We start from the raw sequence: 114,551 nt of genomic DNA, 5'->3' as shown, positions 1-114,551 counted from the left end.
CCGGCTGCCCTTTGGCCCGGGGCAGACGCCGTGCTCCGGGACCCGGCTGCCGGCCCTGCCCGCAGAGGGGGCGGCCAAAGCCGGCTCCGGGCCTCCCGGCTCGGCAGGCCCGCATGGGCCTGGGCCGCTCCGCTGGCCTCCTTTGCCTGGCAGAATGGTTCCTTGGCTTTGGCCAGCTGGCTGGGGGACGCGGGGTGGCCTCGGGGGGGAAGCTGTGGCCGCGGGTGCAGCCCCTGCCTCAGCCCGGAGCCTGGCGCTGGGCTCTGGAAGGCAGCAGCCCGCGCCTGGACAGCGCCGCCCGTCTCCCCTAGGAACGCACGCCTACAGCCCGCCCGAGTGGGTCTGCCTTGGCTGCTACGACGGCCACGAGGCCACCGTCTGGTCCCTGGGCGTGCTGCTGTACGTCATGGTCTGCGGCAGCCTCCCCTTCGAGGACGACCATGCCATCGTGCTGGGGCAGCCCTTCTTCTGGCAGCAGGTCTCTCCAGGTTGGTGTCCGGCCCCGAGCGGGCGGCTTTGGCAGCCGGCGGCGCGCGGCCTGGCGCGGCCCTCACGCGGCTCCGGGCACCGTCCATCTGCCCCCAGGGCCGGCCGCAGGAGGTGCCCGTGCCCACGGGGTCAGTGCGGCCCCGCGGCCGAAGGAGGCGGCCGTGTCCCGCCGTGCCGCTCTCTGCCCGCGGGGCACGGTCGCTCGGGAGGCCGGCGCAGCCCCGAGCTCACGCAGCGCGGCCCGGGCCCCGCGGGCACTGGGGGCAGCCGGGCAGGAACGTTCTGCCAGTGACCGGCGCTGTCTGTGCCTTCTCTCCGCAGAGTGCCAGCACCTGATCCGCTGGTGCTTGGCCAAGCACCCCGCTTACAGGCCGCACTTGGAGGAGATCTTGTGCCACCCTTGGGTGCGGGGCAGGCGTTTTTGACCCCTTGCAGGAGCCTCTGAAGCACCCACTTCCAGAATCCCACGCAGGACTGAGGGCCCGAGAAATAAAACAACAAACCCATTGCGGCGAGTCAAGTCTGCTCCTTGTCAGCAACTTCAGCTTAAGAAACCTCTTGGGAAAAGGGGAGATCTGAGTGCTCCCCGTGTGCCCTGTGCAATCCAGGTCATGAGAAGAATGAACAGCTGCTTCTAGGCAAGACCCCAGCTGCCACCACTGTCAACTCAGGCTGCTTTGGCAGTGCCAAGTACCTCCTGCAATCTGCCATCAGGAGCCTGGACTGCTGAGTTTTGTTTCCCAGGGAAGAGGCCAGCATTGTTGTTCACCGTCTGTGGCCCTGAGTGGTTGGCTGCCTGCTGAGACTGGAATCTCTGTCGCTTTTGTTCAATGCATGGGTGCGTTAAAGGGCACAGTAGTGCTGGCTTTGTATAATTTACAGCTCTGATCTCATGCTGCCTGGGTGCAAACAGACTCTTTATGTCTGGGAACAGTGACAGCTATATCCTGGTCCTCATCATTAGCAATTGAGTGCTCCATTTTACATAGAACTTAAATCACAGGTATGAACAGAAGCTTAAAATCCAGGAAAAGAAGCAAAGGAATAAAGAATGGTGTGTCTCAATAGGGCTTAGTCTAATGTGGCCCTAGAAGGAAAGGAATCAGACGAAATCTGCGAGGAAAGGAACCAGAGGAGCCCTGCATAATTGTCTATACAGGGCTGGGAGGGCAAAAAAAGTTTAGGGTGGATACTAAGTAACTACAAAAAGCATGCAAAACTTCTCACTCTGTAAGAGTCATTTCAATTTCAGAGTCATCAGCAAGACAGTGCTGGCCTCCAAAATGTTCCTCTGTTTCAATGTTAACCAAAATGCTCCTGTGTGTGTCACAGCTACACGTGGCAGAGGAATTAGGGAGCAAATGGTGGGACTGAGAGAGCCTCTTACTGGTGAAGGACACCTAGAAAGGAATGTGCACAAGTGAGGTGACTTGCTTGTTGAAAATAGAAAAGGGTCCAGAAGAATTCTCATCATTTATAAATGATGTAAAAACTTGCCTCCTATTCAAACACAATGGGCATAGTGAGAAATCTCTGAGACACATAAATCACCTCTACTTTCTGCCATAATGCTTGCATCATGTGAAGGGCAATGTTGAGTAGAAATATGCACAAACCACACAGGGAACAGTGGGCTTTGTCCTTACAGTAAAACATTGACCTTCACAGCTAAACCCTTTGCCTTTATTTTCCAGTTTGTAATGCTGGATGATCACCCATTTGGAATGATGGTATTTAACCATAAAGGTATTATTTGACAAATGCTTTAATTTTTTTTTAGACTTTTTACCTTTTTTATGAAGTATTGTGTGGCTTTAGTGCTGATTTTCTTAGAATTAAAAACCCTTCCTCAAGCCATGTGGGGGACACCAGTGATCTGAAACTACCATATGGCACACTCATATGCATTCCAGCAAGTTTTGTTTCCTTGCTCTTTTGAAAACGTTGGCCGTTTTGACTTTGAGAGAAATCTTTAGCTATTATTCATTAGTTTTGAGAGTTGTGATAAAAAGCTGTTTCATCTCAACGTGACAGCACCATCTAGAGGCAAATTACATAAACTGTAGCATAAACCTGTACTAATTCCTTAGGTAATTATGTTTTCCTCCAGAATTCTAGGGACTTTCAGAATTATGTTCAATAAGCTTTTAATAAATATTCCCAAACTGAAAAGCACTCTCAAGCCATTACAATGAGGTTTGCAGTTAGCCAGTTACCTACAGCTATCCAGGCAGAGAAAGGATCATTTCAGCTTGGTACGTTCATCCACACCAGCTAGAATGATTGGCCCAAGCCATCCTGGCATCAATAGGAACATCTGAGGAGATCTTTTTTTTAGCTGCCAGGCCATGGTGAAGCTCGTGCCACAAGGCCTTCACCATGCCTCTTTATTCAGTAGCTGGATTATTTAATGAAGTTTTTTTGCTTTTGCAGCTTCACCTAGCTGTGCAGAGATGGCTTAGATATACATTTTATGGCATTACAGTCTGCTTTATAAACTCAGTGTTCCCACTGACACTGATACAGCATTTCTCAGTGGTTTTGAAGATTTCTCTAAATCAGGCAGATGAATTATTGAGCCTCTTGTTTCCATCCTCTGCATGTCAGTATCTCCTTTTCTGCCATCACAAAGTAATGTAGAATTCCTAAGGTAGGAAAGGTCTTAATACGATTATTAAAGTATTTACACTTTGTACTTCTAGTTCTTCCTTAGTGTTTGCTAAGGAGGATAAGATCTAAGTGGTCATGGATTTCTTTTTCTCTTAGGTTTTGTGCCTGGAAATCCTGTGACCTGCGCACAGCACCTGCAGAGGATTGAAGATGTAGCTCAATATGTGGCTAAACTGGATTTAACTTCCTGTGCTAGGAACAAACATCACCTGACAAATGTCACAACATGCACTTGTCCCCACTCCTGGTAATTCCAGCAGAGAACAAAATTAACTGTGAATGTTGCAGGAGATTTAGGCATTTTCTGGGATGGCAGTTGCAATTTACTTGAAGGATTCCAGGTTTGAAGGATAATTCCAGGTCTGAGGATACCAGAAGATCACTGAAACCAAGGGTCTCCAGTACAAAACAGATTGGAAGGGACTGTTTCAAGAGCATGCAGTGACAGAACAAGGAGGGGTGGCTTCAAACTGAAAGAGAGTAGGTTCTGATTAGATATTACAAAGAAATTCCTTGCTGGGAGGGTGGTGAGGCACTGGCACAGGCTGCCCAGAGGAGTTGGTGCTGCCTCATCCCTGGAAATGTTCAAGGCCAGGCTGGATGGGGCTCTGAGCAGCCTGGTCTGGTGGAAGGTGGAACTGGATGATCTTTAAGGCCCATTCCAACCCAGGACACTCTGTGATTTTCCAAGGATCAGATTTTATCCCTGAGGATATCTGTGGCTCTCCACAGGGAAACCAACATAAAAGTTTGTCATGGTTTAAGCCCAGCTGGCAGCCCAGCCCCACACAGCTCCTTGCTCACTCCCACACCAGTGGGACTGGGGGGTAAATCAGAAGGGTAAAAGCTACAAAAATCATGGGCTGAGATAAGGACACTTTAATGGGGAAAGGAACAGCCATGCACACAAAGCAAAGCAAAACAGGGAATTATTCCCTGATTGCCATAGACAGGCAGGAGTTCAGCCTTCCCCAGGAGATCAAGACTGTCATGAGTAAAGGTGGCTTGGGAAGGACAAACACCATCACTGCAAATGTCCCCCTTTTCCTTACTCTTCCCCCCACTTTATCCACTGCCCATGACACCACATGTCTGGAATGTCTCTGTGGTCACTGGGGTCCCCTGTCCTGGCTGTGTCCCCTCCCAGGCACCCCCAGCTCCCTCACCATGGGGCTCACAGAAAGCAGAGAAGGCCTTGGCTCTGTGCAACAGCCACAACAAAAACATCTCTGTGTGACCAGCCCTGTGTTCAGCACAAATCCAAACACAGCCCCACAGCAGCCACTGCAAAGAACATTAACTCTACTCCAGCTGAACTAAAATTTTATTCTTACTGGGAAACAAAAAACTGTCAGGGTATTTGTTTTCTGCATGCCTTGGGTTTTAGGGGATGTTTTTTCTACTGGAACTAAGGAGGAACTAAGAAGAAAGTGGGAAAATTACTTTAACATAGATCAGTGGCTCTCAAGTTTTCTACATTGGATCAAATTATATAGCTCAAGTCCTAAGAAAGTGGAGAAAAAAACATTTTCAAAAGCTTGTAAATTGTATTCTTTAAAAGTATTAAAAGTTATATTTTCACAAAAACCATGTGACAGTTGTGAATTAGGAGCAGTTTGGCACAATCTGTTTCAGACTGAACAGATCTTTGGACATTGCTGATTTCTGAGGTTAAGACTTCACTACTGCATCAGAATCCTGATGTAAGCGCTATTGTGTAAGGCACTGTGTGAATCACTACCACTGCATCTTGCTCCTTACATCTGATTTCTCTCAAACACTTACACAATTTTCATACAGGCCCAGTTTCTGCTGGATTTTTCTGTCCAGGCATCTCTCAGTCTTTGCTCTGCAGCTGATTAGAAATACTCCTGTGCCTGATTAGTGCAGCTCAGTATTTGTGGTATGGGAGGAGAAATCAACAGGGAGGTGGTAACATCCCTAAGCACTCTTTCTAAATCCATAGGAGTTCACCTGTCAACCCTTCAATTGAACAAGAGATCAGCCACATCTCAGTCCAGACTGAGCCTTTGTGCAACCACAGCTCATTGGCTCCATCAGGATTCCTGCAGGGTGAACCTGGCCCAGTTTCCCTTTGTTGTCACAGTGCCTGTGGGAAGGTTCTGTCGCACCTGGGCTGCACCACAGGCAGCGAGAGCAGCAGGCTGAGAGGTGACCCCACCTGCAGGGCTGCATCCATAAATCAAGCCTTAAATCTGGGCTCCCAGCTCTGAGAGGTGACCCTGCCTGCAGGGCTGCTCCAGTACCTGAAGGGAGCCTGCAAGAAAGGTGGGGAAAGAATATTTACAGGACACAGGGAATGGCTTCAAACTGGAAAAGGGCAGGGTTTGATTGCATATTAGGGAGAAATTCCTGCCTGTGAGGGTGGTGAGGCACTGGCACAGGTTCCCCACAGAAGCTGGTGCTGCCATATCCTTGGAAGTGCTCAGGGCCAGGTTGGATGGGGCACAGAGCCCCTACCTGTGATAGTAGAAAGTGTCACTGTCTTGGCTGGGCTCTTGGATTAGAGACCTTTACAAGTCCCTTCCAACCCAATCCATACTACGATTCTATAATTCTGTATTCTGTATTATTTGAGCAGATTGCTCAGATTCTTTTTTTCTTAGGAATAGGGTTTCGGACTGTTTTGTTCTCAGAAATGTGAGAGATTTGTTTCTCAATGGCATGAATAAGGAACCCAATATTACCAGTTTTCAGCAGCAGAAGCAAACCCATTCATTGTGCACCTGCTGGTCCCCCGTGCCCAGGAGAGGGCAGCAGTGATAGAAAAATATCTTTGTAATGTATTCAAGAATTGACGAATACCCGTGTAAAGCTGATAGGCAATTTCCCCTCAAGATTCTTACCATTCTTCCTCATTTCCCCAGCAAGTAAACTCCCATCCTTGTTGGTAGGATGGGATTCTTGTAACTTTTATTGTGGATGTCATCAAAAGAAACAACCATTGAAAAGAAGGTCCCTAGGCCAAACATCAGTTAAACCCTAAGTTCCAGAACTTTATAGATATAAGAGTTAGAGGAAGTTTCTTAGAAACTCGTGTCCTCCCTAAAATGTCACCAGCTCCTCAGGGACACAATTTACAGGCCTTTTATTAAATTTAAAGTTGTGTGGTTTTGAACAATGTGAGTCCATTGATGACGTCAATACACTCACAGCAGATATAAGGATTTAATAAAAAACTTCCTTTGCTGAGGCTGAGCTCCTGCTATGCACCCCTGCCTCTGCAGCATTTAAAGAACTGTCTTTACTAGGGAATGCCTGCTCTGCTCCCAAAACAGAAAGCTAGGAGCTGGGGAATTCGATCTGTGGGCCAGATTCTCCTTCTGAGATCACTGGCACAGAGAACATTTCCCAGCAAGAACGTTTGGCTTGTGGGAGCAGTGGAACCTCACACAAGAGTCTGTTTAAAACTGTACCAATAAAAAACCCCAACACCCTGGCAGTCTGGTTTCAAGAACCACCCTGGAAAATCTGGTCCATTGAATGTACACTGAAGGAAGCCACTGCCACTGAGCTCTTGGAAGTGTTGTCACAGTTGTTTTGGGTCAGCAAACAATTATTGAACATTTCAGGCACTGTGTGCATGCACTGAGCAAAGAGAGAAGCATTACAAAGGGCTGCTTCTCCTTGTTGCGTGTGTGATTCGGTGTGATAAATTCAAACTGCACCTCCTCCCGCATAATCTTTTGTCCTTTTGCTTTGTTTTTCTGGTTGTGAAGGAGATATCTGGAAAAATCAATTAGATGTACAGATGTAATGATAAGATGAGGCAAGAAAAGGGCATGGTAGGCAAAAAAAGACCTTTGTGATACCTTCACCTAATCAGATTCGCCCTTGATTGCAAATATTCATGACTAATGGCATTATTTTAATTATAATGGAGCACTTGTTGTTGAGATGCTGCTAATACATCAGATTTTCAAAAGCTTTTGTGTCCAAATGTTTTGCCAGTGCTTGCTGAAACTCCTTGAGCTGCAATAGTTTTCTATGAAACTTGCCAAAGCCAACTTACAGCCAAAGTAATACATGATAAAAATCCTAAATGGGGTAAAACATATTTGTGGGAAAGCTGTTTAAATGCTCAAGTGTTCTTTACATAAATACTTCCCCATATTTTTTTTTCCATGTCTGGATTCCTTTTCTGATGAAAACAGAAAGTGAGGGGACAAAATCCTTCTGGGAAACTCATGCACGGGTGGATGATACCTCTTGACATGTGATATTCTTAGGAATACAGAAATTTATAAATCAGGTAATTTATAAATCAGGTAATCATAATCAAGATCCTTCGTCTCTGTCTGCCACTTATTAGCATGTTCAAATAATTCTGAGAGATGAGTGAGGCAGAAACTCCTTTGTTTACGATGGTTATTCTTGCAGTGGTTTCCATTTTAATTATTCAGGCAACCAATGTACCTAAATAAATCTTAGTGCTGTATAACACACCAGATTACCCAAAGAGCCTTTTTCAAAGAGAGATGCAAACTGCTCACTGTCCCCTGGAACAGAGGTTATTTCTATTCTATGTTTTGCTTAGTGTAAACCAAACTAAATACTGAAGATCCTCTAGCTACCTTACATAACTTGTTTCTTTCCCTAGTTACTGCATCACTTGGCTTATAATCAAGTGGCGTTTGAAATGCCTAATTCAGTTTCCTTTGTTCAGCTAAATCTTTATTATTTTCAATCAACCTCACTCTATATATCTTTAAACATGATATGTGCTTTATTTTCCCCCTTGCTTTTTATTTTTTAATTGGAAGCTGCTATGTAACTACCTCAGCCTAGAATCCTTTAAAAAACACAACAATTGCTTCAGAGACACGGTGAAAACTGTGATCTGAGTTGTTTGCATGTCTTTCACAAGTTTTTTCCCTTCACTTCAAGAAGGATGGGCCCAGAAGGTGCAGGTCAAACATTTTCAGTGTTCCTATGCAATCACAGCTTGGGCTGGACTAGTGCAAGATATTCACCTTGCCATAGCAATGGCTGGGCAAGGAGTGGCAGGAGAGATCACTGCTGCTTGGTATATGGGAGATTCTGATTAAGGAAAAAAGTGTTACACAATTAACCAGGATGCCCAGAGAGCTTGCAGGATTTTTTTCTTTGCAGATTTTCAAGACCCAACTGAATAAAGCATGCTGGTTCTGGATTAATTGTCAAGCCTGCTTTGGGCAGGCATTTGTACTACAGGATATTTGAATATTTAAGTGTTTCCGGAAACATGAGATAGTTGAAAGCCTCCACTTTTAAAGATGCTACATAGACTGTGTTCTCTTCTGAACACTGATAAATTTTCAATGCCCTTTGCATTTTTTCATGGTTTATGTTCAAATAAATAGAAATGTGAGTTATTTCTGTGGAAATGCAAAATATTGATGTGATATCATCACCTAGTTAGTCTAATGCTATTTGCAATGCAGGCATAGAAGCTGAGCTAACACCTGTGTCTCACCATCACTGGAGGACTAGGATGCAAGTAAATGCCTGTGACAAAGTATTTATCATGCTTGTGCAGTGAGATAATACAGAGAAGTGTTTTATTACATGGAGGTGTGATTGGCACCAGAAATAACAGCTGTCAGTGAGAGACTCTCCAGAAATCCAAAAAAATTGCAATCATTCCAATCAGTGTTTGTAGTTTTGCGAAGCGCTTTTATATCAGGCTTCAAAAGAGCAGAGTTATAAACTAAGCAGAACAATATCTATTCATATTTCTTCAGAAATATGGTATGTAGTGTGCCAGAGGGCTGATTATAAATTAGGAATCCCAGAGAGAACCCCAGCAGAGATGGATAAAACAGTGAAGGCTAATGGAAAGAAAATAAGTGTGTCTGGAGAGCACAGAACATTGACACACATGAAGTGAAAACCTAGTAACACCCAAGAAGCTTAAAAATCCAGCCTGCAAATTTTGTGTAACTCCCCTGTGAAGATCAGTACAGGGAAGACAAGATGAGGTTGCAGCCCTGGCAGAGTGGGGAATCTGTGCTCCTGCAGGAGTCAGATCCCTTGTGCCAAAGCTGGTGCACGTTACACAGCAGAGCAGCAATAGCCTGGCAGCCCCATGGCTGGAATGCCACCTCTCCCACCAAACCAGGTCAGCTTTTGGTCTCCACGACTTTCCATGATGCCATGGAAAGGTATCTCCACCCACAGGAGTGATGCAGGGACCCTTGGGTGATATTTCCTATTATTGCAGGGAGATTTCAGATGAGAGTTACCACGAGCAAGAGACCTGTTGTGGCATTAGTGACAACACAGCTGTAGGGCACCCTTTCCAGAAGGATCCTGTTCTCTAAGTATGTCCTCAGTGTGATGAGGTCATATTTGAGCATGTCCACAGATCAGTCCATTCCAGTGCACTGTCCTCTCCTTACATTACCCAAGGTGCTGGGGCACCCTGATTGCTCAGCCTGAGGAGGCAGGAGCTGGACTCACCTTTGTGAGCATTAAGGACTCCTGGGGTGTTCTCTTTGCAAGCACTCCCAACACACAGCTCCACTGTAGAAGGCCTAAGAGTTTCAGAGAGTTGGGATTTGATTCAAGCACATCTTTTTCACTCAGCATATTCTAGGTCCAGTGGCTCCTTTAAGGACAGATTTCAGAGCTCCAGAGTGAAATCTTCCTTTTAAGTGTGTGATGCTTGCTAAATAAATACTAATGGTTTCCAGAGGAAAAAACACTCCACTGGCTTCCCAGGCAACCTGAAGTTCAAGACCAGCCTTGCAAAGGTGTACCATTCTGCTTGGATATCTGCTCCCTAACTCAGCCATGTGCATCCAGCCTAGTGCGTCAAAAATGTCCCTTTTTGACCCTATACTCTGATATTTCAGACCTGCTGTTCTTTTTAAATGTTCTTTCATAAATATCTGCAACCAACGCCAAATCCTGGGATGCTGAAAATGAGCATTTGCTCCACTGAGTCGGTGTCAGCCTAACAGCTATTCCAGCAAGTGCTGAGTGTAAACCAGAGGGATGCACTAATTTTAAAGTGGTGGGCAAAGAACCCAATGTGCAGAGTGAATGAGGCTGCTTAGAGAACAGGGTTATGTAATTCATCTATTTTGGGGATCAGCCATCCCCCAAGTTCTGGAAAAGGTAACTGGGTTGGGCTATTTATAGAGTCTGCTCCTGCAGTTACAGCACAGAACAACACTCAGCTCAAGCCACCCTCTCTGTGCCCCAGGTGAATTTATACCTCACAAATGTCTACAGATCTCCCAGACGCAAAGAGATTCAGGGGTCCAGGATGCACTCCCACCTCAGCATCTGTTGCACATTAGCATGCCCTATTTCCTATCAGCTTCTGACCATGCCTTGGCTTTTCAGGTCATTTCTATTACAGACACGCACAAAGATCCCTTTCAGGTTTCTTGGTGTAGGAAAGAGGAGAAGGGACACTAATCTTGGGAAAACTAATGCAGCAATTATCTGAATTATTCTGCTCTGTAATTTCACAAGGCTGCTAGGGAAGCTGGCTTAGGATCCTTCTTTCACATGATTCTGTTTCTAAGCTGCATTTATAGGATCACTGCAAAAGTATGAAGCCCTCTGTTACTATTACAGGATTATAATTGTGCAGAATTAATGAAAAACTACAGTCTGTACTCAGGGTCCTCAATCTTGAACTCATACAAAATTGTACAAATTACAAGATAAGAAGGAACAGTTTATAGAAGGATTGTACAGGCTTGGTCTGCTTCTTATGGATTCTGCTTTTTAGATATAAATATTTGTGCACATATAGTAATTGTTATCTTTTCTTAAATGGGTGAGAACCAGACATTTGTTTAGGTAGTGGGCAGTGAGAAAAGGGCAGAGGAGACAATAGGAGGAAAGTTATCTGGGTAATGGTGAAAAGCCTGTTCCTAAGAGAGATTTACCCAGAAAAAATTAATATAAGGACTGGATTTCATAGGGTTCACCATTTTAATAATTACTAGGAACCATGGAAAATGAAGTGATTGCTTGGGCAGAACTGGTTAATTCTTACCCTCAGTAGCCTATCCCATGAGACAGGGAGATCACAGGGAAAAAAAAAGAATAACAGAAAATGAGGGCAGAAATACAGGGTTAGGTCCTCAATTACTCATCATTCTAGTTTGTCATTCATGCCCAGTGCAAACTGTGCAAATTTGGATTTTTTACCTAGTCCAAACTGCAGAAATTAAAATGACAATGTGCAGTGCATGCAAGTGATGATCTAGGCCCGTTATAAAAGCAGAGAAAATTAAGATGAAGAGCCTGAATGTCACATGGAAGGAGACAAAACCTATGATTAGATTTCAGTGGAGGTTAAGCAAAGAAAAAACAGTTAAGGATGAAAGCTTTTTAATTGAGATAGTCTGTATAGCATTCATATAAGGTGCTAATCTTGGTGAACTAGATTGTCAAAATTACTGTGAGATTTTCATGTTAGTAGTGATATTTCAGGAGATGCTAGGGAAAAAAATTAGTTTTGAGAAAATTTCTGATCAACACAGGGATATGTTTTAAAAATATAATGAAAATAATATGCATGGATTTAAAATTAAGAAAATGATTAGTTTGAATAAGAATTTGATTTTGACAAATATTAATAGTCCAGGCAATATTTTATGAAAAGGCTGCATTAAATAGAGCAGGAAAAATACAGAAAATGTGTTATGTGTTAGTACATAATACAAATATATGTAAAAGTACATTAAGAGATTATCACAAAGAAACTTCAGGTCAACGTTTATATCTTTGGAGTTAATTTTTGATAAGTATTCACCTAGAAGTTTTCATTTAAAGGGGTTTATTTCTGGGACAAGGTCCTTAAAATATAACATAAAGCATTTTATTTGCTGCAAATTATTGCTCAAATAATGAAAAGCTTTGCATTAAATACCACATATTTTTCATTCTTAGTATCACCATTATTAGAGGGTCTGCATCTCCTTGTATCTCCTGCATAGCACAGGAGATATTTTCTTGTTTTCTTGTTTTCTTGTTTTCTTGTTTTCTTTCAAAACCCAAACAATGATTTATGCCAGTTCTGTATGTTTATGAGTTTTTCAGTAGTCTGTGGACTGAGATTGTTTCAGGATAGTCACTGGATTGCAGGAAAGGTCTGAAATGTCATCCTTCTTTTGTGAATTGCACTCGTCATTGCCATGAGATTTCATCAGGGTGCTTGCTTGGGCGCTATCTGCTCATCTGCAGTGGCTGCAAAAACAGGGGAATATGAACTTGAGCTATCTCTTCAGGAGGGAGGATAGAAAAATACATGGCTACCTGCATAAAACCTGCAGTCCTTCTCTGGTTTATCCTCTATCATCCTGAGTCTTCATGGTTCTTTTATGCAGAGCTGGCACAATCATTCTTACACTAGTTTTGCTAGGTCAAACCTGACACTTGCAGGAATCTGTTGTTTGTGATATTGACTATTCAAACCTTTTTTAGCAGATGTCCTAAATGCTTTTTAAATGTTGATTTTTATAGAATGTGCATGTATGTGATTGTGTGTGCAGATTTTTACTTAAGAAGAATTTTTACACATTTTTCCCTTCCTGAATCCCAAAGCCTTGAGTGAAGTGCTTGAGACTGGCCAAGGAACGGGAGTGGATTTTAGACTCATCCCTGTTTCAATATTAGATGCATTTCCCTCTGGGATTCCTTGTGTTCCAAGATGTGCTGTCCTTGTGTGGCTTGTCAGGGATGCCGTGGTGGGTTCAGGGATGACACAAAAGAACCTGAGCCCTCATTGGAACCCTGAGTGCCCTGCGTGGCACTGGAAGGGAGCTCAGGCCTGCCCAAAGCTCTCAGAGCCAGCAAGGGCCTGGAAATATTCTGGCCTATGTATAGATGTGTGTGAGTAGGCATGTGCATAATCCAGTTTGCTATTATCCCTAAAATCCAATGATCCAACAGCAGTTCTGAGTGTTGTACCAGCTTCCTGCCCTCTGGAAAAGGTCACAAAGTACTGTATTGTTCATTATAGCATTGCATTCAGCTGGGCATTGACAGCATGGTGTTTCAGTGTCATCAGGGCTAATATTTATTGATTACTGACTGTAAAATAACTTACCAGAACTTTAAAATCCAAATCAAAACCTAGACTTACACTGGCAATTCTATAAATGCTATAAATATTTAGTGTACAATTCACTAATAGAACTTCTATAAATACTTACATATTTAGTGTACAATTCACTAATAGAACTTTAAAAAAGGGGCCAATATGTACTCATTGAAACTACCTATGGCTTTTCTCATTGTTCAGGATGCACAACAGCATTTTTGTTACTGACCAGTGAAATATGCAGAGAGTCAGAGGTAGCTCTCTTTCATGGCTTCCTTTGACAGCCATTTCAGCATTCCTCTAGGCTGCTCTGGGCTGCTTCACCAAGCTTCAGATTCTTCTCATGAGAGGGAGATGAGGTAAGCAGGAGCCCCCATCTGGTCTTCAAAAGATTCATGTAATGCTCTGTGACATTCCAGGCAGCCATCCTCCAGGGTGGCATGCAGAGAGCGAGCTCTCCTGCATTCCTGATCTCTCCAGCAAGGCCTGCCATGCCCATGAGAGGTCAACAGGGAAATTCTGGGATAAACTGGGCATGGCTGAGTTACGCTGAGGGCAAAAGGAAGTGTCCATTCATTGCGTGAGTTCCATTGAATTATTTAACTCTAGGAATAGTTTGGGTCACAGTTATCATGACAGTCAGACATCTCCCCAGGTAAGTGAACTTGAAGTCAGGTGTCTGGGACTAGAATCTACCAGCTTCTGTTCCCTCTCTGATCTTTCAGTTTGCAATTAAGATGTTTGCAATTAATCCGTCTTGGTCTAAATGTCCACAGACTAGGAAAAAAGCATCATCAGTATATACTTTAACCTGAAAGGAAACAGGGAAATTCAGGAATACTGTGATTCTCAAGTGAAAGATTTTATGTAACTGGAGAGAAGACATACTGGTAAGCAATTCTGTCCAAATGCACAGTTGCCAGTAGCTGCTAAAACCAAATTGTATGAGGACTGGACACAAACTCGAACTGTGATAGGTGATCTTTTGAGAAATCCTTGTGCTGTTTTTTATCCAGTTAGAAACTCTCATGGGCTTGAAGCTTCATCTGGCTGCATGAACCCAAAACCCACCTGAAGATGCCCAACATTGCTTACATAAATTACTGAACATGCTGCTTGGTATTTGAAAAGCCACAAATCTTGTCAATCAAATGAAGTTCTAAGGAGTTTACTGACTGTCGCTTTGGCTCTTCATTGTGTCAAGACACAAGCATTCCTTGGACACATTTAGAAAGTTGCCTCACCAATCATCCAGTGTGTCATCAATTACTTTGCTCCCCTGCTCAATGACCTGCTAATATTCTTTAAGCCATAGGTGCAGTTAGAAAGCATTTTATCTGGAGCTGCCCTCTGCAACAAGCAGTGTGGGAAAAGCCTGCTGGTGGAAATAGCACTGCAGGAATCTCCCTGCAGCACTGAAGCCTTAAATCTAGAGAATGGAGACTTCTGTAGGAATATTAATACACCAGATTGCATCAATAATTTTTGAAAATGTGCTTTAATCACTGAACAGTAGAATTGTAGAAAGTTTTGTGTCCTTTAAGCATATTCCAGTGATGTACCTCAGGATGAGTTTAATTTCAAGATGTAGTATAATATTTTCCCATGACAAAATGAATAGAATATGCAAAAAACATTTTAAAAATAATTCAGGATTTTTGCAATATGGTCATTGTTCGTCTACCTGGCTGTAAAATCTGTCTCATTGCTTTCCCCTTGTTTTCAGCCCTGGAGTCTGATTACATCCAATGGCACAAATTCAACGTCAGTGGCACAGCATCTGCAAATAAACAACCCAGATTTCTTCATGCCCAATTGGTTCAGGTATCTGTACAATCTATAAGGGAAGGTCAGCGAAGGGTAGGTTGCTGGCTGCTCAAGAAAAACTCTTGTCAGAGGAAAAGGCTGGGGTCAGCTCTTCCCTCCACACTGTGGTTCCAGCACTTTGGGTTTTCAGCCTCTCCCTCATCCTCAGAAGTGCCATCCCCTGCCCGGTGTCTGCAATGCCGCCTGGCATGGAGAAACCTTTCCTGTAATAAACTTTAGAAAATGTATTATTATATTGTCTCATCTCCATAGAGCATTTTGTGAGTTTATGTGAAGGTAGAAGAGAACACCCTATCAAGCTTGGATCTAGCCTGAGAAAGTTTGCTGTTGTGCATGAAGAAACAGTCACATATGTGAACTAAAGTCTTCTACATATCTTTGTATTTCAGCCTAAAAAGGTGCCCATGCTCCATCTGGAAACTCAGAATCCACCGTGTTTTCCCTCTTCTTATTCCAAGAGAAGCAAAAATTGTCTTCCATAGGTCAGGTCTCATTTGTAGGCACAAAGAATTCCTAAGAACCTCCAGATTTTTTCATCCATACTTTGCCTTTGTATTTACGTGCACAGTCTTGTACCTACAAAATATCTTGAAATGCCTTTCAATTGGAAAGATAATATTTATTTTTTCTGTCTGTTGTTTCTTTTTTGTGGCAGTGCCTATAAATGTGGGTAGTTTTAAGCCTCTTACTGAACAGCAGTTCAGCAGTTGTTAGCCCTGGTTTCCTGGGATCAGTTCAGTAGTGCCCAAAACAGATCTGAATTATTAAAAGGATGCTTAAGACAGGGAAAAATTTTAATCTGAACATGAATCATCCTCTGACTGAAACATTGAAAGAGCTCAATACCATTTTCAGCTCCTTATTAAACACTGGATACACTGTGTCCAAACAAAAGTGCAAGCTATTACAGTGTGTGGTAAAAAACTGCATTCACTTGGTCCATTATCTGCCATTCCCACATTTGATATGCCAAGTTTAGCAAACAGGGATGACATTGCATAACTTACTAGCAGCTGTATTTTCAAATAACATAATTTCTGGCTATGAGGGAGAATAATCCAAATCAAGTAAGTTATTTTTTCTGCATGTAAAGCGATGCCCATTTTGAGCAAAATTTCTTTAATTACCATCACAGGCTCTATTTGTCTAGAAATAATGGGCACATACTGAATATTTTTCTTTTTGTGTCTTCACTCTCCTGAAATAAACTGCATCTTTTTCAAGGTATCAAGTTAAGCCATCTTTGTTTGAAATTTTAGGTACAACCCATCACTACCTTTGAATAAAAATGTCACTAAATTTTCTACCACTTGTCCTTTACTTCAGCCTTTGTTGTCACATGCTAAAGGTTCCATATGAATGCCAGGCCTCTGTTAAAAAATGACCTTGAGAGTTTCATCAAAGGTTTTGCATATGTTACAGTAAAACCTAAAAAAGAGATTTTTCCACTGCCAACTGTGTGGAGATTTTAAAATCCTTGCCTGTTATGCCATTCCACTGGACATTTTTTAGTCACATTATGCCTAGGAATATCCTTTAGTAATAGTTTAGTCATGTTTTAACCTACAGGTTAGTATCCTGGTGTTTCCAGGAGATCCAATTCTCTTAATAAAACACATTCCCAGGAATCCCTGATTTAAGGGAAGGATATTGCCAGCTGACAATATCTTAACTCTGTTTTCTTGGACTTGTTCAAGTGAATTGCTTCATTAATTCTCACTTTACTCACTAATCTATAGACTGAGGGAGCCATGAGATCTCTAGAGCTTTTTGGAGTTTCTGGTTCTTCCCTCCCTTTCCCCATGTAATTTTACAACTCTTTATGAGATACAACAGGACCATAGCATAAGCAAAAAGCATTCATGGTAAAAGCAATAATATCTTACAAATTCTGGGTTACAATGTGCAAGTGCAAACTGTTTTATGGTTGTGGATCCTTGCTTGAGTTTTTTAGGGAGAAATACACTGGAAATCAGAAGTAGAATCTAACACAGGAAAAGCATTTTGCAGCAAAAATAATTTTTCTTCATGCATATGGGAAAATGCTGCTGATTTACACATTTCACTTCTTAGAAAGCAGGCAGAATTATATATTTCTTTCCCAACATTTATAAAGTCCTATTTTTTATCTCAGCTGGTTCAAATGCCTTCATTCCACTTAGCACATTGGGGATATTCAGGGCTATTCACAGATATAGGTAAAACAGAGCAGTGAGGGTCTAACAGCATTTCAGCAACTTTTCAGTGGTACCAGCTCATTAAAAACTTGATCCTCTTTCATTCTGGAGGCTTCTGCTCCTTACTAGTAAATAAACTTTATATCTGACCCTGAGTGACTGTTCTTATTTCCCACAAATATTAAAAGGATTATCTTTTCAGTATTTTATAAAAATATTTAGTTGTAATCTTTCACTTGTAGATCACTTACTGTCTCATTTAAGTTTTACCTGCCTGCATTTAACAACTCAAAATTTTCTTTGCAATTCCTTCCAACAGCTTCAGAGCTCACAGAGTTATCTTGGGCACAACTCTGAATTTAAAAGTCAAACTTCCTCCCAGCTTCCCAGCACTGACTTTCTGCTGAGGCCTCTTTACCCTGTAAATGAAATGTCAAATCAACGAAAGCATCTGAGGGTGGGTACATGAGGGTCAGGAGGGTGTGTGTGACAGTGACATCAACTGAGACAATAAAAGGGCTTCCAAGTTACTTAGAAGCTCTATTTTAAAGTTACATTTAAGGGGTCCACTAAACCAATTCAGTGGTCTTTAAATATACTTGACATCAAGAGACAGTCATCTGCTGACATACCCAAGCCAGAAATCTCTTAAACATTCTATCTGGTAAGTATACTCTACTTTTTACCCAGTTCTCTGGAAGACTTATTAGAATATTTTATCATTGATTCTTTGCCCATTTTTGTGTTAGTTTCTCTTCAGACTATCTTAAAAAATAAGTGAATCTTAGTAAGGTCAACTGTTCTGTTATCTAAACTAAATCTGTGAAATGGAAAAGTCAGAGAGAGACAGTGAGTGAAAAATATCTTGAAGTGAATTCAAGTCCTGAATTTCTAATCCTGGGTTAGATGGACTGCCAGGACCTCATTGATACTGTCATGTAAGAGACTGTGTTACAAATGCTTTTCTGACCTAGAGCAAAGCTGCAGAAACTATTGCAAAAAATGGCATTGTGGAGTTTTCTATCTCTTAGGTTTCAGTTACTCTGTATCAAATTTCTTAAGTGGCAACAAAAAGATGCCTTTTCTGCCTGCCAATACTGAAAATTCAGACTAGAAACTGATATTGGAACTGGGTTGCTGTAGCATCATCAGTGGTAAATATTTTCTAAATATATTCCAAATGGCAGTTCTGATGATGATGTAAAAATCAGAGGGGAATTCATACAAGAAATGCAGGATTATCCCTGATAAAATGAAGGGCATAATTTTAATTTTTCTTCTGTAACTCAGCAGTGGCTGGGATAACTCAGTAGAGTTATGCCTCTGTGCAAAATTGTCGGGGAAAGTGTCAGCCTCTTCATTCTAAAGAATATGCAAAAGAAATAGAGAAACAGAAAGTTTTATTTTGTGATTTTTTTTTTCATTTGAATATCTATACACAAGTATTTCACTGGACTTGAAGGCTACAAAGTCATGATGATGATGATGACAATAATAATAATAATAGTGATAATGGAAGAACATGGTGCTTTTCACCCAATTATGCAAGGGATAGGTACCTAGATGATGGTAATGATGGTGATGATCATGATGATGCAGGGCAGCTAAAGCTGACCAAAATTCATGGAGTTCCCAGGGAGTAGCAATGAGTTGCTCACAAAATTAGTATTAGAAACAAATCCTTCATTTACATTCCTTGCTCTAGCCAGTTTCACAAAGAAATGTTTTCCAAAAACTCTTGTCTGATGTTTCTCAACTTATTTTACCTAATTTAAATTTGTTTGGAACAAACAGAAATAGCTTGAACTACAGACTTTACGTGTATTCATTTCTACTTTTGCAGACAAAATGACTTCTATAAGAAACCTGGCCCAGGCTGCAATCATTTTATGTGCCGTGTGCTTCATTACAACCTCTGATGGAAGACCAATGGTGTAAGTATATTATGTCACGCTGGATGGCTTTTGCTGCTCCTGAGAACGTGATGGTTTGTCTGTCCTGTGTGTGTGAGTTCTGTCCTTGCTTTTGAACCCCTCGAGAGCTGGCCAAGCTCTGTCCTCTAGAAACAGCTCTAGAGATCTCAGACACTCTGAGTGTGTGTATATATATATATATATATATATAGTGAAAATAGGCAGCTGAGTAGAGAGATAAAAATCATGTAAGTCTTCTCTTATTATTCAAATTGGATAAGCTCCATGCCTTGGGGGTCTACACAGGGGAGCATCTTTTGTACTGTAAGAATCTAGCTGTAACTTAGACACTAACACCCACCAGCTGAGACACAAAGCCACAGGGAATCATACTTCCTTAGCTCTAGTGATCACAGAAAACTACCACTGAATAAATCCCATAGCTTCATTGATCACTTACCTAATGTTATAAAAGCCCTAAGCTCCTCTGCAATAGCTGAACTAAATTATAGGAACAGCATTGTCACAAAACTGAACTACTTCCCACTTGTGAAGCCTTCTCACTGATATATCCATTAACAATAACAAATCACCCCCCACTCTCCCTCTGTCACCAAAGGGGTACTGGGGACAGCCAAAGGTGACACAGAGACTCCATCATCAGGAGGCATGAAAAGGCACTTTATTATTAGAAATCTACAGTTCTTATGAAAACAATGGTGGCCCTAAGACCTGATTGGCCTTTAGGAATCTTCTCTCACACTAGTGGTGAACTATGAATAGCACACTCTGGAGAACCATATCTATAAACAAAGGTTACAGAAAGAGAAATAATAGTTGTTTGAATTCTTTCATCGAAGTTTCCCACAGCTTCTACAAAGCTTCCCAGGATTTTCCTGGGAGAACCATGTCTCTCTGATCGGAGGATATGTGTCAGGACCCAGGACATCCCTCTGGCTGTCCTGAGCAGCCAAGACCAGGGGTCCCAGAGACCCTGGCACAGAGCCCAAAATGCCCCTGTGGGTTTGATTATGACCTGTGGAGCAAGTAACCAACCTTTGATGAAGTTCTGCAAGCCATGACAAATTAAGTAGAATGATAGTGAATTTACCACAAGGTGAAAAAGTAGATTTTGAGGTTTTTAGAATAGGGGTTCAGGGGGGCAAGATGGTTGTAGATGATCTGGCTGTGTCCAGCCTTTCTCTTTCTTCTTCTTCTTGGCCTCCATCTTCTGCTGTGATGTTGGCACTTTGGGATTGGTTTAGAGTAGAAGCTCACTGTCTAACACAGGTGATAGGTATTGGGAAGTAATTGTAAACATTGTACAGGTAGTTTTTAGTATAAAGACATAACACCGCCCTGGGGGAGGCAGAGTGCCTTAGGCTGTCTTGCTGAGCTGACCTCAGCAGGCCAGGAGAAAGAATTTTATAGATAAGATACAATAAACCACCTCGAGACTGAGAAATGAAGAGCCCTGACTCCTTCTTCAAGCACCAGGCTGGGAAAAGAGACTTTCTAACCCATCTCGGGTTCACTCTGACAAGGTAGAGATCATGACAGATATGTAATTACTACATCCCTCTCTTCCCCAGATGTCATTCTGTGCCTTACACATCAGCCAGGCAGCTCCTACAGCTATGTATTGTCATTCCTTACAGAAGTTCCCAAAGCTGGGCCTTTGGGCCGAATTCTGGAGCCCAAGAAGGGCTCCCACGGGCCTGTCTTTGCTCTCCTTTGTGCAGGAGAAGGTCGGTGAGCGAGATGCAGCTGATGCACAACCTGGGCGAGCACCGGCACGCGGTGGAGCGGCAGGACTGGCTGCAGATGAAGCTGCAGGACGTGCACAGCGCCCTGGAGGACGCGCGCACCCAGAGGCCTCGCAGCAAGGACGACGTGGTGCTGGGCCGGAGGCTGCTCCCGGCAGTGGCGCAGAAGAAATCCCTGGATCTGGACAAGGCTTACATGGATGTCCTCTTCAAAGCCAAGCCGTAGTGAGAGCAGCCAGAGAGTGTCTGTCCACGTGAGCACGTGTCTGTGTAGCATTGATCAAGTAGGGCATTTCATTCATATTTATTCCAGCTGCAGTGAGGATTAAAGGCTCTGTTCAAGGCTGTAGCCCCGCTGAGTGAGACATTTCACAACCAAATAATAAAATGTATTTACAGTCTACCCAGGAGCGCTGCTGGGTACATTTTGGCTGATGTATTTTATAAATTGCCAGCATAAAAGGAAAAAGAAACCCAAATCAGTAAGCAAGCTGGAAAACCATTTAAGGCCAGTTCTACAACTCTTCCATGGGCAGTATTTGTGTGTAATCACCAGGCCTGCTTGTGCTGTTAACCAGGAAGGAATAAATGCAGGGGAGCCTGTCTCCAGAAAAGGGCCTAGGGTTAAACTTTGTTTAACTTTGTACTAATGGAAATACGTAAATTAAACCCACATCTATTTTCAGAAGAAGGCCTAAAATCAGATGAACATTAATTACATAGCAAAAGCTGCATGATAATAATTTAGGATTAAAGACTGCAAACAGAAAAGAAATAGGATAGGAAGGCAAAGCTTAAGATTAAAGCACAAAGGGATAAAATTAAAACAAATTCTGAAGAATTTTGCAAAATACAGAAACAAAGGGAAGGTTTGATTACCTTCTCCTCCTCCAAAAGATGAAACCCTATAATTAAGTGCAGAAGCAGTGGGAGCAGAGATGGTAGCACATATGTAAGTCTAGCCCTAACTATAGAACTGGGAAAGGATTCTACACCAGACAATTACAACTGAAACAAAAATCTTGTGATATATACTTTTCCCCCTCATTTTCTCTATAAACTATCTGTCTTTGAACATCTGTATGTTGTGCTAGGCCTCATGTGTAATTTATTTGTGAGACCAGTGGCTCTCATGAATAAAATTACTCATTTCCTTAACCAATTGATTGTAGAATTGAGATCTCAGTTTTCCAGACCTCCAGAAGGAGACCCATTAACATGCAGAAACCAACCTGGGAGAGGAACCATTAGCTGCAATACATTCCAACTCCAAGCAGGACTCAGAAAGAATTGTATAGGGAAAAATCAATTATGGCAATGATTTTAAAAGGCAGCAAATACAAAATGGCTTTGATGGGCTGTGCACACATGTGCTCAGGAGCCCCCCCAGAATAATTCATCATTATTCTGATGAATAAGAAGCAATTCCCAGCAGGAACACTGGTGGCTGCCTCCCCATTTGCCACTGGCAGAGCTCAGAGCCAGAGGAATTGCTGCTCTAAGCCCAGGTGGATGTTCCCAGGCTGGCTCTTATTTGTTTGTTAGATGTCTGGCACGCCTTGGGGAGCCTCACAAACCCCTCTAACTCCCCACAGATATAGATGCAGCCTGCTGAGGGCTGGAGATGTGTTTGTAAGCAGAGACCTGCCCATGCTCCTGGCCATCCTTGCAGCAATGCAAAGGCCCTGGTGCTGGGAGCAGATGTACCAGGGCTCTGTGCCAACTGTCTGCTTGTAGGAGCGAGGCCTTAAGGTGCACTTTCTATTTATTCTTTAATCAGGCATCTGTGCTAACTTCAATAAATGAAATTGCATTTTTGTACTTATGTCTCACTTATATATTACCAAATAAAGTGGACCAAAAGCTCTTGGACATTATTTTAAAGCATAAGAACTGACTGGCCTGTGACTGTTTGGATGTAATTTACAATTTGGGGTAAGATTATGAAGCCATTTAATTTTATGACAGCAAAATAAGCACAAAAGTTATGATGAGAGTAATTTTTATTTTCCATTCTTCCAGCATACAAAATCACAACGGTGGTTAAATAAAAAGTGTTTACCTAGCACAAACCTATTGATGTCCCCTTGCAATAATGACACACACATAAACTATATAATCTTCAAGTGCCAAAATCAAAACCTGTTCCATTTTGATCTAAAAAAAAAAAATTATATTCTCCAAACCACAATTCCTCCTAATCTTCAGCTACCCAATAGATGAATGATGACTACAGAAATATTTAAACTTTCTGTACACTTGCAGTATGACTTTTCAGGACTAGAGACAACATAGTATTGTCTAGTCCTAGTGCTAGGTAATACCCATTAAAAAGAAGATGGAATATTAATATAATTACTTACTAATTATCTAGAAAGTACATTTGTTATGGATTTTCAGCTTAAACTTCTGATCAGTGTAGCAGTAGTTGCAACAGCAAAAGGTTCAGTGTGGGGCAGAGGATGTTATCAAAAACATTTCAATACCAAAAAAATGCAAAGATTCATTTTCACCTGAACAAATGTGCAGTTTTGGTCATCTCCCTTTCATAGACTGAGGGGACCAGAAAGAGGATGGTGAGAAATTACTAGGCCACTGAAACACTTATATAAATCTCATGATAATAAATTGTAACAACAGCAGTCAGAAAAGAAATAAAATAGGCATGATAAATGTAGATCAAATAACAAGTCCGGATGTGGCCTCACTGGGGTCGGGAGAGGGGAAGGATCACCTTGCTCTGTAATGTGACAAAGGGCTTTTTTGGCCTATCCTGTGCACATGCATACTGACTGTGCACACCTGTTTTTTACAGAATTCTCAGTGAAAATCAGTCTGGTCTCTCACTGGTGACTCGTTGAAAAAAAAACCCCACCAATATCAATATTGATCCTCAGGGGGAGCTAAACAGTAGCACATGGATAAAAACCCCAACGAGCTCATGAAAATTTAGCAAGGCCAAAATCACAAGAAGTCAAACAGAAACAAGACAGACTGCGAGATCTGTCGGTGAAACCTCCTGCTGGCTATTTGACTGATCTGGCTGTCTAAGATGCTCCTGACCTTGCCTGCTGTAAATGCTTGTGTTTGGTGTTGCTTATTCACCACTGGGCGTGTGGCATCTGACTCCTTGCCTTGTTTGCACATTCTGACAGATTTTGTGCCAGCTGCTTGCCCCTCATTGTTCTGCTGCTGGCTTTCTAGAACTGGGTGGTTTGTTTCTCTGGCCATTGTTGAAGGATAGAAAAGAGAATTCATTCAACAGATTCATGGTTTGCTGTCTGTTGCAGCAAAGCTGCCATCCTTTATGGGGTGTTTGGATATGGCACAAGTCTTTGCTTTCTTGTCCCCTCTTCCCCTCCTGTCCCCAATGTGCATGAGGATTTGTAAAGTCCTTTCCCCTGGTATGGAAATCAAACCTCCTTGTATTTAATAACAATGCATCAGAGACTGTTTTAGAAAAAAAGACAAATGTTTTCTTTAGATTTGAATCTATTTGGGGCTCAGTATTGAGTTATCCTCCCTCCTTTGTGCCATGAGGAGTGGGAAGGGTTTAGCGGCACCTGTGACACTTCAGTACATTGAGGGTGCCTGAACTGCAGGACAGGACAGTTCTGCTGGGGTCTTATGGAACGACAGCCACGTCTACTGATTGTATTCTAAACAGACTGCAGATTAAACTCCCTATTTCCTCTAGGGCTGTACAAACATAGAGTTGTAACTAAAACCAGGAATCAGTTTTTGCATGAAAGTTGAGATATCAGAGACGCCAGCTCTCCTAGATATAAACTGTATTATATGGCAGCTGGCCCGCCATCATCCCCTGAGCGCTGCTCTTCAGGGGATATGCCGGCTCCACAGAGGAGATCCCGGCTCCACAGAGGGGATCCCGGCTCCACAGAGGGGATCCCGGCTCCGCAGAGGAGATCCCGGCTCCGCAGAGGAGATCCCGGCTCCACAGGGAGATCCCGGCTCCACAGGGAGAGCCCGGCTCTACAAGGGAGATCCCGGCTTTTCAAGGAAATCCCGGCTCCGGAGGGGAGATCCCGGCTCCTGAGGCGGGATCTCAGCTCCACAGAGGAGATCCCGGCTCCTCAAGAGGAATCCCGGCACCTCAGGAGGAATCCCGGCTCCCCGCCCCGCCGTTCCCCACGGCCGTCGAGCGGCGCTCGCTCTCCAGCACCGCCCCGGCCCCTCTCGGCGGAGGGTTGCGCGGGGGATGTAGCTTGTTTCTACGTGACTTGCCGCCATTTCGGTTTTGTTAATTCATTTCACTCCCCGCGGTATTTTTCCGCTGGGTTTTTATTCACAGGCTGCAGCTTCCTCACCCCCCTCAGGGCGCCCCCGGCCGCTCCCCTGGCAACGGCGTCCCGGGCGCGCCCCGCCCCGCCCCGCGAGTCTCGCGAGATGCGGGCGCTGCCACCGCCTCCTCCGCGGCGCGGGGGCGGCTCTCGCGAGAGCTGGCGGCGGTGCCGGGCCTGGCGGAGCGGCGGCGGGAGGCGGCCGCGCCGAGCCGGTGAGTGCGGGCGGGCGGGCGCGGCTGGCGGGCCTGTGGCACCCTTCGGCACCCTTCGGCACCATTCAGCCCGGCATCCCGGGGCTCCCGCCGGCCGCACCGGCGCCGCTTCCCCTGCCGCAGAGCCTCTGGATCGGAAGGCATCGCCGGAGATCCGCAGTGAGCCCCGCGGAGCAGGTGGCGCGGCCAGGTGGGTCGGGGGTGTCTCTGAGGAGGGGCTCCCGGCGCTGCCGCGGGGTTCGCACCCAGAGCCCGCAGGCACACCGGCCCCGTGCCTCGGCTGCTGTGTGCCGTGAGCGGGCTGGGCTCGGCTGCCATCCCCGGCTTTCATCTCGTGTTGTTTATCGGTGGCACCTGCGGGGCCTGTACAGGGACAGTGGTATTGCCTGACAGCCGTCGTGTAATTCCTGAGCAGTCATTTACCCTCTCAAACGATTTCATCATGAGTCCAGTATCTTTGTGATTCTTTTTTCTGTGTTACCATATTTTATTTGTAGAAAATATCAGCTGTTTATATGATAAATCTGCCATAGTACAATTACTTGTTGCAGTTGCCTGTCATAAGGTTTTTTTCTTTACATTCACTTTTGTCTGTAGCTGCCATGTCTGCATCTTTTCCCTCTTCGTCTCTGGTCCCATCCAGTGCGTCACTTTAGAACCCTTTTCTTTCAGAATTTGGATCGAGCTCATCATAGACCTCTCCCAGGTTTGTTCCTGTCACTTGTCTGGCTTCTTTGTCCAAAGGAGTTGTTGAGCCTTGTGTCTTTTTGTTCTTTATTGTTGGCTGCCTCTTACAAATTCGAATACATGCTTAAAATCTGGCTTCTCAGTAGCCTTTTGACTGTTGACACTGTTCTCCTTACTTCTGTTTGCCTGTATTCTTCATGGATCACCTTCAGTGATTCATTTAAAGAGCACTTAGCTCTGTTGTTGCTTCACCTTTGTTGATTCTTTCCCTGGAAGATACTTTCTTTTCCTCCTAGGTTTGCCAGAGAAGCAATTCAAATTATCAGCCTCACTATTCAGAGTCCATAACCAGGTGGTGCATACTTGTTATCTTTTTTCTGAGCTGAAACACATGTCTCTGCATCATCTGGTGTTGGAATTTCTGTAGCTTGAACACAAGTACAGTCAAAAGGAACTGGATGATTTTTTTTCCTTTTTTGTTTTATCCATTGCCCTGTAGTTAGGGCAGTCTGTTGCACTGTGTTTGGCAGGTCTGTCAGTGTGTCTTGGACTGAGTCTCTTGCAAAACATCAGAGATTTTATTTTCTTTTCCTGTTAAGATTGCCAAAAGCCTTTGAGTATTACCCTGGATTTGTACCATTTCTGTCTCCAGACCTCGTCATGCATCCTGCCTGTGCTTGCCATTGCCCCCTGTGCAGGTGGTGCTGTGTGAGGCTGCTCTGGGAGGTGTTTTCAGCATGTTGGTGTTTGTGTGTTAGTGCCAGGGAACCCAGGGGTTAAGAAAGGCAACAAGCTAAAGCAGCTTTCACATCCACGTTAAATTCCTTCCTAAAGCCCACTTTTCCTTTTAGGCACAATTGCATTTGGAAATGGTAACAGCTGATGTGTGGATGACATTGTGTGTTAAATTAGTAACAGATGTCATCCCTGTTGGGTTTTCTGTCACTTTGTTATAAACTGTGTGTTTTTGCAGCTTGTGTGCTTCGGGCTGGGGCTGCTTTGTCCTGGTTCATACCCAAAGACCAGAACCTCCTTCTGTGCCAGTTCCTTTCAGCCCAGCTTTCCTTTAGCAGCGTTGCTTATCCATGAAAGTATGTATCTCTTTAAAATACGTATAAAAGCTAATTTGGACTTCATTTCAGCTGGGAAAAACTGTGTGCATGAATTTTCTTGCTCGCTGAGATGTGCTGTCCCTGCTGGGCGCAGCCATGGGTACAGACCTTGCTTGTTCCTTCAGGAGATGTGGTTGCTGCTCTGCTGCCCTGCATCTCATCCTGGTGCCAGGTGTGGTGGAGCCCTGTGCCTGCCTGTGTTGGGGGCCACCAGGGCAGTGCAGGGAGTTGGGTTCTGCTCCTTCTGCTGCACTGGGAGCCCTGATTCTGCTCTGGAGGGAGAAGCTGCTCCATCCACTGGGCTTTTACAGGGGGAGCTGGGCAGGTTTCCCACAATGATCCCAGTACACAGGGGGAGTTGGGCAGGTTTCCCACAATGATCCCAGTACACAGGGGGAGCTGGGCAGGTTTCCCACAATGATCCCAGTACACAGGGGGAGCTGGCAGTCATCTGCCTCTTGCTCTTTGGGCTTCCAGTGTCAAACAGCTGCTCTGTCATCGTGCTCCCTTTAGGAGTTAAACAGCTTGCAGGCTACTCACTACTATCTGTTGTTTATGCTGCTCTAGATGGGAATACCAGCAGCTTCCTGTGACTGCTCAGGGTTGTTTTTCCTTTTTTTTTCTCCCCACTTGCTCATTAAGAGGAGCTTCAATCCTGACCTGCTGTGTGGATGTTGATCCTGTATTGCAAAGGATGTGTCTGAGCTGTGCTTTAATCAGTGTCAGTTTGATAACATTTCAGTGATGATGATGTATAAAGCTGTTTTATGTGGCTGAATTGTGACTGATGTCTGCACTAGTTTGCAAGAAACTCACTTGGCAGGTATGGATTTCCATGGTATGTGGTGTTTGCATTATGAGCATGTGTCCTTTGAACTGGATTTCTTAATTAGGATGTAATGTCACCGTGCTTGCATTCCCAGTGAATCTTGGAAGTTCCTTTTTGTTGCTGCTGCTTTTGTGCTTTGATGAGTAGAGGCAGTGAGCAGCAGACTGTCACCCCTCACAGAAAGTCTAAATATTTAATCTGAGCCTTGAAGTTTCCTTGTCACAGCTCATGCCCAGTTTTGTCCTTGCTGGTGACTTGTGTGTTGGAGCTTCCTGATTATCCTGGGTCACCTTTCCAGGGAGCAGGTTAGAGCAGAGGAACTTCTGAAACCTGTCCTACTTTTGGAAATGCTTCTGACCAAGGCTCAGAGCTGAGTAGATGCCTGAAGTATTACATGGTAGTTATTTGAATGTGTTCCTCAGTACTGACAGCAGGAGCCATCAGATCTTTGTTCAACCTGATGAGCTGGTGGCCAGAAGACATCTTGGCTCTCTGCCTCAAAATTGCAGGGTACTGTAATCATCATTTTTAGTAAGACTCCAGATTTTTGCAGCCTACAGGTATTCTCAGCAATTACAGAGTGACTGGCTGGCTGGAAATGCATTGATGTTGGTTTTGATTAGCTTTCCTTCTTTGCTGAAAGATTTCCAGAGAGCATTTTCTACCCCCTCCTGGCCTGCAGTGCCTTGAAAAATGCAGGTCCTGCATCTCACAGAAGTGCACCTTGAAAAATGCAGGTCCTGCATCTCACAGAAGTGCTTGCCCACCTCTGTCCAGCACCTGATGGCTGAATCTCCCTTGATCTGCTCAGCAACCTTTGTGCATTCTATTTGGTCATGGCACAGAGCTGAATATGCTTTAAGTGTTATTAAAAATAATCTGTGCAACATCTATCACAAATTACTGTATGATCCATTCTTTCATGAGCTCCTTTAGTAGTGCTGTAAACACATTAATTACTGTGTTTTGCAGTGGCTGGAGTGGCTCTACCACACTGACTTTTCTCTTGTCAAACCCACTGGGTCTCTAAAATTCCCTTGGATTTCAGTAGCCTGCAACTTTCATAAATTAGTGATGATTCTGGCTTCAAGTTGATGTTAGTAAATCTGAAGTGTTCTAGCTGTCTGTGCTGAAAGCTTTGAAAATTAAAGTCTGCTTCCTGATTTCCTATTATTCCCTGTGATGATTCTCTGGAGTATTTGCTTTCTGCAGAAGGGTATGAAATCATTCTTTACACCTGGAGAATTACTAATTACTAATTAGCTAATCAGAATGCCAGCCACCTTGGCCAGTACACCAGTGTTGTGTGATCTGCTGAGGGTATTTGGATTTGATTCTTTATTTCATGTGCTCCCAGGGCCATTTCACCTTCACCAGTGTTTCAGATGTGGTTCCTTGTTTTCATGGAAGGTTTAAAATAGTGTTTGGGGCCAGGTACTCTTGCAGGGATTGTTTTTGTTTTTTTCTCGTACACAAGGTCAGAATGTTCCTCAAAACATGCTTTGTTTATTGCCTGCCTTGTGAATCCATGCAAAAAAAAAAAAAAAAAAAACCCAAAAAACAAACCACAGCTGAAACATTTTTTGCTGCAGGAAAATGTGGGTTTGCAGAAGTGTTTAAATATTAATCAGGATGACTGGTTAGTTACTTCAGAGTTTATACAGCATTTTCTCATTGGAAAAAGAAACTCTTTTTAACAAAAGCACTATCAGCAGTGGTCAAGGAGAAAAAATTGGCTGTGTTCCAGCAAATTGTTTTTTAGAGTAGTGTTAATTGTTGAGGGCCTAGGATGGAGGGAACATGTTCATAGTGTGACATGCTTGGAACTAAACAAGAAGTTTCACAAGCTGTAGCTTTGGGCGCTTGGGATTGTTTCCCTTGTTTCCATTGGTGTGCCTGGTTCTGAGCTGGGTGCCAGCCTGGCACCCTCAGTGGCACTGCTGGGGTTCCCATGTGCTGGGAGTGCTGCTTTGATGGGAAGCAGTTCCATCTGTTGGTTCTGTCCCTCTGTGCCATCTCTTGTTCGTGAGCCTCCAGCGTGGGGCTGCAGAGCCAGGGGGAGGAGCTGATCCTGCTCTGAACGGGCTTTTGATGGAAGTGTGTGTGGACCTGCATCTTCCTGTTGAACTTTCATTGTAAGAAAGAAGGGGAGAAGGCAGAGAGTGTGAGACATTTAAGGAAGTAGCTTTAAATTGGCCTTTCAGCTGCACTTCTCATAAAACCAGCTGCTTTTGCACATCTGCTGAGTACAAAAGCTCAATTCAAATATTGGCCTCTATGCAGAGAATCAGAACTGGGTGCTGGGTGCCTCTTTGGCACCTGCCTTGGTGTGTACCTGAGAGGGTCAGGTGTCTCTAAAGCTCTTGGATGGTTTGAAAGGGAAGAGAGGGTTTGTGGAAAGAAAGGAAAGCTTGTAAGGGAACCTGTGGTGCTGTGGCAAAGGCTGCAGTGGGAGCAGGCCCAGCAGAGGAGGGGATGGCCCGGTGGCAGCTGTGGTGTCCCTGCCATCGCTGCTCCCGGCTCGGTGTGTGCACAGCCCGGCTCGGTGTGCACAGCCCGGCTCTGTGTGCACAGCCCGGCTCGGTGTGCACAGCCCGGCTGGCTCTGTGCGGCCCGGTGGCAGCTGTGGTGTCCCTGCCATCGCTGCTCCCGGCTCGGTGTGTGCACAGCCCGGCTCGGTGTGTGCACAGCCCGGCTCGGTGTGTGCACAGCCCGGCTCGGTGTGTGCACAGCCCGGCTGGCTCTGTGCGGCCCGGTGGCAGCTGTGGTGTCCCTGCCATCGCTGCTCCCGGCTCTGTGTGCACAGCCCGGCTGGCTCTGTGCGGCCCGGTGGCAGCTGTGGTGTCCCGGCCATCGCTGCTCCCGGCTCGGTGCGCACACGCTGCTGTTGCCATGGGCAGCCAGGCTCGCTGTACCTGCCTGCAGAGCTCAATCTAATGAACACAGTTTGTTTCAGCTGGGGATACAAAGTGGCTTTATTCTCTCATGGTTGTGTGCCTGGTGTCGCACCCCAGCTGGGAACCACGGCCCCTGGGTTCAGAGCCAGCCTTCCTTCCCCCAGTCTCCTTAATAATACTTTTTCTGTTCTGACACAGGTTGTAGGTTTCTCCCTGTTTCTCCTGATTAATGTGTGCAGATCCTACAACCTTCTCTGTGTAATACCCTCACTTATTGACTGTGCTTTGCTAACCTGACTTTGCAGGTAATACACAATGAAATGCTTATCAGGATACTTTTTTAATGCAAAAGTTGAGTATTTCCTGTAATTTTAAATAAAATGTTTTTTCCTCTTCCTGACTCTGTATGGACACCTGATCATAGGAGTCTTCCCATCAAAGTGCATTTAATTATAGAAGCTGCAACAGGAAAAAGACCCAACCCTGTGGTGGAGACTGTATACTTTGTATTAAACCTGTTTGCTTGGGTAAAACTGAACATGAAGGCAAAACTTGGATGCAACCAACACTTTTAAGAAGCTTGTTCTCTTCTTCCCCTGTAGTAAAAACTTTTGGGTCTAAATTTAGCTAGGAGAATCTATATTTGCCAGGAGAGCTATTTCATTTTCCATGACTTAAAGGACAGTTTATTTGAGAAGTAACTTTGTTTTAAAGAGATCTCAGTTGCTTTGGGACTCACTTCCATGTAGGATAAGTTTTTATTGAATGTAATGCAAGTCTGTTAAGGGTGGGGTGAGGTAGAGACACGATGTTTCTACAATATGTAGCTTAAAATTGTAAAGAAACATAGTAGACTTCCCATTGCTAGAAGGGTTTATCTGTCTGTAATTCAGTTTTTCAGATGTTGTGCAATCATCAGCTGCTCACTTGTGGCTGCTTTATAGTTTTTGTAACCAGGTCGTTGAGAATTATCCGACTGTGTTGCCACAAGTGTCACTTAGAGCTGTGATTGAACAGCAGAGATTGGAGATTGGCTGTCTCTGCTGACAGTCACTGGGTGGTTTGAGCTAGGAGAGAATTCTGAAGGGAGTTGAACATAACATCAGACCTCACTTAAGGAAGGGTAGTTATTATATCTGTTTTTATTAAGTTTTTGTGACTTCTCTGCACAAGTCAGTGAAACTGGACTACATTGAGTGTCTCTAAGGATTGCTGTTAATTCCATTTTGTAGTGAGGACTCAGATGTAAATGTTAATTCTGTTTTCTTCTTGGTCAGCCATTCAAAGTGTAAAACTGTTCATCTCTGTTCTGTACTTGGGATCCTCCTTTGAATTAACTTTATACATTTGAAAGAAAATCATGATATGTTTGTCTTGTGTTTTATAACCAGTGACTTTTCTGTTTGGACACAGTGAATTTAATTGTTGCAAAATTGAATTTGCCTGCCAGCATTTACAGAACTATATTTTTTTATAACAAAAGACTCTTTTTAGTGCAGGTATCAGCAAAACATGTAAAATATTATTGTCATGCAATTTCTGCTTCAGCGTATCCTGTTTTTCTGTAATCTGCATTTAAAAAATCAAAACCTAACAACGCTAAATTCTGCATGTCTGACTTTTCTTTCCTGTGTGGCATTACTTAAAGGTAAACACTGCTCTCTTAATGTAGGTTGTGAGTGCTGCATGTGTGCTTTTCAGAGCAGTAGTGTGAGGAAGCTGGCAGTGGAATGGCAGGACGGCCTCATCCTTATGACAGTAACTCCAGTGATCCAGAGAATTGGGATCGGAAATTGCATAATAGACCTCGTAAACTTTGTAAACACTCAAGGTAGGTGCTGTGTCCCATCTATTGCATCTCAAAATCTGCACTCAAAGTCCATCCTAAAGGCTACTGTATCTGGTTGTGGCAAGTCCTGTCATAAACGTTGTAATTCTTCTTCAAAAAATGCTTCTTAATTATTTTCAAAGGTGTTTTCTGGCCTGATTTGTCAGCTTCCCCAATCTGTCCTTAGATTTGTTTTGCCATGGGTTGCATTTTAGTCCTTAAAAAAAAACCAACAAAAAAAGCAAACCTAAATGCCTTGTGTGCATAGCAAAACACCGGTTGAATGATTAAATATATGAATTTTTTGGGGGTGCTTGCTAGGAGTTACATCCCTAAAAATATGTGCAACTAGTCCATGGTGAGAGCTAATAGTTGCTTGCATGCCAGTATCACTTTCTGTAGCACTTTCTTTCTTAAGCTGTGTGTCATATCTTGCTTTTGCCTGCATCCCTCACAGTAAGAATGTTTTTTTTAAATGCTTCTTGATTTGACAAAATGATGAAATTAATTAGTGTTTTTCCAGTGTACAGTGTTCAAAAATGAACTAAGCAAAGCAGTTAGTCACCTTGCAAATATATGAGAAGAAACATATTGCTGGAAAGATATTTAAGCATCCAAATAAGTGTGTATCTTTCAAGTACTTTGCCCTTTTAGAAGTGCTAAATATAACTGAAACATCTCTGTAAACGAGCTAAAATTGTTGGTTATTCAAGCTTTCCTACTGGCAAGATGATAGGGAAAGAGCTAAGGAGCATATTCAATACCATTCCACATTTTACTTGTATGGATGCAGATAAACTGGACTCAAGTGTTGTCCAAAGAATTCTCTAGGCAGTTAATACTGTGGGCTATTTTCCTGCCATTAATTCTTCAATGATTGTGAGAAATTCAAGAGGGCAGGACAAAAGAATGCAGCAGTAATTAAAAGGCTCACAGGGAGACCCATGTAATTAGAGGCCTATGCTGTGAATAATGGAGTGGTTAAGGCAGACCCGAGGAGGGTGGCTGGTGCTGCAGGTCAGGGAAGGTTTGAGGGGTGTAGCTTTATAGGGCTGGTGTTTTTATTCAGGGTGGGTTTGAGGGGTGTAGCTTTATGCAGCTGATGTTTTTATTCAGGGGGGGTTTGAGGGGTGTAGCTTTATGCAGCTGATGTTTTTATTCAGGGGGGGTTTGAGGGGTGTAGCTTTGTCCAGCTGATGTTTCTATTCAGGTGCTGTGTCTGGGGGTGGCTGATGCAGCTGTGTTTTTAGGATTCCAGTGGGCACAGCCTCAGCAGTGAGCAGTGTGTGTGGGATGGGCTTTGTGTGGAGTGAGGGCTGGGCAGTGCCCCCATGGTTCCTGCTGAGCCCAGGCCAGGTGGTGACCAGGGATTGGAACAGAACCTAAAACTGTTCTGGGACAGATGAGCCTGAGGGGGCTGTTGGGAACTGAAGGGGGCAGCAAGGTCTGAGGGATCTGACAGCTGCAAACCCCCGGGTGCTCTGTTTGACCCAGTTCAGCAGGGAGCCAAGGACATGGCTGTGTTTGTCACCTGCCAAGGACATGGCACTGCCACCGCAGGGAGAGCAGGGATCACAAGTCTCCAGCAACATGTGGGCAGTGGAGTTACTGCAAGTCTGGTGTCAGCAGTTCAGAGTTACCTCTAATCAACAACTTCCCTGAAGGTCCAGAAGCTACTGAGTATCTTGTGAGACAGGGAGAACCCAAAGGTTAAAGAATGACTTCTTGATCAGTCACAGAAATTAGGGTGATGAGCTGTAGTCAGCAGGCAAGTTTGAAATAAAGTGTGGGAGCTGCAGCTGGGTAAATCCAAGCCAGAGGAACAGGACACATGTCTGACCATGTGTGGTCTGGGGTGGATTATCTATGTTGGGGAAATGTTTCAATAAAAAGCTCTGCAGCTTTCTGCAAAGATTATTTGATGCAGATAGGAGTTAACTCTGTGGCCTGTGCTTTGCAGAAATGCTACTGTTGATCTTTTCATGCAATCTCAATTCAAGGGTCGCACATCAAAAGGTAGGAAGTCTATGCCTCAAAGTAATTGCAGCTATTGCACATATTTCTGGCAAAAGACAATTTGTTTCCAATGGTGAACAGCATTTTTATGGAAGCTGTATGCTAGGGATATAGTACTCAAGCTAACATCTGATCATTTAAATATCTTTCCCCAAATAAAGTGGTTTTGGAAGTCTTTGAGAATGAGAATCTAAATAATAGTTTGACATTGTAATGGAATAAGGGATAAAAAAGGATAAATATTTTGTTACCTTATTCCTTTGAGATACTGGATTACTTCAGAGAATCTAATTATTGGAAAATGGTGTACTTAATTTCAAAGCCTGAACAAAATAATTGGGTTTTGTATGGCTGAATATGGACATATTACTGTAGTTTCTGACTTGAGACTTTTTCATCCAGACAAGTGAAAGTCTATGTAAAAATTTCAGTGTGAGGGCAAAAATGCATCTGGAAGCATAAGTTGTAATAGTATAACTACAACTGTTATGTTAAAAGGTTTGAGTGCTCCAGTCTTGTTTGTCTCACTCAAAATACACTTTGTTATCATCAAGAAAGAGAATATTTCTGGTTTGGAAAACATAATGGTGAAATAAGAGCTTTGTAGTAAATAATCTCAACAAAGGAGTAATATAGGAGATTCTTAGCTTGTCACTTCTTGGTGCTTTGGAGTGTTTACTCCTTCAGACTTAACATTCTTAAAATAGGTTAGATAATTTTCTTGACTCATAGAAAACATAATCTAGGGCTGTGAGCAGCCCTGTGTGTGGGGCTTGTGTGGCAGCAAGGAAAGCCACGGGTCTGTTTGGGGCCAAGGATGAGGGGCAGAACTGTCCAAAGGGGAATGGACTGAATCCTTGTACAGGTCAGCATTATCTCCTGTTCTTTCTAGTTTAGAGAGTGTCCAGTGTTTAGTACTGTTGTTTTCTCTCCTCCTGCTTCTTACTTGTTCTGAGATGGGCAATGGAATGGAAAATTCAGAAGGGAGAGATGTGGAAAATTAGGACTAAAAATATAATGCATATGATCCCTGGTATAAATCTGCAGAGCCTGTCAGGATGAATTTATATGTTGTTAGAGATGACTAAATAATCATACAAACAGTCTTGTTTGTCTAAGCTATTACAGAAAATTCTTGCAGATGCTTTTTAGTTAAGTACCTGAATAAGATGGAAGAAAATGTGCAGGAGCCATACATTGAATTGATAGTAGTGAAGGTTTAAATAAATGGTCTCTGAATTCATATTTTCATTATTAGATGTTGCTTTTCTGTATGTTTTATTCTAATTTTCATCAGTTATTAGTTTCACACATGTGATTTCTCTGTAGTGTTGGAGTTTTTGTTGTTGGAAGACTTTACTTCTAATTCTCTTGCACTGAGTGCTTTTTCTAGAGTTGCAGTGCAAAACCTTTGGCTTAAATTTGCCTCTTCAAGATTTGTCCTGGATTTTTCTAAGTCTGCTTCTGTTTTAGTCTCTTTTGACAGTTTCTTATTTGTTCATTCTGTTTAGACATTATTAGATCCAAAGTCTTGCCTGCACTACTGCATTTATGAACAAAATGTGATTCTGCTTTGATTCTGTTGCCATGACTCTTGGATCTTCAGTTGCTTTTTAAATCTTGTAAATAGATGAGAAGTTGTTGTGCAGATGCTAAATGCTGGGATTTTTTGCCCCAGTATTGTTTATGCCTGCTGGGAGGATGCATTCATGGATTGTGAATGGAAGTACCACGTGTCTCAGCATTTTGTAAAGTACATGAAGCATCACCAGAAGAGTTCCTTTCTCATCTGTGGAAGAATATCAGAATGTATAATCTGTTTTCCACTGTGGGACAGGTTTTATTTCTCTTGCTGTGATTTCTGCAGTTGAACATTTTGCAGCATGGGGTAGGCCTGCACAAGGCAGGGCATGAAAATAATGAGGCCTGATTTACCAGGGGCTCGGGTCATACTGTGCATCCCCTGCTTTCAGTCTCTGCAAACATGCCTAATTGCAGCCTGGCACTGGCAGAGCAAAATCTCCTCATCCAGCCTTTGTAGGCACCAGCATGGAAAACCCTCAGGAGAAACTGAGATGGGCTGGGAAGAGCTGGTCTTGGAATGCAGAAAAATGGGCTGCACTCAGTGAGAGCTTTCCAAAACACCACTGTGTTCATCTTCTGCAAGGTACCCAGTGTATAGTGAGTGATCTTAGAGTTGTGAGGACTGGGCTTTTGATTTCCTTTTGACATCCTTCATGTCTGCATGACAGCTTATTGACACTGCTGAGAAGGGAAACTTGGTGACTTCCAGGGCTAAAGCACACACTAAATCCTCCTGAGCTTCTTCAGCACCCAAACTGCCTTTCCCAAATGTTGTCAGATATTATTTGTGGTGGACTTTGGCACATTTAATTGGGACACAAAGCACTTTAGAAGTGATTATGCTCAGAACTAGAATTTTTTTATGGACAACACTTATTGTTTGTACCTCTGAGACCAGAAACTGTAATGGCTACATAGTTTGTGTTTGGTTCCAGTTCTTTTGAATTTGAACTTCTAAAGCTGTTTTTTAACAAATGGAGGCCCTTTCCAGTTCTAAGGAGGATAATATTGCTCTGAGTTTCTTCGTTTGATTTTTATTTAACTTCCATGTTGACAATGCAGCAGAAATTGGTATAAGATTCTTTTATGGAAGTCTTGTGTTTGGGAGCATGGCAGAAGTCATAAGGTGTGAATGTGTTCCCTCCTAAAGGTTAAGTCCTTGCTGCTTTAAGAAATCCCTTTGGCAACTGAACACTCTGCTCATGAGATCCTTTCCTGAAATGGAACTGCATTACTAAGAAGTACATTACTCATGGCTGAGAGAACCCACTGAAGACCAGAATTATGTGAATATTAAAGAATTTTGAGGGTGGAAAGTGTTGACAGAGTTTCTGCTTCGAGTGCAGGGAAGATCCCGTGGCAGCCCCCAAATTAAGCAGTGAGAATTCTTTCTTGGGGCTTCCTTCCATGGAGCCCCAAGTCAGTGTGACTTCTGGGCTGGATGTCTGTGAGATTTGCATGGGTGTGTGTCCTGTCCTGAGGGGTGGTGTTGTGGGATTTGGGAGCCAGTCCATCCATGGCATGTTTTTTCTGCCCGATGTAGGAGTAAAGAAGAAAACACATCCTAATTCTGCTGTGGAGAAGAGACCCCATTTAGGGAACCAGGGTATTTTCTCTTGCTGCTGGGGGACTTTTGTATCAGAGGCAAAAAGTGCCTGAGAGAGGTTTTTCCAGCATGCTTTTCATGCAGCTTATTATAGCCATGTCTTCCTTGGCTTATATTGAAGGGAGGAAAGGCCTTACAAGGTTGATGGTTATTCTTCCCCTGGGGCATGGGGAGGGTGCTTGTGTGAACCATCACAAGACCCTAAAACCAGGAGAAAATTCACTGGTTCGAGTAATTGAAATTGCATGAGCAGAAATCTTCCTTCCATGTGTAAAGAGCTGACCCTTCAGCCTGGAGTGCCAGTGTTCTCCTGCCTTTCTAATCACAAGTCTCTTGTTTTTCCTACTGACTTCCCTCTTTATTACAGCACTCATTTGCTGAACAATCCTCCTCATTTCTTCAGCTTGCATCATGTTTTAATTTCCACCCTGTGACATCTTGATTGTTATTTATTGTAGGACTTAGTTTTAAGCTATTCCTCCAGTGTATTTTGACTCCTTAAAACAGCCTGCAGACATTTTAAAAAGAATCATTTAAAGAAAGCTGTCTCATCCTGCCAAAAAATCTTTAGAAAATTTTACAGACTCATGTATTAATTTGCTGTGTTGCTTTTTGTGCTTGGTGGGCCCACCTTGATGACCTCTTGGTGTGAAAATGCACAATGGTTTCTGATGGGTAAATGTACTGATTAATATAATTATATACTAATTGTGAAAATGCCGATCACTTGCTTTTAAAATTTTAAAAGTTTAATAGTAATAAAATGGTTATAAAAATAGTAATACAATTAGAGTAATAATAATTTGGACAATTTGAATTAGGACAATATGAGACAATAGAGACAAAGAGTTACGGAAGGCCAGTACCTTTTTCTGGGTAGCACAAAAAAGGCCCCACGTTAACAGAGGATTAACCCTTAACAGCAGCATCCTGTTGCATATTCATACACCTCATCCATGATGCATAAATTCCATTCAAACACAGGATTCTGTCTGGGCAGTGTCAGCTTCTTCCTCCAAATCTTAACAGCGCCTTCGAGGTGGGAAGTTCGTTTGTTCTGATAATGTAGCAATAAATTCTCTTTCTCTGAAAGATTCAGGTGTCCTGTGGCTGCTATCTCACTGCAAGTCTTTAAAAAAAGTATCCTACATAGCAGTTTCAATTTTAACATTATGTTATAACCTAGAACTATATTTACCACACTACTTAAGAGAATTAATACAGCATCACTTTCTAACACAACACGTATAATATTAATTTTAATATTTGCAAAAATGCAGTCATAAAATACATGCATTTTTCACACTAATGATCTTTAAGTTATTACAAAGGAGAGTAATTTTTCCCTAGCTGGGAAAGGGGTGCTTGTAGTTAAAAAATGGAGCTCGTGCTGTCTGGTTCTCAAAATGCTCTTGCTGTACCCGCCTATGACCTTGGTGTCAGGTGAATTCATTGTCAGTGTTAATGCGGGCAGACGGTGCGGGAGCGGTCGGAGCCTGGCTTTGCTGTGGGGCCGATCCCGGGGCAGCGGCGCTGGCCGGGGGCCGGGGCCAGGACCGGCACGGCTGCTGTGGCCGGCACGGCTGCGGCCCCGGCGCTGCCTCCCTCCGTGCCGGTGCGGCCCAATGGCTGCGGGCCCCGGAGCCGCGGGGTCACACGTCAGCCGATCGCGCAGCACGCACGGCTGAGTCAGGCTCCGCCACAATCCCGCTCCGCAGCCAGCGCGCCCGGCTCGGTGCGCTCCGTGCGCTGGGAGCTGCGGGCGCGCATCCTGGAGCGGCTGTGATGCAGGGAAAAGTAAGGCTCGCTGACGGTGAAGAAATATGATGGAAATATCAAATATGCTGAACTTAATAAGTAATGCCAAAGGATGCTGATCTGGATTTCAAAGCTGCCTTTTTGGAAGGAACGGAATTCCTTTGTGCTCTGATTCCTAAATTGTTCCCGTGCTTCTGTGTTTCCTCCCTGATAGACACGAGAGGAAGGTGCGTATTTGTTAACAGGAATAACGCGTGGGCATTATTCGGGAGAAGAATGAGGAAAAGGCGAAGTACTGTCCTTTGTGTGCACAGGTCAATTGAAATGTCTGCCGACAAAGAACAGGCTTGAGGGGGAGGAAGAGGGGCATAAGCGCTGTCGTTGTGTAAGTCCTGGCAGGATGAGCAGAAGGGATTTCTTCTAAAGCCTCGGAGCATGGCAGCTGTAACTTAGTGCACAGATAAAGCTCTATAGCCTGATTCTACAAGTGTTGATTATGGGAATCACCCTAGAAAAGGATGGATCTAAGTTTATATTTTAAGGTGAGTTAATATAAGTTTTAGAATAGATGGGGGGCGGGGAGAAATGGTAAAAGTGTTGGTTAATTTTCCACTGCTGTGGTTCTTTTCATTTGTTTAAGGTTTTAGGGTGGGTTTGGGAGTAATAAATATATTGGTTAAGCACCATAATTCTGTGTAGACGCGAGCTGGTTGTATAAAAGAAGTCTATTTATTGGCAGTATTCAGTAGGATGCACATGGAGCTTTTATGTTGGAATACAAGCTAATTGTTTTGGCAGTAGGATTAATTCGGTCTAATGACTTCTTCTAATAATTAGTAATATATTCAAAGCAATCTGTTGTTATGTATAAAGACAAACTGAAGCTCTCCTTCCACAGATGACTCCAAAGCATCATTAAATTGAAGAGCATTTACATTTTTTAAAAACAGCTCTTCCCTTAACTACAAAAATAGGAAGCATTACCAGTATGACAAGTTGCCATTTTCATGATACTTTTTTTTCCCTCCTTCACATCATATTAAATAGATTTGCTTAAATAAAACCTTGAGCTTATTTGGTTTTCTTCATGAGGCAACTGCTTTTAAAGAAAATGCCTCATTCCCTTACAAAGACAGAGCTTCCTTGATCCCTGTCTGAGGGGGAAAATAATTTCTGTGGCTGCCTTAAAGTTCTTGAATGGGTGTAGTGCACATGTTCCAATGTTCCTTTGAAACCAGGGAAAAATGAGTATTGAATTTGTGAATATTGCCAAAAGACATGAATATTCATGAGGTTGTTTAGTTGTTTTGGTTTGGGTTTGTTTATTGGGAGGGAGTGGAGGGGGTTGTTTCTTTTTTCCCTGTAGAAAAGTAATTGATAAAACAAGATGTTCTTCCCTTTCATAAACTTTTGAATACTAGGTGGCCTTACATATGTGGGGCTTTTTCCAGCTTTAGTGAATGAAGGGATGAGGGTTTGAAATGGTGTTTTCTTTGTTCTTTTTCCTCTCTTACACTTTTAATTTAAATGCAATGTGTCCTTTAGCACGCAGGAGAAAATTCTGCTTATGGGTTGGGGCTGTGCCTTACGGCTTCCACAGCCCAGAGTGCAGCTGGTGGTCATCAGCTGAGGAATCCCTTGAAAGCTGACTTTGCAAACACTTCTTTTCAGGGTGAGATGGCCCTTCAGGTAGCTTCAGATCTCTTTCTTGGAGGCTTGAAGTCAGGCTCTGTGCAGGCTCCCCTGGGTGCTGTGGCTGGGATTTGGGGTGAATACAGCCTGGCAGCCGTGGCTCCCTGGCACTTGGAACCTGCAGTGTTCCACTGCTGTTGGAGGAGTCCTGGTGTATGTCTGGTGTGTGTGGTGCTTCTGTGGAGCACAGGAGTTCCTGTCTGCCTCTTCTTCAAAGGGGGCAGCTCTGCTTTGGTCCATCCCATGTCCCCTGGTGTAGATGGGAAGGAAGCTGCAACAGCACGGCTGTGGAACTCCCAGTAAATGCCAATTTGTCATGCCTTCCTCACTGGGGCCAGGTTTGTCCTTAGTCCCTCACATTGCTGGTGTGCAGTGAGGGCTTTGTGTGCTCCCTGCAGAAACAACCTCTGACCCACTGGCTTTGTTAGAGGGGGAGAAGAGGAGAGGAGGTGACCAAGTCCTTCTATCAAGTAAATCAAAATTACTTGTAGTTCTGATGTCTTCCTGTTTCTTTGAGCACTTGCAACTTCTTCTAAAGCCTCTTTACAGGAAAATAAAAGTCACAGGTCTTCTTTCATATGTACTGGCCACAAGTGAGTTCCTTTTTCAGAGTAACAATAGAGCAGCTCAGGGACAGAGCTTTTCTGGTCAGGTAACACAGGTTAAAGCCAGTGATATGCCTGTCTGTTTTGACAGGCTAAGCTCCACTTCTGCATTTTCTCTTTGTTCAGATTGAAGCTCATGTTAGTTTTCTTGTTCATGGTAGAGCAAAGTTGTATTTAAGGGTAGCATTGATCCGAGTGCTCATGCTGTTGAACACATGGAACTTCGTTTGTTGGCTGCATATCCAACAGATCAAAGAACTGTTTTTTGTGACCTGTGACTCAACAGTGATGAGATTTAAGAGTGACATTTTAGATGGCTGTTACTAAGATGAATAAAGATTCACAGGATCACAGAATAATGAGGTTGGAAGAGACCTCTAAGATCATTGAGTCCAACCTGTGCCCTAACACCTCAGCTAGAGACATGGCACCAAGTGCCATGTCCAGGCTTTTTTTAAGCACATCCAGAGATGGTGGTTCTACCACCTCCCTGGGAAGAGCATTCCAGTACTTTATTATTCTTTTGGTGAAAATTTTTTTCCTAATATCCAACCTATCCCTTCCCTGCTGTAGCTTGAGCCTGTGTCCTCTGGTTCTGTCAGACCAACCCCACCTGTCTGCAGCCTCCCTTCAGGAAGGTGTAGAGAGCAATAAGGTCACCTCTGAGCCTCCTCCTCTCCAGGCTAAACAGTCCCAGCTCCCTCAGGGGTTCTTTACAAGGTTTGTGTTCCCAGCCCCTCTCCATCCTCATTTCCTCCTCTGGATGTGCTCGAGCATCTCAACATCCCTCCCAAACTGAGACACAGAGCTGGACACAGCACTCAAGGTGCAGCCTCAGCAGTGCTGAGCACAGGGGCAGAATGAGCTCCCTGCTCCTGCTGGCCACACCATTCCTGATCCAGGCCAGGATGCCATTGGCCTTCTTGGCCACCAGGGCACTGTGCTGGCTCGTGTTCAACCAGTTGTGCACGAGCACCCCCAGGGCCCTTTGTGCCTGAACACTGTCCTGCCACACTGTCCCCAGCTTGTAATGTTGTCGGGGATCTTTGTGGCCAAAATGTGGAACTCAGCACTTGGACTGATTAAACTTCGTGCTGTTGGACTCTGCCCATCCATCCAACCAATCTAAGTCTCTCTGCAGAGCCCTCCTTCATTCCAATAGATCAATACAAGCTCCCAGCTTAGTGTCCTCTGCAAATTTACTCATGAAGGACTCGATGCCCTCATCCATGTCATCAATAAAAATATTGAACAGAGCTGGCCCCAGCCCAGAGCCCTGAGGGACACCCCTGGTGCTTGGCCCCAGCTGGGTGCAGCACCATCCCCATCACTCTCTGAGCCCAGCACAGAGTGCTCCTGTCCCAGCCATGGCTGCACCTTCTCCAGGAGGGAGCTGTGGGAGACAGTGCCAAAGGCCTTGCTGGAGCCCAGATAGACACATCCACAGCCTTTCCTGCACCCACCAGGCTGTCTGTTCCAGAAGCAGTTGATTTATTCAAGGATGGTGTCCTCCTCCAGCTGGCAGCCTCTGCCTCTCTCCAGTGTGCTGTGCTGAGCTGAATTGATGGCCCAGGCTCCCCAGGGATGGCTGTGGCTGGCAGCAGGAGCAGATAGATAATCTCTGACTCTGCCCCTCTCCTCCAGGCTTGCTGGCTGCTGGCAGCAAAGCAGAAGCAGCCCCAGTTGCCATTCAGGGAGGTAGAGCTGAGCCACGGCCCTTCCTTGGGGCAGGCTCGGGAGGAAGCTGAGTCAGTGTCGCTTCCTGTAGCACCTGTTCTTATCAGCTCCTGGAAGAGATTATTAACTGGGCTTTGCCCTGCTTCACTGGCAGCTCTGAGTCACTGCTGGGAGCCTAATGGGGCTTTAGATGGTTTTCTGGATTAAGAATCACATTTTTAATTGCCTTCTCTGTTAAAGGGGAATTTGTGTTTGCTCTGCCAAAATGTGTGATAAGCCTGCATCCCATTACAGTGGTTGTTTCATTTTCTAGCGCGTTTCCCTTATTTAAAGCAAACAGAGCTCTTTAGTTGCTGAGAAACAGTGAGTCATGCATTTTGATACTATAAAATGTGACACCTGCAAAACTCTGTTTTCTCACAGCATGGTTGGAAATGTTATCAGGTCTAGGATCAAAGCTGTGCCTCAACAGAGGCCTGGTCACATGAGGCTTTATTGGGATTTGCAGAGATGTTTTGTCACCAGGCTGCTATGTAGGTGTTTGAGTATTCCACACATACACACCCGCTTTTGTGGCACCCCTGATTATACCATAGCATACAAATATAAAGATGCACAGATGAGATACAGAGCTTCTTAAAAAAAAAAAAATCACAATTTTTTGGAAGTTTAGCTGAAGTAGTAATGAATATTGTCATGTTTAAACTGAGGCTAGACTTTGGCCTTGAATTCAAGACTGTAATCCATGTTTCTAATAATTTATGGGCATATTTTGTATCTATTAAAGTGGTTACATTAGGTATGTGTACCTGTCTCAAAGGAAAGGTGCAAAGGTTTTCCTAAATTTTTGATATTGATACTGTTTTTGGCTTTTTTTGGAGGTTTGCCGATCTGACTCTTGCAAACTTTTGCACATTTCACTTTCAAAATAAAGAATTTGCCTTTCTCTAATAGAGAGGTAAAACAAGTAAGGAGATGTATTAGCCATGCTGAAATATTATAAATTTTAATATCTTCAGAACTGCACTGGAAGTCCTCAGGAAATTTCCTTTTAATGGAAGTGCTTGGATCATTATTCTTGGACTGTAAATGTGAGCGTTTTCAGCCAGAAGCAAGGCTTGCAGTTCTTTTCCCTTATTCAATAGACCTTTGGCTGACTCCACATCCCAAAGATGCATTTCTTACTGCAGCATATTTTAAGCTTGGCAGAAAACAGGATTGCAGTAGATTCCCTCTGCACCAACCTTGTGCTTTGTCAACAGGAGATCCTGCCCTCGTTCCAGCAGGGCAGGAAGAAGCTCGTGTGCCGTAGTGAGAGGTGCATTTCTGACTGCTTGCCTTGTGCTAAACACTCATCTGTCACAGCCTTTTTGTTCTCAGTTCAGCTCCTCTTATCAATCTCTGAAACCTGAAACTGCAACATCTCATGCTAGTAGGAAGCCTTGATTATTTTTTTATCATTACTTCTAAGCAAGCTAAAAAGAAGACGCTGCTCAGTGTGCTTTTCCAGTGAATGCTTTTCTGTTGGTTGTGCTTGTCTCAGGCAGGCCATCATTCTCAGCACTCTGTGTTCTCCTGCAGCATCCCTGCAGTCGTGATTTCAGGTCTCTTGGCAGGAGTTAGGGGATCTGCAGGCTGCAAGCAAGTGGGGCATTGAGGTTCCTCTGGGAAATCATGACTCTGCTTTGTCTGGCAGACCTTGTAGCTATGCAGGTGTCTGTCTGGGTTATCCACTACCTGAGGCTTTGGGAATTTCTTCAGTTAAACCCATAAATAAAGAGTGTCGTCATGCCCACACTTGAAAGGTAAACAGCAAAGATCTGCTCTAGGAATTCTGGTGGGATGCAAGGACACAGACATGTCTGTGCTGTCCACACATAAATTTGTCTCTTTTAAAGAGTATAAATAGAAAACAAAAGGATTTTTAGTAAATTCAACAATAGCTGTTGCACGTTGATTTTTAATTTTTAGATGGTTTTTGCCCTCCATTTGATTGTTGCTGAATAGGGGATGGGTTCAGATGAGTAGGAAAATTCCTTGGGAATTTTCCCAAGTTGTGGGATCTCAAAACTTGATTAGTTTTGTTAGTTGGTTTAATAATTGTAAAATGAATTGATATCTTAAATTGAGTAATGTAACTTAATCATAGTCTAAAACATATTAAACTATTATATTAAATTTGCTGGTTTGGAACAAATATGCTACTTTTTACTGACAAGCTGGCAGGTTGTGTCAGTTCATGTCTAGGTTGTATGGCTTACTATTGTTCTTTTTAAGAATAAGTGAAAATTTAAAACAATGTGCAGAAGCAAACTCTTGTCTGGTGTGTCTTGATGTGTCCCCCTCATTTAAGACTGACTACCTTTGCAAAGGGCAGGTTGCAGGAGAAGTGTAAATTCAGCCTGTGGCCTGAGCAGGTTTTGCCAAAATAGGTTGCATTGGGAAAAAAAAAAAAAGATCCCTAACTTCTAATTTTATTCTTTGATGAGAACATTTAATTTAACAGTAAGAATCAAAATAAAATGCTCATTTGTATTTGACCTACCCATTCTGAAAGAGATTTGTGTGAATGTATCTTCACAGGCAGGCTCAGCTGAGCAGGTGCTGTCTCTGTAAATCACACAGCAGCAAACGGGTAATTCCTGCCGCCCATTCAATGTTCCAAGCAATTGTAAATACAAACATGAGTGCAACAAAGAAAATGGAGCTGGATTATCTTGGAAACATCTCCATGGAGTGTGAATGCCTTGAAAATCTAGATGTGTAATGTCTCTGCAACTTTGAAATGCTGAAGTTGTGCCTTATTTCTGCTTTCAGCACCTCATCCCGTGTAGCTAAAGGACTCGACTGCAGCAAGATGAGCCTGCACGGGGCCAGTGGGGGACACGAGAGATCCAGGGACAGGCGCAGGTCCAGTGACAGATCCCGGGACTCGTCCCACGAAAGAGCAGAGTCTCAGCTCACCCCGTGCATCAGGAATGTCACTTCACCAACAAGGCAGTATCATTCTGGTGTGTGCAGCTCTCTGCCATTGCAGGACTACAGTTCTCCAAATTTGAGTACTCTTTTGTTAAAGGAATACAATAAAAAGTGTTATTTGGTGATGGCACAACATACAGATTTCTTACATGTGCCCTGAGCTGGGAATACCATTCTTTGATAGGCTGTAACTTTTTTTGCAGTCTGCTGTGTGTATTCCTACATGATGCTCTAATTTAATTCAAATCACAAGAACAATCTAATTTTTATAGATAATTGACTGAAAACATCCCCTTTTCTCTGTAGAGTCTAGGTATTTGGAAATAGAGGAAATAGGGATTTTTTCAAGTGACAAAATATGGTTTGTTTCTTTGAGCTGTAGCACCAACTGTTGATGCAATGGCTTCTGTGTCATGTTGAGTTCCTTTTTCAGTACTAGAGTAGTAAATTTTCTTTGTAAAGACTTTTGGGGAGGGTGAGGTGGGTTTGATGTCTAGGTGATGCAGACTTTGTAATCTCATAAATGGCTAGTTATTTTTGAAGGTTTCTTTAACCAGAATAGATTTAACCAAAATAATTTGTACTTAACTTCTGAAATGGGTGTGTTTTGTGCCCAGAAGGACACAAGCTACATAGGACTCCTCTAAATCTCTAATTTCATTTCCTGTTTTATCTCCTTCCCCTCGTCTCCACTGAAGATCGCGAGAAGGATCACAGCTCATCTCGGCCCAGCAGCCCCCGGCCCCAGAAGACGTCCCCCAATGGTTCTGTTGTCAGCATGGGCACCAGCAGCAGGAACAGCAGCCAGTCCAGCTCAGATGGCAGCTGCAAGGCTGCTGGGGAAATGGTGTTTGTGTACGAGAATGGCAAAGAGGGAGCCCGGAACGTCAGAACTTCCGAGCGAGTGACGCTCATCGTGGACAACACCAGATTTGTTGTAGATCCTTCCATCTTCACTGCACAACCTAACACAATGTTGGGCAGGTTTGTATCTCTTTTGGTTTTGGTTTTTTCCTTAGCCCCCAGCTGTTATAGAGAGCTGGATATTTAAACTGTTTGATTAGCTGTTGGACTCATATTGCTGCAGCTGATCTTGCTAATGTCAAATATTACCAGTTTACAAATGTCTTTAAGTAAAAATTGAATGCAAGTTCTCTGGTTTTGGCAGGAAAGCCAAGAGATGTCTATTACCTAGAGATGACAGCTGATAAATAAATCACCATTTCATGATGTTCCCATTTCTTTCTGTCTTCCTGGGCATTGCTTCTATGTTCAGTCTGCCTCACTCTTCCTCATTTTTCAAGCTAGGTGCTTCATGAAACAAGGTGGCATAGTAAGTGTAGACAGTCTCTTTCAAAACAGCAAGGAGGAAAATCTTGAAGGAATTTATTTTGCTTAGTGGGCCTACCCTGAAAATGTTCAAGCTCAGCCCATTTATCTTCTGAAATGTCAAATAATCAGTGTAACAGCCCTGAGCCACTCAGCAGAGAGGCTGAATACTCAAAATGATCAACACTTGAATGCAAGTCTGCAATATGTGCGTAATGCTTTCTGTAGAAACTATAATGAGCAACATATTTAACATGTTTGCTTGGTGGGAAAAGATTCAACACTTGACTGGCTCAAATTCTGGTTGGTTTTGCCTTGTCCAAGTGCAGAGGGCACCACTTAAAATCTTGCTTCAAGAAAGAAAAGAAGGGTTTTTCTGTGTCACTTTGGATTTGGCTTTTTCATTAAAATACAGCTATTTCTCAGCACACAAGGATATAATCGTATTCAAAATACATGTATATAAATCTCTTTGCCACATTACAGGTAATAAATGTGATTACACAATTTCTGCTCTGTTTAAATCACTGCAATGTGGGATAAATAGTACCTTGGATCCCTCTTTTGTGAAAAGTTGGCTGAGTCACAGAGGAAGCAAGAAATGCTTCTCTGTCTAAACTGTCAAAAGAAATAAATGGAAGTAAGAATCAACAGAATTAAATAATTGATTTAAAGCACTTGTATATTATACAATACATGCATCCATATAAATATCCAGACAGACTGGAAGTGTATCAGCTGAAAAGAAGCAATGAAAGAGTTTCCTTTTCCATGCCCAGCCTCAGAGTAAGAAGTGCTGCCTAATGCACTGGATTTTTTGTGCATGTGTGATGCTGAGTTATTCTCCCTTTGGGGTTGGTTCAAGGAACAAGCTTATTTTATCTTTTGCTAATTGAAAAGTAGGTTAATAAAGATACAGAAATAGTGCTCTAACACGCAGGGTATTTATAAACCCACTTTCCCTCAATGCCAGTCTGCAGGACAGTAAGCAGGAGCAGCTTGGGAGGTAAAAGTAGCTATAATAAGAATGTACTGTTTGCCTTAAGCCTGTATCCTGTTAGACTGTGATTTTCTAAATATTATTTCTTGTAGAGTGGTCAGGAAAGGCACGTCAGATCATGAGGTGAAACTATAACCCAACTGAACAGAGTGCACTGCTTTTCCCTGCAGTTTCTTCACAATTTCTTGCATTTTATTTTTCTTATTTACAAACAAGAAAAAACCATAGTGAGGAATTCTAACCCAAATTACTTTCATTCTTGAGCAGGATGTTTGGATCAGGAAGAGAACACAACTTTACACGGCCCAATGAAAAAGGAGAGTATGAAGTTGCTGAAGGAATTGGTTCTACTGTGTTTCGTGCTATTCTGGTGAGTTTTTAGGGGCAAATACTGTTAGGACAAACACTGATAAGAAGTAAAACCTCTTGGTTTAACCCACCTTGCATATCTAGATGTTGTGGATGGCATAGATACTGCTCTTTATATTGTTTAGTAGAGGGGAGAAGATGATTGCTATGAAACCCCTTTTCTTAGACATGGACATGTGACAGTCAGGGAGAGAGAAAGTACTCATGGAAGAAACCAAAAGTTACAGTTCACCTTTTCCTATGCATGTAGTTCACCAAATTCAAGTATTTTCTGCCCTTCTAGAGCTGAAATTAGGTGAAACAGAATACTGGAAGTGAGCTTCAGGCAGCTAACAGGAGTCAAACAAACTTCAGGCTGACTTGGAAATGGCCCCTTATTTAATATCCACACAAGGAAGCAGAGCTGCTGGACTGCTTTGTCAGCAGCCTTGGAATGGGAAAAGCTCAGTGAAGTACAGATAAAAGACAGCAAAATTATCACTATTAATAGTTGTCACTTCAACAACATTTTTAACCAGAACTCACTGCTCTGAATGCAGCTCTGAAAACTGATAAATTTGAGGACAGAAAGATTCACAAAGTTTAACATTTGTTGCTGTCCTACATTTTGGGGGCTGTCTGTGTGGAGAAGGAACATGAATGAAATGATGCAATGTTTCTCTCGGTGGATGTTGTGCATTGTGCTTTTTCTTGGTGCCTCCTGCAGGATTACTACAAGACTGGGGTGATACGCTGTCCTGATGGGATTTCTATTCCTGAGCTGAGGGAAGCATGTGACTATCTCTGTATCTCCTTTGAGTATAGTACTATCAAATGCAGAGATCTGAGTAAGTACAGAGTTTATTACAATAATTTGAGTTACACAAATTGACTTAAGAGTGTGTGTGTTAATTCTAAATCATGTCCTTTATTTGAGATAAGGAAGATGGCTGGCAGTACATGAATAAAATCCATCCCTTTTTATCTCTTATGTAATAAAGCCTTAAAACCAATGGATTTATGTTCTTTGAAAAATAATGTCTGATATCTCAGCATCTGATTCTGTGCCATGGTCACCCTGTGGAATATTAGCTCTATGATTGCATTTGCAGTGCAGATACAGTAACATTGAGTGGTTCCTTTTTTGCAGAGGACAGGGAGGATCATTTTCCAGCTCCTTGCTTAGGAGAATGGGGCTGTCTCCCTGGTGGCAGTAGCATAGCTTTGCTGTGGAGGGGGCTGCTCCAGGATTCCCAGCTCGTGCTGTTCTCTCCAGCTGCCTCAGCCCTGAGCACAGCCTGTGCCTCTGCTTGCTGTGTGTGCAGTGCCGGGCCAGCCTGTGGCATTCCTGCTGGGAATGCACCCCAGGGCCTTCCCTGCAGGGCCACCCCCCTGCCCCATGCCCCAGCTCTCTGTCCTTGCAGGGATTTAGCAGCTCCTGCCCTGGGGGCTTTGAGAAGCTTTGGCTTTAAGCTGCTGCTTATGAAACGTGAGTTGTGTGCTCTGCTCTCCCAGCAACTGGCTTAAATGATGTTTCTTTTGGAAAACCAAGAGCAGCCTTGCACAATTACCCATATTTAGCAGTAGTGAAATGCACAGGAGGTCTCAAAGTGCCCAAGACTATGTTAATATCTGCAGGACAGGCTGGTAAATATTCAAACAAGGTCTGAACCTACATGAGCTCATAGACTAAGTGTCCTTACACCTGTCTGCAGAAATACTACAAGATAAACAGATCTACTAGTCTTTCTTGTTGCTGCCTTCATTTCTTTACCAAGCTCTCAAATGTGCCTATGCTTAAAATTTTCTTCTAGGTGCTCTCATGCATGAACTATCAAACGATGGTGCTCGCAAGCAATTTGAGTTTTACCTGGAAGAAATGATCCTGCCATTAATGGTAGCCAGTGCCCAGAGTGGGGAGAGGGAGTGCCACATTGTTGTGCTGACAGATGATGATGTTGTTGACTGGGATGAAGAGTATCCCCCCCAAATGGGAGAGGAGTACTCACAAAGTAAGTTTATCCCCATTGTTCCCACCAAGCCATGCCATGGTAGAGGTAGCAGTGAATGTGCTGATTTAAAGTTGTTGTACAGAAATAAACCTCTTAGTTTGACTAGTTCTGCTTAATATTTTGTTTCACAGAAGCATATTATGCTTGTTCTGTTCAAGTGTAATTAAAAAGAGAAGCTAATTTTTATTATTAAGGTATTTGTTAGCCAGTGAGGAGGAAGAAAATACTTCTTTAGAAAGAGCTTGAGGTGGGAAATGGGTCGGGGTCATGTTTACTGTGGAAGAGCAACTAGAGGTTTTTTTGAGGAAAAAACCAAGTGTTACTATTTTTGGAGTATTACAGTTGTGTGATTGATGAGTTTAAGCACCTGTAAATGGGCTGTACTTCCCTGCAAGATGTGCACCCAACCCATTCCCCAGTATCTTCAGCTGTTTTTCTCTGGACTTCTTGAATTTCTTCCCCTATTCTGAAATAAAAATACTGGAGTAAAGCAAAGCAGTGGAAAAGATAAACTTTTATGTTTTAAGGCTAGAAGGTTAATATTTGAATACAGGGATTTTTTTCTCATTAAAATGTAATTTTAGTTATTTACAGCACAAAGTTGTACAGATTCTTCAAGTACATTGAAAACAGAGACGTGGCCAAATCGGTTCTGAAGGAAAGGGGGCTCAAGAAGATCCGACTGGGCATCGAAGGTAAGGGAAGCATTGCTTGTGCTCTCCCTCCCTCTTTGGCCTTCAGGGTCTGCTGCCCTTCTCTGCTCTGTGGCTTTCTCTGTGCCTGGAAAAGCCAAGGGCTCAGTGTTGCTTTTCCTGCTGAGGCTGGGTGACAGAATGGCCAGAGGGGAATGGTACCCAGCTGGAAAACCTGACTGTGGGCTCCAGAGTGGTGTCCGAGCTGAGGGCTCTGTGCAGACAGCTTAGGTGCTTCTATTGCCTTCATGACTTGCATCTCATGCCCTTTGCCCTTCAGTTTCCACACAAAATCTTCTCTGTGCTTTGTCTGAAGTAACAAGGAATTTGTACAGCTCTGCATATTGTGTTCTTGGGCTGTGTCCTTTCCAGGGTGTGAAATGAAAAATGTTGTGTTAAAGTGGCAGGCAGACATTTTCTTTCAGGAAGTACAAAACTATCCAGTGGATCGGTGAAGTGCAAAGAAATACTGATCTGAAATAAACATCATGTATGTTAGGAGGCTGCTCTGTAATATCTGACTGAGTAATCTGATTTTTATCGTGAATGTAAGAACTGGGTTTCTTTGCATTACATTTTTCTTTTGATTGTTGACCCAGATATTTTAGAATCCAGCCTTTATAATTAGCAGGATTTCTATCATTCACTCACCAAGTTGTCATAGTTACATTTGTAATTTGCCAAGAAAAAGCAAATGCTTTTGACTGGTGAGCCCTAAAATAACTAATTTCAGCTGAACAAGGTGGGAGCCTTTCAGCTAAACAAGAGCTGGCCCTGCCTGTAATGCTGGCTAATAGCAGATTATTTCTGCTGGCATTTCTTGGTTTGACAAGGAACAGCTGTGGCACCAAGCTGTGATGCTGGTGCCCTGCAGTAATGTGCAAAATGGACATTGTTGTTGGGGCACAGGGAGAGGTGACTCGAACACAGCACAGCCATCTGCACTGGCAGTGCCAGTGGCTGCTGTGCTGTGTCCCAGCAGGGCTGAGGGGCTGTGCTCTGTAGGGGCTGTGCTCTGTAGGGCTGAGCTCTGTACAGTCAGGGCTGACGTTGCTGTGCTCTGTAGGGCTGTGCTGATGTTGCTGTGCTCTGTACTGTCAGGGCTGACGTTGCTGTGCTCTGTACAGCCAGGGCTGACATTGCTGTGCTCTGTAGGGCTGTGCTGATGTTGCTGTGCTCTGTACTGTCAGGGCTGATGTTGCTGTGCTCTGTAGGGCTGTGCTGATGTTGCTGTGCTCTGTACTGTCAGGCCTGACGTTGCTGTGCTCTGTACTGTCAGGGCTGATGTTGCTGTGCTCTGTACAGTCAGGCCTGATGTTGCTGTGCTCTGTACTGTCAGGGCTGATGTTGCTGTGCTGTGCAGCCAGGGCTGACGTTGCTGTGCCCCTGCCTTTGCCAGGTTACCCCACGTACAAGGAGAAGGTGAAGAAGCGGCCGGGCGGGCGGCCGGAGGTGATCTACAACTACGTGCAGAGGCCGTTCATCCGCATGTCCTGGGAGAAGGAGGAGGGCAAGAGCCGGCACGTTGACTTCCAGTGCGTGAAGAGCAAATCCATCACCAACCTGGCGGCGGCAGCAGCGGACATCCCGCAGGACCAGCTGGTGGTGATGCACCCCACGCCGCAGGTGGACGAGCTGGACATCCTGCCCATGCACCCGGCGCCCAGCAGCAGCGAGCCCGAGCCCGAGGGCCCGAACCCGCCGCTGTGAGCGCGCCGCCCCGCACGCATGCTGCACAGTGACTGCACCCAGCCCATCCCGCACCGCAACGCCAGCTTTCCATTGTGTCCCGTGTGTAGGGTACTGCAGCAGGGCCCTGGCACGGCCCCGGGGATGCCCGGCGGCTCGGGAGCAGCGCGGCCGGCGCTGGGGCGGTGACGTTCGTGTCTGTGTTTACCGTGGGTTTGTGACGTTGGTGACCCTGAGCTGGCCTGGCCCCGCTCCCCGGCCCCGCCGTGGCACGGCCTTAGGAGGCAGAGTGGGAATTGATAGTAGCACTTTACAAATGGTTGAGAAGTGGAATTTGAAGCCATTTTTTATAAATGTATTGCACAATACTAACAAAGTGCTTCTATCAAAGGTATTAACTGTACATAGTTTTGCTCAGAATAGATTGACCCTTTTGAAGTTATTGTATATGGTTGAGCACAAAACGACTTACTCTTGGGTTTTTGGATTGAGGACGTGATTCAATGACCCATGTAACATCTTGTTCAAGTTCTTTAGTGAATTTTTTCACTTGTTTGCAGCGTGAGCCATGTTCAAAAATTGTGAACAACGGACAGGGGCTTTATCTTAAATTTTGCCTTACCTTAAGCTGTTCACAAATATTTATTTAATACATTTTTCATAAGTGTCATGAAATAGGAAAATGCAAATGGTTCATTCTTCATTTATTAATGATTGTAAACAAGTTTTTCATGCAAATAAAGTTTCCATTATTTTAATGGGCTTGAATTATCTGTGAATTATGGATTTTGCAAGTAGTTGCTTTTCTTTCCTCGGGGGAAGGATGTTTAAGTGAAAAACAAGTGTTTCTTGAAGATAATCAGCCCATTTCAACACAGCTGCCTGTTGTGCTTTTCTCAGGATCAACATGGATCTAGGAGTAACAATAGCTTCTCTGGGAATATTGTAATGACCAAGGCATGTAAGTGTAGGTAAGGCACTGGCTTTCCTCCCTTTTCTCCCAAGGCTAAAGAAATGATAAATACCAAGTGCTTCTAGCATGCACCTTCAACAGGGTTTTATCAAATTTATTTATCAAAGTAAATGCTCCATCTTAGAACAAGGGAAACATTTATTTTAAAAATATTTAACTGTCTAATACATTACACTTTAACAATATTTATAGTAAAGGATTCTTACAAGAAAGAATAAACGGCTTTATGGTACAATTAGTATAAGAAATATCCACATGGGGACTGTTTTGCAGTGTAAAAACACACCATACATCTGAAATGGTCATTTGCATATAAAAGCTACCACTGATGCCAGTGAGTCGCACAGTGATTTAAAAAAAATTTCAAACAACAGAATCCAAAATATACAAGTATTGCAAGCTATACACAGCTAACCAAATCAACACAGAACACTGTAGCAGGTTATTCCACTTTGTCTGAAGTTACACATGGTAGGATGAGTTGCGTTCTGACGCAGCTTTTATGAAGTTCCCACATAAAAGCCTCTCAGTCCCACGGGTTCTGCAGAGCCCCAGCAGTAAATGCACTTGGCTGTTGGCTGCTGGCTCCTCACAGGGGCCAGGGCAGGTCGCTGAAGTCCACGGGGCCGCCGAGCCCCGCGTCGGCCTCCAGCAGGCTCATGATGACCGCCATGGCCGCCTCGTCGTTGCTGGGGCTGCTGGAGCCCTGCTCCGTGTCGATCATGTCCATGCCGATGTGGGAGTTCTCCCCTGCAGGGACACAGCATGGCACCGCCTCAGGGGCTGCTCCCCTGCCTGCACTGCTGCTCTGGGGCACAGCCAGGGCCTTGGGGCTGCTCTGCTCCCTGCACTGCTGCTCTGGGGCACAGCCAGGGCCCTGGGGCTGCTCTGCTCCCTGCACTGCTCCCCTAGGGCACAGCCAGGGCCTTGGGCCTGCTCTGCTCCCTGCACTGCTGCTCTGGGGCACAGCCAGGGCCTTGGGGCTGCTCTGCTCCCTGCACTGCTCCCCTGGGGCACAGCCAGGGCCCTGGGGCTGCTCCCCTGCCTGCACTGCTGCTCTGGGGCACAGCCAGGGCCTTGGGGCTGCTCTGCTCCCTGCACTGCTGCTCTGGGGCACAGCCAAGGCCCTGGGGCTGCTCTGCTCCCTGCACTGCTGCTCTGGGGCACAGCCCGGGCCTTGGGCCTGCTCTGCTCCCTGCACTGCTGCTCTGGGGCACAGCCAAGGCCCTGGGGCTGCTCTGCTCCCTGCACTGCTCCCCTAGGGCACAGCCAGGGCCCTGGGGCTGCTCCCATGCCTGCACTGCTGCTCTGGGGCACAGCCAGGGCCTTGGGGACACCCCTGGTAGCTGGGTCACTCCCCAGCCAGGGCCACCACGGCTCAGGGACAGCCTGAGTGCCAGAGGGCACACACAGCACTGCAGCAGCATCTGAAATACTTCCCATTGACTCAGGGAAAGAGGCTTCCCAGCGCTGCCCAAGGACATTCCAGTATGAAGGAACTTTACAGAACAGGCTGCCAGGAGCCTCCTGGGGCACAGAGTGCTGGGCTGTGGGCTTTGTGCCTCAGCTGGTAAAAGCAAGTTACTGCTAAAGGCAACCAGTGTGCAAGTGTGTTCAGCTGGCACTGAGGGTGCTCATGTGTGACTCCACTTACCCAGGATAGAAGAGTTGTCGGAATATGGGTACCCAGAATTATCCTGGATTTGCCCAGACAGCAGCCCAGCTGAAGAAATGTCTGGAGTGCCACCATTCAAGATCTTGAAAGACAAAACACAAGCTCTAAAGCAGCATGAAATGGAGCATTAAGTCTTAAACAGTCATTTAAAGTGATTTTTTAAAAAATTCAAACAACAGAATCCAAAATATACAAGTATTACAAGCTATATGCAGCTAACCAAATCAAGTTGTCCTATACTGGAATTTTTAATATAGGGTAGATGGACTTCCCAAAATAACCCTGTGGTTTAAAACAAACAATCTTCTAAACAAGGAGAAATATCAAGGGGGTGCTGAGAACACCCAACCCTCCACCTGCATTTTCCTTTATGCCATGCCAGCAGCCCCTGTTCTGTGGGCATGTTGAATACTGTAGGGCACAAGAAGAAAGAATAACTATTACCAGAATTGTAACACTGTTCCAACCTGGAGTTTTACTTCAAGAACAAAGAGAGCTGGGAATAGACAGAAATATTTACTGTCTGTTCCAGTACAAGCAATTCTTACAGGCAAGTCATCATTTCTGAGAAAAAAGGTTAAGTAAGTCTGAAGTGGAGCATAAGGATCTGGATATGCTTTGGATAAAACTTCCATAAGCATTTAGAGATTGCTTGAGTAGCACTCAGGTGCCATTACCAGCACTGAGCCACCTGAACTCTTGTCCTGGCTGCTTCCAGCAATCTCAGAGCAAGGCAGGTGTACGGTGTTGACTTAAAAATAACCTGAGTGCCCAAGCAAGCACTGAGCTGTGCTGGCTTGTGCTCAGTGCTGGCAGGGCCAGCACTGCCAGCCTTCACCAGCACGGGGTGTCAGAGAGTTTCTGGAGGCTGCAGATGAGCAGAGCTGTTCCTTACATCCAACCTGAGGGGCAGGTGAGCGTCAAACACTGCTGGAGTTTGGGACGTGCTGCTGGCTGGCTCGGAACAGGGGCTGGGACCCCTCAGTCTGTGGCTGGGCCCCTTTGCAGCCCAGCAGCAGGAGCTGCTCCCTGAGCACAGCTCCCTGCTGGTTCTTACCTCCTTCCCTCCTCACTCTTACCTTCTTCCCTCCTGGCGAGGACGTGTCGGGCGGGGGCGTGCTGGTGATGTTCAGGGGACTTGAGCCACAGCTGGAAGGGGATGATCCTCTTATCCTAAAACATCCATAAAACAGGGCATGCACTTACAAGCTACTCAGAGACTTGGGGTTTTAAATACTGATTTCAGTATCAGGTGCTATAAGGTGCTAAAAGCTTGAGTTTCATTTTTGTCATCTCCCTTTTTTTGAGTTCCTCACGCCAGCAGGAGCAGCAATGCTGTTATTTGCAGCCAGACCAACAGTCCTGTGTAAATCCAGCCTGCCTGATCTGCAGGCTTTACCTCCTGCCTGTTTTTTCACAGAGCCAGAAGGAAAAAAGGTCCTGGCTGCTAAGGAAAGCCTCATCTTTGAGTATTTTACTTCAGTTTCCAGCAGCTAAGAGTTCCAGCTGCCTCAGTCACAGTAACCCAGACTCCTCCAGTGAGCTCCTGCTCCAGAAGCCCATTGGACACTGGATTGTTTGTAACTGCTCAAAGCCACATTGTTCACTCCCATTTTCCATAGCCTGATCAAACATCATTAATAATGAATAATGTATTGATTGCAGCACCAACAAATCTCCAGACTAAAGGGAGGAGGGGCAGTTACAGAGAAAAGCAATGGAAATGGGATTCTTCTCCTTGGCAGAGTTCCCCTGGGAAAGCTGAACAGAAGGCAGCTTTGGAAAATAGTAACAGCTGCTGAAAAAGGACTGGAACTAACCCAGGGTCCGAGCTGAAATGCAAACATGGTGGTAACTGCACTACTACACTCACTTGGGCTAATTAAATGTTTTACAGCTACTAAAAGGGATGGTTAAGCTTCAAAGTAATGATTCAGCCATGTTTTCCTTCTTTTCCTATTCCTACAGAGAGGAATGCAGCCTTAGGGATAGGTCTGCAGCTGCCTGAGGTGAGCACAGAGGGAGTTCTGCCTGCAGCAAGAACAAAACTATAGGAAACAGACTGAATGTGTTCCTGGACTGCAGCTCAGCCTGCTTACATTGCTACCACTGAACACCTGCTGGGTGAGACCCCTTTTATAGGAAGGGAAACAGTTCCCAAGAGGAAATCAGTGAGGAACAGGGAATTTTAGCCAACAGAAATGAAGTGGTACCCCCTGAAAGCAGCTGCTCACACAGGTGAGAACACCACAAGCAGCTGTGGATCCCCACAGCCCCTCAGTGACCCTGGGCTTGGCTGACTGCCATGGGAGGGCCCAAGCACTGTGTCCTTGCCCCAAGGGCTGCAGGGGAACTGCAAAGCTCATCATGCATATATGACAGCCCCAAAAGCATCTGAGCAAATGGACTGCACAAAACAAACACTGCTGTTCTGGCACACAGTCAACAGCTTTGGCATTTGGAGGTTGTGCCACTCACAGCCCCAAGTCACTGGGAAAAGAGCAGTCTGGAATGGATTTGTTTCTAGGTAGCTGCTCTTTTTATCTCCTGTTTCTGGTGAACAGGCCATCATCACCACCACTGCAAAGAAATGTCAGTAGTGAAATCAGAAATCAGTCTCTTGCAGCAGGGAGCTGAAGGCTGTAACTCTTCATGCTTTCCCTGTGGGCTGACTGCCTCAGGGAGGCTGAACAGGAATTTGTAGTGTCTCAGTAAGGTTGGATCATTCCTTATTCACCTTGAATCAATTGTTCTTTCAGAGGAAATTAGGGAAGTCTAACTCCTCCTAAAGAACAGGAATAAAACAATTCAACCCCACACCATTTTCTCTCACCTGTGAATCTCCATGATTTCTTCAGCAATCATCCTCCCTATTTTACCTGCCCCAGCTCTTGTTCCACCTGGAATTCCAGGCACAGTAGGATGGGTCCTTTTGGGGCCACCTGAAATGAGCAGAAATGTTAAGGTCAGAGAAAAGCTTGCAAACTTTCTCCACAGGGCAGCTGTGCTTAGGCTTTGAGTGGCTGCAGGACCTTCTGAACAGGATTTATTGACAGTTCCACCAACTGCTGAGTGCCTCCAAATGCATGAAATGGCTTGCACTGAGCTGTGCTGGGTCTCAGGTGTCCCTCTGTGCCAGCAGGGACAGGACAGACCTCAACTCTTTCAGGATCTGGCTGTTCCCTTTCAGAATTGAGCATCTGGTGCTACCTCTCACCCAGAGCTGGTACAGCATGGCCTCGTCAGACCCTGTGCCCAAACAGGCCCTGCTCCAAACATTGTTCTCTGCTTTCTGTGAAGAACCTGCCAGGGCATACTCCACTCAATAGGAGATAAACCCAAGGGAGCTGATGACTGCAGATAACTGCAGGAATGTAAAAGTGAAGGGAAAAGGGAGGTGTGAGCAGTTAGGAGCTGTTCTGTAATGTGATTTCACACTTGCACAGCACTTGGGAGGCTGGAAAGAACACCTCCACCTGCAAAGAGCCTGATACACTCCAAGCAGAGCAAAGCCCCCACTGAGAGGGCAGGAAAGGCCTCAGCATTGCTCACCCAGAAGGGATAATGCAGATTTACCAACAGCCACCCTCAGCAGGCGCGGCTCAGACCCAAAGCTAAACCCCATTTTCCTCAGGACATGAGCAAATGTCAGAGCAGAAGGGCAGCAGACGTGTGCAGGAGGCTGAGCTGCTGCCCAGGCAGGAGAGGCAGGGCTGGCTGGGGCTGAGTTACCTTCTCCAGCCTGGAGCACGCTGTCCATGCTGTGTGGGGACGCCGCCAGCTGCGGGAACGCCGCGTCCCCGCTCTCCAGGCCCGCGGTGCTGCGGAGGGCAAGCATGACAAAATCAGGCACGGGAAACCCTGCAGAGGCACAAAACCCTCCCAGGACTACAGCCCAGGGTTTCAGCATGGAATGCTTCAGGGTTTCAGCAGTGTCACCTCTGAGACTGACACCAGGGATGGAGAAACATAAGGGATCAACCTCCCTGCTCCACCTCCACGTGTGCAGTGCCAGACCCCAACAGCCTCTCTCAGCACATAACTCCTCTGCAGGAATTATTCTGCTGAGAAGTCATCCCAAGAGAAAGGAAAAGGGGGGGAAATACCTGCCAAAGCAAAGAAATGCACGCCCTTAAGTTCCTACAAAGACCAAATCCCAGCTTTTCCCAAAGAAAGAACATATTTCTATTTTCTGCAGCTTTAATGACCAGAAATTAAATTACTGCAATTTTTAAACTAAACCTGGGGTTGTTTTAACTCCCTGAGGTGTTGTCTGGAGAAGACAGCTATTGCCATACAGAAGGTGTGCACAGATTTAGGTCAAACCTCACATGAGAAAAGGGCAAAGCAATGGGCACTCCCAGGCACCTGCTGGGGGAAAAGCACTTACGAAACCACTGTGTTTGTGGAGACAATGTATTCTACTTCTTTGGTCCAAGGGTTCATGAAACTGAACCAGCGACTCCGCAACGTAATAAAAGAGCCATCTTTTATTTTAAACTTGTAGCAGTTAGTTGTAATTTTTTCTCTTGTCTGCAAAACTGAAGACAGGCAGAAAGCAAGTCATTAGCATCAAGCAGGCACCACAACATAAACAGAGCCCTTCTCAGGGAAAACCCAGTTAATTCCTCCCCACATCCCTCAGGAAAAATGCTATTCCTGCCTCACCCCCCTCACCCATCCTGAACCTCAAATAAATATTCCCAACAAATCCATGCCAGTCTGAGGCAATCACAGTGCTTGGCACATACAGCACATTGCTCCTGACTAAAGCACTTGCAAACAGCAATACCCAAATCTTCTCAAGTGTTTGGTTTCCTTAACACACAACAACTGGTGCCAATATTTTGAAGCAAACATCTTTCCTGAATTATTAAGAGCCATACCTTGTCTGTGACATTCTGCAAGATGTGCTATATCATCTTGATGGAAATATTCATAACACGAAGTACCTAGAAGCTCCTGGGGTAAGTATGCCAGGATGGCTGTTGCCCTGGGGAAGGGAGGGAGAGGAAGAAAAAAAAATAAGAAATCTTTTCAATTTGAAGCATTAGTCAGAGATTCCTAAAGCTCACACTGAGGCTGGGAAAGGCTCAAGTAATGTGGAAAGGAATTTTCGGCTTAGAAGGTAAAAAAAATTCCTTAAGAACACTATTTTTAATTCTCAGGTAATTAAAAAAGTACCTAACACCCAGAGCCCTGAGGTATTACATTTGACCTACCATCACCGGAGGGGATGTAAGGCTTTCTAAATAGCTTTGAAGATTTGCTGTAATTTTGGGAATTTAAGCCTGAAAAAAGCTGCCTTGCAGCAGCCACGAGATAACACAAAGCTTTGTGCACAAAGAGCTCCTCAAAGGTGTGGAGAACTCAAGGGTGGCACAGAACAACACCACACCAAACTTGACTTGGATTTTGTAAATTTCTTAGAGAAAAATTCTTAGAAGAATTCTCTAGAAGAATTTTCTTAGGAAAAAAAAATCTGCGTTTCTTCGGAGAAAATTACTGAGGGAGAAGTGAAGGTTCCTTGCAGAAGCTGAAATAAGTGCCACAATTCCAAACCATTCCAATTCAAATTAAACATGAAGTGCAAAAAGGAACAAACCCATGTAGATTAACATCTCGTCTGCAATCTCGAAAAAGCCCAAATTAAGCAATATAAAATGCAGAAATTAATACATATTAACAATTATGAATAAGAACAGAGGGGAAAGAAGCTGAAGCACCAAATCCATATATTTCAATGTGGGGCATTTTTGTACATTCCCAAACACAAGAGATTTCAGCACAGGTTGAGGACACCTCAAGCCCTCCTTGACAGGGAGATCAATGCCCTCAGCCTTGGAGAAGGAAACAGGAATTCAAAGTGACTTCTGCAGGGTGAGCCTTGTGCCAGGCCACTTAGAACTCCAAGGAAACTCATCAAAGCAATCTCCAAGAGAACCACAAAGCAGCAAAACCAAGCCTATCTTTAACATGGAAGAGCTGGGAACCCAGTCAAGCTCATTCCAGTGTATCTCCAAGAACTTTAGTAACCAAGGCTTTCACAGCACTGCTGCGGTGGGACACCCCACACAGAGGGGGAATCTGTCAAGCCTTTTCCTTTCACAGCAGGGGCTGTGGAAAGGAGAATCTGCACCAAATTACAGCCACCAACAGACTGGGTGCATTCAATATCTGACCATGCTCTGTTATGCAAGGAAGGAAATTGTTTGTGTCCTTCTGGAATTTCAGCCTGTATTTACTTTTCTCCTCAGCTCGCTTCTCCCACTTAACAAGGCAGCTCTGAATCCTGAAGCTGTATCTGATGACATCTGCATAGGTAATAAACTTAATTTTACTCTCCAATTCAGCCTGCAGACCAATCAGAAGTCCTGAATAAGAAACTCTGCTCAGTGTAGCTGCCATTGAACAGAGAATTGTGAAGCAGCTGAGGCAGCCCAGCTAATTGGAACCCAATCCATTGCTGGGCTTCCCCAGGGACCATCAAATCCATGAAGACAGAAAAGGTCACAGGGAGTGTAGGAAGTGTTTCTTTCCTGAGTTCCTTGGGCAGATAATAAATGAACAGTGCAAGTCTATATGAACAAAACAACCTGACTTGGAAAGAAATTGTTTTCAACTTTTACAGGTGCCTAAATATTCTCCAGGAAAAGCAAGGATCATTGGATGTCAGCTTCAGGCCTACACCTGAGGCTTTCATCTACATAAATTCCCTTTCAAAGAGTTCTTTGAAGTAGCACAGACATCCCAAGGACTGTAAACAACAGCTGGAAAGCAATTCAATAAAAGCATATGTGCTTAAATCCAATGGATCAATATTTTCTGAGTCTCATTATTTTAAAAATGCCTTCAAACTACACATCAGGGGAATAAGCCTGATCTTTTGAAAATAAAACTGATCTATAACCAAGACAGAATGGCATTTTCTGAGCAACAGAAAGCGCTGAATGCTCCCACAGCTCCCAGAGTGAGCACCAGCTCTGAGCATTCAGGAGTTGGTATTTTCATAAGCTTTCTATCAAATAAAAAAAAACCCAAACCACCCAACCTAACCAAAACCCACAAACCCAATCACTCCTAAACAGGTAAGTAATATAAAAAATAAATATTCTCTGCACTTGAATCCCTCCCATGACTATCCCCTGCTTCCTCTCCAAGGGCACTAAAGATCAGCTGGGTCTGCCCTGAACCCAGTTCCAGCAGGCAGATCTTGTCAGAGTTTGGAGTTTGGGCTTTTCTGTGTCTCAGGCAGCTGAGCCAAAGCCACAGGGAAACTGGAGCAGCCTCATGTGGGCAGTCTCAATCCCTCTTGACCAGGAAGGGAACCAAGCAAGCCCTCTCCAACCAGCCCAGCACAACCTCTCCATCAACATCCTTCAACCTCCTACTTTTCCCTCCACCATCCAGTGATTTTCAAGGAAGATTCAGGTCATATGTACCTGCTACTGAAGAAAATTCAATCCCTTTCTTTTGGAAAAGGAAAGAATTACCCTTTTAGACAATAAATTGATGTTTGAAAGCAGATACCACACGGGCACAACCATTTCCTGGAGATAACCCTTATGAAAAGCTTTCCTTTCTACAAACACAAAGGGTCCCAGAGAGAAGCATTAATCCAGCAGAATGTGTCCTAGTAGACAGTTATGTAAGTGTACATGCTAGCAAAGCCTAACCCAGCTCTGCAGCCTCTCAACTGCCTGCTGTTTGCAAGAGGTTTCATGTAACAGAGGGAGCAATTAGGGTCCAGTTTCAAAACATTTTCTTCTGAAGATTACACACATACATAATACATACTCCCTTAATGAATTGGCAGAAAAGATTCTGGCCTTATTCTGGCACATTTTTTGAGGTTTAGGGGTTTTTAAAAAAAATTTCATCAGCCACACTGAATTAATGCATAGTAACAGCTCTGAGCTCCATCTCAAAAGCCAACCCAGTAAAAAAGCTCAAAAGGGCAGTAATTCCTCTTCCCAATGGCATTCATGTGAAATACAAAGCTGTGTTTTGTGTCAGCTACATACAGGCAATGTGTGTATTTGGGATTGTGATATGCGTGGAAACCAACCATGGGACAGTTATAAAGACAAATTCTAATAATAACTGAGGAAAGTAAAGCATGGATGAAGGCCTTTGAACCTATCTGTTGTTCACAATTAACCTTGGTTGATTTAGGAGCATTTGAATTAAAGTGTTAAGGATGTTGCTCTTTGCTTGTAGTTAAGCCTTAAAGAGCTCTGCAATAATAACCTTTTGAAGTACAATTTTAGAATATTGCTTGTATCCTTGAAACTATAGCTTTGGAATATAAATAAAGGAAACATGCTTATCTCAGGTCTTAATAAAACAGAGAAAAGCAGCTTGAGAAAGGAAGATGGAACATCAATCAAGGATTTATAGTTTCAACCAAGGGAAGCTGGACATCACTGTTATGAGATTTATAGTCCTTGGAGTTAAAGGGTTTGACCCACATCTGGGGAGCTGGACCTCACCAGATGGGATTCGTGTTTCTTCTTTTGGAAACCAACCACCACCATCTGGGGATACATCTTTTTGGGATACATCCTGAGAAAAACTAAATCACAATAGTGTATAGAATTGTGATGTAAAAATTGGGAATAGAAACTGCTCATGAGTAAAAACTGGGAACAGAAACTGCTGAGAAAGCTGATGAGTACCCCAATAAATACCTGTAAGCCTCAACTATGGGTGTGCGGTTGGAGGGAAAACTTGAAAACTTCCCCCACTGTACCCAGCGCTGTATTGCTCATGCTTTACCATATTAATTGATAAAGTGATTGCTGTTTGAATATTGGCCTAGTCATGCTTCTCATTTATAACAACAGCAACAGCTCTGAGCTGCACCCCAAAGCCAACCCAGTACATAAAGCTCCAAAGGGCAGCAATCCCTTTGCTAGTGTCATTCACACAGTGCTGTGCTGTGGCAGAGGCAGCGCTGGCAGCTGCTCGGGGCTCTGGCATTGACACAGTGCTGCAGGGCACGCTGTGGCAGAGGCAGTGCCGGGCTCTGGGCTGGGCTGGAAGCTGTTCAGGGGGGCTCTCACCTCTGATCTACAAAGACGAACTTGCCGTCGATGGCGTGCCGGGACACGTACTCGGTGGGCTTCACCCGGATCTCGCCGTTCACCGGCTGCGGCACCACGTGGGGATGGAGCCTCCCGATGGCGACAAGGCAGCTCAGGTTGCAGCCCTCGTTATCGGGCTCGTTATCTTCGTCCAGGCCCATCTTTGTGGGAGGCCAGCTTTTTAAGTAGCCTGTGCTATGAATAGTGCAAAAGCTTTTGCGGTCTGCTGTGAAAAGAAAACAAAACAAAAAAAACCAAACAAAACAAAAAGCAAACAAACAAAAAAGAAAAAAAAAAACAAACCAACAAAACCCAAGAAAGCAGTTAGGTCATGGGTACAGCTTTGGAGAACTTCAACTGAATTCTGCTAATAATGCACCTCCTCTGTCATGCGGGAAATTTGGGATACTCTTCACTAAGGAGGGGCTGGGAGTGTTCAGCCTGGAGCAAAGGAGGCTCAGGGGTGACTTTGGAGTCTTTATCAGTCAGATAAAGTTAGAGACTTTACCAGTGATAAAATCACTTGAGTGTGACTTTGTCACTCTCTGGAAGTGCCTGACAGGAGGGTGGAGCCAGGTGGGGATCGCCCTCTCCTCCCAGGCAGCTGTGACAGGATGAGAGGACACGGCCTCAAGCTGCATCAGGGCAGGGTCAGGTTGGACATCAGCAGGAATTGCTTCACAGAAAGGATTGGCCAGCATTGCCCAGGGAGGTGGTGGAGTCCCCATCCCTGAGGTGTCCCAGAAGTGACAGAGCACTCAGAGCTACGCTCTGGCTGACAGAGGGATGTTTGCTCAAAGGCTGGGACTCAATGATCTTGGAAACCTTTTCCAACCTTAATGGCTCTGTGATTGCAAGGGATTTTTCAGCACTCCTGCTGTAATGTAGCTAATCTGAGATAATCCAATTAACAATTTATCCTGGAAAAACCACTGTTTATGCTGAAACATCACATAATTCAGACCAAGGTTGCTTTTGGTAATTTTGAGCAGAAATTGCATCACATTTTATTATTTCAGCAGAAGAGGCAAATAACCCAAAGGAACGTATGAAGAAATTAGTAGATTAATAAATAAGATGCCTCTTTCATATTAACCTGAGGCTCCTACAAAACCCATGTTTGGCAGAACATACTCTCTCTGGGGTACATAGGGCACACAGGGGTTATGAAGATTTGCAATGGCCAGTAAAAGTCTGTATCCAAAAGAATTCCCTTTCCTCAGCACTGAGCAGGCCTGAAAACTCCAAGGAAGATGATTTTCATAGGTGGAGTAAAAGGCTTATGCCAACCACTCAAACTGGCTCCCTCAGCAGAGAGCACAAAAGCAGCATGCAAGGTTGAGCCTGAACCTCACAGGGAGTTGGGGCAGCTGCCACAGCCAAAGATGCACCAAAATTACCTCTGTTCTCTTGCTGTTTGTCTTTTCACTTTAACTAAACCAAATCTATCATTCACAGTACTCAAAGAAGAAACCTTCCCATTTGGGCTAAATATATATTCCAACATACCTAGAATAATAGCCTGCAGAGGAGAAAATACTACCAACACTGCTAAGGCCACAAGGTGTAGAAATGCCACGTTCCCAGTACTCAAAATGTACCACACCCACAGATGAACTTAGAATTACACTCATTTTTTGAGGTGGATGTCCATCCACACATCCCTGGGCAGAGAACAAGGAACAGCTCCCCTTTACTGGATACAATGGCCAGGTGGTCAAGAGTGAACGTGATCTGACCAATGTCTGAAGATGATGCAATAACCCCCAGGGCTGCGGGCACACACTGCCTGAAAAAGTTTCGAGAAATCAGAGTGGAGAATTTGGCTCTAAATGCTAATACAGGTGTGTAAGAGATACTGGAGGGGGGCGAGAGGGAGTTTGAAGTAACAGACCAAGACATAGCTCAGAATGTTAATAAGAAACATCGACAAACGTAAAAAATTCAACCACCGCAAACGAGCAGCATTAAAAAAAATCCCGACAGCCTTGGCAACAAAAGCATGATGGTTACCTTTCTTCTTTGAGCAGGTTGAAGGGAAATCCTTGTCTTCTACCTTGACAGAGGGTCTGTTGCACTTCATCCTGCAGAAGAAGGAGCGCCGTGCCCCGGAGCAGAGGCGCGAGGGCCCGGGCGTGATGTCCGTCTTGACCGGGAGCCCAGCTGCGAGCGAGGGAGCAGGGTCAGAGGGAAGCACCCCAAACCCACCCCACAGGGCTTCACCCCGCTGGGCACTGCCTCCCCTGCTTTTGGGGCTTTGATGTGTGGGACTGTGCAGGACCCAGCTGGCCATACTGATACCTCCTCTTTATGTTTTTCGATTTTGTGCTGCTTTGGTGTGAGTTTCATATAAGGGGTAGTAAGGTGTGAGTTTTCATATAAGGAGATAGTAAGGTGTGGGTTTTCATTTAAGGGGATAGTAAGGTGTAGGTTTTCATATCAGGGCTAATAAGGTGTGAGTCTGGGTTTCATATCAGGGGTAGTAAGGTGTGGGTCTGGGTTTCATATAAGGGGTAGTAAGGTGTGGGTCTGGGTTTCATATAGGGGGATGGTAAGCTCTCTTGGCAGAGTAGGCAGACACAACAATTCCTTCTCTAGCTGGGCACCCAAGGACAGCCAATCCCCATCTCAGGCCCAAGAGCATAAACAGCGTGGACTGAAGAGAGGAAAACCAAGAAGGATGGGACTGCATGAGCTGGAGCTGTGGTTGGACAATTAGCTCCAATATGCTAATGGACCAAAACTTGTAAAAATGTGAGCTCTTGTGACCAAGCCCTCCTTTGCTTCCATCTTAGAGTCATGTGGGTACTGCCAGGGTGTGGCCTTTGAAGGCTCTTCAATAAATATCCACTTTATTCCCAATAACTCTGTCTTGCCTCTGTTCCAGCTCCTTAAGGCATCAATACCAACACTGCAACTTCTGACTCTGCTTTTGGCTGTTAGAGGACTGAGGCTGGAGAACACGGGGTTCTGAGTGCAAAGATCAGCAAGAGATTGGACAAATCCACACCAGTCCTGTGATAAACACTACAACTTCTCTGAACTGGTTAAAAATAGAGAGATTACTCTTCCCCAGGCAGAGCAGAATTCCATACACAGTCACTGAGGAGGCTCCTGACCCTTCAGACTGGCACTTTCTATCACAACACCCTCCCAGAAAACATGTGTGCATATGGAGCAGAAGAGTCCAAATGACACTCCAGGGAGAGATGGAGGAGAAAGGGTAGCAGGGACCCACACGGGAACTGCAAAAAATACAGTTGTTATTCAATTTTCTTGCAGTGGAAAATTCTGAGACCTTTTTTTCTACTTGCAACTTTGTTGACTTGTTTGCCTGTGCTATTTTTCTGCTTGGTAAAAACATCTTCTTGTTTGGGGTGGGTTTATCCTTTGCTATAAGCCATAAATACCCTTCTAACTAACACACCCTTTGCCTCCTTGGTTATCCAGTAAGACTGGCTCAGCAATTCTTTTCTCCTACATCAAAACTTGCTTCTATCTCTATTCTTTCATCAGACTCTACATTTAAAAATCCTTCTGCTAAGCATCCATATCTGTGAGACTTCCTTGTCAAACTTTCATCTTTCTCAACATCTGAGAAGCCATGGAATGCTTCCATGGCATGCATCAGTAGCACAGGTATCACCAAGGGCTGCTGGAGGATTTAAATCACACAGCAGCTTTTCCACAGCCTGCCATCCACTCCAACCATGACTGCATGGTAAAATCAAGCAGCTGTCAACATGAACAAAAACTTCTCAGGCCTTGTGGGCTTTTAACATAAGGAGGTATCCCAGTAATTCCAGTATTTTAGTGGAAAGTGTGCCTCCCTCACAATTCCACTGGAGTGAGGTGATCTCCAGGAGGTCAGGCTGCCCTGCACCACATGGCCTCCAAACTGCTGCACCGTGGTGTGAGTACAAGCTGTGCTGAGTTACTCATGCCAAGACAAAAATAAATACATGCATACATCCTCATACTCTTCACCAGTATGAGTTCTTGAAACTCTACCAATCCGTCTATCATAGCAGATGGGAAGACTGTAATTCATAGTATTTATTTTTGCCCTAACTTTGTCAGAGCCATACAAAAAAACCCAACAAAAAACCAGGAGGCAGCACTGGATATTCATGCTTGACAACCGATGAAACCAGGAGCCAGAAAAAATCTTCAGCTGATTCTGCTGAAGCCTCCAGGCTCCCTGCCCTCAAATGATCTCTCCCAACTTCAGTTTCTGAAGTTGAGCTGGTGGCTTCTGTGAGCTGAGATCCAGAAGATTTCTGCTCCTGACAAGCATGAGACTTAATGGCCTGCAAATCTGCAGTTGTAAGATACCACCTTCCACTTAAGCAGTGCAGACTCCTGTTGTGAGAGGGAATTAAACACCCACTCACCCCAAGAGCAGCAGAGATTCAGAACTACTTGAAAATACCAGAATGGGACAGAGCTAAGAGACATGGCAGGAAATTATTCCAAAGTTAAAAACCTTCTGAGAGAAAGGCTGGGTCATTGATGGCAGTAAGCAATAAATAAGTAGATAAATAAAATGAATCCTCTATCTTGGCTGACAGCTAAGGACTACCAAGATAATACTGAGTGTATTCTGACCATTTAGAATGATGGATTAGAAGAAATGCTGCATGTGTTCCAATGGAAAAAGTTAAAGGTTTGATGCCTGGAAGAGAGAGGACACCTCACAGGTGAAGCCAGTTCCAGTAATGCCTCTGTGCCACAGTGCATGCCAAACCCAACAGCTTCCAGGAACTTGTTTCACACTCTGTTTTTTCTTTTTTTGTTACTTGCTGTCTTTAAGCTACAACTTCCTTGGCATGAGGCAATCCAGGCAGCATCCCCCCACATCCCCACTTGTGACACGAGGCAAAGCCCCAGCAGCAGTGACTCTGGATGACATTTTCCCCAAGCTGGGAACACTCACTTTTTGCATCTATAAGTCTTTCTCGTGGCGCGGTGTCAGAAGAAGAGAGCTGCTCCTTCACTTTGGCAATGTCTTTAGGATGGAGATAATCAAATAAACTTTGACCAATCAAATCATTCTGTAGAGATTGAACATTCAGTCAAAAAGTAAAATAATGGCTCAGTATGTTTTCTTCATTTTAGCATCCAGTATGAACAATCCTTTTACACATAGGTGTAACCAAGGAATACCAAACATCCAGATCCCCTCATTGCAGGGGGTTTGGACTGGATGACCTTTAAAGGGTCCCTTCCAAACAATTTTATTATTCTATGATTTGATGGAAGGTTTTCTCTGTGTATTGAAGTTATGACTACATTACACAGTTATTCCTGTCATCATTTTCAGTAAGAGTTTTGCAGAATTGGCATGCTCAATTCCCCCCCACCAAATATTCTGGTTTCTATTAAGTCTTACTTCTTCTACCACACATTTGAATGAAAAAAAAATCCTAATTACAAATGTTCTCTTTCATTATTTACATATGAATTTAGTATATACCTAACTAAATGCTGGCTGAGGAAAACTTTTGAAGCAAATACAGGTTTAAATTTGATGAGGAGTGCAGATGACAGAAAGAATGAAGATTATTTACACAATATATGGTCCAACTTAGGCCTTATGTTGAGCAGACATTAAAAACCTGGCTTTGATATAACTGCTTTCCAGTTTCCATCAGTAAGCATGCAAGCAAAACCAGAACAGATAGAAAGAAAACTAAGCTGAAAAATCCATGTGATGCTACTGGAAAAACCCCAGAGTGATGTTTCAATATTTGCTTGCACTCCCAATTAGGTAATGCTTTTGCAAGCCTGAGGGTAAATCCTTGAGCAGAATGTCTCAATCAGTGAATTAAATTTAGTTCCTTTTCACCTCTTGCTTTCAATGGAAACCAGAAAATCTTCTCTAATGACATGGCAGAGAAAAGCTCTCTCTTTGCAACACCTCTCAGCTTTCAAGACAGACTCTTCTCATACCTACCCCCCAGATAAAGGCATAACCATCAAAAAGCTCTCACATCTTTTAAGCCCTAATGTACTTAAAATGGAAAGGAATACCTGACTGTAGTTGAGGATCTTGAAGACAGATTCTGAAACAAACAGTATCTTTCCTCTGTCACAGCCCACCACAAAGAGGAATCCATCTGCTGCCTAATTGGGGGGAGGAAAGTGAAATCCCAAGTTATACATCCACATTGCATTGCTATAACCTTTAAAAGCACTTTGTGTACAGTAGAAATTCTACACTAGGAGAGCTGTCTTAACATTTAGAGGTAACTGAGTCAACAGGAAAAAATGTGAATTACAATGAAGGGTTTTTTTGCATCTGCAAACATTTTTTGGCACGATTCTGGGCATTGTGCCCAGAATGTAAAATAACTTTTAGGAGAAGAAAGAACCCATGTCTTGCCCAATAATATTATGATTATATTTAATAATGCCTTCAAATTAAAATGTTATTTTAACTGTACTTAAAAAAGCTCCTCTTTTAGAAACCAACCATAACCTGGATGTTTATTTCTGTGCCTGGAGGCAAGTAATTCCTATTTGCAAAGTACTGTCTTTTAGTCACACACAAGCATGCAGGAATAGGCCCCAATTATGTATCTTCAGAGTCACAATGCTGCAGAAATTAAATTCTACATATACTGCACCTGGACACTGCAGTGCTTCAGCAATTACACAGCCACTAGAAAAGCTGAACTACTGACTAATGAGAGAAGAGAGAAGCTCCCCACACTATAAAAGCAGTGTAACAGCAGGCAGCCAGACACACCAAGTCATGTTACATCAGTAACCTCAATAAAAAGGTGTTCATTGAATCACTGTACACTGAAAATCATGGCAAGGTAACCAGGGCAGCAAGTCTGCAAGAAAACTATTCATGTGGTTTGTACATGTAAATAACTGAATATTCCAATGGTTCCCATCTAAATCCCCCTCTTCAACCTTTCTGCTTAAATTAAGAAATGCTAGTCATCATTAAACTCACTGACTCTGTGAAGTAGGCTCCAGATTTCTTAATTATCCTCCATAATCAAAACATTTTTAAGCTGACAGACAAGGCAGAAAAATACTGGTGGTGGGCTTTGGGAGAGCTACAGTCACAGATATTAATATCTCTTAATTAAAAGTTGGAACATACCCTGAGAATAAGGTGTTTTAATTCATCATCTGATAGAAAAGCAGGCTTGTAGTTTGCTTCTGTATATGGGTTTGTAGCACCTAAAGAAAACAAACAAACAATTCCCACATCACCAATATTACACACTTAAATGAGCAATCTTTCTTTGGCTCCTTCTTAGGCTGCTGTTCATTGCAGGAGTTCTTTAAAATGAATTTTTTTTCGGTTTTACTATCAACATGAGCTCTGTTGGTATTAACTTAAAAAAGGATGAAGCTTTTTTTGCTAAGACAGAAGTACTGCATTAGAAATGCAAATTAAATGCCTCTGAAATATAAAAGTATTCCTTGACATATTTTTGAACCCAAAGGCTGTCCTTGATTTATGGCCTGGTCTCAGAATTAGAAATTATAACAATAAGATACCATAGAATAAAAATATTCAAACTATTTATTCTCCTTATAACTCAGTAAAACATGACAAGGTTATGTAAACAAATCATGACAGGAATTTACAAATCAATTCTCTCATTCCAAGCCAAAGATAAAACCCGGCATTACAATGACATCACTTTACAATGCCAAAACCCCAAAACTGGCAACAAACGAGGCAGCTATTTATTAAGGAGTAATTCTTCTCACTCTGTTCTCCTCATAAAGGCAGAGGAGAGTCAAATTAGTAACCACTGAAGTGTTATAAAGTATTAACCTCATCAAATGACAGTGGCAGGAAAGTTAAGCCTTCCAATAACTGTGAGGCTAGATATGACTGAAGGCACCAGCTCTCCTAGAAATACAACAATCACCAGGATCTTTTTTACCACTAGCTGCATCCCTTTTTTCTTCTCACTAATGCATTTCTTGAAGGCTTAAAGCTTTTAACATCAGCACCAATTGTACTGATTCAGTCATGTGAAGCTTTAGGAACACACAGCGATTTCTCACAACCTCAACTCTTCCAAACCTGTGTGTTCCCTTCAAGTGCTTGCAACAGAAACTGGTCAAAAAGACCAAAATTAATTTTTCAAAGTACTCTCTATTTTTTCACACAGAGCTAAAGGTACAAACACAAAACCTTACAAGTCCTGTGGGAACATCATACCTAAAATCTAACCTCTCTATCCAACAACCTGGTACATTGCCTGCTTAGCACTTCACCAGAATCAACTGTGCACTGCCCTTAAACTCTTTGCTCCCTCTCCCCACCTGCCCCAGCTCCCTTGGTGCTGTGGAATCTGGCAGTAGTGAGCAATGGATGGAAAATTATTCTTTTCTCATGCCCAGGTTCCCCCAGCCACGTCAGGGTATTTACTGGACCATGAACTAGTAAGCTGTGAATGAACACTGAGCATCAGATGCTAAGAGAAGGGAGGAATCCTCCCAAAATGATTCAATATTGTATTTGTGGGGACCCTTGTGGCAGGGAGGAATGATGAATCTGACTCCATGTTCTCAGAAGGCTAATTTATTATTTTGTGATACTATATTATATTAAAGAATACTAAAATTTACTATATTAAGAATATAGAAATAACTTTCCAGAGCCCCAACACAGCTCAGCACTCATTGGCCAGAGTCAAAACAACTCACAGCAGAATCCAATGAAACAATCACCTGTGGTAAACAATCTCCAAACACATTCCACATGAGCAAAACACAGGAGAAGCAATCAGATAATTATTGTTTTCCTTTTCTCTGAGGCTTCTCGGCTTCCCAGGAGTAAAATCCTGGGCGAAGGGAGAATGCGAATGTGACAAATTAAGTTACTCCTTCTGGGCAAAAAAGGGAGACGAAAAGCGTGGCTTTGGGGAAATGCCACTTGGAATGGCCCTGCAGCCCCAGGCAACTCACCACGAAGTGTTTTCATGTGCTGGACAGCCATCCTGAGCACGGTGAGCTTGTCCAGCTTGCGGGACATGGCGTTGCACGTGGGCACCAGCGAGGCCAGCTCGTCGATGAAGCTGTTCATCTTATCCCTGCGCCGCTTCTCGATCTGGCTGTGAGCCTCCCTGCACACACACACACACAGCAGGGCACGTCAGGCACGTGGGGCAACGCCCAAAGCAACCTCCTCAGGGTGAGGGAGCCACCCTTATCCTCATGGAAAGGACAGCAGACACTCTTCAGGTGTCTGATGTACGTGAAACACAAGGGGCAATGCCCAAAGCAACCTCCTCAGAGTGAGGGAGCCACCTTGTTATCCTCATGGAAAGGACAGCAGACACTCTTCAGACATTTGATGTATGTGAAACACAAGGAGCAATGCCCAAAGCAACCTCCTCAGGGTGAGGGAGCCACCCTGTTATCCTCATGGAAAGGACAGCAGACACTCTTGAGACAGAGTAGAAATTTTCCAAGGTAGAAATTTATTTTGATTTAGGTAGAATGCACATCTTTAAGTATGTAGCTTGCTGTGTAGTCTAGCTGCAAAAAGCCTAGGCTCAGAGAAACTGCTTCAGTGAAAGACAGAGATAAGGTGGGGGAAGACAGAGAGACAGAGACTGATGTGAGAGCAGCTCAACCTGACCTAGGAATTCTTTCTGATGAAGAAGAACTAGTGGCAAATGTCATGCAAAATTCATAAAAATGAATATGTATGAACCTATTGTGAAATTGTTTACATATGTATCTGAGAGGGGGATAAAAAGGGACCTGAAGTTCCCAGAGGTACACGTGTCTTTTAAGGAGAGCAATCTCCACATGCGTCCAGTGATGTGATAAACATACCGGCTTTACAACTTTCACAAAAGTTGTAGAGTTTTGTTTATCTCTGCAAAACACTCTTCAGATATTTGATGTACATGAAGCACAAGGAGCAATGGCCAAAGCAACCTCCTCAGGGTGAGGGAGCCACTCTGTTATCCTCATGGAAAGGACAGCAGACACTTTTCAGATATTTAATGTATGTGAAATACAAGGGGCAATGCCCAAAGCAACCTCCTCAGGATGAGGGAGCCACTCTGTTATCCTCACAGAAAGGACAGCAGACACTCTTCAGATGTTTGAGACACTCTTCAGATATTTGTTGTGAATTCTTTGAGTAAAGAACAGTTATAAGCAATGGGAAAGGTTGCAGCACAAGCTTGTGGTTTGCCAGAAAACACACCCAGTGTTGGTCAGGTTTATATTTTCCCATGTTAAGATTCACTGCTAACACTTTCACAACCCACTATGGAGTCTGAAAGAAGAATGATGAAGAATGCAACTTTACCAGAAACATATCTGGCTTCAATTTCAACAGCAATGAGGTGACTAAAACCAAGTTACTCACCAGATTAGTTGTTTCACTCTATGCAAACTTAATGAAAAATGTCAACAGTGCAAAGATATGGAAAAATAAGGGAAGGTCAAAGCTAGAAAAAGATGTTTGCAGAAGAAACATGCACAAATAATTCATACATGGCAAAAAGAAAGAGACAATTATTTTAAATATATTTATTTAGAGCATTACCTTGCATTTTTTATCCTGCCTTGTTGGTCTGCATACTCCAATCTGTAGAGAAATGACATCACAAAGTTAAAGTGTTGAAAGCACTCAACCCAACTCTTTTACTGCATCTCACATCCTACTGATCCTCATTAACATCAGTTTTTTTTAGAATTTGAATGTTTACTTAACCTTTCTACAGCAAAGATCAGTATCTGTAACATTGCACCTCAGACTTGGGGGTGTTTTAGCTTGTCTGCTCCATGTTGTTTAAACTAAGGTTGTTTAGATTATTGCTTCATCCCAACAAAGCAATAATTTGGGACCACAGTGACACTGAGAACAGGCATCCACAGTCAGGATCCTGTGTCAGAACTGTGGAACTGAGAGTTCAGTGACTGTATCAACAGTACCTTCCATGTTGGTCATCTTTATCTGTATCCATACCTTCCCTGCAGAAACAGAACAAAGCAACACATCATAAATTCAGCAGGACTGGCAGAACTGTTATCCAACCACCATAAAGTCAGAATCAAGTATTCCTGCCACCTCTAAATCACAAATACAAAAACAGGAGTATAAAAACAACAACCTGGAAGGACTAAGGAAGCTGTGTGGTTTTTGTAACATTAAAACATTTTCTTAAATTAGTTGTGTCTCCTTCAGAACTCACTAAATGGCACAGTTTGATGTGTTTGACAGTAAAACATGCTGCAGTTCAAAGACATCTGTTACAAAAATGTTTTTCAGTTAACTACAGGAGGGGGAAAAAACCCAACCTTGTGCAGATGGTCTCAGAATTATGCCTTTATGTCCTATAGCTCAGTTTGCCTTATAGTAGTTGATTTTGGGGTAGAAAATGGTAATAACCTAAATTAACACACCACTGGAGATGCCAAATGCAAGGAGAGAATAAAAGTCTGTGTGAAATAACCAGGCACACTGGAAATTAGTACAACTTTCAGTGTAGGTACATGGTTTGCTTCTGTTTCAACATAAAGGAAAGAAGGAGAGAGGCATGAAGAATAGAAGCAATCCTCCTCATTACATTCAATATTGTAGCCACATGTGTACAGAAGAGGGGAGTATAAAAGTTTTCATAGCTGCACTTGGTAGAAAAAGCTAAATGCTCATGACTACACATCTTTTTTTAGACAAAATAATTAGGAAGAGAATGTTTTGATTTACATAAACTGTGCTCACATGGACATTCCTAGGCCTGCTCATTCTGGTTTAATTTCTACTTGTGAATTTTAGGTCTATGGAAGCAAAAGGAAAGGAAAAAACACTGGGCAGCTTTTTCAAGTGAAACCAATGACTAAAATATTTATACTTACTCAAAAGGAAAGCCATCGAGTCTGAAAAGAAAGAAAAATAAAGTACACCATATATAGAAATTAAGAACAATGTCTTACATTTTCTGCTGAAATTCCCAAGCTAATTCAGATTCTACTTGAAATGAAAAGCACAATGAAAACAGGACAATAGCAGTGAGCACTTTCTAAAGAAACAAGCTCGTTCAAATTAATCTACTTTCTGAAAGAATAATTCTGCTTTGTAAGAAAAGAGAGCATAGTTCATGACACTTAATGTGAAAAACTAATAAAATAACTAACCTAAATTATGTTATGCAAATCATTGACATATTGTTTCATCTTCAGAAAGGAAAGATCTGTGCTTTATGCATGTTGTCCTTGTGGTTAGATAAATGGGATTTCAGAGGACTCTAAGGCCAGAAATAAAACATAAAAATAAAAATAAAGTATCCCAAGTTTCCCAGGTTTTGATTCTTGCCCAGCAGGATAGATGGACAATTTTGCTTTAGTCTAAAGTCCCAAGGTGAACTTTATACAGACTTTATGATATCACAAGGAAATTAAACAGAATTTCTACATGCAAACTAACTGCTGGCATCACTTCAAGACTGTAAAGTGACCTGAAATATCACTGAGCTTTAGCATGATAAGAGGCTATGTTTTATAAAAGCCTTATGAAAAAGTCTTTTCATCTCAGCCAATAACATACTAGTTATTCCTGTTCAACACTGGACACGAGCCCTCTTAAAAACAAACATGGCAGCCTTTCATTTTAGCGCAGTATTATTCATTTTAGTGCAGTATTATTCACTGCACTCTTATATAAATTATCTTTGTGATTAGTTTTAACATAATATTAATAATAATGCTAAATATTTTCTTCATCTCCCAGTGTGCACACCTGAGCTCTTGTCTTAGCCACTGACTGCTGATGCTCACCATTTACCAGCCCTTGTGACACCACCTTTAGCTCTGGGATATTTGCATGTAAAAACCCCCAGAAAGCCAAATCTACAACAGGCACAAGGTAAGTTATTAATGCAGCAGGGTAGTTTAGTTTCTCATCATGTAATATTTCAATGGACAGCATGAATCCCAAGCAAAATCCACTGTTCATAGTCCTGTGCATGACGCCTTGGACCACAGCATTTGACAGCTGTAAGCTGGGCAGGGATTCTCCTGGAGCAGTTGCAGCAGAAAGAACTGAAAAGCTGTTGTGGAGAGCTGAAATTGCAGCTGATGACTCCTCTTGCTTGTATTCCAGAGGTGATCAAAGAACCACCCTAAACCACTGGTTCTGCCTCCCTTATTCCCTGGCCTCACTGGTACAGGAAGCACCAAACTGGGCACTTGGATACTTGATGTAATAAAATCATTAACAGGTAGCAGAAGTTGAACAGCAGCATTTCTGAACATTTGCCCATACATACACATAAAAGAAGGGGTCAAGGCAGCCCCCCTTAAGTTCTGCTTTCCAAGAGGAATATTTAGTAGCCACCATTTACTTTGCAACACAAAATGAACTATGGTATGACTATGTGACAAGCAGTGGTATGTAGTGTATGACTACAAAATAAGTAAACTTATTTTACTGAGGATTCAAGGAAACAGTTTTCACACATTTTAAAAAATGCACACAAAACCTAAAGGGCAGAATTATATCTTACAAGAACAAGCTGTCTTCTGGAAAAGAGGACTTGAGTAATGCTTCCTACCCAGAGGAATAAAAATGGAGAAATCCTTTCTAGAGAAGAGGAAGTTGGTAGGACTGAGGCTGTTCACTCAATTTTGTAGTAGTCAATTCGACTAGAGGGACACGTGCTTTTCAGGGAGACTAAAGGCACTTCAGAGAGGTATTTAAATATTTTGTGCCTAAGTTCTAAAAAGAATCTAATTCTTAATTGTGATGCTCAGCATGGATTAAAAATTCTGCTCCTCCTCGTAAAAAGAGCTGCCAATAATCCAAAGGCCCTCAGCAATAAAATCTGTGCTAAGCTACATAAAAATGGACTCTGTGGCTGGATGAATGAATGAATAATGGATGTGGCCACTCACAAGTTCCCCTGCAGCCACACTTTGTGAAGTAACAATGCAGAGGAGGCTTGCACAGGCACTTGCACTAAGTAGGTTGCTCTTGCTGTTCCCATTACAGGTCTGGGGGTTTGGCAAACTCTGCTGTGCCCTTCACTGTTCTACAGCAGAGGTGGTGGGATTTCCTTCTACAGCTCAGAACCACTACAAGATTAAACCAGATGATTAAAAGGAAGACAGCTCTAATACCTCAAACCAGAGACTATTCTGATTCATTTTCAAAGGAGAGACCAAAATAGCTTCATCAGGTAAAGGTTGGCAGCACACTGATAGGAAGTGACTAAATAGGCAAAAAATAGGTGAAAAGAACTATTCCTAGTTTTGCTTCCACTTTTCAATAAATTTATTATCTTCCCCTTCTTTTAGTCAGACATTGTACTTCCTATGTAAATGGTCAATATATAATCAACCTTCACACAGTACATTTCATCAGTACATTCTATTCCCCCACCAGCCAGAAGTTTTTCTCCTCAGCTTCACCCCATCTAGTAGTCCTCAATTCTAGCTGCACTGAGATGACAGCTTTATTATTATTATTATTAAATAATGAACTTGGCTCTTAGTGCACAGTAGCTCTCTTCTTTATTAAAACCATTAAAGCAGGTTGTAAAGCACAGGTTACTTCAAAACTGCTATAAATATTTCTATAGTCTTCCCCACTGTATTGTTGTGTTACCACCTCCTTTTAGCAGTGCTAAATCAAGAGAAATCCAACTTACTGATAATCAGTTGAGCTTCCCTTTCTTTTCCTATTACAGTCCATTCCTGAAGTGCTAAGGGAACTGGAGATCAAGTCAGCAGGGTCTGGTGACATGAAGTCACTAATTGTAGAAGATATGTCCATCCTTTGGTCTGCCATTGGACTGTCTAACATTAGGGAAGAAATAAAAAACAACCCCCCAACCAAAAGCACTGCATTAATATAAGCAGACACTTATGTATTTTTAACCAAAAAAGTTATCTCAAACTTAGCATTCTTAAAAAACTGCAATAATCAGTTTCTATTTTTCCCTCTTGCTGTAAAAAAAACAGGTAATTTCTCCTTCCCCAGTTACTGCTCTATGGAGTATTGCACACAAACCATGACCATTCTCCAAACACATTATGTAGCACAATTGTTTTTCAAGATTTGTCAGAATGATCTTGGCTTACTCTTATGTTGCCTGCCCAGCCAATTGCTTCTTCCTAACAGGAATATTTCTGACAGGGAACACTTGTTTTAATGTGTCTCTGCATTTGAAGATCATATAAGAGCTCACCAACTTTTAAAGCTCCATTTCCACTGAATTCAGAACATTTCCATAGAAATGAACACCTCTGCACAGCAGACTCCACAAATAAAAATATTAGAACCCAATGGTGGTCACAGAAGTCTAATTAAAGGTAGAAATTAATCTAATTGGCATTTTAATCCTCTAGACTGCAAGTAATTCAAATCTTCACTATTTAATCCACTAGACTGCAAATAATTACACTGTTGGAAGAAACCCTGTGGAAAGATGCTAAATAGCATCAGCTGTGAAAGAGAGGAGGTTTTACCTGAAGGCCTGTCCTGGAAGCCTAAATCCACTTGGGCAAAGATGATGATGCTCAGCCCAAAGCAGCTGATAACCTTAGAACTCTTCCATGCCTCATGTTCTGTTGGTCAAATACTTCCAAAAACCTGAATGGGGGGAAAAACCAGCAAGCTTAAAAAACACCTTAAAAACATCAGTGTAGTCACAGTTTACAAAAGGAATAGATTTTTCCAACTCAGGGATCAAATACACATTTCCTTACAAGGTGCAGAAGCTTTATCCATCCATTCAAAGGGTTAGCTGTTGGGATGTGCCTCTCCTAACATCCTGTCAACGTGATCACACTGTAACCAATTCTGCTGAAGCATGTATGTAGACATAAGTTATTAGCCAAAAAAAGTTGCTTGTTATCATTTTCTTCAGCTCTGCCAGAACAGCAAATTCAGAATTTCTCAAGCTTAAATTATCTAAATTTCTGCTCCTGGCACTGTAAGATCAGGCAAGTCATTGTCGTGGTACCACCAGCTACTGAAGGGACGATCACTGTTGCTGAGGGCTCACTGTCCATCCCACCCAACAACTCCTCTCTGGTCCTTTGCCAGATAAATAACCCAACCCCTTTTCCATTTCTGACAATGTGTGGACATACTGCTAGAGGCACAGTAAGAGGCCAGCTGGCACCAGAACTGACCAAAGCTAAATCAGTACAAATTGAAGTCAAATTAAATGAAATGCCATTGAATCCATAAGCACATTTGTTTTGCAAGGCTCTCATTCAGACCCATAGCTATTTTCCCAGTTGTCTGCTTTGTCTCTCTTAGCCCCAACAGCCCAACAGCTACAGACTCAATGGTGTTGTTGTGGTGGATGAGGTTGCTGCACCTCAATTTACCAGTAAAACCAGTCACTGGCTATTTATCTGTGCTAGGGTCAGACCCAAACCCATTCTCTTCAGTCTCAGTTGATGTGCAGAAATTAGTTATAGCTAAACTCAGGGTGTTTCTGAACACCTCTCTGTGTTAGGGTGCAGGCTGAACTCACACTTCACTGCATTAGGAAACTTCATGGACCACCTATGATGACCTCAGACAGAAGGCTGGGATGAGCTGGAATGAACAAAGAAAAAAGGGGTGGAGGAAAAAGGGTTTGTAAGTTCACCCCAGTTCTCCCTCTTTAAGAATGCCTGCAAATAGTCAGCATTTTAGCTACAGAACCAGAACACTGCACAAGTCACCATGCACTAATGCAAAAACCAAACTGTCGTTCATCTCAAACAAAAATTTCATATCAGTTTTATAGAAAAAAATTTAAATCAAGTATCCATTCAGCTTTGCTATTTTATACCTGTCTATATTTGATAGTTCCATTCAGCTATTTTAAGTGTCTTGACCATTTGAGCAGAAAAAAAATACATAAAGAGCAGAATTCTCAATTTAATTTTCAGCCAGCCCTTTCTCTACCATGTCCCAAATGCTCACCCAGTCCTAACAATCACAGTCCTACATTTTAGCATCACAGGAGTTAAGAACTATGCATGTCTCTTGAAATGAGTTTTAAAGTTAAGAAGATGTCAACTCAATGATCAGAGCAAAAATCAGCATGCCCCACTAAACAGTGAACAGTTCAGAGAAATGTTTTTTTCACAAAGCTTTCTTAAAATTCTAGGAAACTGAATATTTTCTGTCTTTTCAGCCTCCACCTGCTGGATGTTCAATGCCTAAAAAAAATTATCTCTGAGGAGAACCACAAAAGTTACCCATATATTTAAGCAAAGTTCAAATCTTCCATTTCTGATGCCAAACTTGTTGCCAAAGTACTCTAAGGACCTACTTGATAAAAATGCCATGGAGTCTACTTCCTGACTGAATTCTCCTACAAAGGAGAATCAAATGGTATTTTGTCATTGTATCCATGACAGTTTGTCTCCACAGTAGTTTGGGACTCCTTGGGATTCCCCTTCCTTGCATTTCCTCTTCCTCTGATCCCTTGAAACAAGGCTAATGAGACAGCAAAAATAAATCTTACTGTTAGTCCCTTAAAAAAAAAGTGAGATGGCACGTGACCAGCTTAATCATGCAGCAAAGCTGATCACGAGTACACAAACACCTCTGAGCAAATCAAGGTCACTGCCAAAGTAGGTCAGCTCCATGAGCCAAGCCCCCAGCCAGAGTCAGCACCTCTTTCCACCAGCTCTGGTCCCCCAGGCAAGAGGCAGCCGTGCCCCAGGCACGCAGGGATCTGTTCTGAAAGAAATGCAATTCATAACTTCATCAATCACAAGTGCCTCGGATCTCAGAGCGCACTTTCGCAATGACAGAGGAAAACCGTGGTGTGGTTTCCTGAAGAAGTCATTGAAAAGATACTCACTGTCCCTGTGGGGAATGACTGAACCAAAAACAGCCCCAGAAAGGAAACCATCCACTTCCCTTCACAGCAGCAGTCCATTGCTGCAGTTAAGTGTCACAGCACAAGCTGGTACAAAAAAGAAAAAGAGGTTCTTCATCTTCCCTAGCAGCAGTTTGCTGCTGCTGGAGGCTCTCTCACACTTGCACTCAGTGCTGGGGAGATTTCAGCTCAGTAGCACGAAGGCTCCAAGGGTGCCCAGGATGATCTCAAGATGCAGACCAGCATCCATGGGCTCAATGCTGCAAGTAACATCAGAGCCTTCGTGCCCATGCTCACAGGGGTCTGAGGATGAGGGAAGAGACGAGGATCTGACTCCATGTTTCACAAGGCTGATTTATTATTTTATGATATATATTATATTAAAGCTATACTAAAAGAATAGAAGAAAGGATTTCATCAGAAGGCTGGCTAAGAATAGAAAAAGAAGGAATGATAACAAAGGTTTGTGACTGGGTCAGAGAGTCCAAGCCAGCTGACTGTGATTGGCCATTAATTAGAAACAACCACATGAGACCAATCCCAGATGCACCTGTTGCATTCCACAGCAGCAGATAACCATTGTTCACATTGTGTTCCTGAGGGCTCTCAGCTTCTCAGGAGAAAAAATCCTAAAGAAAGGACTTTTCATAAAATATCATGACTACAAGCCTTTATTATGGAATACTCCATGGGAATCACAGGAAGATCTCTGAAGTAAAGCAGGGTAGTTCTCTTTGCCCTCAGTACTTGAGGAATACTCAAGTGAGACTATTTCCTACCTTCCTAAGATATTGATACTGTTGGGTTTTAATGGCACCCTAACACCATTTCCAATCACTCTGCACTTCCAGAAAAAGTGGCTTCCTCTCACATGCAGATGCATCTCACCACACTCTGTGGTGCAAAGAAGGGACTTTACCCTGCTGTGTTTGTTGAGGTCACCCTTTCACCACTGAGACCTCAGCATGCCCCTCTGTTAGAACACTGAGAATTTTAAACTTTGTGTGCTGAAAGGTACAGACCCACAAGAGAACTGCATTTGACCTGAGGCCATGGAGAAGGCTTCTAAAATTGATTGGTAGCACTGGGATTACGGGTGTGTAGTTAGTTAGAAGTGTGTAATATCACAGGGTGAAAAACTTAGAGTTTGGGATTTTAGAATATAGAAATAAATATGAAGCAAGATGGAGGCTTTGGGGTGGAGGCAGGCTGTTCTTCACCTTCTTCCTTCTCCATGGGTTTGGGTGGCATTTTGTATTTGGGCAGAAAAGTCCCCATTGCAGCTCTTTGGGATCAGTTTTTGGGTTAGAAGGGAAAATAATCCAGGTGTCAGTTCTTAATTGGATAATTTAGTCTTAAAAGCCCTTGTACCAAGAGATTGTTGGCCATTTTGTGCCTTCTAATGAAAAGCTGCTGAGCTCACAGCAGTGAGACTGTTTCACTGATAAGAAATAATAAACACCTGAGTCCCAACATGAAATGCCATCTCAAATGCCTTCAGTCCAGACCCAGAGAAACCCATACCCATCGGTCCCTGGCAGCCTGTGATTCACATCTGAGTTTTGGAACTCTTCCTGACATCATGTTTGGAGCCTGACCACCCAGCCAGACCTGCTCCAGCCTCCTGCAGCCCCTCACCACAGGGGCAGAGGCACAGCCCTCAGATGCCCAAGAGACCCCTTTTCCAACTTCCTAAGCAAAAAGCAGCAGGCTGGAGGGAAGCAGCCCATGAATTTTAGCCAGCCACAAAGCTACAAGACAAGTAATTTTGACATGGAAAGGAAAAAGTCTCTAATAAACAGAAGAAAAACTCCATGTGCAGTTTCTCAGTAGATCAATCTGTCCAGGTACACTCCCACACCAAAAGCATCTGCTCATCAGCAGAGTCTGAGACAAGGCAGAACAGGTCACATCATGCCATCCCCTACAGCCTTTGAGGCTCTCTCAGTGCTGATGGAGACACACAACAGTGCATTTTATCTTCTTCCCACAACACTGAGACTCTCAGACCAAGAGGAGTCTTGGTTCCTATTTTATGAGGGAAAGTACCTCAATCTTTACTTCCAGCTACTTTAAGAAAGGACTCCTCATTGCCTCAAAACCAGGAATGAGTGCTAACTAAAATAACTTCCTCTTGCACAGGGGAGCTCCAAACTAGCCCCAGAACACAGAAGTGTCTCAGCAGCCCTCAGTAAATGGGAAGGATCACTTCCCCAGCCTGCTGGCAGCACAACTGACACAATCCAGGAGGCTCTTGGCCCTCTTTGCTGCAAGGGCACCCTGGGAGCCTCATGAACCATCAATATCTTTTCTGCCAAGCTCTTTTCCAGCTATCCAGTCCCTAATCTGTACTGAGACATGGGTTTTTTTCTCTCCAGGTGCAGGACTTGGCACTTCTCTTTGTTAACTTGCTAAGGTTCTTTCTAAGATTTTTGGTGACTCTTTTCTCTGGTCTGTAGAGATCCCCCTGCGTGGTAGCACACTCATGTGGTGTCTCAGACACCCCTCCCAGGCTTGCATTTGTCTGCAGCTCTATGTACAAAATTTCAGACAGCATGGAAGAAAAGGAAAACAGGCTGGTTCTGGAAAGAGAACCCAATAGAATTTAAAAACCTCCAAAAATCCTAGCTCATGCTCTTTCCTCAGTGAAGCAGACAAATATGTGTTTCAGGGTGGTGTGGTCACATGGGAAGGCCTTGTGGATAGAAGTATGGATCACCTTCAAAGCAGAAAAGGAAAAATGGATCAAAACCAAAGCCAACCCATGTCACCTCCATGAATCAAACCTGTTTATACCAGCTGTGCTAAGTATTGGTATTGTTCATGTAGTATTTCCCTCCTTAACAGGGGACTGGGATATACCTGTAGTGCCAGAGCTCAAGGTCTAGCTTAAAATTCTACACAACAGCCACTGGAGACACCATCAAAACCAGCATCCTGATTATCCACTGACCCTCACTGGAGACACCATCAGAGACACCATCAGCATCCTGATTATCCAGCTGACCTCAACCACTGGAGGTTCCATCAGAACCAGCATCCTGATTATCCAGCTGACCCTCACTGGAGATTCCATCTCCCCTCACATCTCAGCAGTGTCTGCTATCTCTACCTATCCACTGAATCCCAGCTGCAAGAGGGTTCCAACAAAGCTTGCCAGTTTGCAACCATTACTGAAAGCTTGATCTAGTGTAAGCTTCTCCTCAGCCAAGATTTGACTCTTTGAGCTCTTATTCTTTGAAGTGAGCTTATGCTGCCCTCTTTGCATATTTCATTCTGGGCAGCCATCAAAAAGAAACATCACAAGGGACCTAATCAAGCCCTTGTGAAAAGGTGGTGATGCACACTCTTGGAAATCAGCACTAACACGCTGCTGCTACCAAAGGAATTTGGCCTGCTTCAATAATCCATCTGCCAGCACAGGCACTCCTCAGGTTCCAAGAAACTGCTTCCACAGAGAGAGCAGAAAGGGACCTGCCTTTCTTGGAAGGGCAGGCTTGAAGGGATTTATGAAACCTCTACACATGAAGCAAACTGTTGCCTCTCTAGAGGCCACTGAACCAAGAAGTACTGTTGCTCACATCAGCAGACACAGGGCAGGGCTGGGAGTGCTGCAGGAATTCCTGAGCTCAGCCCCAGCACTGCAGGGGTCTCCACTGAATTGTGCCCCAGAGCTCTGCACACCCTGGGTGTCACTGGGTGCCTCGTGACATTTCACAGACACACTGAGATCACCACAGATATTCTAGGAGCACATGTTCATATTTCACCTCAAATACCAGCAGGGATACACTAAGGAGGTTTCAGCAGAAAAGTGTAGCTGCCACACAACACCTGTAAGCTAACAGCTGATCTCCAACAGAGTAAAACAAGTTACACTGAGAATTACACCCAGGTCTATCTGTCAATGAAAGATCCACTCTCAGTCAGCACACACCTCTGGATGTCTTAGAATTTCAACAGGTCCTGCTGCTCGAAAACATCCAGATTGATTTCACTGGAAAGTGATACAGCCATTATTCCATAAAACAGAATAAAAATCACTCATCCTAAGAAATCCAGCTTCTAGTAGAAAAAGGACTGAGCCCAATGTCAGAAAGGTTTTAATTATTTCAATCCAAGACACCCAAGCCAATATACTTTAAAACAATGCTTCAAAAATGCTTTTCAGCACAGCACCCCAGAATTTTAATGTTACAAAGTAACATTAAAAATTGGTTCCACTACTGTTAAATGTTGGTACATAAGTTCACAAAAATCTGTGTTAGGATGTGATATTTAGTATTTATTTATTCCAGTCTTTCAGAAGATTTTGTGTGTGTGAGAAGAAACAAGGTATTGCATTTTCAAGACTGGGGAGAATGAGAAGATTTAAAATCAAAAGATAACAGAAACTTTAAGTCCTTTGGGCCAGTTATTTCAATCTGCTCATGTGACATCAAAATCAATTGTTCTTTTAGTAATGACAGAGTTAAAAGAAACAGACTGAGGCACAACAAACTAAATCTACCCCCTCAATTACTGCAATTAAGCTTAGCTGAAGTCCTGAGTTTCCAAGCCAGGTCCAGCCTCTAATGTGTGAGGGACCTGCTGTTTCACAAGCACAGGATGCAGCCCTTGCTCACTAACCCTAAGCCAGCCAAGGGATTTGGAGAGGGTGGCAGGCAGAGCAGGGTGTGTGAACGACAGGAAAATCCATCCTACCATGTGGGTAAATCAATTACCCAGCATTAATGGGCTTCAAGGAAAAACCTAACCAAAGTTGATTTCTTTAATAGCTCATGTACTTCCAGCATGCTTTGATCAGAAACACACACCCAAGCCCACAAAACAACAAAAACCTTCTCAGCTGAGGAGGCAGTGGTTCTGTGAAGTCTCCCAAGTTGTACACATTACTTCTGAGCTGTCAACAACAGAAGATTCACTGTAGATTTGACTTCAAAGCCAAAAGTTTTAGAAGATTAGAAATTTCTCTGTAAGAGGACTGCACACAACCTGGACTGACATTTCTGGAGCAGGAGCAGCATACAAGATAACAAGTAGGTAAGCTACTTAACTCACTCCCCATGTTACACAAACAGAGGGAATTTACAATCAGTGCCTCTGTAACTCACAGCTGGCTCCTTTTTACACTTGCAGTCCAAAAGATGCAGCTTTTTTGTTTCAACATTTCATCCAGCTCCTAAATATGAACACCAGTTTACAGCAGACAGATGTTTTAGACACAGGTCTTAAAGACTTTAATTAGCCAAAGAGAACAAGTAAGTTTCATATTGTTTAAATGCACATCTTCTCATCTAAAGATGATGAATAGAGCCCAGCTGTACACTGTAAGTATTATTATGATGTGATATGATCTGGGCAAATTTAATTTCCTTATTGCAGCTCAGTGAAGCTCGTGGATCCTCAAAGCCCAGCAAATATTCTTCCTGTAGTTCATAATGTCAAAAGTTGTCTTTCAGTGGCAGGAAGGCAAAATTCTCGGAAGTTCAAAGAAATGTGTTTTTAAAATGAATCAGCAGCCTAGGCAAACACTTCCTCATTTGTGTCAAAAGTAGAATTTTACCCTGTGATCAGTGACTTGGCACACCATGGAAACCCTTCCAGAGCTTCTTCCTCAAGCTCAGAACTACTGCTTGTACTTCAACAGGATCTCTTGACTGTAACACTTCCAGTGAGCACAAGCTTTAACTAAAGCCATCTTCTCACTGGCACAGCACCATCCTAGTACTCCATTAGTTACTCCAGCTTCCAGCCACCAAGTCCTTCTGGGCTTTTGTCAGGTCCTCATTTCCTTCCCTCCTCTTACTGCAGCACTGTAGGCATCCAAACCAGACAATATATTCAAGCCATGAATAATACTACCCAAGTAATATTTCCTCGCTTGGCTTTTAAAGCTTATGCATTATGGGAAGTTAGTTATTTTTCATTGAATAGATTAAACCACTACTCACTTCTTTCAGCCTCTGAAGTGCATCTATTAAGGTGAAAATCCTAGTTTTCTTTTGAGTTGAACCACGTGGTCCAAAAACTTTTTAAGATATTGCACAGAGCTGTTTTCCATTCATATTAGTACTACAACAAACCCAAACACATTTGGCACGTGCCAGACCTTTCATTCAGAGATCTACTGCCAAACTGCAGCTAAATACTTTATATCTTCAGGGAACAAAGCATTGGAACAAGAGGGCAGAAATATCACCAGAAGGAGCAAAGACAGGTGGTTCTATTTATAGCTGATACTTTCATTTCCAGTTTTTGCATATTCCCTCTGGTCCTGCTGGATTTCCTCTCTGGCTGGAAGAAGCCACCCCTGCTCTCAGCACTCTGCCAGCCTGACAAAGCAAAGCCAACAGGCTGTCACTTCCCCTTCCATCCTAAAGCAAGCCCTGGGAAAAGGAAGAAACTCTCACCCTGCCTGGAACCAAGCTGGGGTTTCCTCACCCTGGCTGCCTCTCCACCATTTCCTCTAGCTCACATATCCTCCACAGGTTCATTTTTTCCCCACTGGTTTCTTACAAGCTCTTTTTTGCTTCACACGAAATCAGCTGTCAAATCACATCCATGTGAATGCCTACATTTCTTCCTTCAGACTACCTTAGAGACTCAATTTTTGTTTTCCTGCACTACCAGTGCTTTTTGGATAAGAGGGCATCACACCTTTTCCTTAAGCGTACAAGTCAGAATCTGGTAAAAAAAAAAAAAAAAATCCAGAGAATGTACAAGGATGGCATAACTACTGTATGCAATAAAGTTTGTGTGGAAACAGAAATTTGCAACCCTAAAATTATTGACAAGTTTCCAGTTTTAAGAAAACTTTTCCCCACACATGCACCTGCAATTGGAGTCCCTCTGTTGGTGGAGCAACAACAAACACTGACACGAATAAGCTCAGCAGCTTCCTTTCCTGAAGTCACACTATCTGCCAGTTAAATCCAAATCAAACAGTGAAACCCTGACACTGCAACAACTTAGCACTTCCTAAACTGTTCTATTGAAAACATGTAATGAAACACACATTAAAAAAAAAGATACACATGTCATTTTCAAGGGAAATAGATTTGTAAGTAAACTGGCAAAAAGCTGATGTGGCAAAAAAGCTGATAGGCCAAGAAACACCTATAATGTATTGTAATTAGGAAATAGTTGGCTTCTCATTGTGGTGGTGTGAATTATAATATAGGAAGGGTGAGACAATACACATGAGACTGAAAATGGAATATAAGTTTTCAAGACACCTCTCAGTTTTCCCACCTCTGGGTCAGAAAAGAACACAATCTGACACTGCAGAGGTAACACCACCAGCCATACCTGAAATCCAGGTTTGTGAAGGTAGGATTTGCTGCTAAGGCTGAGAAAGGCAGCCTTTCCTTCCCAAGCCATGACAGATCCCAGTGGGCACTATCCCACACTGCGCCCTTCGCAGAGAGCCACACAAAGCAGCTGGAAGCACAGCCACAGAGAACACTGAGAAGTAGGGCAAGCTCCCAAGGCCCCCCAGGCCAGCACTAATATTGACACAGCACATCAGGAGCAGAATTGCTGCAGCTGACACCTCCCTGTCCAGCCAGAGCTGTGCTCAGGACTGCAGCGGAACAGGGGAAGGGATGGCAGGATAGGGAAACCACAGTGCAGGACATTAAAGGTGAAGATAGATGTCTCATTGCACCATGTACTGAACACTGAAATGAATGCTCTTGGCTTCTACTGCAGCCCTAGCTGCTTTTCATGCTTCCTTCTCTCTCCCTTGGATCAAATGGAATGTCTGTGCAATGGACACGTGTTTAAGGTGAGCCCCAAACACCCTACAGCCTGAACCTCACTAAAGCCAGCATTTTGAGTGGCTTTGGTTTTGAGGGTTTGTAATTACAGCACCCAAAGTAAGACCTGATGGAGCAAATCAAGTGACAGTTTAGGGAAAAGCCATCAGAATATTGCTTGGAAAAAGCTGTATTTGTCTAGCTCAGGATAAGCACAAATACTGCTGTAAACCTGACAGCAAGTTTCACAGAACAGCTGACAGAACACCTTAGTGCCAAAGGCATGGCTTTAATCCCTTTTTTAGTCTCTTGTCACTCTTCCCCCAGATTTCCCTTCCAGTACTCCAGCAGAGACTTTAATGAAACCCTCAGAGCCTGCATGTCCAGTGTGTTGAATTCATCAGGCTGAACAATAACTTGAGAGAAAGCACAGTGCTCTGGGGGCTCAGAAATCTCCAGTGCCTTGCTGAAAGGGCAGATGTACCCAGAAGCAGCTCAGAGCAAGGGGAGGAGACGTGCCAGAGAAGGGGGAGGGAAGAAATGTCCCATCCAACTACAGTAAGCAGTTAAAATATCCCTGTTACAGCCTTCCTGCACTTTCAAGATATTTTCAGCACTCCCACAGGATTTGTTTTCAACACACAAATCCCTCCTTGGTTTGAGCAAGACAAGGTGTGCTGAAACCTTTCCACTGATCCACATCTGCACTGTGACATTTTCTCTGCTCTTTTGTGAATGGCAAGTTATTAATATACAGACACAGTAGAGAAGTATTTCCATGCACTCTGCAGTCACTGCTGCAGTGGGAGTATGAGCTTTATTTTCCTGAGAAAGGCCTACAGCAATAGCACAGCCCTGTAGAGAAATGGCTGATACATCATCTTCCTTTTTTGTGCCTCTGCACATTCACACTGATGTTGAGAACCACCACATTTCCAAACCTGTGACATTCAGCAGCCACAGATCCAGCTGGATACAAGCCTCAGACTTTGCATTTTCCAGACAGGCTTTTAAATCCATGATTTCTAATTTAAATCAACAGTCAAGTTTGAATACATACTTTTACATTACAACTGAAATTGAAGAAGTTTTAAAATTGCTGCTGTATTTGGAACAAAGACTCAAGTTCCCAGATCATGACAGCCTTTAGAAAGGCAAAGGAATGATCAGGAAACACCAGCAGTTCACTTCATGGGATCCCTATCGCTATGCAGACATCTCAACCATTGCAAACATTAAAAATAACAGAAATGCAAGTTGGGAAGAATAGTGTGCAATAGACACACACATATAAAGAAACCCAAGAGATGATAAAATCCTGCCAAGACCAAATATGAGCAACTGAGGAAGAAAACCTGCTCAGAAAAAACCCAACACAACAAATCACAGCCACCCAACCCCAAAAAATGGACTCTTCATACAACTGAAGGCTGCATGCTTGATTTTTTTAAAAATGATTTCTCATCCTAGACTCAAAGATCCATCCACACAACAACCTCCTTCCCCACCTAATCAAGAAGGGATGCAACATAGAGCAAAGGGACATCTGATGAACAGTTGCAACCAGAAGTTTCTCCACCTCATTGTTTTAATTCCAAAAGAGAACATTCCATGACCCACACAGTCTGATGGACCTAGGAAGGATCACTAGACAGTTCACATTCCTCCTCAAAAAAGCTTCAGTAGGTTTAGATGATTTTATTTCTGCAAGTAGCAGACTGGTGCCAAATATTAATAATGCAGTCCCTTAGTTACCACTTACAAATGCTTGTAATTATTTACAGCTCCTGAACACAGGATGGCTTGGATATCATCCAACAAATCCCCAGCAATTCAATTTATTAGAAAATGGAAAACTTTCTACTTTCACTCAGCAGAACAATAGAGGCAACGAGTTCTGCTTAAGGAACAATGAAATAAACTGGTCCTCTTCTGCTTAGAAAAGTGGCAGGACCAAGATCTACAAACTCCTCAAATGCCATGGGGACACCAAACAGAGCCTGGCTGATAGGCTCATAACAACACCGCCCTTCACATGAGGTGGAAAGGCTCTGGAAACTCTCTGCCAGGCAAGGGGAGGCCTAGGAGCTCCTGTGGTTTGTGTGGTCTGCACAGAGAGGTAGGAGCAGCTCACGGACAGGGATTCTGCTGAGCGTTACCAGCAGAAGTAAAGGTTACTGTCAAGTCCCTGAGCTGGAAATAACTGCAGCCCTAATCCCCCTCCTTCACCAGGAGCACTCACAGCCCTGCTGGAGACACAACTCTAGAGCAACTGGGTCTTCATGACACACAGGGGTCTCTCTTGCCTTCATCTGCTATCAGTAAAAGAACATTATCTCCATCTCTAAGTTTTCAGAGAAACTTCTATTTACAAGTACGATATACATGGCATGCTGACAGGGGAAGTGTGAAATATACAGCATCCTCAAAAAGCCTTCCAGGTCAGCTGTGTTTTAAGTTAACTCACCTGCAATTATCACCCTACCACCACTCAGCACCAGGTGGAACATTTGAACTGAATCAACAGACATCACAAGTTTAGCAAAGCAGTTTGTAAAAGCTTAGCTTATCAGGAAAAACCCCAGTCTAATACAGGAAGCCAGGTTTATATGCTCGGTGTCTGCTCTCCTAAATGGAATTTCAAATCCAGTTTTCACAGCTGAAGTCCTCTGCGGCAGCACAGAGCAAGGAACCACATAAAAGTCAGCAGGCACAAAGCACCCAAAACAAACACCAGAAAGGCAGGCCTGAGCCCCACCTTGCCTCACTTCAGTGCCTACACACTGCCCCACTCACCTCAAACCTCTCCTACAGTGCCACAGCTTTCCTATCATTGAGTAAAACTCTTAATTCTCTTTTTAAAAGAGGCCAAAGAGCCACTAAAGCAGGCAAACTGTTAATGATCATAGAATCATTAAGGTTGGAAAAGACCTCCAAGATCATCAAGCAAACCTTTGACCTTTGATTGCACACAGGGAAAAACCCAACCAGACAAAAATGCTTGGAACAGAAAAGAATCACATATTTCAAAGGATCATGGACTAAACAATAGATACAAAGAGTTCTGGCTTTTTTTTTAAAGTCCTACTTTTCTGAAATGGTCACTTCAATCTCATGCACTATTGTGCCTTGACTTTAATAGAGCAATACATACACTTTTTGTATGTATGTTTTCTTCAGTCACTCATCTGGTGCTCAACTGAAATGCTTTTTTATCTGTTCAAGCCCCTTCAGCTCTCTGCAAAGGTTCTGTCTCCTCTTCCACATACATTGAATTTATTTGTTATCCCTAAAGGTACAAGCTTAAATTTATATTCTCTAAATTCTGGAGTCACTGACTAAACACAAAATATTTACTCTGAGCAATTAAACTGACAAATGCAAAGGCACTTTCATTACCTTCATGTTAAATCACTCCATCTCTGTTTTCATAAATATGAGTATGAGCTCCTCAGGTTTCTGTCCCACTTCTGTCTCCCTCCAGTATCAATGCTCCAAATTTCACCTTCTAGCAAATCACTGGTATTAACATTCTGTCACTGGTATTGATATTCTTACTCCAAAATAAAAAAACTGTTATATTTTGATCCATTTAAGATTACAGACCAAAAGTGGTGCTTGCTTTGCTGAACAAAACTCATGGGTGTTACATTTCATGCATGCTTTAGAGAATAACAACATGAGAGCCCCCCTGCAGTATTTTTAACCTTTTGACTTGTTTTGCTGCAAGAGTCTCTGCAGTCCCCTTCTCTCTGCTCCAGGTCCTGCTCAGCCTGCTAAAAGCTGTATGTCCTTGCACTTCCTTCTACTCAAACACAGAGCACAGATAAGCAGGCAAGCTTTATCTCAACACTGATACCAGACTCATTCATATCTGTTCCCTTGTACGGTCCTGTGTTCTGCTCTCCTCTGCTGCAACAGGAGGCACCCTCATCTACTCTTTTATAGGACACACTGATATGCTGTAATTCAGGTCAAAGTTTACTTTACAAAGATATCCTGGAAGAATTGATGTGTTGTAAGAATCCCTTACCTGCCTCCTACCTTTTCTGTTCGAAAGCTTAGTTCTCCTTGCTCCTAACTTCCAACTGTTCTAGCCTGAATGTCACTAAGTCACCTATCTGCTATTAAACCTCATCTCATTTTCTCCTACCAGATAACATTATCAGCTCATTGACTGAAGGATTAATGCACTGAATTGCTTTTTCCTCCTTTAAATGAGTTTAGTTGTGCTCCTTTGATCTGACACTAAATTTATGTTTGCAAAACAGTTCATTCCTTGAACTCCTTTCAGTTTTCCATTCACACTTTATCAAGTCTGAGAAAGTATTAAAGCCATGACATAATTAACATCCTACATAGATCAGCCTCCCTTTGAGTCCAGCTTGATATCCTTGTTTACCAAGGCACGGATTCTTTTGTGCACCTCTCTAGTGTTGCCCTGGGAACTGCCAGTCAATAAAGTCCTTCCACCCTCGGTCACTTCCTCTTGCAAGTGTGACATACAGAACAGGGCCCAGCTGTAGTTAGAAAGGGCACATGTATTTCTCAAGCAAGCCAAGTGGAAATTGCCAGAATCAACGCTCCTGACTAATCCTTACTCAGCTCACACACAGTAACCATGAATCAGTCTGATAATAGTTTATTTAATACAGGGCTAGGTGGGTTTTTACAGTGCAGCACACACTCCTCTTTGGGAGATTCAGAAGACAGAATTCACACTATTTCATTAGTTGAGAAGTTGAAAATCTAACCTTTTAATCCTTTCTAACTGCTAGAGCTTTTAATCTCCTGGCTTCAGCACTCAGCTGGGTACTCCCATACAGCACTGGTGCTTACCTAACCCCACACTGAACTGCTCAGAGATACAAAATAGATCAAACCTAATCTTGTAAAGAAGTAATTTTTTAAAAAGCTACAAGTCTGAGTAATGACATTTGGTGATTCAGAAGTCAAACAGATACCAGCACTGTGCAGTGGAGGGGAGAGATGATGAGCTCACCAGTGAGCATCATTTAACTTCCCTTGTGGGAGCACACAGGTCAACCCTCAAAGGCAGATCCCAGCTCAAGTAGCCCTACAAAGCCTCCAGGGTAATAGAGGCATTCAAGAAACACTCTGAAATGTATTTATTTTGTTTGTGAGCTGCTGCTTTGGATAAATTTGCTCCTTTTGTAGAGGGCTGTTTAATCAGCACCCAGGTGAAATCCATCTCCCACCAACAACAAGTCAAGGAAGAACCTGGATGAATGTGACTCCAGTTAGGATTAAGAAACATTGCTCTGGGTTGGGATGGCACATGGAACAGTCAAATCCAACTGCACTGAGATGATTGATGCCTACAGCCTGAGCAGTGGGAATGTGAACACTGTGAAGATAAAAGCAGAGCACAACACAAGGAGCCACCAGGAACAATGTGAGCAGCCCTTTGAAGGGTGGAAAACGAGGAAAAGCTCACATGTGGAAATGATTGGGATGAGTCCACTTCTGGAAGGATGTGTGGAAAATACAGAACTGCACCGTGAGGGATGATTGATGAGAAACTCACGGGCTGCTGCCAAACAAAGACTCAGCCAAATTCCGTCACAGGGAGGAGTTACAGGGCTATGCTGGGCTGTATTTGGAGGTGAAAATCTAACCCTCCACTGCCACACGCAATGAGGTTTGCTAGAAAGGCCAGTCAAAGTTAGCTGTACTCATCCCTAATGTTTCTCCTTTAAGCTAGTGCACCAAGAGTCTTCCAGGTGTCGAAAGGGCAGGGAAGTTTCTTTTTCTGCTTCCTGCAAGTCTTTGAAATCCACTTGGCAGCCACTCCTCCAGGCAAACCTGAGAAGCTGCCCCAGTGTTATTGTGTGACCTGGTTGCCAACACAGCATCACTCCAAAACATCGTCACGGCCACGCAACACACACGCACGAAAGAGCAAACAGAGCTCCCAGAACTGAGACAAAAGGACAGAGCCACACACAGGCAATTCCAAGGGTGAATTCCTGAGTGCCTGCGTCTGTAAATAAAGTCAGAGGCCAGCTGAGACACCACTTACCAGGCTTTCCAAAGTCACCAAACAAAATTCAACAGAAACATAGAAAAATAGGTTCCATTGACAAATAACAGAAAGCTGTACTTTTCCAGGTTCGTCAAGGGACACCATCATTCCAGTGGCTTTGGGGCTACAGGAAAATAGCAAGCCACAGAAATACCCTAAAAGTAGAGGGCGAGTTGGACGAGGGACCAAATATTTGTTTTAACAAATAAGAAGTATGCACCCAAAATGTGTGCCAAAGAAAGTAGATTACACAAGTGTTACAGCACACCATGAATGAATCCATGGAGGCTTAAGCACTTGCCTGAGCAAATCCTGCTCTAAAAGGCACGTTCATTTGGTCTAAAAAGCAGCGAGACCTCTGCAACACTAACTGAAGCACTTAAAGGAACTTTAAGAATCTTAAAATATGGAATAATGATCATCAATATGCTACAACACTACCTGCGTCTCTAGTGAGATACCAATAGGGCACTTCTTGCTCACTTTTTTGCTACATGGAAGACATTTTTTTTGTTCTGCTTCTTCCCAAGGTGTGCAACTATTTGGTTTTAATAATGTTCGTATGCTCTAGGGAAAAAATAACTAGAATCACTTCAAGTAGAAGGCATGAATTATCCTGTTATCTGTTGAGTTAAACTTTGTCTTACATTCCATTTATATTCTGAATAAAGTTCAAAATTTTTAGTAAATCTCTTTCATAAGGGCACATTACAGTCTTAGAGAGTGTTTCATGCCACTGAACACAAGAAGAATTCTCCTGAACAGCTATTTGATAAGAACATCAAGAACAAACTATGGTGCCAATATTTCTCTGAATGGAAGTCTGGGTAGGTTTTAGAAAGCTTTGCTTCTTGAAAAAAGAACATTTAAACCAACTGGCAGCAAGGTGAATGATTCTCAAACTATGCCAAGTTTGAGAATCATTCTTAAACAGCAATTATTTTTATTTTTTTTTAACACAAACATGTCCCCTCCTCAAAGGCAGCAGAGGTGTGCACAATTAATGGAGTTCAAACCATGTATTGTCTTGGAAAAAAATAATCTTCCCCTCAGTCTCTTTCCTATATTTCACTTCCTCCAGACTTCCTGGCAAGTTTAACTGGAGACATTGCTGGGCCTCTGCCAATTTTACATAAATTATCAGTTTGACAACAACTTGGACACGTAAGTGTTCAGCTCTGGCAAAGTCAGGTGATGGTGGTGAATGAGCTCCTGAGAGATTTGTGTATCTGAAACACTTCTATATTTGTCCATCTGGAAACCCAGAGGTGCATGGGCCAGCAAGGGGAAAGGGAAAAGAGTCAGAGGTCTGCCTGAGTTACTCTTCCTTGTTATAAAAGAGAATTTGTTTAAAATGGCACAATAAGTACTGAACAGCTCCACTGTATAGCTCCAGAGATGAAAGCAAGAAGTTGCTTATTTTTCTGCCTTCTGGGTTTTAGTGCCAAAGCCAGATTTTTTTTCATCAAGTTTTTATGTAGATTTATGAAAGAAATGACCCAACAGAGCTTAATCCAAAAATACACATGAAGGTTGCAGTGTAACACATTTAAAACAGCACTCTTCACACTTCCTGCCTCTCCCACCTCTCCCTCAGGAATCCTCACTTTGTGAGCTGTTTCCTAACCCACAAAAGCAGAAATGTTTATGAAGCCACAAGTTGTATGGCATCAGCAATCCCAAATGACTCTTGTGGGCAAATACTCAGCTTTGAGACCCAGCAGATTGCCCAGGCCTGGATCTTTGCCCCAACATAAATGTCACCACAGAGGATACACAGATGGAAATTGTCAGCTTGGAGCACTGACCATGGCAACCCAGTCCCAACGAGCACCAAAACTGCTGTCCAAACCCTATACCAAACCCAGCATTTTGTCCTGTCAAGGTACCAGAGCAGAGCCCTGATGATTCTGCCCTGTTTCCCATATGTTCTTTGAAAACCTGCAAAAATCCATCAGTCAGAGCACAATTCTTGGGAGAAGCACACCCAGAAAGGACAGTCAGAAAAGCTGCACAATGGCATCAGCTGCATCCAATTGTTAAAATTTGCTCTAAAATGGTGAGCTGATAATCCCCACCAGGAATGGGAATGTAGAAACAGTTTCTCCAATAGTTGACTGCAGTAATCTTCTCCTCTGCCGGGCTTTTTCCCCTCATCATCTTATTCTTGATAATGACAAAAGCATTTGAGTAAGACAAATAAAAAGCCACTCCAGCCAGGAAAATAAAGTAGGCATTTGCTATGGAAGAGTCTCATGGTCAAGTCAGATAAATGAGGACAGGAATTACCTCATTCAACAAATAAAGCCAAGTAGAGTAATTGAGATCTCATTATTGCCAGCTGGGATAGCTTAAACAGACTGAACTAGATTTTAAAATGCTCTAATAGGGAAATACCCATCTCTCTTCAGACTGTCTCCTGGCCAGACAAGCTGACCAAGTTACACATGTCTCAGAGGGAGAAAAATGTATTTACATAAAACTCCTAAAATTTCTACCAGAAGTGAAACAGAAAATCCCAACACGAACCCAAACTAGCATGAACTCTTTATCTTTCTACTTAAAACAGGAATATCCAATTGCTGGCCTTGTATTTCTAAAGCACAAATCACTTCTAGTACTTCTAGAATTTGGACCCAAACTGCATAGAAAGCATTTGACAACATTTTGAACAGATTGTTCTATAATTACAGCACATTTCCAGCAATTCTAATGTTTTATGTGACAAGCCCCTCTAAGAAGTCACTGAACCTGACTTGACAGCTTTCTAAAATAAACTACAATATTCAGAGGCTGGTTTGGTCATTGCAGTTAAAATATATTTTAAAATAAGAAAAAAAAATAAAGAAGAAACTCTATAAAAACAGGAAGAAAACAACACTATTTGTAACAGCAACTTCCAAGCCATAGTAAATTTGGTACAGATTAGAAACACAGTAAAATGTTACTCTAGGCCAGCAAATTTGCCTAATATTCTGGGACTTTATCAGATTGATAAGGAAAAAAAGCTATTCCAGGTATCAGAGCCTTCTAAGATCACAAACATATGTAAATTTCTGGATTTATGAATTTGGGCCATGGCCTGACTATAACACCAAAATATTCTTAAGTATGTTGAGGGCACAGTGTTGACACTGACATTTTTCCATTAACTCATTGAATTAATTTCATCAATAAAAAAACCAATTTGCAAATGCCAAGATTATATGAAATGCCTTGGCAACAACACATTGGGAAAGGAAACAGGAATAAATGGGCCTCCTGTCTCTTAGTCAATAATTCTAGAACTTCAAACTGGAAACTGCAACCTGCTCAAGACCAGGTTAAAAAAATATAAACCTCCAAAACAAACATCTGATTATTTTTTTTTTTTTTTTTTTTTGCAATCTATTCTAGACCACAGATTCTATCCCTGAAAAATGACCAGGTCATTCAAGTCTGTGGGCAAAATAAATATTATTTTCCAAGGTTATATATAAAAACTAATAAGCCAAAGTGCAGCAGAAAGCCCAAAACTCAACGAGATTTAAAATACAATTATCAGAAGTCCTTGAATGAAAGATAAAAATATCAGTAGCACTCAAACCAAAGCCAACTTGCTGCCACTCTCAAAGACTACAATGCATCTGCACAACATAAAGGATGAAAGTTTTGATATTTTAATAGATCATTTTGCTTTTAATTGGAACTGAACTCCTAAACTGTGTAATGCTCCAAGAAAAAATGCACAGATGACAAAGAAATCCATTCACAACAAGTTAAGGAAAAGAAAACCCAACAAAACCAGTTCAAGGAAACTATAAAATAACAGCTCTGAAGACAGAAAAAACATTCTTATAAAGGAAAAAAACAAAGGAAAAAAGTTAAAATAAAAGTTTCTTAGCTTTATTTTTTCCTGTTTTTTCTAGGAAGTAACTTTTCCTTCTCACTTCACCTGATAAATATTCTGCAGTACAGTATTATTGAAAAATTTCTACCAGTCTTCTTGATTTTGTCCATTTTGGTCAGGCAAATTATAAAAGGTAAAGGCACTTTAAGGAAGTTTCCAAGATAAAAAGAACTTAAGATCAAAAATAATAGTGATTTCTGAGCTCTCTGGTTATTTCATTCACCCTTGAAATCCTGCATCAATCCCAAATGGATAATAAACATTTTAGAGTTTTCTGAGTAGCCCTGTATCAGGAATACATCCAATCTTTTAAACACATGGATTCCATTCACTTATTTTTCAGCTGACACAGAAAGGAATTAAGGCAAAAGGCTGCAACTGAAGGAGCACCTCAGAATTGCTATAAAGCACCTCCCTAGGAAAGTGATTTCAGAGACATGGTGCCAAAAGATGCTGCCTAGGAATCACCAACACCCTTCCCAGTGCTACACAACTGCCCATGGGAGGATTTTCATGCCAGCCACACTGCTCAGGGTTCAGCAATGTGCCTGCTGCACTGACCTGCCCTGTACCTCTGGAAAACAGAGCCCACCAACATCTGCAAGGAAATCCCACCCAAAGCCACCCCAAACACAAGGAAATCCCACCCAAAGCACCCCAAACACTCCAACCATCAGCCCCAGCTGCCTGGACTCATGATTGGGTCCCCTGAAAGCCAGCAGGGAAGGTCAGCACCCTGGGCCCCAGGAGAGTGGCTGGAGAGCTCTCCCCTCCCAATGCTGCCAAGGAGATCTCCTGCTCTCTGAGAGCCTCCTGGCACCATTCCTGCACAGGCCAGCCTAGGAAACTCCAGCACAGCTCCAGCAAGCTGCTCTGGCATCAGCAGCTGACCCACAAGTGCATCTGACACAGCACACATTGAATAACAGCTTCTCAAATAGCAGCAGACTGAAAAGGTTACAAATTCTCCATGTGCTGCCTAAGAAATATCTTTTTGCAAGTGACCTGAACAGAGAGTGAAGAAAGACAAACCTTGCAGGCATGGCACCTCAAACAATCCTGTACTTTTCTCATGAAGAACCCACTATCAGGCAGCTCTTGAATCAAATTAAACCATAAACCAGGAACTTGAGCATCAGCTAAAATAAATTTGAAATAATACCAAACACAACAGAAACTATCAATCTTCTTTGGGGCAGAGACTGAAATGTCAGACTATTTTTTTAGGTAATTAATATTCCAGACTAACAAAGCCTGGAGATGCTGTTTTGATCTGTATTCTTCTGCAGAATGGATTAAAAAAGAAATTCCATTTCTCAACATCTGGTGAAAGATCAGGTTTCCAAGGAGATGAAGTCTGGGCCTTGGATAAGTAGCCTTACTGCACATTTCCAACAAATTAGGTTAAAAAGGCAGGTGCCATATGCAGTTAATGGCAGTGAGTTACCTTGATACCCAGCCCATTCCATGTAACAGACATCACAGCTTATCTGACAAGGTTCAGAGCCATTAAATACAAATAAAACTAATTTCATAATCACAACTGAGATTTCTTCCTCACACAAAAAAACCCTCAAAACTTAAACAGGCTTTCTAAATAACCCAATACACCAACTCTTAGAGAGAAAAGCCTTCTGATTTTTTTAGTGCAGAATTTTTCTGCTTCAATGTCTTGACTTTCAACCATGTAACACCTGAGCACCAGATTGTAATTTCTGTGAGTTCAGAAGCAGAAATGTTCAATAACCAAATTTCAAAAGTTGGTAACTGAGTTCCAGTCAGCATCATCCAGTCAGGGACTGCATTTATCAAAATCAATTATTTCAGGCTGAAGCTCTCAAAATATGATGACAGCCAAAAATTAAAGTTTCAAAACATGTTTACTGTATCAAAGTAAATAGAGAAAGCTTAAATATTGCATTCTGTAAACTTAGAGAGAACCAAAAAGCCACACAAGATTAAAAATATGTAGTTATTTTGGGCTTCTCTTTGCAGTCATTTGCACATGATATGCCTTTATACAGCTTTTACTGAAGACAACCAACTTCAGAGAACTTCCTGACACTTGGGGATACAAGCAGCTGCCTTTTGCTACTTTTCTTCCCTTTTTTAGAAATAGAAAACTGAGGGTAAAGGTTAAGAATGAAAAGCATGCAGGTTACAGAACTGAAAGTCACTACAGGATGCACCAAATTTACTTTGTTTCACTTAACAATGATGTATTCCTTCAGGTTTTCCTGTAGCTTCTGTCAAAATATAACAACACAGGCAAAGGCCCCGTGCTGAAAACAGCTTCAAATGTTACATTTGAGCATGGGAACAGCGCTTCTGTACTCATGCAAACTAAACAACCTGCAGGTCTCCTGGGATTTCAATTACCAATTATTATCAATTCCCTTGGAAAACCTGCCTTCCTCACCTGCAGCTCTCACAGTCTCAGCTTTGCCCTCAGTCCTGCACAGCCTCAAAGGACTCTGTGCAACTCTAAGCTCCACCAAACAAACGCAATGAATGCTCTCTGCTCTCACTCCTGCTTGCCCAAAAGAACCCTTGAGAGCAGGAGAAAAACAAATCTCCTTTAAAGCCCCCCTACAAACATCACCTTCCTAACACATCCCTAGCAAGGCTCCCCAAGAGGAGCACGTGGTGACAGGGACGTGGCAGCAGCCCCCAATTCCAGCTCTGGCTTGGTGGAACCCCAGCTCCCGCCACCTGAGCTTCCTGACACCAAACCAAGCAGCTTTCCTCGTGTTCTCACTTGTCTGCTCTCCCAAGGAACTCCTTTTACAGAGCTTGATCCTCCACAGCTGGCATCCAAAGAGACAGTGGAAATGCACGGTGTGGAAGAGGATATGGGATAAAACAGCATAAAACCCCAATGGAATGCTGTGGCTGTAGATTATTTTACACACTCAATTTCTACAAGCCCAGGAATGGTCATGAGAAGCACAAAGCCACAGAAGTCAGGAGCAGTAAAGCCTTTCTCCTTAATAAGCAGCTGTGGTTTAGAGTAACCAGAGAGAGGTCTGGAGTTCCTGATGCTTCAAAGAGCTATTTACATTTGCATATTCCTGCAGGATACAAAACATACATTATGGAGAGGGCAGAGTTTAACCTCAGCCCTCTGCAAGAACGTTTAAGCAGACAGTTAGCTGGAATTAATACTTAATTGGAACTAACACTCTTTCTTTTCTCCCTTACAGACTTAGCTGCAGCCTGTGTATTATCAGTCACTCACATTTAAAAAGCCCTTTTGATAAAAGAAGATATAAACAGGCAGGATAGGTACTTTTAATATGAGTATGTTAAAAAAGAAACATAGTATTTTGAATGTTGAAGTTCCAGAATTAAAAAAAAAAAAAAATCTACTGAAAGACTGAATTTTGTGAGATTAGATCACACTCTGCAGCTGACACTTTCTACCTCACGCACTAAGGAAATGCTTTAAAATTCCAGTAGGTATACTTGCTTCCAAGGCAAGAAAACACACCCACTTGTTCCTTCACCCTTGTTTTTCAAGCACAAAAACCTTCCCAAAACTGTTATCACCGAGGCACTGGAGTAAGAGACCTCAGCAATTCCAAACGCAAAGTGATTCCCTTGCCTCCCCAAGCGCAAAACGCTGCTCTCGGGAAGCCGCCCCGGTGTTCCGTTCCCTGCCGGAGGACACCCTTCCTTCCCTTGCGGCAGGCAGGGCGCACAGGTGTGCCCGGGATCGCCGGCAACAGCCCCGGGATGCTCCGTGCGGCCCCGGGCCGGCACCTGCCCGCAGCCGGGACGGGCCAGGGCGCCGCAGCAACGGGGAATTCCCGAGCACCGCCATCCGCCCGCCTTCCACACGGGGCCTCCCCATCCCGGAGCGGCGGCGGAGACCCCGCGGCCCCGCTGGGCAGGCCCGGGAAGGGGCTCCGTGCCCTCCGTGAGGCGGCCCGAGCCTCGCACCGGGGAGGGGGCACAGCCCGGCACGCCCCCCCAGCGCCCCGACCGCCCCTGCCCGAGCGGGACCCCGGCCCGGCTCTGCCCTCCGCGGGTGCGGGCCCGGGCCCGCCCGCCAGCCCCGTCCCCCCGGTGCCGCCACCCCGCCGGGCCAGCCGCCCCGGGGCCGCTCCGTAACGGGGCCCCCGCCGCGGTCCCGGCCCCCGGAGACACAGCCCGGCACGGCCGCCGGGGGGTCCCAGCGCCGCCATCCCCCGGGCCGGGTCCCCCCGCGCCGCCCCCGGCCCCTCCCGGGACTCCCGCGGCCCCCGGGGGCGGCGGCTCCGCCGGGGCCGCGCGGCCCCCGCCCCCCCCCCCGCGGCCCCCGGCGCCCCCCGCCCGCCGCCCCTGGCGCTCACCGCGGCTCCGCGCGCCCCTCGCCGCGCCGCGCCCGGCCGAAGGGAGGGCGGGCGGGGGTCGCGGCCCCCCGGCAGCGCCGCACGCCCGGCGCAGGCAGCCCCCGTCCCTGACCTACTTTCCGCCTGGCTTGCCACCCGACGGCGCACCACTAACCTACTTTCCAGCCAATGGCACCCTCCCCCGGCCCCGCACCGGACGCGCCCGCCCGCCAACGGCAGAGCGGCTCGGCGCCCGCCTCGCCCAATGGGCGGCCGCCGAGCGGGCAACGCCCGCCCCCCCGAGCGCCGGCAAATCCCCGGGCGGCCCCGCGGCCCCGGCCAATGGGGAGCGCGGCTCTGGGCCCTGGTCCCGCCCCCCGGCCGGGGGCGGGGCTGAGGGGCGGCGGGGAGGCGCCGCCGGGACCCGGATGTGGCGGTGGCGGCCGGGTCGGCGAGGGTTCGGGGCGAGTATGCCCGGGGCGGCGGGGAGGGCTCGGCCTGGCCCGCGCTGCTTGCCCCGGCGGCGCCGCCCGTCCTCTGCCCGCCCCTCCGCAGGGGCTCGCCCGTGCCGCTGCGTCATCGCCGCGTGACGTCAGCCGCGGCCGTGACGTCACGCGCCGAGGTGTGAAGGTCATGGCGGCGCTGCCCCAGCGTGGCCGCCGTGCCCGCGCCTCCGCTCCCTCCTTCCCTCGGCGGTGGAACATGGCCCGGACACCGGCCCGGTGCCTCGGGGAACGGTGCCGTGCTGGGACTCGCCGGCCCCCGAGCCGCCCTGCCTGAGTGTGGCCATGGGGCCCTTCAGCCCAGCCGCCGGTCCCTGGTGCTGCCGAGCCCCGCCTGGGGTGTGCGGGGTCACAGCACCCTGCCGGGGCGCCGTGCTGGGTCACTGGCCTGGTTTAGGGCAAATTTGGGAGAAAACCTCCCAAAGGGGCCCCTCCAGAAAGCAAACGCAAAGGGCCCGTCCAGAAAGCAAACCCACACAGCCCCTCTCCCCAACCGCGTCGGGAAGGATTCCTTGGATAGAAGTGGAAAGAACCTGTTTATTTAACAGGCACAGCAACCCCAGCACACAGAATGAACAATACCAGGTGACACTGCTCTGTCACCGCTCTGAGAAAGATGACAAATTCAGAAAGTCTCTCTTGGGGATGGTCGCTCTGTTATCAGTCCATCCTGTGCTGGGGCAGCTGCTGCAGCCACACGGTGCAAACTCTCGGTGTTCCCAGGGCCCAGCCCGGAGCAGGGTTGGGTAGGCCCAAAAAAGGGAAAGGAGAAATAGGCCAGTGAAAATTTGGGCTGCTTAGCTAAACTAACCAGCAGAAGCAAAGAGCAAGAGCAAAGTGAAAAGCGAAGCAAAAAGCAAAAGCAGCACAATGCACTGCCCTGTGTGTGTGTCCTGCCAGCCATAGGGGAGCGGCTGAGAGCAAAACCAAAACAAAACATTCGCTCTTCAGAGCCAGTCCTGAAGGCACAGAACATGATATCCAGCACAAACAGAACACACAAATGGGGATAGAAGCGTCACAACGTCACCCCAGGCCATTCACACAGTGCACCCTGGAGCCCTCGGCCTCCAGCTGGGCTCGGTGTGTGATGCTGGCACTGACGGGGCACACTGCCGGAGCTGCTCAGGACATTGGTTCTGTTCAGGTGTGCAAAAGGCCAGCAGTGAGTGTGTAAAGCCATCCACCTCACCATGCTCTGGTCTAAATTTAGCCAATCCACACAGCAGCGTGCAGGGGATGTGTTGCAAGAGCGTAATCACACCGGTGCTGCTGCTTTCAAATGCAAATATTTGCTAAACGTGATTGCGTGATCGCTGCATCAGATTGTCATCGCCACATCCTCATTGTCTTAACATTTCCTGTGCTGTGATGCCACGTCCCAGAGGTTTGGTTTACGTTTCCCAGGGTAACATCACCGGGGCAGAGTGGATTGCAGCACGGCGTGGTTGTGGTTATCCCAATCCACCTGCACGGGATGTGGGCTCAGCCGGGACAGCATCAACAGCTCCTTTCCACCTCACTGAGTGGGGACTAAACACAGGCAGCAAGTGGCCCCTGCTGGATACAAACTGTTCACATCAGGGCACTCCTACTCGGGAGAAACCCTCCAGCAGAGCGAGATAAGTGAAACGCTGTACATGAGCAGGATGGAAATGTGCACCATGAAGAGAGAGAAGATGCATCCTTTTATTTCCAGCAAAATGGTGCTGCTTTGATTTGTTTCAGCGCACAGAAGTTATGGAGGTGGAGAAGTCTCCTTGACTACTTCTGTCAACTCAGCCTTTGTAGTTTTGCTCATTGTTTCCACCCATCTGTAGAAATAATCTTCCTTATGGAGTCAATCACATAGTGTCTGTTTTAATGAGCCCAGTGCCTGTTGTAGGGAATGATGCCAAGAGTAATGATCTTTTGCTATTTCTGAGGGAGAGCAGCTTAGCAGGCCATATGTCAGATTTCCCAGTGAGCCATTGTTTTGAGTTGTTTTCACACCGTAGTTTCTGTTCGTGAGATATTAAAGGAAATAACAGCATCTGGTTCATCACATTCCAAATTTCACCATATAATGATCAGTCCTGTGTTCTGTGACTTCCCTTGAAATAGATTGTCAGGTCAGTGCAGGCAGTTTCTATCTGCAGGTGAATCAGGCATCTTATACCTTGAAATTTTAAAGGTGAGGAGCTAAGAAACAACTATTTTAAATTTGACAAGACCCAGTTCAGCTCCTGACACCAAAAAAGTTCGCACCACCCTTCTACTACACGTTTCAAGAGACAAAAGGCAAACAGGAGAGGTGAGGCTTGACCAAAGGTAGAACATTTTCTCCTTGCAAGGTACTTGAGGGAGCACTTGAAGTAGAGCACCCCAAAAATCATGGGAGCTGCTGGGCAGACCAGCTCAGCTGTGTGCTCAGTTCAGGGCACTGTGCACTGTGTGTCTGACACAAGAGCTGAAGCATTTCCTCATCCATGCAGCTCTCACCTGATTCATTTTCAGAATTTATGCTTTTTCCTTCTAAGAATGTAGTTAATTAGATCTTAGGCAGAACTGCCTGCTTAGCTATGTTAATATGTTAATGGTTACACCATGTTTAAACACCAACATTTACACTCATGCTTGGCTTACAATGACAATTTAAAAGCAGGAAAAGGGTGTGCTATGTGGCATTTATACTGCAAATTGTGGTTTATTAATAGAGTATTGGAGAATGTAGCTCATGTTCCAACTGATTACTGTGTTGACATTTGAATGCTACAGTAAAAGCTTTCCAGGTTTTAGGATTTTGACTTTGTGTCAAGAAGAGTGGTAGATATGATCTCCGTTAAATGCAGCCTACCTAAGGTCTGATAAGGCCATATCAGTGGTTTCACTTTAGAAACTGCAAGTTTTTAAATCTAGATAACTGTTTCCCTGTAGAAAAAGGATTCTGGTTTCTCAGCTGATAACCCAAAAACTGATAGGTTTTATTTTTTTGTGTTTGGATTTTTTTGGGTTGTCTTCAGGCAGTCTTGATATATCTCTGGAACACCCACGGATGTTCAGAAGTAACCAGCCAAATTAGTGCTTTGATGTTTTTATTTTGTTTTCTCTCAAACAAGATTCATGACCCCAGTTCATGGCACAGAGGACACAGATCTCTGAGTCTTTGGAGGGTGAATTTTTGTGAAGTGGTTTGAAGATACAATTATATGTGTTTGTTTTTTTAGTGTCTTCCAAAATATGTGCAAGATAGGATATCTATTTTAGCACCTAGCTGTGGATCCAACTGCTTCAGAGCATTTTAACCAGCTGCTCTTTGTTTATAGGTTTCCAGCCATGGAAATACTGACTAATTACTGGAAATACTGATTAATACTGATTGATTAACCTGTCTTACCCTTTTATCCAACCTCTTCCTCCATTTTTCTCTAGACATACAAGCTATGATCCTGTATCTTCTTTGAGAAGTCAAAGCTCACAGAAAATTATCAAGAGTTAATTTGAATCTCTGGATCTCTTGTTCTGTCTGTACATTAAAAACTCCAGAGATTATTGGGGTTATTTCTGACCCTCTGTCACACAGAGTTGGTGACTTGCTTCAACCCAGTTGTGAGGGTAGAAGAAGCTGCAAACTTTGGCTTGGATTGTTTGCAGACTGGTGCAAAAAATCACACAGTGGTGATCTGTTGACTGTGGTCTGTCACAGCTCCTGTGTGGCTGGCTCAGACCTCTTCAAAATAAAGGTTTTATCAAAATATTTTATTGCAGACTCATTCTTTTCCCAGTTCATCAAATTCTTGAGTTATTACAAAACCTAAGCCAGGGGAATATTATGTTTTCCTGCTTTTGTTTGAATAAACACTTGCTGCTTTAAAGGGTGTACCTCCTACCACAATGTTTCCACATTTGAGCATTAATTCCATAAATATAAAGCAATAAATATTGACTTTTTCATGTGCCTGCTTCCTTCTGAGCTTTTTTAAACCCATCCCTCTTCCTCCTGGCCTTTATCACAATTTAAAGGGCTAAAAGCTTGTTTCAGGCAAAAAGAGAAGATTATTATCCATTATTATCCATAACCATTGATTTCAGCCCTGTGGTCTATGAGAAGAGCAATTAATATTCAGAGACTCCATGAGAATTCCCAGGAGTTGGCAATCCACTGCCTGGCAGCATAGCAGGAACAGGAAAAAGAATCTGAGGAGGAAAATGAGGCTAAAGCCACAGAATTAAGAAATTCTGAGTACTTCTTTGCATTATATTTTCGATCTTTACAGAAGGTTCAGGACAAAGAATTTCTATCTTTATGTGGATTTGGCCTTAATGAAGGTTAAAAGCACTTCAGAGTTTCTATTTCATTAAAAATATATGGAGTTGAGTTTGTGTTTCAAAGTCTGGAAGGTTGAACTCGAAGAAGACATGGTAAACTGTAAATATGTTAAGAAAATTTTAGTGAATATAAAATATTAAGCTGAAAATTCTAAAAGGCTACAACCTTTTCAAATAACCACTTTTTGTTTTGTTTTGTTTTGTTTTTCCAGGGATTTTGTTAAAATGTTTCCTAGAGTTCATTCATGGAGTAATTTTGAGTCAACACCATATTTATTGCTTTGACTTTTTTAATGCATCACACACAAACCAAGAGTTGGCTGCTGTGAGATTCTTCCCTCCCTCCACAAAAATAATAAGGAATCTCAGAAGCTGTTTTGTTAGAAGAGGATTGCGCCAAAGACACACTTAAAAATTGCTGACAGTGTTTCTTCAGGATTTACTGAGGACATTCAGGGTAGAGTTTTGCTGCCTTTTATTTGTTGGGGTCTTAAAATTTTCTAAGTTCCATTAAACGCCAAAACTTTTGGTACTGAAATGAACAGAGAATGGATTTCAACCAGCTTAATTTTGCTTGTTCTAAGGGGTAAATAAGAAGCAGAAACAGTTGAATAAAAATATAGCTGGGATTATAAATGTCATTTAAATAGTGTTTTTTAACTAAACAGTCACACACTGTATTAATTAAATAAGTATAGTATCCTCCCTTTTGCAGATTGGGAAAACAGGCCTGGGGATTAATGAGTTGGTCAGGATTACACCCACATATTAAACCACAATTAGAACTGGAGCAACTCATGGCAGCCTTCTAAACAGTCTGGGGAGTCACTCAGCACCTCCACTTGGTTTTCCATAGCAGTTACACAAAACATTTTATTTTCACATGGAAATTGTGAGGCTTAGGGCATATTTTGAAAAGAAGCTTTGCAAATTATAAAAGTTAGGGGCTTGATTCTCTTTTCAGTTAGTGGTGATGACTCTAATAGGAGCATAACAATCCATGGTGGGAGGATGGATTTCCAGATTCACAGGCTGTAAGAGGACAGTGACTTGATTTTTTTGGTGTTTCATTTTGCAAATGTTCTAGACCCTATTCTGGAATTTTTACTTCATTCTTACACAGTCAAAATTCAGCATTGGTCTCGTGCTTGCAGTGGGGGCTCAAGCTCTCAGGGTTAAACACATGGCACAGGCTGCTCTTCCCCTCAGCATGGCACCTTTCTGTCCAGGATTCCAAGATTAAGATGCTTTCAAAGCCATGAGCCAGGAAAAAAGGGAAACAGCAATGAATCTTTCATGTTTGATGCTAAGCTACAACTTCGCCGTTGTCTATTAATTAAGCAATCTATTAATAGTGCTTTGGTACATACTAATGTTAGACAAAAAACAGTTTTGTTGCTAGAGAAAAAGCTGCTATTTAAAAACCAGAGCAAAAGCAAACTAATTCTGAGACTTATGAGTATATCAAGCAGTAGGTGTGCCTGGAGTGTTGTAAATGGGGAAGGTGGGAGGACTCTGTCTTGTTATTAGTACATGTAGAAAGACAGGAAGTACTTAGGGAAGGTTTCCCTCTTGTTCTGAGTTCCAGGAAAGTTATTCAACCAAACACATGAATCACAAAGCAGACTAGAAGGGAGTTTCTGTGTGGCATGAAAATAACAATCTGGGAGCCTGAGAAGTGAAACAGTTTGATGCTTTTGTTCCGCTGCAGATTTTTCATGGCAAATAGCAACCCCACGAATATCTGACAATGAAATGTCTTAGTGCATGAAATGTGAAGTTTATGTAAGAGAGAGTGTCTTACTCATCAGCTGCTCTATTTTAAGCCCTGCTCAGCATGAGGGCTTTCATTTTGTGATCTATTTGGACGGCAGCTGGCACATTAGAGTTTTACATTAGCTGACATCTTTACAATCAAAATGATACTTAACATAATCCTGTAAAACCTATTCTCATATTTGTGCTCAGTCACTCATATTTCATCTTAGTGTCTTCTCTTTCCCCATGGACATTTTCTGTCCATTTCATGTTAAAAAATGGTCAATGTATCAACAGCATTAAAGGGATGTTTTGTGGTGATGTGATCAAAAATATATATATATACAGCATCTGTCATAAAATGGATGTGCCATTTTGATGACTGCAAAAGGCAATGAAAAGGAATCCATAGTAACATATGTTGGGGATGAATTCCAGCAACCAGCACAAATAACAAAAAAGATGGTATGTATTAATAATTAAATACAAAGATGAGCTACATGCATGATTTAGATTCACTTGGAAATATTTACATCGTGGAAAGATGAAACAAATGCCAAGTTGCAATCCAATTCCAAAATCCAACAATTATCAAGTAGTTTGCCTCTTGCCATGAAGTCCTAGGACTTCATCTATCTGTTCATTCAAAAAGAAAAGTCTTTTCCGTCTTTGTGGATTTTAAATCCCAGTCAGCTCTAAACAAATGACAGAATAGTCCTGAGAGAAGCTGAAGTTACCTGTTCCTGGAGATGCTTGGGAACAAGACTGATGAGGAGAAAGAACAAAATAAGGCACTCTTGAGGGTGGCAGGCACTGGACCCTCACCCAGTGGGGTTCCCTTGTGATGTTTTTCCCTGAATCCCACACATTTTACACCCTCCCTTGGCCCCCCAGTCCCTGGACCCTGCTGCCATCACCTGCCCTGCCTGCTCAGAGCTGTGATCTGGAGGCTGTCCCCTGCAAACTGCAGCTGGGAGGTGTCAGCATGTCCCACTGATTGCTTCAGGTGCTGGAAGGATGGTTTGACTCTTCTCAGCAGCAAAACTTGCCTAGGAAAGGTGGAAAGCTCGTTTTCTTCACACATTTTGTTTCCCAGGTGAGCAGCCTGGCATCCATTGTGTTCTGTGTGTTTGGCCAGCTAAAGATTTCAACTGCTTCTTGAAATCTGAAGCACCAGTGCCCCACTAGATGTATTCTCACCCAGACTGGGTTTGAAGGGAGGGATTTAACAAAGGAAAATAAGGGGATCTGACCTCTCCTTGTTCCCCATGAGTGGTGGCCAGGAGGTTCTGCACCACTGGAGTCCTCCAGCTTTGCTTTTGTGCTGAACTGCACCCACCACTCGTTCCTCCTGCGGTTGCCCAAACAGTTGGAGCCTGAAGTAGAGCTACAAAGCTCCCTCCAACCTCTGACACAGGTCCCACCCTCTCCACACCCACCCCATGGCTTCATGAATCTGCTCATTAATTACATGCACGTCGCTGGGCGTGGCACCAGTGTGAACTGTTCTTGCACTTCTTTGATAGCAATGGGATGTTTATATTTCCATTTGTGACCCCAGCAATGAAAATTAGGGCCTTTATACAATGATTTAGACTCATGTGATGTATTGCTCTATGCTTTGTGAGCAATTACTTTTTTCTTTTTACTTCAGAAAAAAATCCCAGTAGTTCTCAGCGTGGTGAGCAAAAAGATGATCATCAAAGGAACATTTTAATGACCAAAACAATCCAATTTTTTTTCAATAAGAAATGCCAGTGGGCAGTTGCACTTCTTGTCCAGAATTACCTCAGTGATTTTCACATAAAGCCAATGAGATTTAAGATCCTCTGTGTGTGCACTTACCCTGTTTGCCTCCCTGTCCATTCCTTTGCTTCCTTGGAGGTTGTGTATTTATAAGCTTTATGTCCTACAAACCAATGTTTGAAACAGAGATGGAGAAGTGATGCATGAGATTACAGAGGAGCCTTAACAACTTAATGACAGACAAACATGCAACACCCAACAAAACAAAACCCTGCTCTGTGCTTCCTCACCCACTCCTCCTGCAGGCCGCTCGGCCACAGAGCCCAGCCTTGGTGTGATACCTGCAGCTCTCTTCCTTCTGTGGAAAGAAAATCTATGTTACAATTCTTTCCTGTCTTCTCAGGAGGGTGATCCTTTTAGGTGTGTGGCTTTCTACTGTTGTTTTACACTTGATCTTTTAATTAATTCTAACTCCAAGGTGGAAGTAGCAGCTTGGGGTAGCCAATTATTTTGAGTTTCCTTAGGTTTGCTTCCATAACCCTTATGCTGTGTCATGCTGAATTATGTCAATGGCATAAAACAACATAAAGCATTCTTTTAAATATTTTTTAAGTGTCTCAGGATTCTCCACTGCAATACAAGATAAAAATGAAAATCATTGCTCTTTTTGCTGGTTCTGTTGTGGTACACCTAATTCTTTTTTCACATTATCTTTTTGTTTGTGATTTTAGGTACTAGCTTGAGGTTCAGAGGGTAAAAGGCTAAAACACCATAAATAACAATGTAAGTTAATCAGTAATTATATTAATTGGCCAATGTGAAGACTTTGCATTAATAAAAAAACACAGACTTCTAATACTTGGCCTGTATTCAGACATTTCTACCTGTTGCAT

General features: G+C 43.6%; 3 protein-coding genes across 15 annotated transcripts; 2 read left to right on the top strand and 1 right to left on the bottom strand.

Moving 5' to 3' along the window:
* Positions 1-19,080: 19,080 nt before the first annotated feature.
* PTH (parathyroid hormone) lies at positions 19,081-21,137 on the top strand. The gene is made up of 2 exons (XM_063159400.1): positions 19,081-19,166; positions 20,888-21,137. Exons 1-2 carry the CDS (start codon positions 19,081-19,083, stop codon positions 21,135-21,137), a joined length of 336 nt encoding a protein of 111 aa, XP_063015470.1.
* Positions 21,138-25,485: 4,348 nt separating this feature from the next.
* On the top strand, positions 25,486-54,525 carry BTBD10 (BTB domain containing 10). 5 transcript variants are annotated; one of them, XM_063158138.1, is made up of 10 exons: positions 25,486-25,617; positions 26,100-26,133; positions 32,625-32,783; positions 46,536-46,729; positions 47,396-47,681; positions 49,294-49,396; positions 50,102-50,222; positions 51,189-51,386; positions 51,971-52,081; positions 53,478-54,525. In XM_063158138.1, the coding sequence occupies exons 3-10, from the start codon at positions 32,683-32,685 to the stop codon at positions 53,786-53,788; spliced, it is 1,425 nt and encodes a 474-aa protein (XP_063014208.1). In that variant the 5' UTR covers positions 25,486-25,617; positions 26,100-26,133; positions 32,625-32,682; the 3' UTR covers positions 53,789-54,525. The 5 variants fall into 5 exon arrangements, with proteins under 5 accessions (XP_063014208.1, XP_063014209.1, XP_063014210.1 ...); XM_063158139.1 differs by lacking the exon at positions 26,100-26,133; XM_063158140.1 differs by lacking the exons at positions 26,100-26,133; positions 32,625-32,783 and having other exon boundaries at positions 25,487-25,617.
* Positions 54,526-54,799: 274 nt separating this feature from the next.
* On the bottom strand, positions 54,800-105,572 carry BMAL1 (basic helix-loop-helix ARNT like 1). Of its 9 annotated transcripts, none has more exons than XM_063158130.1 (19): positions 105,519-105,572; positions 80,973-81,096; positions 80,153-80,300; positions 77,364-77,384; positions 76,440-76,478; positions 76,051-76,092; positions 74,451-74,608; positions 72,622-72,701; positions 71,535-71,627; positions 70,438-70,555; positions 67,515-67,664; positions 65,481-65,727; positions 61,302-61,408; positions 60,806-60,956; positions 60,148-60,236; positions 59,249-59,357; positions 57,495-57,588; positions 56,395-56,497; positions 54,800-55,490 (listed from the first exon to the last, which is right to left on the bottom strand). In XM_063158130.1, the coding sequence occupies exons 3-19, from the start codon at positions 80,290-80,292 to the stop codon at positions 55,330-55,332; spliced, it is 1,902 nt and encodes a 633-aa protein (XP_063014200.1). In that variant the 5' UTR covers positions 80,293-80,300; positions 80,973-81,096; positions 105,519-105,572; the 3' UTR covers positions 54,800-55,329. The 9 variants fall into 9 exon arrangements, with proteins under 9 accessions (XP_063014200.1, XP_063014197.1, XP_063014204.1 ...); XM_063158127.1 differs by having other exon boundaries at positions 105,481-105,522; XM_063158134.1 differs by having other exon boundaries at positions 65,481-65,724; positions 105,481-105,522.
* Between the last annotated feature and the right edge of the window lie 8,979 nt (positions 105,573-114,551).

The sequence above is a fragment of the Melospiza melodia genome, chromosome 6 (genome assembly GCF_035770615.1).
Source record: "Melospiza melodia melodia isolate bMelMel2 chromosome 6, bMelMel2.pri, whole genome shotgun sequence".
Classification (NCBI taxonomy): domain Eukaryota; kingdom Metazoa; phylum Chordata; class Aves; order Passeriformes; family Passerellidae; genus Melospiza; species Melospiza melodia.
The sequence above is the reverse complement of the archived record's forward strand: the minus strand, read 5'-3'. Positions and strand labels throughout refer to the sequence as shown.

Bases quoted from the DNA above. Each gene is read 5' to 3' on its own strand.
- BTBD10 (XM_063158137.1), top strand. From the start codon at position 39,847: ATGCCAAAGGATGCTGATCTGGATTTCAAAGCTGCCTTTTTGGAAGGA. The intron at 39,972-46,535 runs GTGCGTATTTGT...TTCTGCTTTCAG, and splicing joins CTGATAGACACGAGAGGAAG to CACCTCATCCCGTGTAGCTA. The intron at 47,682-49,293 runs GTTTGTATCTCT...ATTCTTGAGCAG, and splicing joins CCTAACACAATGTTGGGCAG to GATGTTTGGATCAGGAAGAG.
- BMAL1 (XM_063158130.1), bottom strand. From the start codon at position 80,292: ATGGCAGACCAAAGGATGGACATATCTTCTACAATTAGTGACTTCATG. The intron at 74,609-76,050 runs GTAATGCTCTAA...GTGTGTGTGCAG, and splicing joins GGCAGGATAAAAAATGCAAG to GGAGGCTCACAGCCAGATCG. The intron at 57,589-59,248 runs GTGAGAGAAAAT...TGGATGTTTTAG, and splicing joins GAAATCATGGAGATTCACAG to GATAAGAGGATCATCCCCTT.
- PTH (XM_063159400.1), top strand. From the start codon at position 19,081: ATGACTTCTATAAGAAACCTGGCCCAGGCTGCAATCATTTTATGTGCC. The intron at 19,167-20,887 runs GTAAGTATATTA...TCCTTTGTGCAG, and splicing joins TCTGATGGAAGACCAATGGT to GAGAAGGTCGGTGAGCGAGA.